This window comes from Ursus americanus, chromosome 12, assembly GCF_024610735.1.
Source record: "Ursus americanus isolate L20-20 chromosome 12, mUrsAme1.1.p, whole genome shotgun sequence".
NCBI classification, from domain to species: domain Eukaryota; kingdom Metazoa; phylum Chordata; class Mammalia; order Carnivora; family Ursidae; genus Ursus; species Ursus americanus.
This window is the reverse complement of record NC_142138.1, coordinates 69022929-69134261: the sequence shown is the minus strand read 5'-3', so window position 1 is coordinate 69134261 and position 111333 is coordinate 69022929. Positions and strand designations below refer to the sequence as shown.

Below are 111333 nucleotides of genomic sequence, written 5' to 3'. Positions count from 1 at the left end.
TTAAATGAACTGAAGCTGCTGGGACAAATTACATCAACTAGGCTAATTATCTATCCATGCCACTGAGAGAGAAAACTTAGAATTGCTGCTTTTACGAAACCATGGAGAAGAGGAAGGCAATGACTTCTTGAGTGTTTACCATATGCCAGGCATTGTGCTAAGTGTCTTACATATGCAGTTTCAGATGTGCTAGAAGCCTGGAGCTGGCAAATGTCTTCTAGCCATAGATTCTAGTGTGAATGCTGGGGTCAGTCCACCTGCTAGTCCTGAAAATAGCTTTTATTCCCCTCTGTGTGGTTGTCTTTCACATTCTCTACCGTGTGTGTGTGATTACAACTTAACAAAATAAAGAACAGGCGTAGCCTTTTGAGAATGGAATGAACTGCTTAGGAAGAAGTTTCTTCCACTGCCAGGGATATTCAAACACGGGCGTGGCTGACTTCTTGGTGGGAAATGATGCATCTGATAGATGGATAATCTAGTTGATTTAAGGTCCTTTGGGGCGCCTGGGTGGTTCAGTTATTGGGCGTCTGCCTTCAGCTCAGGGCGTGATCCTGGAGTCCTGGGATCGAGCCCCACATTGGGCTCCTCTGCTGGGAGCCTGCTTCTTCCTCTCCCATTCCCCCTGCTTGTGTTCCCTCTCTCGCTGGCTGTCTCTCTCTCTGTCAAATAAATGAATAAAATCTTAAAAAAAAAAAAAGGTCTTTTCCCCCACTGAGATCTGATGAGGGGAGAATACTGTGATGGGGATAAGACAGGATCAGCGAACTTTAAAAAACATGTCAAACTCTTTCTGGTGTATTCTGGGCAGTAGGGATAGAGAGGGCATTTTAGTATAAGAATCGGCAATGGGGGCATTTGGGTGGCTCAGCTGGTTGGATGTCTGCTTTCAGCTCAGGTCATCATCCCAGAACCCCTGCTCAGTGGGGAGTCTTGCTTCTCCCTCTCCCCCTGCTCACTCCCGCTCTCTCTCGCTCTCTAGCACACGCACACATGCTCACTTCCTCTCTCAAATAAATAAAATCTTAAAAAAAAAAAAGAATTGGCAATATATCTCACTGCAAAGAATGCATCAGGCACCTCCTTTATTTTTTCCAATCTCCCCAGACTTTTTGAGAAAGGCTTTTCTTCTGGGTCATTGTCTCTTCATGGTGCTCTCAATATATGACTCCAGCAGGAAGATGGTTTCATCCACCTGGATCTCACTGGCATCCAACCTGAGTGAAAAAGTGAAAGCCTTTGCCCAGACTGAACATTCATTATTTATGATTAGAGGCAATGGAGAATGGCATTGAGAGCATTGTAAGAGATGGTGTGAAGGGGGAGGTGATTGCAAAGCTCTAGAAAAGAAGTGATGAAGGCCTGCATGAGGACCAAGATGAAAGGCCAGATTTGAGACACATACTGAAGTTAAATCAACAGACTTGGTGAACAAGAGTGTGTGAGATTTCAGTAGAAGCTGAAATGCTTTCAGAGTTTTTAAGCTTAGGAAAACAGGTGGATTAAATTCTGCCAATTGAGCTGGGGAAGAAGAGAGTGAGTTTAGGTTTGCTTGGGTGAGGTTGGAGGGGTAGCAGGGTGTTGAGGTGGACTTGTCTGGAAGGTATATTGAAACATAGGTTTGAGATTTATGATGCTTACTTGTTGACATTACGCTTCAGGGTTTCTAGCTGCTGGCGTTCAGGGGCTGTGATCATCTCCTCTATTTCTTGGAGCTGTGCCTCCTCTGCACCTGTAGCCTGCATAGATGCAATGATGGCTTCCACCCTCTGAGACTTTTCTAGTAGACGCCTGTCAGACAAACACAACTCTGAGGCATGTCCCCTAGTCTTGGTGGTTCTTTTACCCGTTAGCCCTATGGCATAACTCCCTCTTCTCCCATGTTCCTGGTCAAAGTGGATATTGCCACCTTCCAAAGACAGTTTTTACAAGTTTAACTAGAAATATGACTTCACTCCTGGAACTCTTACTGCCTCTTATCTGCACTGAAAGTTTAATGCCAGTTTGTACATTTCTTACAAACTTAATCTGCAAAATTATTTCACTGGGGGTATATCAGAACAGTTTAGACTAATGTGCGATTTAGGTCAACCTAAGCCAATAATTCAGTGCAACTAGACTAGTTATTGTCTCTATTGGTTTTATTTCTACAGGAAATTACCCTTCAAGACTTTGGCCTTGAAAAATGTAATTACTCAACTGAAAATGCTACTCACTTGTTCTCTTTGGTTTCAAATTGTCTCCTTTCTATCAAGTTGGCTATGCTCTGAGGGGAGAGAAGACAAGAAATGCACATGGTTCTACTTAAGTAGCTCAAGTAAAACGGCTAAAGGGGGAATGAGGGTGAGACCTGTCTGTGTGGGGGAATGTGGAGAAGGTCCGGAAGAAATTACCTTGTAGCACCTGTGCAGCAACATTCGGGCAGCTGACAGGATGTTCACAGTATATAAATAGAAGGTCCTGGATGGGGCATGGTCTGGTGTTTTGGGAATTTCCTATTTGTCCATAGAAAAAAAGAGAAAAGAAATCCTACTGTTCTTCAGAAATGGCAAAGTAAACACATGTCCCATCCAGAGCGACTCAGCTCTCTTTCATTTAATACTTTCCTCTTCCCCAGTCAGTCAGCATCTGTGTTTATGGCAAAATCAGCCACATGGAGAGCTTTTTCTATTTGACCGTGGGCATCCTCAGTGGGGAACAAAGAGAAGGCAATTAACATTTTCTGAGCAACACTTCTGTGCCACGTAGACTGTATTCGATCTTTAGGACAAACCATATTATTTTTATTACCACCACCCATCACCATTTTATTGATGAGAAAAATGACAGTAGGTAATTTGCTCAATGTAACTGGGTCAGAGGCAGAACTGTGATTCTGACTCCCAAATCCATTCTGTTTCCTCATAGGGCATATATATGGCTGTGCACACAGTGAGGACCCAATAGATACTGTTGGCAGATTTAATCTATAATAGACTTAAGACCTGAGGAAATGACAAATCACGAGGAGTAGGAGCTAAGGAAAATTCTGGGGTAATTTCTTGGCTGTGCCTCTTTTAACTAGGCCACTTAAAGCTTCCCAGTTCTCTTTCAAGCGCTTGCTATGTCTCTGTTAACTTTTTTTTTTTCCTATCTCAGAGCTGGAGAGAGAGTTTGCTTGGGGTTCAGGATGTTTGCCTCATAAGTTTCTTTCACCCTCGGCCAGCTACACTGGTTGGTGACTGTTATGCCACTGGTTACCTGGAGTGATATGAAATTTCCTGAGAGCATCTTGTAAAGCATATCCTTTGCCTCCTTTGCTGGAATCATTGCAAAGTCTTCTACCTGCTTCTGTTCCAGGTGTTTCTTTTGTAAAACTAGACGGAATATTCTGGCACAGCGAGACCCAAACCTGGAAAGGAATAAAGAAAGCAAATGGCATGACATAGATTAGTTTTAGCTCCTAGTCACAAATGGTGGTTGCTCTGTTTCCACGTACAGAGCCAGGACCAGAGAGAGGACTAGTGGTCAGGGATTTCTTTCACAACTCCACAGATTGATGATGGCACTGCTAATCATAAAGGAGTCACCAACTGCTGACTCACCTGAGTACCTGAGTTCCTGCATTTGTAAAGGCTTTAGGAAGCCTGGTTAATTGGCATCACCGGGAATTAAGCAGTAGGGTATTTAGGGTGAAGAGCAGTAGTGGATGGGATCTGTAGCAGTCCAGTGGAAAAATGGGCAGATGCATGAAGATGTATGTACACTGGGTGCTTACATAATGATCACACTGCTTATTCAAACGAAGTGTGGAAAGGAAGTGTCTGACCCCGACCCTGAGCAGGTTACCTCTTACCTCTCCTGTACGACAGACTCCAGAGTGGCTGTAGCTAGGGATCCTAGAGCTTTGTGCAGGTCTTCATATGAGCATTAAGGTCGGTAATGTTTTGGCCTGGTCACCGTGATCTTAGCTTTAATCCTACGTCTCTAATTCAAAATTGAAACGCTATTTTGTTTTTCACATTGGTCTCATTTATGGTAAGTATTTCAATACCTCAATTTACTAGGATTTAAGTCAGGGTTTTGCTTAACTAAAATTCGGTTAATTAAAAGTCCTTTTTGCTTCTTTATTATCAATGTATTTCAATATTCTGACTTATTTAGTATTATCCAATCCAATTTTTTTTTCATAAGTCACCATTCTTCTTCATAGTTCAGGCTGCCTGAGTGTAAGGAAATAACCGGTAAGGATACTGATGACATACATTCCTCCACCACTGTCGCCAGACTTTCCAACAAACTCTAGCTATCAAAAAAAACAGAGAGACAGAGAGAGTGTGTTAACTGAATGGAAAGTCCAGTGATTCTATTTCCAAAGGAGCAAATCTGGCCAAGAGTCTGCAACAGGTAGTCCTCCTATCAGATGATGGTAGAGAAACTGTCTGAGCTGGCTAGGTAGAAAATGAGGCTACAGAAGAAGGATACCAGGTTTCAGTGGCAGAAATAAATTATAAACACAGCAGAAAAAAAAGAAAAAAAGGAAAAAAAAAAGAAAGAAAAAACAAACTTACTGGATCATCTGCCAGGAGAGTGAGATACTGATCGAGAACTTGTTTAGAGATGTTATAGCCAACGGGTAGAGATCTGAAGATCTATGGAGCAAAGAGATGATGAAAATGGGTTTGGGAACTTAGAATTGCTGACTTTTTTGAAATAAAGAAGATTTAATTTCAGATATCACAAATATAAATATGTCCAAATATATAGCAACACTGTTTATAAGAGTAAAAAACTGGAAACAATCCGAATGTACAATAATAGGCACCTGATTAAAAGAAAGTACAGCATGGCTGCTAAATGGAACATGAAACTGCCATAAAAAAATGAGATCTACATATACTGACATGAAGAAGGTGGCTTAGATGTACTGTCATATGAAAAAAGCAACTTTAGAATAGTTTGTAGAGTATAATCCAATTTTTTTTTTTTTTTTGCTAAAAAAATATACATATGTTGGGGTGCCTGGGTGGCTCAGTCAGTTAAGCATCTGCCTTCCGCTCAGGTCATGATCCCGGGGTCCTGGGATCGAGCCCTAGGTCGGGCTCCCTGCTCGTGGGGAGCCTGCTTCTCCCTCTCCTCCCCATTCATGCTCTCTCTTGCTCTCTCTCTCAGGTAAATGAATGAAATCTTAAAATACACACACACACACACACACACACACACACACACATATATCTACATTAATGTGAGCCTATACATAAAAAAAGGTCTGAATAAATACAGGTATCAAACTATGAACAAGAATCCCCAGGGCTGGGCTGGGATCACACAAAACTATATATATATTTAAACTGAGGTATGTTACATACAATAACAAGTTCAGATTAGAGGTTAAGTTTGATCAGTGTTGACAATTACATATACCCATGTAACTACTACCTACAATAAGATAAAGAACATGCCCACCATTCCTAAAAGTTTAGGGGGCTACAACTTAAAAAAATTATACATTTGCATTGTTTGAATATAGGTCATGTAATTACTTTTGTTGAAAGAAAAAAAAACCTGAAATTTTTGTTATATAATAAGTTTAAAAATTTTAAAATAACATAAAATGAAAATATAACTATATTTAATATGGATAAATATAATTATGAAATAGAATATAAATAAAATGTATTTGATACATTAAATATTCATGTTTTAAGAAACAGATATATTAAAAACAAATTTAAAATACACAAAATTAATATACTGAACAAAACAAATATAAGGGGCCAAATAAGGTTTTGAGCACCAACAAAGGTTCTCAGATTCCAAATAGTGGATTCTTAGAACAACTAGGAATAGCTTGTACTTTGACTAAAAGAATGGTTTAGGTTCTTAAAGGATGGATCCCCAGAGACCAAATTAATTCAGCACCTACCACCTGAAGAGAATCCCTGTCCCACCACAAACAATAAAAACTCTTTCAAAGGCTCAGACCTCAACCTAATCCCAGACTCTGTGTATAAGAATTAAAATATCCAACAGTCTCCCATTAAAGTAGTACAGGAACATGAAACTCACCTCATTGGAAGACAATGGCTGGGTGAAGGGGGCAGTAGAGGGAGTGGTAATCTCACTCATCCGAAGCATGGTCCGCACGATCTCACTGCTGGTCTGGGTTTGAAAAGTGGACTACGATTCAGAATTCACTCTGCTGTGCGGGCTCTGGCTATATGCCAATGGCCGCATCTGGCAAATAAGTGAATGTTCCTGATTCAGGCCACCGTCCCACCCACTTAGATATCACCTGGTCCATCCTATTGGCAACTGCGCTGACAATGGCTTGGTCACGGAAGTGCTGGTGGAATCTGTCAAGGTTGGCCTGCCAATAAATCCCATCATCTGGAATGGGCTGGGGAGGAGAAAAGGATTAGAGAAAAACATTTAGATACAGTGAATATGGTGAGTTTTCTGGTGAAGAGCTTGGATTTAACTGTTCACTATTTCTTTTCTTATTCAGTAGCAACTACATGGGATAGGAAAAAAAAATCATTCAATCATGTGGATTAGTGCCTTGACGAGACAAATTCACAATACCCAAATTCAGATTCTCTAAGCTCACTTCTAATCTTTCTCTATCTGAATTCTTCTCCAGTATCCTTAAGTCTCCCATTTGACCCCTCTCTCCTTCCTCTCAGGACATGACCTTGCCTCTTATTTCAGAGAGAGAAAACAGAAGGCCTTTTTTTGGCATAAGCCGGTACCTCTGTCCAATGACCGAATTAAGTTAAGCCTCAGAAGGGAGACACGGAGTTCACGTTTTGTTAGTTTATTCTTGGTCAATATTTAATGAAGTTCATAATCCTACTACTTCTCAACCTTGTAAACTCTCTCGGGGCGTGTTATCCAGTGCTCTCTTTGCCTCGCCTCCGGGTGAGGACTCCTAGTCCCATTACCTCTTTGTTATCTGTGCTATGTTTTGGTCTCTTGGCTTTGGGCTCCCCAGCAGCATCCTCATCAGATGATCGTCTCCTTTTACCCTTCCCTGCCAAATAAAACAGGTGAACAGCTAGGTTACATCTCATATGAAGACAGGAAATCACTGAACCTCAGAGCAGGTGTCCCTCTATCCCAAGACATCTCCAGCTGTCTCTAGGTTAAAGTTGCTGGGGAGGCTGAGGAGCTACAGAGAAATTCAAGGCAATGATGAAGTCATTTGAAGCTCAACATATTCAAAAAAGAAAGTTCTAATCTTTCTCCCTCAAACTGCTCCTGCTCCAAATGCTTCCTTTCAGTGAGTGGGACCATCATATTCTCCCACACACAAGTCAGACACACAGTCATTTTTGGTACCTCTGTCTCCTTCACCTTTTCTGTATCTAATTTTTCACTGGGTTTGATTACATTTTACCTATGCCCCATCCTTTCTGCAAGCAGAAAAATCTTTTAAAGATGGAAATTAGATCACATCATGTCCTTTAAATCCTTTATTGGTTTTCCTTTGCTCTTAGGATAAAGAACAGATGCTGTATGAGGTCTTGCACGATCTAGCTTTTCCATCCTTATCACATGGGTCTCTCTGCTCACCATGCCTTAACTACACTGACCCATATTTTACTTCCTCAAATATCCTATTTTTTTCTTACTGCACACTATTCCTTTTGCCAAAAATGTTTATCCTCTGTACCTCTTCATATATTACTTCACTGGTTAGTTCCTACCTCTGTTTCAAATCTTAGCTCAAATGCCACTTTCTCAAAGAAGCATGTGCTCTAAGCCCTGATAAATCTGGTCCCGTTATATATTTTCATAACATCTCATCCTTTTTGGGTGCATGGGTGGCTCAGTTGGTTAAGCGTCTGCCTTCAGCTCAGGTCCTGATCCCAGGGTCCTGCATGGGGCTCCCTGCTCTGCGGGGAGCCTGCTTCTCCCTCTACCTCTGCCTCTCTCCACCCCTGCCTGTCTCTCATGAATAAATAACGAAGATCTTAAAAAAAAACAACAGCCACACCTCATACTTTTCCTTCATAGTACTATGTAGTTATTTGATTAATGTAAGTCTTTTACATTAGACTTAAGCCCCAAAAGGTCAGGGACTTGGTTTTTTTTTCCATCATTTTACACCACAGTAACTGGCACAAGGTAAATTCGTGGTAAGTGCTTGACTGATTCACTCATTCACTTAACAATCATTGAGGAAGAATCCACAATCAGGGCAAGTCACAGTCCCAGGGTCAGAATTCCTTACCAATCAAGCTCAGTTTAGGAACCAGGTACATGTCCTTTTCACTGATGACAAGAATGGGGGCAGGTGGCGGTGGCCCTGGGTCTGAATTCTCAGTGGCAGGCACCCAGGGGCAACGCTGTACAAAGTGTGTGTCTGCTAGTCGCACAAACGTGTTTGATACCTCAGCATAGTCCATGGTCTTGCCATCTGTACAACAGGAGGAAAGAGGCAGATGAAATGGCCTATGTTAGCTGAGGATCCAGTCCCGCAGCCAGCCAATCTATGCTTTTGCTAACAGCTATGGATAGAGTACTGACCCTCCATAGTCTCCGTGAGTCGGTCTGCCACTTTCTTCACAACTGCGGACATTGTCATTTTGCCATTCAATAGCAGCTCCTCAACAATGAGCTCCCCAGTGTCACTGTACAGTGTTTTGGCAGTATAGATGTACCGGGGATACCTAAGCATTCGCAGCACCCGGCTGCACTGGGCTTCATACTCCACTACACCACGTTTGTGCACTTGATATATCACCAGGTTATGTTGGATGAGCACACAAAGGGCTTTTTTCACCTAGATAGGATCCAAAAGAAAGAGAGGAAAGATCTGAAGACACAGCTCATTTTTGTTGCCAATTTTTGCCTGACAATTTACTAAGTATTAGGAGATGGCTGGCTAAGGATCTCTGTGCTTCTTCCCTCCCTCCATTGGGTAGGTTATTAAGAATCACATGTCAATGGATGAAGTCAGTAAGATTCCTCCCTGTGATGCTCATATTTCCTCTGATCATTCAGAGTACAATGTGGGGCACCTGGGTGGCTCAGTTGGTTAAGCATCTGACTTTTGATTTCGGCTCAGGTCAAGATCTCAGGGTTTTGAGATTGAGCAACCGAGTCCAGCAGGGGCTGCCTGCCTAAGATTCTGCCTCTCTCTGTGCACGGCAGCCCCCCTCCCCCGCCCCTGGCATATGTATGTGTGTATGTGTGTGTGGTCTCTAAAAAAACCCAAACAAAACAAACAAAACCCCCCCAAAGTACAATGTACTTCCCCTCCATTATTCTCATTCCTTAAAGGTAGCGCTGATAGACTTCTTATGAATAAATGAGGTGTGGCATAATAGGAGCAAAGATTTGCCTACGAAGCCATGATGAATCAGGAATACCTTGAGAAGCGGAACTTTAAGGTCTACATCTCATCCCCCAACCCCCCGCCAATAGCATTTTTCTGTTTCTAGGGCAGACTTTCTCCCTTTTTTATTTTGTGGTGTGGGGAGGAACAATATTCAAAGGTAGGTAAAAGAATGAAAGCAAATTCAGGATGCCTGGGTGGCTCAGTCAATTAAGCATCTTCCTTTGGCTCAGGTCATGATCTCAGGGTCCTGGGATTGAGTTCTGGATCGGGCTCCCTACTCAGCGGGAGTCTGCTTCTCACTCTCACTCTCCCTCTCTCTCGCAAATAAATAAATCTTTTTTAAAAAAGAAAAAGAATGAAAGCAAATTAATGTCATCCACACATACCTGATCCAGTGATGTTCCTGTGTCGTGGGCAATTACCCTCAGTGGCTGGCTGCCAGTTCTGATTAGGTGGACTCCGATTTTTTCTACAATCTCTCCAAAATGCTCTTGCAGCAACAAGGAGCAAAGTTTAATTTCTGCTTGAGTCATTGTACTGAGGAGTCTCAGAGCTAGGGGGGAAGAAGTCCATATGATGCAAAGTTTTTCTCTTATGCTGGAAGTAGAGCTGCTGAGTGTAAATTCATATACTTTCTGGAGGGCAATTTTGACATTACATATTTAAAAAATTTCGTTTAGATACTCTGTCTCAAGAAAATAATAAAAATGTCACTGTTATTCTCCTTATTATACTGATAAACTGGAAACAACCTAATGTCTAACTATAAGGAGTTAATTCAATAAATGATGGTATACCCATACAATGGAATACCAGCCACCATTTAAAACAAAGTATAATATGTATGAGCACAGAAAATTGTTCATTAAGTGAAAGAAGCAGGTTGGAAAGCAAAATGTAGAGGAAAATTCAATTCTTATGAAAAACAAAATAGAAAAATACATATGCATAGAAAAAAAGGCTGGAAGACTATATGTCAAATTTACCTTTATGGGATTATGTGTCATTCTAATTTTCCTTAAAAATTGGGTGTAGATGCTTTTGCGATGTCATAGAGTTTAGATTCTATACTTCATTGACTGGAAGAATTAAGGCCACTGTTCACAGCCCATTGGGAATGAACAGGTAGTGTCATTCCCAGTCCATAAAGGAAATGACAGCTTAGAAAAAGAAAATGAAGTAAAGGAAAGCTTCCCAATTGGGTGTTTCAAATAGGAGATGAAGGGCAGTATTTAATACTAAAATTCCTACTTCTTGACAAAGTAGACACAAATAGAAACAGACATAGGTGACTATACATCATAATTACTTCCTTATTATCCCAAGTGCTACCAAACATTGGTTTGTTCATTTATTTCCCCAAATCCCAGAGGCCAAGTCTTTGCCTCTCAGCTCAATATTCCTATCCACATGTCTTTGGGGAAGCATCCCCAGACCCTGTGCCATTCTGGGAAAGGACTTCCAAGGAGCTTAGCTCCTGGCTCTTCACTCCTTTCACGCAGGTTCCCGTTCCAGACTTGGTCCCCTCGTCCAGGGACAGGGCCGCTTCCTCCAGAGAGCTTTTTCCACTAACCTCTGGGTCAAAGCAATCTAACGCCGCCGAGTTGACCACGGCGGCTTCTTGCGGCTCCGGCTAGCCGCCGGGGCAGAGGGGGAGCCCACGGCCCTTTCTCGCAGGATGACGGACAACCAGGAGGAGGGAAAAGGGAACAACGCGTGCCGCTCTACCCCAGAGTTTCGGTGGTTTCCGGTGACGCTCTTTCTTTCTTCTCGCTGGAAGGCTGGAGGACCTGCGAGCGCTGTCTGAGGAGCCGGCGGGCGGGCTGCGGCGGGCGGACTCTCCTTCCTGCGCCTCTTTGGTGCTGGGAGGCGGGCCGCGGGGTCGCCGTCCGCGCCGCCGGCTAGCTGGGCCCAGCGGACTCACGTGACCGACGCGGGCTCTGGAGCGGCCGGCCGCACTGAGGAAGCGGCGGCGGCCGAAGGGGTGACCGCAGCCGGGAGGTAGCGGCCTGGCAAGGGACGGGCCGCTGCCCTCTCGGACAGCCGCGGCGGAAGAGAAAGATGGCGGAGGCCTCGGCGGCCGGGGCGGGCGCAGGCGCCGCTGTCGCCGCGCACCGGTTTTTCTGCCACTTTTGCAAGGGCGAGGTCAGCCCCAAACTACCGGTAAGAGCCCCGTGCCCTCTGCGCTTGGGCATCCGCGTGGATTCTTCGCCCCGAAGTCCCCGAATGTGTCTTCAGCTTCTCGCACAGCCCTGATTTCTCTGACACCGGTCACCCAAATACCCTCTTGCTCACTGTTCTCTGGTCGCTGGCCCCAAATCCCGGGCGTCCCGGCCCTGGCTCCGGAACTCTCGCCTAGCCCATGTCCCCCTGGGATGTTCCACCTGCCCCTCACTCCCTCTCCTCCCTTCACCTGTCCCCCTTCATCTTTTTGTCTTTCTTAGCAAGTTCTCTGATAACTCTCCCCTCAGTTTTCTTTCACTCTCTTTCACCTTGTCTCCTTCCCACGTTGACCTCTCTTTCCCCCTCTCGATACCCTTTCTGCAGTTGCTTCTCCTTTATGGCTTTTTCCACTTTTACCCAAATCCCCCTCCCCCATCCCCAGTGGAGCCAAATAGCGGATTGCTGAGGATTGTCCCTATTCGGTTGTCTCTAGGGAAGGAAGGAAGAAAGCAGGAAGAGAAAGAGAGGGTTGGAAGGTAACTGTAGGGAGGTGAGGAGGATTTTGCTCTTCAGGGGTTCCCAGGGTTCTTGTGAAAGTGAAAACAAGTATACTAATGACTTGCAGACTGCCTGTGCTCCCTGTCACTATTGAAGGAAATGGCTTTAGGAAGAAGGCAGAACATATTGTTGCAACTTGGTTATTTTGGTTGTCCTGCTGCCAGTGTCTTTAGCATCACCTCCCTTCCCCGCCCCTTCCCCTATTCTGTCTCTTCGCTTAATAAAAAGATCCAGGATGGAATGCTGGGGACTGCATCCTTTGACACAAAATTGTTTTTTTTTACCAGTTTTTGCCGGATTGTCTGTTAGCCCCTGGAGAGTTGGTGCTACGGTTGTGAAGAATGTGCTTCTGCAGCAGGCTAGCCAGCTACCACACTCCAAACCCAGCTCTTTTGGGTTGGGTTATAAACTACTGCAGGGAGACCCATAAGGGTGAATGTTAAATCTGCCCTTGGCCACCTATCTTTAGAATTAGTTATGGTTGTTCTTCTCCTTGGAAATATCCAGTTCAGCCTTAAGACAGGGTGGCTACATTAACAACTCACCTCTGTTATTTACTATCTTAGATAGAGTCTGAGAAATCGTCCTGAAGTGTGCCTGCATGCATGTCTTATTCCTCAGAAACACAAGTGGAGTCTAGTGAATAAGTGTCTCAAGGGTATTTTAGCCTTTTCACCCCAAAATGGTGTTTTTTCAGGCTTTTATGGCATTTTCTTTCCTCCATTTGCCCCACACCCTCCAGGGTCATAGTTTCATCTATGTGCTATTTTGCTTTGGCTTGCTGATTCAGCTATGTGTGTGTGTGCGCGTGCTTTTTGTTATATTTCAGTGCTAAGAAAGCAGGTGCCTTGTTTTTTGTTTGTTTGTTTTGTTTTGTTTTTTGCCAGTGGACACCAGAGCCTCCAGAACTCGCTAACCACAGAGAGGGAGAATTCAGCCAGTATGTGTGTGGCCAGTGACATGCTGAATGTGATCCCTTGTTGAACATTGCGGTCTTCTGATCTTTAAGTGCTGTTCACTGTTTGCCTTTAAGAGTGATAAAACAGTCTAACTTCCCACAACTTATTATATCTTCTCTTCTTAACATCTCAAGTCCCCACTTCATGCTCTTGAAAAGGGATAGTTTGAAAGAGTTGGTAGGTGTTTTTATAAGCCTTAGTTTGATGCCCGGAGGAGAAGTTCTTGACCTTTTTTAGTTTCATTTATTATCTGTCATGCCTGATGTGTAAATTGAATACTTCTGCATACTTACAAAGTTCTCAGCTGAATGTCCTGGAGGCAATACCAAGGAATATGTGGTTCCTGCCCTTCAGGACCTTAATTTTGTTGGAAAGACAAGACCAAACATGGAAGAAGTAGCAACATAGGTGAATGAGGGTGGATAGTCCGTGATTTAGAATTCAGTGAGAGGGCGGACGGTAGCATTGGTGATGTGAAGTCAGGGCAGAAGTGACAGTTGAGATAGGATTTAAATTGAGTTTTGAAGGAAAGGTAGAATTCAGATTCAGGAGAACAGTGTAGACTGTAGAAAAGAGTAAATTGAGGAAGAAGGAAGAAACATTTAGTAAATCATTGTTGCCATGCTTCTAGGAAAAGGTGCAGTGAGGTCAGGGTTATAGTTTTGATTCATACATGAGCCAGTGAGTTTCATCTTGTTTCATGGCCATCGTTATTAACTAAGCTGTCACCTTGAACATGTTGGTTGTAAGAATGATCAGATCAGATAAGTATCTGGTTCGGTACAAATCTGACTCTGCTCCCGAAAAACTAGCTCAAAACTAAATCAGTAATACGATTTTCATATATATAGGAAAACATTGAAGAGTTTTATAAAAGTAATTTTTTATGTGAACTTGAGATTCCTTCATTGTAAGTACTCAGCATACGGTAGGCATGCATTGTTTCTTGAATTGGAAGAATGTTACGGGAAACCAGATGTCTTGGGGGGGGGGGACCCAGGTAATCTGGAATAAAGTTTTCCTTTGTCTTGATTTAATTTGCATCTCAAAAGGGTGCTTACTCTTTTGTTAATTGGATCGCAGGATGGATCGCAAAAGTAGTCATTCCCGAGTGCTGTCCTCTCTGAACTCCAGAGGTGGAGTATTGAGTTTTACTGTCAGCTTTTAATGAGCTAATATTGCTAGGTGGGTTTCTTGACCCACTCAGTGGGAAGGACTGCTTGCTTCAGAACCATCTCATCTCTTGCTGGTTTATTCCGCCGTAGAATCATGATGGTGTTCAGTGGGATTAAGTCGCAGGGTTTTGGAATTCTTATTTCGTCTCCCTTCCCAGTTTCTAGGGTGTAGCACTTTTTAATACATTAGGAAGTGTGTGCAGGCAATAGCAATAGCTTACCCAGTGGTTCAGCCCTGAAACTCCCCTTAGGTTTTTGTTTATTGTTTTTCTTGTCAGGCCTACTACTCTGAAAGATTCACCGGCCCAACTAACTTTAATGTCTGTATTAAAAGGAATAATTTTGGTTATAACTTCTGAGAGAGATTGTAATATGCCTAATGCTATGTAGGTTAAGCCAAATTCAGTTGAATTAATTTGGTGAAATAATGTCTTACTGCTAATCCTGATCCCTCCATTTTAACTTTGTGTGTCTTTAGTTTGGATCCTCCCAGATAAGAGAACACAAGATTCATTTAGAAAAAAGATACAAAGAAATGAGGAGAAATCAAGAGAATTTTAGGATGAAAATATATTCAGTGGTACTGTTATTATTAGACATCAAAAAAGAATCTCTGTTGGGGCGCCTAGGTGGCTCAGTTAGTTAAGCATTTACCTTCCACTCAGGTCATGATCTTGGGGTCCTGGGTTCGAGCCCTGCATTGGGCTCCCTGCTCAGCAGGTATTCAGCCTCCACCCCCCCATGCTCTTTCTCTCTCCTAAATAAATAAAAATTAAAAAACAGAAAGAATCTCTATTCTAGAAGTGGCTGTTGATTTAGGAATTTCTCTTACTGAAAAGCGTTTTCCTGTTTACATTGAAAATTACTTTAGTAAAATTTGAATTTTAAAATAAGATAATTTGATTATATGCTTTAAAACCCTTAGGGTTTCAAGTTTACATATGTTGGGTAAATCGCATTGTGTATTTTTGGGTAACTTAAAATTATTGTCAAAACACCTCGGAGGGATGCCTGGGTGGCTCAGTCAGTTAAGCATCTGCCTTCTGCTCAGGTCATGATCCCAGGGTTTTGGGATCCAGCCCTGCGTTGGCTCCCTGCTCAGCGGGGAGTCTGCTTCTCCCTTTCCCTCTGCCTTCCACTCCCCCTGCTTGTGCTCTCTCTGTCTCAAATAAATAAATTACTTAAAAACAACAACAACAACAACAAAACACAGCAGAAGTTTCTACCTCACCTGACTGTTGAGAGACAATGTGAAGCCAAGGCTGATGGAGATACTATGCTACATTGAGGGATGACTGAGTAATACCATAGAAGTCTGTGTCATGCAAGGTAAAGGTGTCATTGCATCCCCACACTGCCCTGTCCCCCTTTAAATCAAGGCCAGAAAATATTACCTGAGATTGCATCTGGTAGAGTATTCATTAAATGGGTGAGATAAATCATATGCAGAGTAAACTACTTTTGATATTGATGAGACTAGGGTGATTCTTAAGTGTTTTATGGAGATCAGAGTATCCAAATCCAGACAAGAGACCAGTCTAATTAAGGACTGCCAAGGTATTATTCACCTCTGAGACTCTGCCTGAAGGAATTAACAGGCTTCGTTCTCTCACATCTCCTTATTATATCACCTTTGATCTAATAAAATGTCATCCTTGTGGATAAGTAATGTTACTTGCTTTGGTCCTTTACCTGGTGCTATACAAGTGATTATCATTGTACTGTGCTTGTAATGACTCAAACATGGGAAAACTTTTTTTTAAAAAAAGATTTATTTTAGAGAGAGAGAGAGAGAGAACACATGAACAGGTGAGGGGCAGAGGGAGAGGCAGAGAATCTCAGTGGAGAGCCTGAGGTAGGGGTGGATCTCAAGATCCTGAGATCATGACCTGAGCCAAAACCAAGAGTCAGATGCTTAACCAACTGAGCTACCCAGGCGCCTCAAATACAGGAAAACTTTCCAACTACCCCATAATAAGAGTAACTAAAAAGTACATTTCATTTTTTTAATTACAGGAATTTTTAAAAATACATTTCTTAAAGACTTTGTGATTCTTAAAACTCTAAGCTCACTGACCTTGCTTGCTTTTTTAAGTTGCATGATTCATAGAAAGATCACAGAGCAGCGTCCAGGTAATGTTAATGGTGTTAATTGAACTTGGGAAGGAATTTAGTGATTTGAGCTGGGCTGGAGAGGTTTTAATTATTAGATATCTTATATTCTTCTATTGGTGACTCACCAGCTAAAAAGTCTGCTTGATTATCTAGCATCTATGTGGTACTATGTAGCAGTTGCTTATTAAATATTGCTTGAATGATGTGATGAGGTGGATACCCAATAGTTATATTTAAAAGTAGTGGCTTTACTGTTGTGAGATCTTTATCAAAATGGTTCCAGTGGTACAAAATATAGGTACAACCATATGAAGTTTGAATATACAGTGTCAGTAAATACATTCCCTGCCAGGATCTAGAAATAAGAAATACATATTCTTATAAGTAGAAGGCTAGTTCTGGCCTTGAAATTCTACTGATACATAGACATGTATATACTGGGGAAATCTGTGGGATTTTTTCAGTATGAAGAAGAACAGAAATCTTAAACTCACTGCAGATAAAATCCCTTGTACTTTTTTGGGAAGTACCAACTGGATGCTAACACTTTGTGTTTCTTTATGTTTACTTGGCTTTTTATGACCTTTACGTACATTCAGGGAGGAAATGCTAAGGTCTTTCAGACATCCATCTTATTAGAAGAGGAAAGAAGATGTGGATTGCTTCTGATTCTCTGTAGTCAAATTTGGTAAAAATAAGCCTATGGATGCTGACTTTTTTTTCATCTCGTCACAGCCTAATAATGAGCAGCAATGAAGGAGATGGTGTAAAACAGTGGTTCTCAACTGGAATCAGTGTTATCCCCAGGAGAACCTTTAGTAATGTCTGTAGTCAGTTTTGGTTGTCATGATTGCAGGGAGGGGGAGAGAGAGTTGTTCCTGGCATCTCGTGGATAGAGGCCAGGGATGCTGCTAACATGCTACAATGCACAGGACAGCCCCTCACAACAAAGAATTATTGGGCCCCAAATGGTAAGAGAGCTGAGGTTGAAGAGCCCTGGTGTAGAAGTATAAAGAGATTGTCCTCTTGTGTCCATGGTGTGTAGGGTTTTGTTCTGATGTGGCTTTGGTTTCTAATTTTGGGACACTGATGAGAATTTTCAGTAAGATAATTGAGACCATATAATTTTAGCAAAACCCTGATGGGAGGGATTATTTAGAACAGTAGTTAGCACGTGCTGTTCCATTATAGCTGTATCTGTTGGGGTCAGTTTCTCTATGCGGTTACTGAGACCAGAGGAATTGGATCACTCCTCTCAAGTTACACACTGTAGGGCAACTTCTAAAAGAGAAGTACCCAAATTTTTTTGTCAGTTGGGAATTAATTGAGGTAGTAACACCACTTGTAACTTAGTAAGACATCTGGAAATTCCAGTTTGAAAACAAGGCAAAAAGCAGACAACAAGCCAAACTTTTAGTTTCTTTATAGTTCATCTTAGCATTAATCAGGTTTTACTTTCTTTTTCTTCCAGATCTCTTAGAAGTTTCATGAACTCAGGAGATTTTGTGTTTAAACTTTTAGTTTCTTTCAACTCTTGGCTGAGAGGGTGAATTGAATTATCAGTCCTTGTTCTGATACTTCAGGTGACTAGAGCTGAGTCACCTGACCCTCTCTGTTTACCTTAGTATATACTACTGTAAAATAATATTGAGGCTCACCCCTTGGAAGCCTGAGTGAGCACTCAGAGAAGTGGTGCTATGTACTCTTGGATTGAAAGGTAGTGTAGGAATGAGCAAATACTTATTTTGGTGGAGAAACAGGGCCTTTGCCATAGTAGAAGCATTTTATATCTAAAATGTTCTTATAGTTTGATCTACAGAACTTTAGGTTAGATTCTGAAAGATTTTTTTTTAATTCTTCTTTTAAGTTCAATTGTTAGCAAGTCAAAATTCTTTAGAGGTGTCGAGGTGCATGGGTACCAACCAGAAGTGAGTTGGTTCTCATGATTTTTAGCGGAGCACACTTTTCTGGTATGTTAAATAGATTGTCCAGCCTCTTTTCCCAAATAGGCCAGGTAGTTTTGTTTTCCTTGAAAATCTGTTAAGGTAGGTAGGTAGTCTTTCTCCTTGAGAATTTCAGCAAGTGTCACAGAGTTCTTACAGACAAGGTATCCTATATTTACCTCTTTGTCATTTTCTTTGATATTGTTTTAATTTGAATAGACTAAATGTAGAGAACCATCTTCCAGTAAAGGTGTCATTATGGTTACTTTTCACCATGTTTAAAATTTATATTGTCAAAATAAAGAGAAAATCCCATAGTTACATGCCCTTTAATGCCTTTTTCTGGGTTAACTGAGACCTGCAGGTATCCTACAGTGATGCTGATCTAGCCTTGTGGTTCTCAGACCTGCTAGACCCAGTGCCCTCTTTTTATAATAAATATTTTGAATTGCTCCTTTTAATGAAACGTAGTACAACTTTCCTACACATACAGTTTTTAAAATAAAAAAATTCTCTAGCTGTAAGATAAAGAATAAATAAAAATAAAATAATTCATGACAAAATGATATACATTTCAGTCTGTAAATACTCAGTTGTCCATAACAAGAAGATATGTGTAATGTAGTAGATATTGGCACCAAACATTTATGTAACAGCTTCCTGAGTAGACTGTTATAATGGTATTTGCAACTTTAATGCCATGAGAAGCAAACCATCAGAATGGTGAACAATTCTTGGAAAAGGTACCAATAAAGTATAATTTTCTCCTTTTTTACTCAGTAGTTGCTTTTCTGGACATTTAGTGCAGATTATACAGAAGAACTTGGTGTTTATATGTAGAATGAAGGTAGGACCTAGGCTTTGATAAAGGTGTTTTTTAATCTATTTAACTATCCATATGAAGTTTGAGACTAGAAACATACATTTGTGCTGCAGTTTCCTATGTGTTCCTGCCTCTGTCCATTAAATGTTAGTAGCATTTTTTTTTTTTTTAAAGATTTTATTTATTTATGTGACAGAGAGACAGCCAGCGAGAGAGGGAACATAGCAGGCGAGTGAGAGAGGAAGAAGCAGGCTCCCAGCGGAGGAGCCCGATGTGGGACTCGATCCCGGAATGCCGGGATCACGCCCTGAGCGGAAGGCAGACGCTTTAACGACTGCGCTGCCCAGGCGCCCAAGATTAGTAGCATTTTTAAAATTGCTGCAACAGCCAAAACACTTAAGTAGATATCCAAAAATGTCCCCTAGATGATGGTATTTTCTTCATTAAGGATGCCTTCTATTCATACAGGAAAACATTTTCCTATTTTATCATTTACTGTTCTTTTCTCTAGCTTATTATTTCCTATGTTAGTGCAATATTTTCCACATGTTGCAAGATTCAGAGTTTTGCCTTTAGATTTGGTTTACTTTTCTTTTAGACAGTTCCTCCTGTGTATCTTTAAATTTATTTCCTCACCACTCTTACTATTGCTACTTGCTTTTCCATCAGTGGTTAGAATGGTGCCTGCTGCATAGTATTCATTCAATAAGTATTTTTTGAATGAAGAAATTGTAATTGTAGACCTTTTCTTCTTACCACTTTTGGCTTTTATACATGTTGAAAATCATGGGGGTACTAGTGTTCATAAAACACCCTAAAACAAAGCACAAACCTGTAGACTACTGAATAAAAGTTTGGCTCAAAGCAAATGTCTGATGGACCACTTATCATTAGTTAGGGGCAACTTGGAGTTGAGCCTCTTGTTTTTTTGAACGTAGCTTTGTTTGTATATCTGATAGCTTATAAGTAGAAGAGCTTCCCATAGTTACCTGCCCTCCATATGAACAGCTGATTGGCTTTTAAAATTTATTATTTATTTATATTTTTATTTATTTGAGAGAAAGAGAGAGAGAGTGTGTGTGTGTGTGTACACACGTGTACACACGAGCAGGAGCAGGGGAAGGGGTGGAGAGACAAGCAGACTCCCTGCTGAGCAGGGAGTATCCAGAGATCATGACCTGAACCTGAACCTAAGTCAGATGCTTAACTGACTGAGGTCCCCCCCGCCCCCGCCCCCGCCAGCACCCCCCAGCTCATTGCTTTTTAAGCAAAGTAATTTGTAACTGAATTTGTTGAATGGAATTTAGCTGCTTCTGGTGTATCCTCTGTAGTAAGTGGTAGTGTGAGGTACTTTATTCTCAGACAAACTTAATTAAGTTGTTGGTTCTTTGATTTTAATCTATAGTGCCAGCTGTTAGGTTCTGATCTTGTAATACGGTCACTATTGAATGTTCAAAGGCATTAGTGTTCATAGTTAAGTTAGGTTGAGGAATGGAAATTTTGTACATTAAGCCTGTTGGTTTGAAAAAAATCGCTGTTAATTTCAATTGCTGATGTAGTGTGAAAAGTATTTATAATGATACAATTAGTTTTTGTTTAATAACATAAAAATTCAGCAAATTATTTTCCTGCTATTCTTAATTTGCATGTTTTAGATTAAAAAGTGGTTGAAAGTAATGTTAATAAGTGATAATCATGAAAGTGTTGAATTCCCTAAATTTTTCAGTCTTACCAATCCCTAAAATTACTGGTTTGTTATTCTGTGCCAAGTGTAGGTGCTGCTTCAATGAGGGAGACTTGTTTTAATATAATACTGGCTTTCTTTTTAACATACAGTCAGTATTAGATGAGCAGATTGAGAGTTCCCAAGGTTTTCAATAAGTTCAGTAGATAGGTCTATCTCAGCCAGCAACACTACTGCTGTAAAATAAAAGGGTTCCAGAAGTATGTCAGTTTCTCTTCCTGAGTATAATTGAGTCTGGATAATTTCTTTGAGGTTACACATATACACTGAATTTGTGAAGTACAGCGCTTAGAAATTGGTTTGTGGGGCACCTGGGTGGCACAGCGGTTAAGCGTCTGCCTTCGGCTCAGGGCGTGATCCCGGCGTTATGGGATCGAGCCCCACATCAGGCTCTTCTGCTATGAGCCTGCTTCTTCCTCTCCCACTCCCCCTGCTTGTGTTCCCTCTCTCGCTGGCTGTCTCTGTCTCTATCTCTGTCAAATAAATAAATAAATAAATAAAATCTTTAACAACAAAAAAAAGAAATTGGTTTGTGTTTGATGATATCAAAATATATAGGCACTAGATCGTGTAGTAATAACTACTCTACTTGCATTCATTCAAGAACTATTTGTGCCTACTGTATTTTAGGAGCTGTACTCGGAAGACTGTCAAGAAGTCAGGCGATTCATAAAATGTTGGGATAAATGAGTAGTGGAATTAGGATTTAAATATTTCCTCCTTTGAACTTTCTGTTTAAAGATTAAAGTAATGATTATCTTAGCATTAGAGCAAATGTATTTTTGCCCATTTTAGGTCTAAGAGCTGTTTCAAAGGATAGGGCTTTCAGAATAAACACACTGGCTGCAAGTTGTAAAACTAACCATTAGCCCTCCTTTTGCAACTGTTATCAGACCTTCCTACAAGTGGTTTTATTTATTACATGTAAATGTATTATAGCACTGTGGGGAAAAAAAAGTCTCATTTTAACCTTTAAACAAATTACTGAATCTTTCTCTTTTCTTTTTTCTAAAAGCAATTATTATTATTATTATTTTTTTAAGGTTTTGTTTATTTGACACAGAGAGAGCACAACCAGGAGGAGCTTGCAGAGGGAGAGGGAGAGGGGGAAGCAGGCTCCCCACTGACCAGGCGCCCCATTACTGAATCTTTCAAGGGCCTTAGTTTTTCTTGTCTGTAAAATGAAGCAGTTGTGTTTATTCCTCTCTGTTGGTTAGTGATTTGAGCTTTTGGGTATTTTTGGGTTTTGTATGAAGGAATTTGTTCTGTAGTTTTTCCACGAGATCATGTGATACCCACTGAATTCCCCCCCCCCAAATTAATCTTACTAGGATATAGATTTTTACTTCTAAAAAGAATCTCCTTTGTAAGTTACAAAGTATATTGTCTTGTTTTATGATAATGAACAATCTTGAAAATGTTAGGATTGAGGACATCATAATATAAAGCAGTGCTGAGATTTTCCTTTGTTAAATGAAACAAAACAGTACACTCTTAATGCTGGTAATGTTGTTTGAATAAAGTAAAACCACATTTTTTGAAGACTTGGGATTCTGTGACAGGTTGATTTGGCCTGGGATAATTTCTTTTTTAGGTCTATTCTTACAAAATCTTTGTTTCTTTTATTTTTAAAGTTCTTCAGTTAACTCATTTTTTTACTTTCTAAAGCTCAATGACTACTTTTATTGACCAGTTTGTATGTGACCTTTACTGACCTGAGAGTCCCTGAAGTGAATTAGATCCTATTTGTAAAGTTCTCTTATCTCATTGCTGGAATGTCTGTACTATTGTATTTAAATGAAGTTCAGGGATTGCTCTTGTGGGCTCAGGGTAGAAAGGAGGGTGGTGCTAAATTATTTTATTTAAAAGGCATTACTTAATGTAATCTAAAAGTCTTCTTTTTTCCTATCTTTTTGGTTTTAAACTGATACTTTTTTTTTTTTGTAAGATTTTATTTATTTGTCAGAGAGAGCGTGAGAGAGAGCACACAAGCAGGGGGAGCGGCAGGCAGAGGGAGCAGAGAGCCTAACGCAGGGCTCCATCCCAGGACCCTGGGATCATGACTTAAGACAAGGCAGATGCTTAACTGACTGAGCCACCCAGGTGTCCCTAAACTGATACTTTTAAAATGAAATGATGGTGATAGTAGCTGATTATTTTTTTTTAATGTTTTTACTTGAAAAGTTGACAATCTTCCCTGAGTTCCTAATTTTTAAATTTTAAAATTGAACTGCTTTGGGGTGCCTGGCTGGCTCAGTTGGAAGAGCATGTGACTCTTGATCTTGGCATCATGAGTTTGAGCCCCATGTTGAGTGCAGAGATTACTTAAATAAATAAAAGCTTTAAAATTGAACTGCTTTATGGAACCCGAAAATCTGGAGATCAGTCTAAATCAGTGTTTCTCAAAACGGTGTGCCAGGAGACTTAACTATGAATCGGGTAGAAGACTACATACTAAATCTTCTTGTCTCCATTCCTTCATTTCCCCCTTTACCACACAGAATGGCATATTAATGGTTCTGAAAAATCATTCAGTAAAACAACATACTTAATAATATTGTTTAATCCAACCCTTTCCAGATTTTTCTTTTTCTTTTTCTTTTTTTTTTAAGATTTTATTTATTTATTTAACAGAGATAGAGACAGCCAGCGAGAGAGGGAACACAAGCAGGGGGAGTGGGAGAGGAAGAAGCAGGCTCATAGCGGAGGAGCCTGATGCGGGGCTCGATCCCATAACGCCGGGATCACGCCCTGAGCCAAAGGCAGGCGCTTAACCGCTGTGCCACCCAGGCGCCCCCAGATTTTTCTTTTTCTTAACAGACTACTGATTTAATATCTTGTGGAACATGGTTTAAGAAATGTTCCACATTAAAAGTTTATTAGAATCTACAATTTGTTGAAAACTTTATGTTCCAGGACCTATTTCATTGATGAAGTGCGATTTGCCCAACTTCACACAATTGGTTTGTTTCTCTGTGCTTCTGGTCCAGTTTTGTTTGAACTTCAGATTCACTACTTTTAACCACTTAGGGTCTTGGGAAACATTGCTCAGTTCTTATTTCGAGGCTAAGTACCTAAGATTAGGATATTCAGAGAAGTTTGTTTTATGGGCCTTTACTTCCCTAAGTGTGATTTCATTAGAACATATACTTTGTACATGATTTCAGTGACTTTTAATCCCAAGTTATTTTTCTTTCCCTACCAAGCATGCTTTTTTCTCCACAGTGCTTGGAATGGAGAGCTTCAAATATGTTTTCTGGGAGAATGAATGTTGTCAGTTTATGTAAGAAGATTCTGTCAGCCTGAGCTGAATGCAAGAAGATAAAAGTTTTCCTCCAAACCAGTGGGACACATCAGAGTTAAATGCAAACTTTTTGGATCATTTACCATTTTATATCTGTGCCACTGGCTTGTTCTCCTTCTTACTGCCTTTAGTGGAAGCAGGCACAAAACATTATAACTAAATCTTTTCTGGCTATATTGTGTTGTATGAAGTTAACTTTCTCTGATAATTTTTGTAGTTTAGTCTGTTTTTTTTTTTCTTAGAAAATTTGGCTTCTTGTTCATCTGATCAAGCTGATGTCAAGTAACGTTTTGTCCCATGTGACCTAATTTTCTGCCTTGTTACACAATGTGCTGGAGAAGATTGGTTGATTAGACACTTCTCTTTGGACTTCCTGATATTGTCAATGTTCAGTCATGGCCTGGAATGAAGGAACAAAATGGTGAAGGTTGTATATGTTACTGTCTTTAGGGAGCGAGACCATAAATCAAAGCGGTTTTATTGGCCTGGAACTGAATGACAGCTCTTCAAACAGTATTTAAATTGTATTGGTATCTTTGTATAACACTAAAACTGTAGCCTGATGTTTTCTTTCTTTCTCTCTCTTTTTTTTTTTTTTTTTGTAAACTGATTTTCTTTCTGAGTAATAGCCAAGGGAACATTCATTTAAGATTTTTGGAGTTCAAAATGCTTAAACTGGAAACTTTGATCTTCCTTTTAAATGAGTAGTTGGCCACATGAATGCGTGAGACTTTCTTGTTTTCCTGAGGGAGATTTGGGGGAGACAAGTAGATGAGGACAGCATTTGTGCTCTAGTTTTACAGATGGGGAAATAGGTCTTCACAAAGATCACGAAGTTGTAATGCTGGAACTGGAAACAGAATTCTAGAGTTCTGTTGTCTTTGTTTTGGGTTACACTTGACGCTTTTGAAAAGGGAAGAAGTGTACCTTGGTTTGAAAAGAAGTAATCATAGGGGATTTATGGAAAAGGTTTCTAGAAAAAAGTAGTGTCTTTGACCTATAGATGTGAGGTGGCGTGAAATTCAAGGTGTGGTGGGTTCTGGTCTAGGAGCTATGATGTGTTTCAAACAGTGCGTGTTCCTGATCCTTCCAATTAGGAATTTGTGAGAAGTTTTGCCAGGTGATACTCAAAGACAATATGAACTAGAGGGTATGACTAAATATTGTGATTTTAGTTTCTGTCAGACAAGACAGAAAATAGGCTTCTGTTTTATTTTTTTAATTTAAATTCAATTAACATATAATGTATTATTAGTTTCAGAGGTAGAGTTCAGGGATTCATCAGTCTTATATAATACCCAGTGCTCATTACATCACAAGCCCTCCTTAATGCCCATCACCCAGTTACCTCATGCCCCCACCTCCTGCCCCTCCAGCAACCCTCAGTTTGTTTCCTATGATTAAGAGTTTGTTATGGTTTGTCTTCTCTGATTTTGTCTTGTTTTATGTTTCTCTTCCTTCCCCTATGATCCTCTGTTTTGTTTCTTGAATTCCACATATAAGATCATATGATAGTTGTCTTTCTCCGATTGACTTATTTCACTTAGCATTAATATCCTCTAGTTCCATCCACATTATTGCAAATGGCAAGATTGCAATTTTTTTTGATGGCTGAGTAGTATGCCTTTGTGTGTGTGTATATATATATATATACACACACCACATCTTTATCCATTCATCTGTCTGTGGACATCTGGGCTCTTTCCGTAGTTTGGAAACTATGTGGACATCGCTGCTATAAACTTTGGGGTGCAGGTGCCCCTTAGGATCACTACATTTGTATCTTTGGGGTAAATAGGCTTCTGTTTTATTGAAATTAGAAAAAAAATGACTTAGATGCTGATAGTGAACATGTAGAAGAGCAAAGCTGTGGGAATTCGGAAATAAGTAGAAAGTCTTATTTCATATTCGGAATAAATACTGGATAAAATTTGCATAAAGTTCAAGAGAATGCACATTTCAGTGTGGGACTTAATATAAATAAGTCTTGGCTTGTAGTTCATTGTCTGCTAAAACCTCACTTTTTTTGATAATTGATCCCTTGAATTAGGAAGGAAAGAAGGAAAAGAAAATAATTCATTAAAACCACCCTTTCCCTTTCTCTTCAGTATTACAAGTGCATTCTTGTGCTATTCTAAGTGGGTGAGCATCAGGACTAGGCTACACTTAGGAAGTTGTTCCTGATTCAGATGATTAATGGTGAAAAATATTTCTGCTTATGGGTATTTTTAGATGGAACAGGCAGTGGAACATCTGAAGCAGTTCATTCAAGTGTACCTGCTACTGAGTATCTTCACTAGAGTTTTACACAATAAACTTTAGACCCTAGGGGAAAAGCAGCTTAGTTTGGTGCAAACAGCAAGGTTCCAATTCCCAATGATTCTGGGTAATTAACCTAGGTTTGTTATACTTCTCTTTTACAGATGAAATGATAGAAATGACTTAATGAATTTTTTTGATAAGACTTTGTGACTGTGGGGACTATATATGTTGGCAGTATTTTGGTGGGGGAGGGGTTAGTGTGATGATTTGATATGTTAATGTTGAAGCAGAGGAGAGAGATTTCTATAATGCCAGACATATATAGGTGCTAATCATTATCCTTGGTTTGCCCCTCCTCCTTTCTTCTAACACAAACACCTTATGCTTAAAATTCAAAACTCTGTATCTGAATATCTGAATGTATCAGGATGATTCTAAAGCCAAGGCCTGGGTGGGGGAGGAGTATAGAGGTAGAGAGAGACTATGTTTGGTTCCTGTTTGACCCTTTTACAAATTTACCTTAATTCATGGACGTTCCCCCAAATTAAGGTTAAGATTACCTCTGGGAAAAAATTAGGAAAATTAAAATGTAAAGTAGCCATCTTTAGAAGTAACTTCAGATAAGCACTTAAAATCCAGTCTGGTTGTAATCTCAGTATAGGGTGAAACTAAACTGTGATTGTAACTAAGAAAACATAACCAAGCAATTTTATCATATTCTGTCAGGAGAAACAGTATGTCTCTTAGAAGAAGGTGTGGGAATTGTGGGTCAGCAGTAAAAGAGTAGAAAAGAAAGTCAGAGGCAAACATCAGCTGTGCTCTCCTTGGTGCTGCCTAGGGGGAGAGGAGTCCCAGGTCCTTGATTTTGAGGATCTGGTTTATGTTCATGGTGGGGATGGGTGTATTAGGCTGTTGTAAAGTAAATTGGCATTTTGGGTTTTATATACATGGTCTCTGAATTTGGTTTTTATGTGAATCTTTTTCTAAGAGATCTTCTCGTGGTCTGCTAACTTAGATTTCTGAGTTTGTAAGATTGAAGGTTTCAGATCTTGGATTGTGTGTTTATCAGGATAATGCTCCCTTGTGAGAGAGGGAGGGGGCTGAATGGCTGCTGAATTCCCAAGGCCTCATTTGGCGTCACCATAAACTTTTTCATCCTGTCCTCAGGAAATTATAGTTTCTGTTACTTTCTCTAAAAGCAGAGTTATTTTTAATCAGTGTGGTGTAATGAAAAGAGTATGAGAGAAAGACCAAGATTCAAAGTTCTTTTCAAATACTTGGGCAGTGTTCTGGCTTTCTGTTACTGCCTAACAAATCACCCAAAATTTAGTGTCTTTTTTTTTTTTTTTAAAGATTTTTATTTATTTATTTGAGAGAGAGAGAGAGAGAGAGACAGAATGAGAGAAAGCATAGGAGAAAAGACGGTCAGAGGGAGAAGCAGACTCCCCGCAGAGCTGGAAGCCTGATGTGGGACTCGATCCCAGGACTCCAGGATCATGACCTGAGCCAAAGGCAGTCGCTTAACCAACTGAGCCATCCAGGTGCCCCCAAAATTTAGTGTCTTAACAACAATTTATTGGGGTGCCTGGGTGGCTGAGTTGAATGAGTGGCCGGCTCTTGATTTTGGCTCAGGTCATAATCTCAGGGTCCTGGGATTGGGTCCCACATTGGCCTCTGCGCTTAGTGGAAGTCTGCTTGAGGATTGTCTCTCACTCTCCTTCTCCTCCTGCACTCTGCTTGAGGATTGTCTCTCCCTCTCCCTCTGCCCCACCCCCTGCACTCTCTCTCTAAAAAAATAAATCTAAAAAAAAAAGCCACAATTTATTATCTCTCATGTCTCTGTGGATTTACATAGTTCACCTGGTCAGCTGTCACTTAGGATCTTTCGTGCATTTGTGGTCAGATAGTACCCAGGGATGGAGCCATCTGAAGGCTCTACTAGACTGGACCTCCAAGCTGATGTTTTCCTCTTCTAATCCAGTCCGTGTCTGATACCTCAGTACTCTCCACATGGCGTCTCAGTCCAGCAGAGTAGCCCAGACTTGAGTCACTGCTCAGGGTGTTAAGAGTCAGGAGGCAGAAGCTGTCAGGCAGTTAATGGCTTTCTCTGGAACTGGCCCAGTATTCTATCAGCCGAAGAAGTCCCAGGGACTCTAGATTCAAATTGGGTGGAGTAAAAGGTCGCATTGCAGAAGAGCATGTGGGGGTGCCTGGGTGGCGCAGTTGGTTAAGTGTCTGACTCTTGGTTTCAGCTCAGGTTGTGAGATCGAGCCCCCAGTTGGGTTCCACACTCAGCACAGTCTGTTCAGGATTCTCTCCCCCTCTCTCTCAAATAAGTCTTTAAAAAAAAAAGAGCATGTGGATTGGAAGGTTTTGTTGGGGCCACCTTTGGAAAATCAGATTTGCCACAGACAACTTACTTCACGTTTTTATCTGTAAAATAGAAAGAACAGTATTCACTTTATGGAGTGGTTAAGAGAAATCATAGATGTTTCATAAATATAAGTACTCTTATCCAGTAATTCTCCAACATAATAGATTATTACTAATCTACTTTTACTTTGGGTCATAGTTTATTTAGTACATTTTCCTGACCTATGTTTCTCAGACTGATACAACTTAAAACAAAAAACTTTATGATGGAAAATTTTAAACATATAAAAAATAGAATAGTATAAGAAGCCCACATGTACCCAGCTTTAATAATTATGAACTTAAGCCAGTCTTATTTCATTCATCTCCACCCTAAGCCAGTGTCATGTCTCCAGATTAGTTTGAAGCGATTGTTAAAATTTTTGAGTCTTAAGAGTGAAGGAGTGGAACCCTTGATGTAGCTGGAAGTCAGTAAGAGTAGTGACTAGTGTGAATTGAGAAGAAAAATGGCAGTAGTAAGTTGAGTGCTATCAAGCCTTTAGAAGAAAATCTAGACACTGGAACTATAGCATCTTCAGAATGTTATTTTGGGTTTTTCAGCCCTCTAAGAGAAAGGAAGTGAGGTAATTTTCTAAGAACAGACCTTTGTTCTAAGATCAGACTACTGAAGTATGTAAGAGACAAGTGAGCATTTTTTTAAATTTGATAATTAAAGAATTTCGACCTTATGAATTCTGTGAAGTACTCTGTATGTTCTGTAATGTTGATTGCAGGAGAGATAATTCACAGCTGAGAGATCTGTATGTTTTATGATTAGCTACTTTTATCAAGAATAATTTACAAAACATTTGGAAAGAATTTTGGTTCTCCTTAGGAAGGTTTGATTGTGGAAGTAGTACCTAGGGATAGGAGGGACTCCATAGTACTTCTACAATTTGGTTTATACCTCTGAAGTGTCCTGTTCTGTTGAAGGAGCTGTGGTGGCTGACACACAGGTTCTTAGAACTGTGCCTGGGATCATGATGAGAAGACTTGTACATTTCTCTACTCTAAATCAGCATGATTCTTGCTTCAGAGTCTTTTTTTGTCTTCCCAATTGTTATAATTGCTTTTGAATTTTTTCTCCACCACACCTCTTAACATCATTTTGGAAGTTCAGTATCACTGTAAATGACCCTTTAACTCCAAAGACCTTCATCCCTACTCCATTTTAGCCACCTACTCCCATAGGTATATCTTGGACTTTGTGATCATCCAGAACAGTTCTTCCTCTGAAACCTCTTAAGCTCTATCTTATGATCCAGCCATAACTTCTTGTTTTCAACTCTTTTATTTCTTTACTCCCACCCTGCCTGTTTCTGATTATATCAGATTCTGGCACTTTGATTCTTTAATTGTGAAGTATATGACAAGTAATTTCATGTTCATGTAGTCAGTAAATATTTATCAAACACGTATCTGTTCTAGGCATATAGCAGTAAACATCACAGATCTGCACCTTTTATGAAACTTAAAGCTTACTGAATGGAGACAGACATTAAAAAACATAGAAATTGTGATAAGTGCTATAAAGTAATGATCGAGGTGCTGTAGAAGAAAGTAATAGGGGATCAGAAGATGGGCGAAATAGGTAAAAGGGATTAAGAGGTGCAGTCTTACAGTTATAAAATAAGTCAGTCATGGGGATGAAAAATCCAACATAGGGAATATAGTCAATAATATGGTAACAACTTTGGTGACAGGCGATAACTACACTTACTGTGATCATTTCATAGTGTTTATAAATATTGAATCATTATGTTGTACACCTGAAACCAATACAATATCTTATGTATTCTTCAATAAAAAAAGAAAAGAATGGGAAGAAACCACTTTAGATTGCATGATGAAAGAAGGACTCTCTGAACATGACATTAAAATGGAGGCTAAAGGATTAGAAGTTCCTTGTCATTCACAAAATTAGGGAATAGTGTTTCAGTTATAGAAGCAGTATATATGGAAGCTGAGAGGCATGATGAGCTTGACGAGTCAGAAAAATTGAAAGAGGGCCCGTGTAGCTGGAATGTACTGAAGGAGGGAGAGTAGCATGAAGTGATGTGGGCCAGTTGAATAGAGATCAGCTGAATCAGGGCGTTGTAGGTCATGTTTAAGAGTTTGATTTTATATGAGGTGTTTTGGGAGGTAGTTGAAAGGTTTTAAGCTGGGAAATGACATGGTCCATTTTTATGTTTTAAAAAAGATCATTCTGACTTCAGTATGCAGAAGAGATAAGGAAAAGGCTAGAAGAAAAGTGGGATGACACTTAAGAGGGAAGGTATTTCAGTGTCTAAGGTCACTGCTGGCTTGGGTTAAGATTGTGTGGCAGTGGGCAAGGAGTAGATTTGAGAAACATGTTTGAGCTAGGAGTGCCGGATTCGATGGTCTGTGTTGGAAGATAGTGGAGAGGGAGGTGTCCCGAATGACTCCCAGGTTTCCAGCATCAGCGAACCGGTGTGTATGCCACATCTTGAGGGTATGCGTGTGTGTGTTTGTGTGTGTAAGTAAGAGAGAGAAAGAGTGTTCAGAAACATGGTCTGGTTGGAGATACACATTTGGGAGTTGTTCGATATAGGGGTATTTAAAGCAGTGGGAAAGAGCGAGAGGGAGGGAATCCTAGGGCTCAGTGCCTATAATTGTGACAAATTACAACACTTTGTAATTGATTCCTTTTTCTTTTTAACATTAGACTTTAGAATAGGTTTAGGGTTAGCCTTCTAAAATCAATCTCATTGGTACTCAAACTTTCTTAGTGGGAGAAAAAGGGATGGAGTTACTGCTACCTGGGAGGGTGGGGGATTGAAAGAGCAAGGGGGGGGCTCAAGGATTTATATGGTCTCCAGATTATTTTATTTCTGGAGTATACAGTATGCCTGTTATGAGTGTTTCTCAGCCTTCATGTGCATAGCAGAGAAAAAAGCTTCAGAGCTTCTGATTCATAGGTTAAAGTTCATGGTAAATCTGAGTTTTCCACAATCTGGTCCCTGCCTGCCTATTGACACTCATTATACCACTCACCTCCAACTTCCATGCATGTTACATTCTATTGTTATGATCCTTAGCCCGTAATTTCCTTTTTCATGGAGCAAACAGACTAATAATTAAAGTCAGTGTTTCAGAGAAAGCCTTCCCTGGCCTACCTTATATTCCCAGTTGTGCATTAATTATAGCAATTATTTTATTAAATTTTACTGTTTCTTGGATTGACTGTATCCTCACTGAACTAATCTCCTTAATGGAAGGGATTGGTCATTTTTTCTTTATATCTCTTTGGTTTTCTTTTTTTTTAAAGATTTATATATTTCCTTATTTAGAGAGAGAGAACGAGCAGGGGGAGGGGCAGAGGGAGAGAATCTCTTTTTTCCTTAAGAAACTTTATTTTTTAAAGATTTTATTTATTTGAGATACAGCAAGAGTGAGAGCGAGAGCGAGAGAGAGAGCAAGAGAGCGTGAGTTGGGGAGGAGGGGCAGAAGGACAGGTGAGAAGCAGACTTTCTGCTGAGCAGGGAGCTCAACTTGGGGCTCGATCCCAGGACTCTGGGATGATGACCTGAGCCGAAGGCAGATGCCCAACGGACTTAAGCCACCCAGGCGCCCCCGGTAGAGAGAATCTTAAGCAGGCTCCTGGCTGAGCTTGGACCCTGATGTAGGGCTTGATCCTAAGGTCCTGAGATCATGACCTGAGCTGAGACCAAGAGTCAGACACTTAACCGACTGTGCCACCCAGAAGCCCCTCTTTATCTCTTTTAAGAAAGCACTTGAATGTTTGAGTTACCATTCTGACTGTCTTTGACTAGCTAAATACGGCTTACATCACTTTCTGATAAGACAAAGCTTATTTAGGGTTTAGAGAATACGGGGAGATAAATAGTTGAAAATGTCTTTCCAGGTCTGTTTTAATAGGTAGTTAAAATATATTTTTAAAAACTATGATAGGTGGATGGTAAATAAAAGAAATACTTTAGGATGGTAAAAAAATAGAAGTATGATAAGACAGTCTCTAAAGTGTATTTTTTTTTTTTTTTAATATTTACTTATTTGAGAGAGAGGTTGTGAGCACGTGCGTGTGATCTGGGGGAAGGGCAGAGGGAGAGAAACTTGAGCAGACTCCATGCAGAGTGTGGAGCCCGACTGGGGGCTTGATCTCATCGCCCTGAGATCATGACTTGAGCTGAAATCGAGAGTCAAATGCTTAACTGACTGAGCCACCCAGGCACCCTTATTAAAGTGTATTCTTTCTTTTTCTTTTTTCTTTTTTAAAATATTTTATTTATTTATTCGATAGAGCGAGCGAGCATGAGTGGGGGGAGGGGCAGAGGGAGAAACAGACTCCCCCGTGAGCTGAGCAGGGAGCTGGTCCTTGATCCCAGGACCCTGGGATCATGACCTGAGCCTATGGCAGACAGTTAAGCGACTGAGCCACCCAAGCGCCCCCAAGTGTATTCTTCCTTATCAGTACTAATGCTTGATATTTATTTAAAAGAAAGATTCATGGTACTGAAGGAAATAGAAGCTGATTTAATGGAATTGGTCCAGTTATTTGAATTAACATTTCTGTTAAATACCTGAGAATACTACGTTTTATTTGGAACCATTGGTAGTCAAAAAATAGATTAGAAATATTGTAAAACTTAATTGTAAATTCCTAGTCTACCAATTGATTCATACTGTGATTCAGTTTGTGTCTTCTACATGTATATAGTAGAAAATAGCAGTTTTTTACCCATCAATTTTATAATCTTAAACTGCTCTGATAACTAGTGGAGATTTTTCATTAAATTTGAAGAGAAAATTAGATCATGAATTTATTCCAGTTTTTAAAAAATCAACCCAAATTAAAAAACAAAAATCTGACATTCTCCCCCTCACTGGGAGCTCTTGGGGGGAATCTCTTATGAAGCCATTCTGCAAACTTCTTATGGAATTCTTTATGTGCCAGAGTGTAATAAAAAAACTATCCTTGGAGTCAGCAAGTACATGTAACATTTCATCGCATCAGCTTGTATACTGCATTTTACTCAAACTACAGGAAAGACTAATCTAATGAAAGACTTTTATTTATTTCTTCCTTTCTTTTTTAGGAATATATTTGTCCCAGATGTGAATCAGGCTTTATTGAAGAAGTGACAGATGATTCCAGGTATTGTACAAGCTCATGAATAAATCAGGCATTCTGTTATCAAAATGATTGTCAGCATCGACTGAATAAATAGAAAGAAATTTGTTTTATAACTCATGCTCTCTGATGAGTGGGAGGGGGGGAGGGAAGGAAGAAGAGGGAAGGGTAATAAAAATGGGAAAATTTGGGATGTGATGTGATAATGGGTGTGATGAGATCCACTGCTTCTGATTATGTGTGGCATTCCTTTGAAACCTCTGTATTCATATCAGAGTAAATCTGGTAAATTTTCATTTATTTTCTGAGTCCTTGGTGTCCTTTCAGATTATTGGGTGGTTTTTAGTGACCACTCTGTTGCCTGAAGGTAGATTGCTGTTACACCTCTTTGGTCGGCTTGGGAGCGACTTCTGACAAAGATATCTAATCAAGTAAACAGTCTGGTCTAGCTAGGGAAACTGAGTCATTACTCTGCTTTGAGGAAGCCTTAGGATCCTTGCTCTTACTAAAATTATTGCAGTCAGACTTACACCATCTTATCGCTGTGATATTAATTGGGTTCATAGTGCTTGAAATTGGCACTCATTGGTCTTACTAAAGATACAAAGCCTATAAAAAAGGGAACTATCTCTGAAAGTGACAGTATTTTATATTACTTCTTGGTTGATATGAATAAAACTATAAAAACTTAATAAAAAGTAGAATAGCATTGGTAGGATGGCCTTTTTTGGGTAAACATAATGGTACATTTGTTCTTTTGTGGCTACGTGGTTAGATAATTTGGTTGGACAATTGAAGAAATACTGACTGGATAAAAAGAATTTGTAATCTGAAGTTTCTTTTAATCTTGGAGTGACTTTGGAGATTTTAATGGCAGTAAATAATTCCTTTACTGTTGCTGTTGGCAGACTCTAAAGTTGAAGGTCCCTTCCACAACCAGGAAAAACTACACATTTTACAGTATGTACTATTAGTTTAACTTTATTAATGAGTGATAATCATATATATAAATGAACTGGAGCTTCTGGGGCAGTATATGGCATGGGATCAAGTTTGGTACACTTACATGGAGATCTAATAATCTTGGTTTTAAATAATACCATACCAGCTCTAAACCTGTAAGATTAGCATGACAGCGAAAAGAGCAATTTTGTGTGAATAGCATGCTAACTTGGGGGCAGCTTTTTATTTGTGCTGTTATAATAGCATCAAATACTTACTGCAAACACTTGTGCTCTGCATGTGTTAAATAAAGAGCATATTGGTTGTTGGGAGGCAATTAAGGGGCTTATTTTTTTCCTAAGTTTTTAAGTAGTAATCCTGGTTTCTTTAGCCCTGTGTACAAAGTATGGTTATAAATGCAGATAGTGACTTGCAGGATGAGTCTTTTTTTAGAAGGGAACTATGAATTTTATGGATCCTGCTTTCACTTGATTTAATTCTTTTATTTGTGCCTTTGTAGGTCAAAGATTATCCTTTAGTACTGTTAGTACAGGTGCTATTAGTGCAAAACTCAAATGTACAGATTATATGTCTTTTGAAAGATCGGCGTTTTAAATGGTTGAAGAAATCTTTTTCTTTTCTTTTTTTTTTTTTTTAAAGATTTTATTTATTTATTTGACAGAGATAGAGACAGCCAGCGAGAGAGGGAACACAAGCAGGGGGAGTGGGAGAGGAAGAAGCAGGCTCCTAGCGGAGGAGCCTGATGTGGGGCTCGATCCCATAACGCCGGGATCACGCCCTGAGCGGAAGGCAGACGCTTAACCGCTGTGCCACCCAGGCGCCCCAAGAAATCTTTTTCTTAGAATCAGTATCTTAGAGGTAGCATGGTATTCCCTTTCTATTGAGTTCATAAACATTTGTTGAGTTTTGAATACATAACGATTACAATGGTAAGTAGGGGGTGGTAAAAATTAATGATAGGAGGTCCTTACATGTAAATATTGGATAATGGGCTCCATATGCCACTAGACATTGATCAGAGGGGCATCTTGTAAGTTTTCTTAAGCTTTGTAACATCTCTCAGAACAATGTGGTTGTTTTTATTATCTCTTCTCTATGATTAGCTGTCACTCTTAAAATATGGAGGAATTTTAAGGAAAGGGAATGCTGAGGAAGTTTCAGGGGGAGCAGAACTATAAAAGATAGAGTCGATAGCTTTAATTACCAAGGATATTTGAATCCCTGGAACAATGTAGTAAAGGCAGGAAGGCTCGGGAAGCCTGTCTAGCTTGAGCAATAAAATGGGTACACAATGGTAGTTGAATTTTTTACTTATTAGCATAAATGTACCAGTACTTCTGGGCTTGTTCTACATTTGAAGTGTTCTTAACTTCTGAAACAAATGCAAGTGTTAAATGGTTTCTAATTAGTGAATAAGGCCTGAGCATGACTACATAGAAAATGGCATTAGCTTTGCTTTCTCACTTTTGGTTTCAGACTAACCAAAGTGTGTTTGTTTCCTTAATTGGCTGAGTGCAATGCCTGAATTGGTGTTCTGAAAATGAAAGCTATCTGTAGTAGTTTGTAGGCTTGTATTTGGGATGAGTGTGTGTACATGTTCATAGGCTTGTGTCTCTTGAAGTAAGTGATACCTAGTAGTTCTTAGGATTCTTTCCGTTCCTTTCCCCACAAAATGTTAGCCATTTTCCTCTCTTTTTTTGCAGATTTCATGGGGACCATGGGATCTAATATTTCTCCCCAGTCGTCAGAAATAGTTACTTTATTACTTATACATCTTTTTTTTTTTTTTAAGTAATTTCTACACCCAGTGTGGGGCTCGAACTTACAGTCCTGAGGTCAAGAGTCACATGCTCGACTGACTGAGTCAGCCAGCCACCCCTGTTTACACATTCAATATTAATTAAACAATTTTTATTTTCCAGTTATCAATATATGATATGACGTTGCAGGGTTTTTCAAAAGTGATGAGTGCCCTGTGTAATGTCTAACACACAAGAAACACTTCATATGTATTTGTGGTATTAACATAACCTTTACCCTCTAAATTTATATATATATATGTCTTTTAAGATTTTATTTATTTATTAGAGAGAGTGAATGAGCTGGGGGGGAGGGGCAGAGGGAGAGGGAGAAGCAGACTCCCCACTGAGCAGGGAGCCTGCCGTGGGATTCCATCTCAGGACCCTGGGATCGTGACCTGAGCTGAAGGCAGACGCTTAACGGACTGAGCCACCTAGGTGCCTGAATTTATATTTATGAAAGGAGGGAGAGGGTTAGAAGTGGATGAGATAAATTCTAGATATTTATAATAAGGTAGAATTTAGAGTCAGTGCAGAGAGGTGTGGATCCTCATTTGGTTGGTGAGTTCAGAAAAGACTTAATGGAGGGGGTAGCATTTGAGATGGGCCCTGAAGGATGGGTAGGATAATCAAAGAATAGGATAAACTATCAAAAGAAGAAAAAAAAATATTTATTGAGATCTTTTATAATGTGCTAACTATAGTACCAGACCCCTTGTAGTACTATATTTAATCATTCCCAAGTAGGCTCAAATGTCGTGTTCATCTGGTGGTTGCATGATTTTTTAGCAAAACATTATTTTGAGAATCTTGTTTTATTTCTTTGCCTCCTTGAGAATAAATGTTTTTCTTCTCTTGCTTGGTCAAATTTGAATTGCGTTGCTGGCTGTTGTTCCTTTTTCCTACTCTGTGGTGGTCCCTCTTTCGTTTTTCACTTGGTTTATACTTGATTTTGTAGTTTGTTATAATATTTTTCATAGATTAATCCACATGCCAGTTCTTCATAATTTCCTTTGTAGGTGTCACATTGGGATGAGTTATTTTTCCTTATTGGGTTTTGTTCTCATTGTACCATTCTATATTTAGCTTCTGGGAGGGAAGCTTGTTCCTAGGAATAGAATCCGTACTCATTCCTTTTTCTCTTCAGTTTTTTAGGTGGTGGTGGCAGCCGGATAGACAATAGCACATCAACACATTTTGCAGAGGTAAGCTTTCCTTTGGCATGTAGGGATTCTATAGATAGTAGGTAGATGTTAAAACGATGACAGATTTTCACCTCCCAGTGCAGCAAAACATCTGAATGTATAAGAAAAATGTGGGCAGGAGTAACCCTTAGAAAGATTTATGTTTTTAGTAGTTGGGCCTTTTGCATGTACTTTTGGTAAACCCTTGATAAAGAGACTAACCTCTTGGTCTGTGCTGTTTTAAACCTAGTGTTGTTTTCAATTCTGTGTTCTACTTCCTTAATTGTGTATATGGTGTGAGAGAGAAAAAAGCTTGTGTTGTTTGTGAAATAAGAGTGCTACAGACTCTGCTTTGGTGGTGTGATAGCCAAGTAAAGAGCAGGCCAGAATGAGTTGTAATTGAAGTCACCATTCAGCTTTACACAGAGGTACTGGTTTTTAGAGATAGCCTCTAATGAACATGGTGGTTTGGTATGATTGGAATTGGGGACCAGATTAAGCTATGGCATTTACTTGCCTCCCAGATCTCAAGGTGGGACCTATGATTAATTTCCAATTCTCTATGTAATGTATCATCCATAGTTTTGGGGAAAAAAAATCTTAACTATGATTTGAAAATGAGGCATTAGTTTGCATCTTGGAATACCATTTTACATTAAATTCAGAGTAATTTTCTTTTTCATTTCATTCATTGACTTAAAATCTCTTGTTTAGTTTTTTTTGGACCATTTTAACCATTTTTAAGTGTACAAGTAAGTGGCATTGAATGCTCTGTTTTTAATCATTTAGAGACTATACCCCATAAAAGACACACCATCTATCTCATCCTACAAGAAACACTGGTTTGTTTTGCTTCTATTGCCGCACAACTTGGTTGGTTTTAGAAAGCTAACAGATGCTAAAAGAAAAAAAATTAAATCCTATAATCACAATTTGTGTGTGTGTGTTTCAGGATCACATTAGCCTTTTCCAGAGATTATCTCAGCTGCCTAGAAAGCTAGCAAAATTTTTTGATATTTATTTGTGTGTAAAGTAAAACTATTAGTAGTGCATTAGACAATTGGTTTTCAGTAAGAAGCCCTTAAAACCCTAAAGTTCTCTCCTTTATCCTTTGAAAATTAACTTAAGACTTGTAGTCCCCCATATTTTTATGTTGTTAGAATTTTAGTCAAGAAGCTTGACAAAATGTTTGAGTAAAATTCCTGTTTTACTAAGGGTATTTTCTTTTACATATGATCCGTGTACTTCTTAATATCCAGTTTTAAGTTTTTTGGTTAACTCTGAAGTGCTTTAGTATGTGGGCCGCTTAGAGTGTGCTTTTTCATGTCTTTGAATTCCCATTTTTATTTTCTCATTTTGATGGATTGAAAAGCATTATTTAAAATTCATTATGCTTGCAAGCCTGGAAGCCTTTTGACTTTAGTATGTATTTCCCTGTGTGTGCTATTCCTGATAACACGGATTGTCACTTTCTGATTATACATATGCTGAAGGAACTTCATCTGATTTTCTTTAAATGTTAGTTCTCTTAGGAAATGGAAAAACATTGGTCTGTCAGTTTTACAGATATGACTCACCAGGGGAGATTCATTAAAAAGAAAAATAAATATAGGTAGTCATTTTCCTAACTTTAGTAATGCTAATTCTGTCACTGATGGCATGAGCTATCCTTCAGGTGTTAAAGTAATTTTGCTGAATCATGGCCTGTGGCTTCATGTCCCATAGGGTTTATAGCAAGGGCAAGATTATGCCCAGTTTTCCTTCTGTAGAGTTCCCTTGTCATCATGCCTGAGTATGCCAGTTTGCTCCTTTTTAATGATATTTTGCATTTAAAAAATAGAAAAAAAATCTGTCTTTATGATACAGAAGTTGCCAGGGATTTAAATCAATCAACTTCTTAGATGAATGTTTTATACACAGCATTCTGCTGGAAGTAGGGACAAGAAGCAAACATCATGGTTGCCTTGCCTGCAAGGAACATATAATTTAGTTGGGGAACTAGTGCAAACACATATGAAGTGAATAAGAAAACAACAAAGAGTATACAGAGAGTGTGATAAGCTTATTGTGGGGTGAATGTAACAAGTACAGTAGAAGGGAGAGATTGGTAGGCTGCAGCCTCTGGGAAGACTAAAGCATTTAGGAGGAGAGAGGTCAAATGATGTAGTAGTATGCCTGGAACAAGATTGCCTGAGTTCAAATCCTGGGTCTACCACTTAACTGGCTATGTAACCTGGGCAAAATAACTTAGAATCTCTTTGTGCTTCTGTTTCTTTGTCTGTGAATTGGGGAATATAATATCTACCTCATAGGGTTGTGAGGTTTAAATGAATTAACACATGCTAGGTATGTGGGCCAATGTGCCTGCCATGCAGTGAGTTTTAATACATTTTAACTATTATTAAAACTTCAGGGTAAAGGTAAAACTCCTTCATGGGGAGGTTAAAACAAGACACCTTAACTCCATGAGTATTGGAGTCTTTTAGGGTAGATGGAATTCAGATATGCAGTGAGGTGAGAAAAATTATCTCAGAATAATATTCATAAGCTATAAGGTTTTGTATTTATGTCCCTGGATAAAACACTTAGAAAATTGTAAGTAGAAACCAAAGTTATTTTTCTTTTCCATATTTTAGTTTGTAATTTCAGCAAAAGCCTATGCTGAATTTTGTTCTGTTTTTCTTCAGCCAGAGTTCCTTGTACAAAGAAGAGGTTATTTTCTATAATTAGCATTTACTAGTAACTGAATTCTTAAAATACTAGATAGGTTAGAAGAGGCTTAGTCCAAGCAAAACTTTTAACAAAATCAGTATTTTTAAAATTTTTTTATTAAGTGGATCTCAGGTGGGGAGATAGAGTGGGTGAAGTTGGAGTGAGGGTGGGAGGAAGGTTGCCAGCTAAAAGGGAGCTTTGTTTTCAGTATTGTGTGAGGGTCAGTGGAGAATGAATGTAAAACTGTTGCTAGCAGTTTATAGAGAGGAAGGACATTGCTGTATTGAAGTTCCTGGTGGTAACCTGGGGAATTGAGCCCCTGGCTGCCTGAGGGTTTCATTGATTACTAGAAAGCTTCTGACCATGACCTGGTACCAGTGAGACATCTGATCTGAGAGTCTCAGCTTTCCTAAATGGATCACTTCAGTATAAGAGTGGCTGTGGCTGCTGCCTCGGATTAGCAGAAAATAAGATAGATGGCGTCCTGGAGACAGAACTCCCAGGTATACACAAGAGGGTAGGGTCCTCTGAGCAGTCTGATTTATATTTATTTAAATGGAATTTCTTTTGGTACATGATGTAGCATTATAATGAAAATAAAAAGGTATTAAAAACATCCGGAGTCCCACTGTTCCAGGAGCTCCTTTTCTCCACACATTTCCTTTCAGGTTTTGTCTTGAGTCATTGGTACTGAAAGATACTGTAACAACATTATGAAGATTTAAAAAAAATGAAAAATCTGTATTCTCATCATTTTAGCTTTATTTCTTTCTTTGCATAATGTTTTACCTTTTTTGCCTGCATGATTCATAACTTTTTTCAGAGGCATTCACATGGTATACCATATTGTAGTTCTGCTTTTTAACATTTATTTCGAATTATGTAAAAAATCTTTTTTTGTTTCTTTGTAGATAAAAGACTTATAAATTTTATGAGTTCATATTGTTTCCTGTCTGTACTTTGTTTATTAAACTGCTGTCCTATGTTAAACATGTCTGGTTATCTGTGATAGTTCATTGTTGATTGTATCTCTTCCCTCCACCCCTGAATCTAGAACACATTGAGAAATGTAGAAGCCAGACAGATGGAAATAAAAATTTAGCTTTATTCAACCATATTGAAGAACATAATTGATCTGTGGCCAAATGGACATCCTAAGTCTCTATAGAATGACTCACCTAAGAGAGGTTGCAGAGCAGGCATTCATACTCAGAACCATTTCTTTTGCATTTGTGGCTTCCTCATACGTGAGCCCCATCTGTTGGAGAAATGATTGGATGAATGGTGAGTCAGCAGATGTTAGGTTCTTGCCACTCACCAGTCAGATACATCACTCCTCTGATAGAGAATAGTAATGAGGAATGAATGAAGAGGTCAGAGATGGAAATGAGAGTTCTGATTCTTCCCTCTTCACTTTGGGTTTAGGCATTTAAGCCTGAAGTTAGCAGGGGTGTGGGAGTAGTGACTGTGGCAGCTGGGGGAAATTGTAATATGCGAGAGCAGTTTTGCCTTTACCTTCATGAAGAAGGACTCGTCTCCAGTACCAACTCTGCTCTTTTGTGTGTGCTCCTTGGACCTGTGGAGAAGGCTCTGAAATAATAAAGAACAATGTAAAGTGAATTACGTTGAACTAAATACAGTTGTTGATATTCTACTATTTTTGACCTACAAAAATGTCAATTTTATTATGTTTTTTTAAAGAGATTTATTTATTTTAGAGAGAGCATGCATTTGCACTAGCTAGCACAGAGAGGGGCGGAAGGAGAGAGAGAGAGAGAGAGAGAGAGAGAGAGAGAATCTCTAACAGACTCTCCACTGAGCACAGAGCCCAGCGTGGGGCTTGATCTCACAACCCTGGGATCATGACCTGAACCTAAATCAAGCGGTGGACACTCAACCAACAGAGCCACCCAGGCGCCCCTCAAAAATGGCAATTTTAAATGATTCAATCTAGTAAAAAGAAGTTAAAGATTTTAAACTGTCCTTCCCCAGGTTAACCGTCATTTACCTGTTTGCTATTCCTCTCAGTCCCAGCCAGAGGGCTTGCACTCAGATGCCAGGTTGAGTTTGGGTTCTTTGAGCAGTTGCAACCTGGATTGAATCTTAAAGTTTGAATTAATTCAACCAAATCTTTCGTGTGTCTCATTTTTTAGTGTGAAGACTTAAAAGAGCTCATTTCACGCTATCTGCTTCACATCCAGTCAGTTTGGAAATGTCAAGTAAAACTCCTGAGCTTTTCGCAGTTGTTGAAAAAATAACTCTGTCTCCATAGTTGAGTACATACTAAGTTCACAGCAATAGCCACAAATTAGCAAAGACCACAAACTTAATGGTAACTGAAGGAAAAAGGGCAAAACAAAATATTCTTGGTGTCAGCCGTGTTAGTTTTCTGTTCAGTGAGTGCCAGTTGCTCAGAGTCCATGGCCTGTAAATTTAAACTCATTTGGGAAAAGGTGCCTTTCAAGAGATTCTTTATGGTGCAGTGTTTATATTAGTGGTATAATAGGGGTTACGTCATATTTTTTCTTCGTGAATGGCATTTGAGCTCTATATTTTGGTAAAATTTACGAATTTGCCATGGTTGCAACTGTAGTCTTGAGATTTCTTTTTGAGGATCCTTTCTTGCCTAGGCAGTTATATTATAAACCTCTGAATTTCCATTTACTTTTACTTTTTTTTTAATTTTTATTTTTTTAAAGAGATTTTATTTATTGTCAGAGAGAGAGAGCAAGCATTCACAAGCAGGGGGAGCGGCAGAGGGAGAAGCAGGCTCCCCGCTTCAAGAAGCCCAATTTGGGACTCGATCCCAGGACCCTGGGATCATGACTTGAGCTGAAGGCAGATGCTTAACTGACTGAACCACCCAGGCATCCCTCCATTTACTTTTAAGTCTTATGTTCTCAGCACCCCTGAATTGATCTGAGGATGAGCACGTTTTTTACTTTTCTTTCAGTTACCCTCTCTGCTCCTCGTAATCATTCTAACGTTTATTATTCTTTTTAAAAAATTACTCTAGGGGCGCCTGGTGGCTCAGTCATTAGGCGTCTGCCTTCGGCTCAGGGCATGATCCCAGCATTCTGGGATTGAGCCCCACATCAGGCTCTTCCGCTGGGAACCTGCTTCTTCCTCTCCCACTCCCCCTGCCTGTGTTCCCTCTCTCGCTGGCTGTTTCTCTCGCCATCAAATAAATAAATAAAATCTTTAAAAAAAATAAAAAATTACTCTAATTTTTGCCTAATTTATTGAACAAATCTATTTCCTGGAGACAGACCTTTTGAAGTATAGGTCTTTTAAGTTGTCCTCTTAGCTTTTAGGTTTGCAATAATTTTATTCCACCTTCCATTTACCTCTAAGTAGAAGCTTTGTTTCCATGGTAAATGGGACCCCTGCACTTCTTTGCCTGTTTGTTAATAAGAGCTACTGCTTTTCTTAGGATGAAGATCCTAAGGTGTCCAATATCTAAAAACCAATGATTAAGAGTTAGCCTCCTTTTGGGTTCACACACAGTTCAAAATAAAGAGGTGTTTGGAGCTGCTGATCTAATGCCATTTAATTCTGCTACCAATGGCAGATTAAAGGTAGACTGCTTCTATAGCCCTTATAACAATATCATAACCATATAATTATCTTCCAAAATGGGATACTTTGTGAAAAATTACACTAAAAATAATAAAAATTATATAATTTTTTGGAAATTTATTTATTGGCCAAAAAATTGGCTTTGTTACATTGTTGGACTTGTTAAGCAATTGTGTTCAAACATTTTTCAAAAATAAAATTCTAGGGGGGACCTGGTTGGCTCAGTCGGAAGAGCATGTGACTATTGATTTCAGGTTTGTGAGTTCGAACCCCATGTTGGATGTAGAGATTACTTAATAAATAAATAAACCTAAAAAACCCTCCAAAATTCTAAAAAATAAAAGTAACTTAGGCCCTTAAAACCTGACAGATATATTACAAGAACAGAAAACTATGAACCAGTATCCCTTCATGAACATAGGTGTGAAAATCCTAAACAAAATTTTAGCAAATACAACCCAGCAGTGTATAAGAAGGGTTAGACATCATGCTCAAGTGGGATTTATTTCAGGAGTATAAGTTTAGTTAATAATTTGAATGTTAGTTCAACATTTGAAAAATCAAACAGCGTAACTCACTATAGTACACTACAAAGCAAAAACCGTACTGTCATCTCAGTGGATGCAGATAAAGCATTTGACAAAATCGAACATCAATTTTTTTTTTTTAAGAGAGAGAGCACATGCTTGCCTGGGGGGCAGAGGGAGATGGAGAGAATCTTAAGCAGGCTCCCTGCCCAGCACAGAGCCCAACTTGGGGCTCAGTCTCACAGCCCTGAGATCATGACCTGAGCTAAAATCAAGAGCCGGATGCCTGACCAGCTGAGCCACCCAGGTGTCCCTAACATCAATTTTTGATAAAAACTCTGAGCAAACTAATATAGATGGGAACAGCCTTTATCTGACAAAGGACATCTACTAAAATCCTACAACTAACATCATAATTGTGAAACACAGTGTTCAGGAACAAGACCAGGATGTCTTTTCTCATCACTTGTGTTCAACATCATTTTGGAGGTTCTAGCCAGTATAATAAGGTGAGATAGGTAGAGACAGACAGATGTAAGTGGTATCCAGATTGGAAAGGAAGATATAAAACTGTCTCTTCACAATTGGCATGATCTTTTATGTTGAAAACCTGATGGGATCTGTAAGAAAGCTATTAGAACTAGTGAATCTAGAAAAGTTACAGGATATGAGAAAAACATACAAAAATCAATTATTTTTACATAATAGCAACAGTTGGAAATTGAAGTTAAAAAATAATTTACGATAGTATACAAATATGAAATACTTTCTGAGAAAAGATGTTTAAGATCTGAACATGGAGAACTACAAAATGTTACTTAGAGAAATTGAAGAACACCTAAATAAATGGAGAAATATGTCCCACTCAGGATCAACTTCATATTGTTGGGATGTCATTTATAATTTAGTGTAATTCCAGTAAAGATTCCAGTCAACTTTTTTTGGTAGAAATTGACAAGCAGATTTTAAAATTCACATGGAAGTGCAAGGTGTATAGAATAGCTAAAACTTCTTTGAAAAAGAAGAAGAAAGTTGGAGGACTGATGATACTTGATTTCGGAGCTTATTATAAAGCTATAGTAATCAAGACTGTGGTACTGCCACAAAGGTAGATCGAAAGAACAGTATATCCAGAGTTCAGAAACAGGCACACACTGTTGCCAGCTGATTTTGACAAAGGGACAAAGGCAATCCAGGAGGACAAGAATGGTCTTTTAAATGTGCTGAAACATTTGGATATTCACAGTACAATATGAGCTTACATACCTACTTTAAACCATATATAGAGATTAGCTGGAGAGTAGACCTAAATGTAAACTTTGTATACCTTGAAGAAAACACAGGAGAAAATCTTCATAACCTTGGGTTAGGCAAAGATTTCTTAGATAGGACACCAAAAGCCTGACCCATAAAAGGAAAAATTGATAAATTGGACTTACCAGAATTAAAAGCTTCTACTCTTCTTCATAAGAATGAAAGGACAAGCCACAGTCTGGTAGAAAATGTTTTCAGATCATTTATCTCATAAAGGAGTTGTATCCAGACTATATAGAGAACTCTTAAAAGGAAATAATAAGAAAACAACCCATTTTTAGAGAATGACAAAAGATTTGAGCGGTTTGCTTCACCAAAAAAGATACACAGATGGCAAATAAGCATTCAAAAAAAGAAAAGCTCAACATCAAAAAAAGAGAAATGCTCAACATCATTAATCATTAGGGAAATACAAGTTAAAACCACAATGAAATACCACTATACAACTATCTGAAGGGCTAAAATTTGAAAGACTTACCATACTAACTGCTGGCGAGGCTGTGGAACAACTGAAATTGAATGTAAAAATGGTACAGCCACGTTAGAAAACACATTAGTGGCTTTTTTTTAAAAGACGTATCTGCACATGTAAATATGTATACAAATGTTCATAGCAACTTTATTTCTAATAGCTAAAAATTAGAAACAACCCAAATTAACCCATCAACAGGTTTGTGGGTGGACAAATTGTGGTATGGTCATAGTATGGAATACTACTCAGCATAGACCATTGATACATGTAAAATATGAATGGATGTCAAAATAATAGAGTAAAAGAAGCCGGAGTACATACAATATGGTTGCTTTTACATGAAATTCTAGAAAATATAAAATTCTAGGAAATGCAAACCACAGGAAGATTAGTGGTTGTTTAGGGCAAGAGGAAGGGATTACCTAGGGGCACTAGAAAACATTTAGAGGTGATGGGTGTGTTCTTTATCTTGATTTAATGTTTTCATAAAGTTGCTTGTGAACTTTTTCAAAATTGTACTCTCAATTGATTTATCTCTGTGAGACTGTAGTTTTTTTTTTTTTTTTTAAGATTTTGTTTATTTACTAGAGAGGGAGAGCACAGAGGGAGAAGCAGACTCCCCACTGAGCAGAGAACCCAGGGAGCCTGATGTGGGGCTGGATCCCAGGACCCTGAGATCATAAGCTGGGCCGAAGGCAGGTGTTTTCAACCAACTGAGCCACCCAAGACTATAGTGTTTTTAAAGATATAATTCATATACCCTGTAATTCAACCTTTAAAGTGTACAGTTCAGTGGTTTTAGTATATTCACAGTGTACTACCATCCCTACTAATTCTAAAACGTCTTTATCACCCCCAGAAGTAACCCTGCATCCATTAGTAGTCACTCTTTTTTTTTTCTCCAGGGTTCCCCCAGCCCTAGGTAACCACCGGTCTATTTTCTCTGTGGATTTGCCTATTTGGGACATTTTATATAAATCATACATTATGTGACCTTTGTGACTGATTTCTTTCGCTTACCATATTGTTTTCAAGGTTCGTCCATGCTGTAACATGTATCAGTACTTTATTCTTTTTTTATGGCTACATAATGTTTCAGTTGTATGGACACAGTACTACACTTTATTCACTCATCAGTTGGTGGGCATTGGTTGTTTACACTATTTAGCTGTTATGAATGAGGAATATAAATTTTTGTGTGAATATATGTTTTCTTAGATATATAACTGGGTATGAAATTGCTGGGTCCTGTGGTAACTGTTTAACTTTGGAGGTACAGACCATAATATTTTAAGAGATGCCGATGTGATCATGGTTAGCTAATAGCAAATTCTCCTAAATGGAAAGTATTGTCCATCCTACTTTTTATATTGAAATCTGTAAATATTTCAGCACAGGTATTTTCAGAAGCATTGTCTTTTTACCTCCGTTGAGAGTAACATTTCAGTTTTTCAAGTAAAACTTGTCAAATAAATGGTCTCTGAATCTTTTGGATGTTTCAACAAAACTTTATAATAGTGTTCTCTGGTTTAACTTATACGTAAGCCATGTCCTGAATACCCAGTTTTATAGATGAGCTGTTTTTTTTCTCTTATGCTTTTCTAAGTCTGCTCAGAGGTAGATGACCCGAAGCTGTTCTTTAGTGTTGATTTGGTATAAATTTGCATGGTGCACTTTTTATCTTTTGTTCTGTGGCCAGCATGCACTATTTGGGACAAATACATCGATTGTTATTATTTGTTTGCACTAATTTTCAATTACTAAGCAAGTAGCAAAATGCCTCATGCTGGTGTTGCAGCTGCTTCTAATCTTGGGTTCCTTCAGAATTTTTACATGTATTAGATGTGATAACAAGTGTATAATTATCGATGCAGATTATTGATATTGTGATCCTGGTACTTGGTTTTTCTTCTAGTCAAAATTTTCAAATACTTGGTTTTTATGTTAATTATAATGATTGCTTTGAGAGTTCTTTTCTGTGAGCAAACTTTGTGGAACTTTATTCGTATAGTAAGGGAATTGCCTATGGTTTATATAAGTGATTTGGATGATGGAAAACATGGAGGGGATAATACTTTTTCACTTATTAAAGGCAAGTACAGTTTTCGATATTTATATGTTTTATTTAGTTTGGAATTTGGGGTCAAGAAAAACTGTGGGTTGTAGACCACTTTTCAGACTAGAAGCCAGTGACCTTTACCAAAGCAGGGGCTGTCACTAGAAAGGGAAATAAGTCTGATGATATGAAGTACAAATAGCAATTAAAATGAAAAGGTGCTCTATTTCACTAGTATTCAGAGAAATCCTATTAATGTGTTTAGCGTGCATATTATTTCGTGTTCATCTGATTGGACGTCAGAAGTTTTTTAAAAGTTATTATTAAAAAACAGTGTTGGCAAGATAATGGGAGAATGTAAGCTCTCATACTCTGGTAGGAGTATAAATTGGTATAGCCCTTTGGAGGGTAGCTTGGTATTATTATCTAACAAAATTTTAAATGCTTATACCCAGTAATTCTATTTCTGTGCTACAGAATGTCCATATGAAAAAGAATGCTTCCTAGTATATTTTATGGGGCTAGGATAACCTGATAGCAAAACCAGACAAGGATAGTACACAAAAGGAAAATTAGAGGCCAATTCACTTGTGAACATAGATGCAGAAATTCACCGAAACCCCAGAAATAGAACACAGCAATGTATTATAAGCCAGTTTGTGTTTGTCCTAAGAATTCAAGGTTGGGGGTGCCTGGGTGGCTCAGTCGGTTAAGCATCTGTCTTCGGCTCAGGTCATGATCCCAGGGTCCTGGGATCGAGCCCTGCATTGGGCTACCTGCTCAATGGCGAGCCTGCTTCTCCCTCTCCATCTGCCTGCCGCTCCCCCTACTTGTACTCTCTCTCTCTGTCACATAAATAAAATCTTAGAAGAAGAATTCAAGGTTCGGTTAATATTGAAGGCTAGAAGGCAGCGATGACATTTTAAAGCGCTGAAAGAAAAAACTGCCAACCAAGAATTCAAAATCTGGCAAAAGTGGGGCGCCTGGGTGGCTCGGTTGTTTAAGCGTCTGCCTTTGTTTGGCTCAGGTTGTGATCTTGGGTTCCGAGATCCAGCCCCTTGATGGCTCTCCACTCAGTGGGGAATGGGGAGTCTACTTCTTCATCTCTCTCTGCCCTCCCCCCACCCCTCCGCTTGTGCACTCTTTCTCTCAAATAAAGTCTTTTAATTAGAAAAAACCAAACTCTGGCAAAGTATCTTTCAAGAATGAAGGAGAAATTAAGACATTCCCGATAAACAACATTTGAGGGATTTCATTGCTAATAGATCTTCCATACAAGAAATGCTGATGGGAGTCTTTCAGGCTCACCGAAGGCCCATTGAATTTACTTTCTGGAGTGGGGCCAAAGAATATGCATTTTAAATAAAGTCTCCTATTTATTCTTATACACCAGAAACAACAAAACAGAAACAAAAACCTTATGAGATATCATTTTCTATCTAGCAGATTGGTAAAAACTAAAAACAAAAACAGAAGCCCTGTGATATCTAGTGCTTGCCAGGATTTGTACAAACTCTTGGTGGATGTGTGAATTGATAGTTACTTTGCAAAAAAATTTGTCATTACCTAGTAAAATTGAAGATATATAGACCATATAAAGTTGTACAAACTGCTAAATGGAGAGACTTTGCTATCTCTGCAGCAGATGACACATGTATGAATGTTCTTGTAATAGCAAAAGCGTGAAAACTATCTAGATGTTTATTGACAGGAGAAAACATTTTAAAAAGTGTGGTATAAAATGTATGTGAAAATGAATGCACCAACATGTGCAGCCAAAACAGTAAGTGCTTTCATAAGGCACTTTCATAATTCATAAGTCACATTTTATTAGGGTTATATACATTTCTAGTAAAACTATAAAGAAAAGCAAGGGGATAATAAAAAATTACGGGTTGTGGTTACTGGAGGTTGGGGCAGGAAGGGACACACACAGGATTTCAGTGGCTTTAGTGATATGAACTAAAAGATGGTTACGTGGGTATATATTTTATTTTCTTATACCTCATTATGTTTTACATGTAACAAATACTAGATATCATAATAAAAATGTTAAGAGACTACATAAAATATGAAATATCCATGTTATGCTGCTGTTGAAAAGAATGATAGGACTTTGTGTGTTCTGAGTCAGTACAAGCCTCTTTTTCCTCCATGGCTTTTATCCCTAACATTTACAGTTTCCTTTGCTTTCCATTTGCAGGGAGCAATAGTATCTCTTCCCGAAATCCACTGGGGCGGAGGTTCTTTTTTTTTTTTTTTTTTTTTTGTTAAACATCTTATTCACTGCCGTATCTTAAATAGTTCCCAGAAAGTGATTGGGACAGAGTACGTGCTCAACAAGTATTTGTTGAATGAAAGAGTGTGTGTATGTGTGTGTGTGTATGTGTGTGTGCGTGTACACAAAGATATTTAAAGAACAGAATTCTACACACCACATTAACCTCTGAGTAGGAGAGTAGAGTTAGGGGTAGGGATTGGTCATGGCTGAATGAATGGAGACTATTGCATTTCACATTTTATATTCTGCGTTCACATTTTTGTAATATATTTATTGTATATTTTAATTAAAGGGGGAGAAAACATCTTTGAAAATCAAGAAGCAAAATGTAAACTGGAAAGAAATGGCAAAAAATAACATTATTGACAAACCTAAACAAACTCCTTAACTTCAAGAATCAATTTGACAAGTTATTGGATGTTACCTTGAGACTAGAGTGGGGTCTGGTCACATCAGCTTTAATGTGCAGCTGGGCTGCTAACCCTTTCTCTGAATGTTTCTAGAGGAGACTGTTGTTAATATGGGTCTCTGGAAGAAATGATCAGTCTGGAGCAGAAGGTCTGTGAGGATTTTAAGACCTAAGTTCATGTGCTGAGCAGTTTTGTGTCCCTGCTATTACATATACGTTAAATAATATGTTTTTCTGATTGACTTCAAAATGAAAAGACCAGGATGTAACCGGGGTTATGTACTTGGTTGGATGGAGTGAAATAAGTAGTATTCTATGGAACTCGTAAAATATCTGGTGTACAGATAAAAAAAATTTAAATTATTTCAGTGGTGATTTGTTTTTTCCATTCACTCTTTGTTAAATAATTCCAAACACACCACCCCCTCTCCTCTCCCCACACCCCCAGCAACACCCTTTTAGTGATAAAATATGTACAACAGAATGGTCTTATCAAACATTCCTGCACTGCTTTGGCACAGCTTTGACAATGCCCCCTTCTGACACAGCTTCTAGATAATAGAAGTATTTTGTAGACCTCTGTATCCACTTTGTGGTAATGATGCTCTTTAAAAAGTGTGTAGGGGCGCCTGGATGGCTCAGTCGTTAAGCATCTGCCTTCGGCTCAGGGTGTGATCCCCATGTTCTGGGATCGAGCCCCGCATCAGGCTCCTCTGCTGGGAGCCTGCTTCTTCCTCTCCCACTCCCCCTGCCTGTGTTCCCTCTCTCACTGGCTGTCTCTCTCTGTCAAATAAATAAATAAAATCTGTAATAAATAAATAAATAAATAAATAAATAAATAAATAAATAAATAAAAAAGTGTGTAAATACATCCATTTTATTTATTTATTTATTATTTTTTTATTTAATTTTTTTGAATATTTTATTTATTTGACAGAAACACAGTGAGAAAGGGAACACAAGCAGAGGGAGAGGGAGAAGCAGGCTTCCCACTGAGCAGGGAGCCCCACGCAGGGCTTGATACCAGGACCCTGAGATTGTGACCTGAGCCCAAGGCAGACGCTTAACGACTGAGCCACCCAGGCGCCCCCATCCATTTTATTTAAATCTTAGATTATTATATAGTAGAAATGTGGATGTTATTGGGGACAAAGCACAAAAATGCGACGATCTACGTGATTGTGCTTAGGACAGAAGTCCATGATCATGTCTGGCTCACGTTTTTACTTCAGAAGGGGAAACTGGCCAGAGGCATGTGGATATGAGCTCAGTGTTAAGGAAAGGGTCCAGCTGTTGGCTTGTTTCTGTATGAGGGAAATTAATTTCTCAGTATGTAAGCTCCCCCCCCTGCACACACATACCATACATGCACTTGAAAGACATCTGTTTACTCCTCCATGAAATTAAGGAAACATACACTTCTTTAGTTTGGAGCTACTGAGTTTCAAAATGTTAAAAACTTTTACAAAAAAATTTTTTCCCCTCTTTTTTCAGTATTTATTCTTACCAATTTTTCTTTCCTCTGATCTTGAAATCAGTAACGTGTTATTTATTTCTGGTTTTTACTAGCTCTGGGAGCATTTGGACCACACGATGTTTTTCCCAGATTTTAGACCATTTCTAAGTAGCAATCCACTGGACCAAGATAATAGAGCCAATGAGAGGGGTCACCAAACTCACACTGACTTCTGGGGACCAAGTCGGCCTCCACGGCTGCCAATGACTCGAAGATACAGATCAAGAGGAAGTACTCGTCCTGATAGATCCCCAGCTATTGAAGGGTGAGTTTTTTCTTTAAGTTCTCTTTAAGGGTAGCTTCAATGAAAGACTTACTGGCATAATCTAATCTTTATAAGATTCTCATACTTTGTACCTTTATGGACAAGATGGTGATATATAAACAGAATGAAGGTGAAGTTAAATTGAATGTGTCTTCTCAGCTGCTACCAGTTAACAAATGATGATAAACTAAAGAATGCTGAAACTAATGATATAGGTCTCTGGTTAATTTTATTAAGGTCTCAGACTAATATATAGGTGATACATTTGTTTATCAGAAGATACTGAAAGGGATATCCAATATATTGGCTGACATTAGGATTCAAAAAGATCTCGACAGATGGAGCAATGGACTTAATATGAAATTTAATAAAAAATAAATATAGTCTTGTGACTGTAAAAACATTCATGCAACAAATGTTTATTGAATGTCTTTTATGCTGGAACACTTCTGTTAGACATTGGGGTTACAGTGGTGAGCAAAACAGATGCTGGCCCTTGATCTCATAGAGCCCATATTGTAGGAATAATAAACATTAATTTTAAAAAACATTTGCCATATGCATAGGATTGTACTTCATGCTTTATCTGCTTATTTAATCCATATGAACTGGTAGGTGCTATTGCTATTCTTATTTTATATAAGAATAAACTAAGACTTAGAGAAATAAATTAACCTGGATCAGTGGTAGATCCAGGATTTACTTGAATCCAGGGATGTTTGAGTCTAATGCTGCATGGCAGCCACTAGGCACATGGGGTTATATCGATTTAAATTAATTAAAATTTAATAAAACTCAAAATTTTCTTCCGTCACAGTAGCCACATTTCAAGGGTTCAGTAGCCACAGATTGCTAGTAGTTACCATATTTTACAGCACAGATTATAGAACAAATATATCCATTATCTCAGAAAGTCCTATTGGACAGTGCTGTTCTAGAGCGTACACTTCCTCACGTACATACACCTTCTAGATTTTACTATTAATAGCTGACTATACTTGATCACATATCTATCCATCTGTTGTCCATTAGTTCATATTATATCTTACAAATTTCAAAGTTAGTTGTAGACGTTTCTTCTTAGGGCAATAATAGGATATAGGAAATCTGCTTTAATGGGATTGTTAGGACAAAAGCCAAAAAATCTTAAGACCATTGTAATAACGTATGCTGCTGAGAGGCGAATCTGTGCCGTTTAAACTGCATGTAGATTACTTTCCTTTCTCTACCTGGTATGGACCTCATTGTTGAACTCAGCTACAGTTCATCTACAGTTTTACCTCTTGTGCACTTATTTTCTCCCACCCGCTAAACGGCCAGTTTTGGATCAGTGCTGTGGTCTGCTTTTTCCTTGCTTCTAAGGGATGGCTGAATACTGCTGGAGGAAAATCATTAATGTGCTCATTGGTGCCCCTGCAGCTGGCAAAGTGTATTTAATCTCCATTAGACTGTCAATGCTTTTGATTAGTCTTTTAATTTGCATTCCCCTCAGGAAATATTTTGAACTTCCGCCAAATTTCACTCCAAATTTCCTATCTGGTAGCTGATTCTTAGCAGCTAATTGGGGCCTCAGACATGAACTCCCAAAAACCCTGGGTCAGATTTTTCTACATTAATATTTATTTCTCTTTCCAGTCTCCTGAGATGAGGTATCCTTCCTTTGTTTTCAAAGTAACTCCATCAGCCCATGTTTCTGACTCATTCTTCACCTATTTCTTCTGAGATTTAGTTTCATCCGTTTTCATATCCCTGTTCCCTTTTTCCCCTTTGCTGCTCCCCCACCCCCCACACTTTAGCAGCATGGTTTTCAACTCTGGCTGTATATTAGTGTCACTGAGGATATTTTTAAAAATCCTGATACCTGTCCCTGTCCCCAAGGATTCTGATTCAAGTATTCTGGGTGAGATCTAAACACTGGTAATTTTTAAAAACTTCTGAGGTTATTCTGACTGTAGCCAGAGTTGAGAACCATTGCTTTAGTTACTGCCCAATCCTATTTCCTTCCTTTTCCAGTAAAATTTCCTGAGAGGAGTTTGCTTTTACTGTGTACTTTCTCATCTCTCATTATTCCTCTACTACTATGACCTGGTCCTCCTTTCATAAAATCTCTGTGTTGCAGGGGTTAAGTTTTGACAGTAAGTTTTCTCGATTTACCTCTTCTCTGACTTTTCCTTCTTATGGATACTTCCTAAATATTTGTTTTCCCAAGGTGTTTTCTTCATTCTGCTTTTCCTTAGTCTGCAACAGGGTTCTTAACTTTGGGACTTAGAGACATTTTTGGGCTAGATAATTCTTTATTGTGTAGGGGCCTCTCCTATACATGACAGGATGTTTAGCAACGTCCCTGGCTTCTGTCTACTACTACCTATAGTAAACCCCCCTTATCCTCCCAGTTATGACAAACAGAACTGTCTTCAGACATTGCCACGTCCCCTGAGGGAGCAAAATTATCCCTGGTTGAGGACCACCACTCTGTAAGTTCTCTCTGGCCATTCTTAGGTTATCTTAACAATTCTAATAATTACCTATGTACTTAAGACTCCCAGATCTGTATTTCTATTTTGACCTTTCCCCCTAATTTGAGACTTGAATATATATCCTCTGTTAGACATTTCCATCTGGATGTTCCATAGATACTCCAAACTTACCAAGAAGGAAGCTAAACTCTTTTTTTCTTCCAAACTAAATCCTTTTTCTTTATCTGATTTTGATTGGGGGTACCATTCTCTACCCAGTTCAGAAACTGAGGCATTAACATAAAATCTTTTCTTTGTCCCACTCAGCTCTCCAATATATACACATCCAGTTAGTTATTAATTTTTCCTGATTTTTCTTCCTGTTTCTCAACTCCTATTTTGTCCTGCCTTTTCCCTTGTAGTTCATGTCCATATCTCCTTCAAAGCATTACCATTCTTAAATTTGCTCCTTTACCACTCTTGCAGGATTATCTACCTAAATTTTCAAATCTCTGTCACCTCTCTGTATAAAATGCATTGTCATAGGGTCCATTACTTCATATACAAGGTCCTGTATGTTTCTACACTCTGCAGCCTTGTTTCCTGTCACTTCCTGCTTTTCTTTTATTCTACCAGTATAAAAGTTATCATTCTGTACATACACCATGGTGTTTCTAGCTTGTTTACCTTTGCTTAATCTGTTTCCTTTGGCAGAAATACCTCTACTGCTTTCTTAACCCAGTTAATCCTTTGGTGAATCTAGGAAGCCTCCCGTGACCTCAGGACTGTATAGGCCCTTCTTTGTGCTCTCCCAAAGCATGTCATGCACTCCCCTACCATAGTTCTAACTGTACCAGTTGAAGTTATATTAATACTAGTAGCTAGCATTCATGTAGTGTACTGTGCCAGGCTTGACAACCATTTAGCCCATTTAATGTTCCCCAAAATACGTGAGTTAGGTACTACTGAGGAAAATTGAGATTCTGTCTTATTAGAGTGTATATTGGTTATCTGTTGTTGCATAATAAATTATACTAAAAGTTGGTGACTTGAAAGAGTAATAGTCACGTATTATCATTCACAGTTCTTTGAGTTAGGACTTCAGATAGGGTAGGAGATAGTTTCCCTCTGCTGTGTGATGGCAAGGACCACAGCTAGAATACATAAAACCTGAAGGCTGAAATCGTCTGTAGGCTTATATGTGTTCATGTCTGATGGTAGTGCTGGCTGGTGGCTGGGTGTTTAGTTCATGCTGTCAGGGAAAACCCACACATGACCTTCTTTAATTTTAAGTCAAGTCTAGTTTTTTTTTTTTTTTTTTTTTAAAGATGTCCACTAATTTGAATTTGTCTGATTGTTTCTTCATTCAGATTAAATATCTGAGCAACAGTACTAGATAAATGATGTATCCTTCTCAGTGTATCACAACAGAGGGGGCACATGTCAGCTTGTCCGGACCATCATGGGTAATGTTAAGTTTGACCATTTGGTTAAGGTCTTGTCTGCCAAATTTTTCTTATAAAGGTACACTTTCTCCTCTGTAATTAATAAATAATCTGTGGTGATACTTGGATATTGAATGAGTATCTGGTTCCCCAATAGTTTTTTACCTAATGATACTAACGTCTACTAATGATTCTTGCCTCAAATTTTACTATAATGGCTATAAAATAATGATTTTTCTATTTTTATGATTCCTTCTACAGATACCAATCTTCTGTAAACGAGCTTTTTTTCTTCTCCTTGCCCTATCTTATCAATCCACTTATTTATTTTAGCACAGACTCGTGGATTTTATTTTAATCATTATTCATTTTGATGCTCATAATCCCAATTTGACCAGAGTAATTGGATCTAAGCATTTTAGGCAGTAACCCTTGTTCACAGCCCTTAAATTAATAAGAGTTGGGGTGTCAGAGTAAAGTGATCAGCTTGTGTTTCTCTGATTATTAGCTGATTATTTCTGGCCTACCGGACAAACACAGTTTCTGATGGGGGTCCTATAAAGGAAATAAAATTCTGTCAAGAAGATTTTTTAGTTGCTAAATGGGAATGGGGAGAATTATTCTAATTTGTTCTTTCTGCTGTATGAATGCCTAAAAACACAGTATGAATACCTTTTGGCAGCCTCATATTTTGTCTGCAATCTGAGAAGAGAAGGTAACTAACGCTTAATCAAAGGCCTAGAATTTTTCAGGCACTAGGCTATATATACTCTTCTCACAGAGCCCTGGAGCTGGGCCATGAACAGCTAAAGTAGGCAGGGGTCAAATTTTAATATTTTTTGCCCAAAAATTCCTTGCCAGATTAATAAAATATCAATGTGAACACATTAGCTTGATTCAGTCCTCCTTGGTTGCTTTGCTTCTTTATACCATGGTCTACTCTGTTACTACATTGTCCGTTTAACTAATAGCAGAGTGGGAGAAAGATAAAACCTTCCTTTTCTCATATGTCCTTTACAGATAATCATATTATCTGAGTAACATATAACTTGACTTAATGATGGCTTAAATAAGATTTTTTTTTTCTTGGCGGTAGGATATTTCTATATCTTAATCATGTTAGGGTTGAATCTCTGTGGTTCTCTTGGTTTTTCTCTCATGCTTACTACCTTAGAGCCTCAGGAAAGAACAAAGGGGAAAGGGATAGCACCAGCTTATTTGTCCCCCCCCCCCCCGTTTTTTTAAGGAAAGGAAAATCTTTTCTACTGCCCCCTCCCACCTCTATATTCCTTGCCAAGAAAATTCTACTCACTGGGCACTTTGTCACATGTTCCCCATCCCCAGCTGTAAAGAAAGCTGGGAGAGCATGGATTTAGCTTTTGAATCCTTTGTAGTAGGAGGTGGCAAGGGAGAAGGGTGTCGAGAACGGATTTGGGGTCAGACAGGCAGTGTCTGCTAATTAGATACTTTTTCTATTAGCTAATAACTAATAAAATAACACATTACTTCAGATTAATTGTGGCACAGGGTTAACATTTATTTTACATTAAATAATGTTTTAGTAGTCTTCTGAAGATTTTGATCTTATGTCATAAGATATGTTAACCATGGGCACCCCCCCCACGCACACCTTTTTTGGGGGGGCTGTGAGTGTCATGAACTTAGTGATTTTTGGCTCTGAATCAGCGTTTTGTATATTTTAGTCATTTAACTTTTTTTTTTTTTTTTAAAGATTTTATTTATTTGAGAGAGAGTGATAGCACGAGAGCAGGGTGAGGGGCAGAGGGAGAAGTCATTTAACTCTTGTTGATTTTTTCCCTTTCTGTCATTATTATTACAATTTAAAGGTTTTTTTAAAAAGATTTATTTATTTATTTTAGAAAGAGAGTGTGTGTACGGGGATCGGGGGGCAGAGGGAGAGGGAGAGAGAAACCCGAGCAGACCATGCTGAGTTTTGGCCTAATGTGGGTCTCGATCTCACCACCCTGAGTTCGCGACCTGAGCCAAAACCAAGAGTCTGATGCTTAACTGACTGCATCATCCAGGCGCCCCTATCATTTAAAGTTTTCACTAAATAAACCTGCCTATTTTTTTTTTTTTTTACCTTATTTGGACTACTGTGAAAAGAAGCTTCATGTTATTACTGTGTAAACATTATTGACTAAATATGTAGATGGAAAAACATTTGCCATTAGTAGAGAGTAACCATAAAGGTAAATACATTAAAAATGAAACAGCATTATCTTCTAAGGGGTTAATATCAAAGTACATAAAGAACTTATACAGCTGAACACCAAAAAACCCCAAATAATCTGATCAAATGGGCAGGGGATCTTGAATAGACATTTTTCCAAAAAAGACATATAGATGGCCAGCAAGTACATGCAAAGATGTTCAACATCAGTAACTGTCAGGGAAATGCAAATCAAAATCACAATGAGATGTCACTTCACACCTGTCAGAATAGCTGTTATCAAAAAGACAAAAAATAACTAGTGTTGGTGAGGATGTGGAGAAAAGGGAATGAGCCCTGTGCACTGTTGGTGGGAATGTAAATTAATGTAGCTGGTATGGAAGACAGTATGGAGATTCCTCAAGAAAAATAGAACTACATATGATCCAGCAGGTTCATTTCTGGATATTAATCTGATAAAAATGAAAACACTAATTTGAAAAGATACATGCACATCCCCCATGTTTATTGCAGCATTATTTACAATAGCTAAGACATAGAAACAACCTGAGTGTCTATCAATAGATGACTGGATGAAGAAAACATAGTATAGATATATAATAGAATATTTTTCAACCATAAAAAAGAATGAAAGTTTGCCATTTGTAACAGTATGGATGGACCATGAGGGCAGTATAGTGAATGAAATAAGTCAGAAAAAAATATGATCTCACTTATATGTGGATTCTAAAAAATACCCCAAATCCCCAAACCAAGCTTATAGATACAGAGAACAGATTTGTGGTTGCCAGGGTGGGGTGGGGAAAGGGAGTGGGGCATGGGAGGTGAGCAGAATGGGTGAAGGAGGTGGGGGTCAGAAGGTACAAACTTCCATGGGGCGCCTCGGTGGCTCAGTTGTTAAGCGTCTGCCTTCGGCTCAGGGCGTGATTCTGGAGTCCTGGGATCGAGTCCCGCATCAGGCTCCTCTGCTGGGAGCCTACTTCTTCCTCTCCCGCTCCCCCTGCTTGTGTTCCCTCTCTTACTGGCTGTCTCTCTCTCTGTCAAATAAATAAAATCTTTTTTAAAAAAAAGGTACAAACTTCCAGTTATAAAATAAATAAGTTGGGGATATAATGTACAGCAGAGAGGCTATAGTTAATAATACTGTATTGCATATTTGGAAATTGCTAAGACAGTAGATTAAAAGTTCTTAAGAAAAATTCTAATTATGTATGGTAGTGTATATGAACTAGATTTATTGTGATCATTTTACAATACATACAAATAACAATTTTTTTTTTTTAAAGATTTTATTTATTTATTCGACAGAGATAGAGACAGCCCGCGAGAGAGGGAACACAAGCAGGGGGAGTGGGAGAGGAAGAAGCAGGCTCATAGCGGAAGAGCCTGATGTGGGGCTCGATCCCGTAACGCCGGAATCACGCCCTGAGCCGAAGGCAGACGCTTAACTGCTGTGCCACCCAGCCGCCCCACAAATAACAAATTTTTAAAAGTATTCTTTGTTAAAACTAATTGAAGATTGTTTCATGAATGTATTGCACATTATGAAAGTTGAAGTGCAGTAATGTCTGAAGACTATAAGTGATGGTCTCTCTTGTTTCTAATAAGATAAATACTTTTATCTTTGCTTATCTTATTAGGGAGTTATATGTCAATGTTTAAAGTGCTGTGTGGTATAATTGTAAAATAAACTCTTCAAAAAAAGAGGAGTGCAGAAACTAGCCTTGTATATTTGTTGGTGCATGTGCTAAAATCTATAGCTTTTTTGGTTTTTGTGGGGGGTTTTTTGCTTGTGTTTTTGGAGTTCGGCAAGGACAAACTTTTAAAATTGTATTCTGCTTGGCAGTTTCTAGAATGGGAGGAGAATACCCTAACCCTTTGTCATGATCATATGCAGAAAAATAATGAAAGTTGACTAGAGCCCACTTTTTTTTTTTTTAATTTAATCCAGCACTTCATTTATGCAGGTGCTGCTTCTGAAAGGAGAAAAGTTTAAAAGAATGTCACTATTTTTAGGAGAATTGAATAAATCTGTTACAAGAGGCTTCTCTTAAAAATGAAACAAATCCTGGTTAACCTGGTTAATAAAATTGTCTTGGTCTCTACGGTGCTCTTGAAATGCAAATGACATAAGAGTGTTATATTACTGACTTCTCATCTGCCACAAGCACCATTGCTATAGTGTTAAGATTTTCTAAAATGGTGACAAATGCTTGGGAGAATTGGTCATATTTATGGGTCGTATTATTCTGCCTGCTTAGCAGGTCTACCTGTTTCTTCCAAATGATTGTTACTCCTTTACAGTAGTTGTCATTATATGTCACCCAGTGTTTTGTTTTGTTTTGTTTTGTTCTTTTTAATGATTTTTTATTATATTATGTTAGTCACCATACAGTACATCCCCGGTTTCTGATGTAAGGCTCGATGATTCATTAGTTGCGTATAACACCCAGTGCACCACGCAATACGTGCCCTCCTTACTACCCATCACCGGTCTATCCCATTCCCCCACCCCCCTCCCCTCTGAGACCCTCAGTTTGTTTCTCATAGTCCATAGTCTCTCATGTTTCATTCCCCCTTCTGATTACCCCCCCTTTCTTTATCCCTTTCTTCCCCTACCGATCTTCCTAGTTCTTACATTCCATAGATGAGAGAAATCATATGATAGTTGTCTTTCTCTGCTTGACTTATTTCACTTAGCATTATCTCCTCCAGTGCCGTCCATGTTGCAGCAAATGTTGAGAACTCGTTCTTTCTGATAGCTGAGTAATATTCCATTGTATATATGGACCAGAACTTCTTAATCCAGTCATCTGTTGAAGGGCATCTCGGCTCCTTCCACGATTTAGCTATTGTGGACATTGCTGCTATGAACATTGGGGTGCATACGGCCCTTCTCTTTACTACGTCTGTATCTTTGGGGTAAACACCCAGTAGTGCAATGGCTGGATCATAGGGTAGCTCAATTTTTAACCTTTTTTTTTTTTTTTTAAAGATTTTATTTATTTATCCAACAGAGATAGAGACAGCCAGCGAGAGAGGGAACACAAGCAGGGGGAGTGGGAGAGGAAGAAGCAGGCTCATAGCAGAAGAGCCTGATGTGGGGCTCGATCCCAGATCGCCAGGATCACGCCCTGAGCCGAAGGCAGACGCTTAACCGCTGTGCCACCCAGGCGCCCCTCAATTTTTAACTTTTTAAGGTACCTCCACACTGTTTTCCAAAGTGGCTGTACCAACTTGCATTCCCACCAACAATGTAGGAGGGATCCCCTTTCTCCACATCCTCTCCAACAATTGTTGTTTCTTGCCTTGTCTATTTTTGCCATTCTAACTGGCGTAAGGTGGTATCTCAGTGTGGTTTTGATTTGAGTTTCCCTGATGGCTAATGATTTTGAACATTTTTTCATGTGTCTGTTAGCCATTTGTATGTCTTCATGGGAAAAGTGTCTGTTCATATCTTCTGCCCATTTTTTGATTTGTTTATTTGTTTCTTGTGTATTGGGTTTGAGAAGTTCTTTGTAGATCTTGGATACCAGTCCTTTATCTGTAGTGTCATTTGCAAATATATTCTCCCATTCCGTGGGCTGCCTCTTAGTTTTTCTGACTGTTTCCTTGGCTGTGCAGAAGCTTTTAATCTTGATGAAGTCCCGTAAGTTCATTTTATCTTTTGTTTCTCTTGCCTTTGGGGATGTGTCATGAAAAAGGTTGCTTTGGCCGATGTCATAGAGGTTGCTGCCTATGTTCTCCTCTAGAATTTTGATGGATTCCTGCCTCACATCGAGGTCTTTCATCCATTTGGAGTTTATTTTTGTGTATGGTGTGAGATAGTGGTCAAGTTTCATTCTTTTGCATGTAGCTGTCCAATTTTCCCAGCACCATTTATTGAAGAGGCTGTGTTTTTCCCACCGGATGTTTTTTCCTGCTTTATCAAATATTAGTTGCCCAAAGAGCCGAGGGTCCATTTCTGGATTCTCTATTCTGTTCCATTGGTCTGTGTGTCTGTTTTTGTGCCAGTACCATGCTGTCTTTGTGATCACAGCTTTGTAGTACAGCTCGAAATCCGGCATTGTGATGCCCCCAGCTTTGTTTTTCCTTTTCAACAGTTCCTTGGAGATTCGGGGCCTTTTCTGGTTCCATACAAATTTGAGGACTATTTGTTCCAGTTCTTTGAAAAATGTCCTCAGTATTTTGATCGGGATAGCATTGAAAGTGTAGATTGCTCTGGGTAGCATGGACATTTTAACTATGTTAATTCTTCCGATCCATGAGCATGGAATATCTTTCCATCTTTTTATGTCTTCCTCAATGTCTTTCAAGAGTGATTTATAGTTTCTAGACTATAGGTCCTTTACGTCTCTGGTTAAGTTAATTCCAAGGTAACATATGGTTTTTGGTGCTATTGTAAATGGGATGGATTCCCTAATTTCTCTTTCTTCGGTCTCGTTATTCGTGTATGGAAATGCAACTGATTTCTGAGCATTGATTTTGTATCCCGCCACGTTACTGAATTGCTCTATAACTTCTAATAGTTTGGGAGTGGATTCTTTTGGGTTTTCCATATAGAGTATCATGTCATCTGCGAAGAGAGACATTTTGACTTCTTCTTTGCTGATTTGGATACCTTTGATCCCTTTTTGTCGTCTGATTGCTGTTGCAAGGACTTCTAGTACTATGTTGAATAATAGTGGCGAGAGTGGGCATCCTTGTCGAGTTCCTGATCTTAAGGGAAAGGCTTCCAGCTTTTCCCCATTGAGAATAATATTTGCAGTAGGCTTTTCATAGATGGCTTTTATGAGATTGAGAAATGTACCCTCTATTCCTACACTCTGAAGGGTTTTAATCAGGAAAGGATGCTGTATTTTGTCAAATGCTTTTTCTGCATCAATTGAGAGGATCATATGGTTCCTGAGTCTTTTCTTGTTGATATGACGTGTCACGCTGATTGATTTGTGAATATTGAACCACGCTTGCATCCCAGGTATGAATCCCACTTGGTCATGATGGATAATCCTTTTAATGTACTGTTGGATTCTATTAGCAAGTATCTTGTTGAGGATTTTGGCGTCCATATTCATTAGGGAAATCGGTCTGTAATTCTCCTTTTTGAGGGTCTTTGCCTGGTTTGGGGATCAAGGTAATATTGGCCTCATAGAATGAGTTTGGTAGCTTTCCTTCTGTTTCTATTTTTTGAAATAGCTTTTGGAGAATAGGTATTATTTCTTCTTTGAATGTTTGGTAGAATTCCCCAGGAAAACCGTCCGGGCTTGTAGTTTTGTTATTTGGAAGGTTGTTTATCACTGACTCAATTTCTTCATAATTAATTGGCCTGTTTAAGAAATCAATTTCTTCCTGTTTCAATCTTGGTAGTTTATATGTTTCCAGGAAGGATTCCATCTCTTCCAGATTGCTTAGTTTATTGGCATATAGCTGTTGATAAAAATTTCTAATAGTCCTTCCAATTTCAGTGGTGTTGGTCGTGACCTCTCCTTTTTCATTCATAATTTTAATAATTTGGGTCCTTTCTCTTTTCTTTTGGATACGTTTTGCCAGTGGTCTGTCAATTTTATTGATTCTCTCAAAGAACCAGCTTCTAGTCCTGTTGATCTGCTCTACTGTACTTCTGGTTTCTGATTGATTGATTTCTGCTCTAATTTTGGTCAACTGCTTCCTCGTGAGTGGATTAGGCCTGTCCCTCTGTTGCTGTTTCAGCTTCTTGAGGTGAGAGTATAAAAACTGCATTTTAGATTTTTCTATTCTTTTGAGTGAGGCTTGGATGGCTATGTATTTCCCCCTTAGGACTGCCTTTGCAGTATCCCATAGGTTTTGGACCGTTGTGTTTTCATTCTCGTTGGTCTCCATAAATTGTTTAAGTTGATTTTTGATTTCCTGGTTTATCGAGTCATTCCTGAGCAGGATGGTTCTTAGTCTCCAAGTGTTTGAGTTTCTTCCAAATTTTTCCTTGTGGTTGAGTTCCAATTTCAGAGCGTTGTGGTCTGAGAATATGCAGGGGATAATTTCAATCTTTTGGTATCGGTGGAGACCTGTTTTGTGTCCCAGAACATGGTCTATTCTTGAGAATGTTCCATGGGCATTAGAATAGAATGAGTATTCTTTGGTTCTGGGGTATAGTGTTCTATATACATCTATGAGGTCCAACTCGTCGAGTATGGCATTCAAAGCCTTTGATTCTTTGCTTAGTTTTTGCCAGGGTGTTCTGTCTATTTCTGATAGTTGAGTGTTGAGGTTTACTACTATTAATGTATTTTTATCTATATGTCTCTTTATTCTGGTTAAGAGTTGGCTTGTGTATCTTGCTGCTCCCCTGTTGGGGGCATATATATTTATAATTGTCATATCCACTTGTTGAATACTTCCTTTAAGAATAATATAGTGCCCTTCTGTGTTTCTAACTATAGTCTCTAGTTTAAAATCCAGTCTATCTGATATGAGAATTGCTACCCCAGCTTTCTTTTGAGGTCCATTTGCATGAAAGATGTTACTCCATCCCCTTACTCTCAGTCTGAATGCATCTTTGGGTTCGAAACGAGTCTCTTGTAGACAGCAAATGGATGGGTCATGTCTTTTTATCCAATCTGCAACCCTGTGGCGTTTTATGGGAGCATTTAAGCCATTCACATTGAGACTGAATACTGAGAGATATGATTTTAATGATGCCATGTTGCCAGTAAAGTCTTTGTATTGGTTGTGACTTTCTTTTCTGTATCACTCTTGGGGCCTTTTTACCTTTATAGAACCCCCCTTAATATCTCCTGTAGGGCTGGTTTCGTGGTTACGAAATTGGTTAATGACTGGCGATTCTGAAATGTCTTTATTTCTCCACCAATTCTGAATGACAGCCTTGTTGGATAAAGGATCCTTGGCTGCATGTTTTTCTCTGAAAGAGCTTTAAAAATGCTCCCCCAACCCTTTCTCTCATTCCAGGTCTGTGTAGACAGGTCTGACGTAATTCTGATGCCTTTGCCTTGGTACGTGAGAAATTTCTTTGCCCTGGCCGCTTTCAATACTGTATCCTTGGATCTAATATTTGCGAAATGCACTATGATGTGATGTGGCGTAGGTTTGTCGTGGTTGAGCTTGGGAGGGGTCCTCTCTGCCTCTTGGACACGGATGTTTGTTTCCCTTGCTAGATTAGGGAAGTTTTCAGCTACAATTTGTTCAAATATCTCTTCTAGACCTTTGTTTTTCTCCACCCCCTCGGGGATGCCGATGATTCTAACATTGGATCGTTTCATTGAGTCAGTAATCTCCCTTAACCTACATTCGTGGGAGTGGATTTTTTTAAGACCAGCTTCTATTTTCGTTTTTTCCTCTATTAACCCATCCCTAACCTGTTCCTCTGCTTCTGTGACCCTGGCCGTCAGAGTCTCTAGTTTTGCCTGCATTTGGCTCATAGAATTTTTAATTTCTGTCAGATTCGCTCTCATTTCTGTCCTTAGGGATTCTATATTCTCAGTAACCTTTTTGTTAATACTTTTTTCAATTCTACTCATCATTTTGACCATCGTTACTCTGAATTCCATTTCTGATAATTTGGTTACATCCATATCCATTATTTCTGTGGCAGAGGCCACAGACTCACTGTCTTTTCTTTGCTGGGGCGGGGGGGCTTCTCCTTCTTGTCATTCTGATGAGGAGAGGTTGCGGGGTTGTCCAGAGCCCAAATTATTGACTGGGTCCCAGGCCGTGCCCCTTGTTTTATAGGGATCTTGGGGATGTGGGCTTCTTTAAAGATTTTATTTATTTATTTATCTGAGAGAGAGAGAGACAGACAGTCAGCAAGAACGGGAACAGAAGCAGGGGAGTGGGAGAGGAAGAAGCAGGCTCCCAGCGGAGGAGCCTGATGAGGGACTCCTTTCCGGAACGCCGGGATCACGCCCCAAGCCGAAGACAGGCGCCCAACGACTACGCCACCCAGGCGCCCCGGTTGTTGGGCTTCTTGATTTTTCAGCCTGCCTTCTGTGTTCTGGGGGAGGGGCCTGCCGCGCCGATACTCAGGCAACCCTGTTTGGGTATAGTCTCTGTGTCCCCTGCGAGGGGGGATGGGGACGGGCACGCTGTGAGCTGGTATTTCCAGGCTTTTGTTCTCTGGCAGCTTTCCCTGGCGGTTTGCTGTGCCTCTTCTGAGAGTCAGAGCAGCAGCGGCCGAATCCCAGCCTCTGTCTCAGAACAGAGGGATTGCGGCCTGTTCTCCACTGATGTTCTGGCCACTTTAACTCTGTTATTGTTGGTGCTGCTCAACCCTGCAGCGTCCCGGGATGTGCGCCCCACACCCGGCATCCCAGCCCTCACTTCCAGGGCCGGCGCGTCTCTGTCCTTTGTGTTTCTAACGCCGCCAGCCGCCAGCCGCCCCTGCACGCTCCCAGATCTCCTCCCGGATCTCCTCCCGGATCTCTGGGTCTCAGTATATGCCTGGTGAGCACACCGGGATTCCGGAGTTCCGTGAGAAGCCTGGTGGCGCGCGCACCAGGTTCAGGGTCTCAGTCTGCTGTTTCGCGAGTGCCGACCGCGAGTCCGCCCGCTCCCCCGTGCAGGTGGCCTGCCAGTCGCCAGCCGCCCCGCGCGCGCTCCTGGAGCTCCCAGTCTCAGTCTGGATCCAGTGAGCACACCGGGATTCCGGAGTTCCATGAGATGCCTGGTGGCGTGAGCTCCCGGCTCACCGGTCTCAGCCCGCTCTCTCGCGGGTGCCGTCCGTGAGTCCGCTCCCCGGTGCAGGTGGCTACCGCTTCCCTGCGCCCGAACGCGGCGGCTCCCTCCCCCTTCCGTTTATCTTCCGATATCTGTGCGTGGTTTCACGGCTCCCCGCTTCGTACCTCAATACTCAGCACTGGAGATGTTCATTTGTAGAGATCCAGATGCATCTTCCTATGTCTCAGGCTGATTCCGTGGTTGTTTAGGCTGGTCTGGTACCTATCCAGCTCGACTCAGGGGACCGGCTGAAAAAGGGGTCCCCTACTCCTCCGCCATCTTACCTCTCCTCCAGTGTTTTGTTTTTTAAGAAGTTATTTATTTGTCAGAGAGAGAGAGTGCACACACAAGCAGGGGGAGCCACAGGCAGAGGGAGAAGCAGGCACCCCACTGAGTGGGGATCCAGATGCAGGATTCCATCCCAGGACCCTGGGGTCATGACCTGAGCTGAACACAGACACTTAACCGACTAAGCCACCCAGGCATCCCCTCACCCAGTGTTTGGAAAGTACATTACAATTTTGTATTTTATAAATTTCTTTTTGATTAGATTTTAGCTTGTCTTCTTCCTGATGATAGTTTGTCCTGTAGATTTGAGGAGTATAACTTTTTATTTTGCTTATCAGGCTTTCAACTGGTTTTTTCCATAGGCTACATCACAGGCTCCTCCTGTTCATTCCACTGATTCCACTGTAGACAGAGTACTTTGTCATTTAAAAAATCAGATGTCAGAGATTAATTAGCCTTCGTGGGATTATTAATGTGTTCCTTACACCAATTTAGGGAGTTACCTTGAAATGAGATCTGTTTTCTTTGGCTTTTTCAATGACATGAGTGAAACCTCTTTGCAAATGTAAAGATGGGTAAGTCTCACATTGTTCATTCATTCTGCAAATACTTGTGAGAATGTCTAAAGTATGTCCCCTAATCTGCAGCTTTCAAATGATAGTTTATCCAGGTGTAATCAGGTCCTGAATAGACTAGCACATCTTATCTAACCTTAAATGAATCTGACCTGTGCCAGAAGACTAATTTATTAATTTGCAGCTGGGTGTAATCTATTTCAGTGACTGGAAAACTCATTTCTGCTTGTTAGCATAATGCTGTCTTTGAATTTCCCAGATAACAAGAAATCAAAAGCAGTCAAATGGTTGCTTGGTGTATATAGAATAAACAAAAGAGATTATGTAGTCTTTAGGAGAAATTTCATTTGGATTGTGACAAGTCTAAGGGATTATTCATATTTCACCTTAAAGAATGTTTTTTAGGATGGCAAAATATTTATATTTGTCAGTTCTTTTTCCTTGTCTCTATTAGGTCAACACTAACACAATCATCCTTTCCAGACTTCGTAGAGGTTACTACCCATTACTTTGCGCTTATTACATTAAGACCTGTCTTTATTTTAGTGTGTTGTACTCCTTTAACATTTGTTTTTTATGGTTACATTTTAGCCTGGTGTTTTGATCAGCTGTCTCCTGAATCATTTTGTAGGGCAGGTTACTACTAAGGTTTGCTTCCTTAAAAATATGTTCCCGTGAAGGAGATTCTGAGACCGTAGTTTTCTGACCGCTGATCACTACTCACATTTTGAGAACTGACTTTTTTGGTTATTTAGAAATATTAGGGTTTTTTGTTTTTTTGTGTGTTTTTTTTGGTATTAAAAAGGCAACATTACCCAGAAATAGCCACAGTTATACCCTGATGCATAATCTTGTGGAACTTTAAAAATACAATACCTACATCTGTATCATTGAAATGGAAGTCATACTGTACCTACTTTATCATCCCTCTTTTTTATCTTAATAGATTATATATGTCTTTCAGTGTATTTCTGGGCCCCATCTTGGGGTCTTTTAATTAATTCAACAAACATTTGTATATTACTTTGCCAGGTATTATTCCAGGTATTGACTGTACAGTGGTGAACAAAACAGTCAAAAGTTGATTGCCCTTGTGGAGCTTAATAAGGGGGAAGTCAGACAAGCAAAAGAAGTTAAATCAATAGGCTGTTAAGCAGTAGTAAATTCTATGGGGAAGAAAGGCAGAGAAGGGAGATCAGGGAGTATGGGAGAAGTGAAGTTTCAAAAAGTATAGTAAGCTGAGGCCTTACTGAGAAGGCATTTGAATACACATAAAGGAAGTGAGGGAATGAGCTAGGAATGTGCCAACAAGGAGAGGCCGGTTAGAGCAGAGTAAGTGAGGGGGAATAGTAGGAGATGAGGTCACAGAGAAGTTGGCTGGGTGTGGGGCTGGGGAGGAGAGTATTAGATCATATAGATCCTGGTAGACTACCGTAAGGGCTTTTATTCTGAGTGCAGTGGAAACCCAGGGGAAAGTTTAGGGCAGAGAAATGACGTGGTCTCACTTTGGTCTTAAAATGATCATTCCAACTGCTATGTTGAGGATAGAATGGGGGGGCTGCAAGGAGCACATGGGCAAGGGCAGAAGCCGAGAAACCATTTAAGAGGCTGTTGCGTTAATCTAAGCTAGAGATGCCAGTGGCTTTGGTGAGGGTAGTGAAAAATGGTTGGATTCTACATATAGCTTGACAGTGGGCATAATAGGATTTGCTGACAGATTGGATATGAGGTGTAACAGAACGAAGAGTTGCAGATTAAAAAAAAGGAGTTAAGGATGCACTAAGGTTTTTGGTCTGAGCAATTGAAAAACGGAGTCACCGTCTGCTGAAATGGGGGACACTAGGAGGAACAGATACTGGGGAGAAGATTCAAGAGTTCAGTTTGGGACACAGTAAGTTTGAGGTGCTTATTACACATTCAGGCGGTGATGTTGAGTAGGCAGAGGTCTTGGGTGGAGATAAAATTTGGAAATGTGGCTTGTATATAAAACTGGGTGAAATTGCCAAGAGTCAGGATAGAAAGTAGAAGAGCTCAGAGAATTGAGCCCTAGGCCCTGATTGATTAGAAGTTTGGAAGATAAAGAGGAATAGACAGAGGGGACAGAAAGGACAACCAAGGAACAAGGAGGAAAACCTAGAGAGAGTATAGCTCTGGAAACTAGATGAAGACTCTTACATGGTCTTAGCATATATCTTCCCTTCCAAACTGTGTGGATTGATTTTTCTCTTCCGTGGGTTAAATACACACATCACCCTCCCACCCAACCCTATTTTAGCTGCCTATTACTTTAACAAGACAAGGTTTTATGTTTTTAACAATAAGAAAATTCACTGTAAGTACTGCATGTATCAGCTGAAGATAATCTCCTCACAATAACTCTTAAACTTACTAAGTCACCCCGAGCAGCCTCTCTTTGTTTGTGCTGCAGAGATGCGGAACCAGCATCTGACTTCCAAGGAGTAAGCAGCCAAGAGAAGGGAATCAGCAGCTCATCAGCCGAGGCGTCCCTGGCAACTCCAAGCATTTATGTAGGATCAGGTTTAGAGCTAGGAACTAGTCTCTTTCTCAGAGTTAATTATTACCATTACTTACTGGTTAGTTCAAGCATGTGGTAATTTGCTCTTCTAGTTATTAGCAAGCAAGGAGAGTATATTATTTATTGCTGTGTAACAGATTCCCCTGGAATTGAGCAGCATATAGCAATAGACATTATTTTCTCACAGTTTCTGAGGGCCAGAAATTTGGGAGCAGCTTCGCTAGGTGGTTCTGGTCAAGTGTTTCATGAGGTTATAATCAAAATGTCAACTGTGGCTACGGGCATCCGAACACTCAACTGGGACTGGAGGATCTGCTTCCAAGATAAGTCACTCACATGGCTGTTGGCAGGAGGCCTTAATTCCTTACCATGTGGACATTTGCATAGGGGTCTTTCAGGATCCCCGTGACTTGACAGTTGGCTTCCCCAGAGTAAAGTGATCCGAGAGAGAAAGGAAAAGGAAGGAAACCATAATGCCTTTTATATCCTGATCTTGGAAGCCAAACACTGTCATTTTGGCCATATTTTATCTGTAGGAAGTGAGTCACTAGGTCCATCCCACATTCAAAGGGAGAAGAATTCAACTCCACCTCTTGAAGGGAGGAGTATTAAAGAATTTGTAGACATATTTTAAAACTACCATATTTCACCCTGTGGCCGCAAATTACTCACGGTTCTCTCATGTGCAAAATACGCTCCCATCCTCCCAACACCCACCTAAAGCCTTGTCCCTTTATAGCATCAACCTGAAATCCAGGTTGCTAGGTCCAAGTGTGGATGAGGCCCTTCGTTATAGTTCCGCAAGTACACCTTCTTTTGATGTGAACACCTGTAAATTAAAGAAACAAGTTTCCTGCCCCTCACGCACCCAACATATAGTGATGGAACAGGCATGTACTAAAAAGGTAGAGATTCCTATTTAAAAAGGGAGTAAATAGGAGGCACAAGTCACTGATTCATAGCAATTTTTCTTTTATCTGGATTAATGTTGGAAGTTTCTTGATTAGGACGTAGTTCTTTTGCCCAAGAATACTGTTCTGTGGCTTTTGTTTCCTCCTCCGAGGCTCTTGGTTTCACCCTATGAGTTTTCTTTTCCATGAAAAGTGGTTCAGATTTGCAGCTGCATAGTTTTCTTAGTCTGCTTTTGAGGGCCCAAGAGGCTTCTTTTTATTTTGTTTGACTCTGTGCCTTTCAGTGTAACCGGGCAGCTTTTCTTTTTAAAACTTAGGGTCTCCTGTGAATATTACTGAGATTCCTGCCATAAACAAAAGCCACACCCACAAATCTCTTCCAAATAATCTCCTTTCTCCCTTGGGCTTCTGGGATTACTGAGGGACAGTACTTGCAGTGGATAGAATTTTATCCTCCAAAAAGATACATTCAGGTCCTGTGAATGTGACTTTATTTGGCATAAGGTCTTTACAGATGTAATCAAGTTAAGGTGAGATCATATTGGGTTAGAGTGGGCCCAACTGCAATGGCTGGTATTCTTAGAAGAGAAAAATTTGAACACAGAAGACACAGGAAAGAAAGTCACTTGAAGACTAAGGCAGAGATTAGAGTAATGTGTCTGCAAGCCAAGAAACAGCAAAGATTGCTGGGAACTAGAAGAGAGGCATGGAACAGATTTTCCCTCAGAGCCTCCAGAAGGAACTAACCCTAACAACATCTTTTAATTTTTTTTTTAAAAGATTATTTATTTATTTGACAGAGAGAGACAGCCAGCGAGAGAGGGAACATAAGCAGGGGGAGTGGGAGAGGAGCAGGGGGAGTGGGAGAGGAAGAAGCACTCTCCCAGTGAAAGAGGAGTCTGATGTGGGGCTCGATCCGAGGACTCTGGGATCACACCCTGAGCCGAAGGCAGACGCTTAACGACTGAGCCACCCAGGCGCCCCTAACCCTAACAACATCTTGATTTCAGAGTCTGGCTTCCAAAACTATAAGAGAATAAATTCATTCCTTTTGAAACTATATAGTTTGTGGGAATTTGTTATGGTAGCGCTTGGGGACTAATACAACACTCTTAAATTTCTTGGAAGCCCAGTTGTTTAACTGAGTAGTTCTTTAAGCTATATAGAGCTTTCTGAGGTCTTAACAAAAAATTTTTATAGCCACATTCTAGGCTTCCTTGTTAACCATTTTCTTTCAGCAGCCTGGATTTGATCTTCCCTTGGAAGCCATTTCTTAATTTTAATATCATTTACCATCTGGAGAGGCTGGGAATTTTCGGAATTATTTAGTCTTGACTCCCTTTTTGTTTAACTGTCCTTCTCCATAGGGGTATCTGGCTGGCTCAGTTGGAAGAGCATGTGACCCTTAATCTTGGGGTTTTGAGTTTGAGCCCTGTGTTGGGTGTAGAAATTACTTAAAAAAATTTTTTTTTTAAAAATAAACTTTATCCTTTCTTTTAATTTATCCTTCTCTTCTTGCATTTTAATGTAAGCAGCAAGAAGAAGCAAGGGGTACCTTTAGCATTCTTGTCTGGACATCTTGTTAGCTAGACTGTTACCCAGTTCATGAGCCACAAGTACTACTTCACGTCATGGCAAGCAACAACTTTTGCTACTACATAACAAGGATCCCTTTCCCTCCAGTTTCCAAGAAGATTTTTCTCACTGAAGCTCTCACCTATAAATTCCTCAAAGGCCATCATACTTCTACTATTTCTTCAAGGCTCTTCAAACTTTCACTGGTACTCTCCTCAGAGTCCTTTCAACTTTTACCCTCCGTTGGGTTCTAAATCTACTCACACATTTTAGGTTTTTGATGTAACGCACTTCCAGATATGAAAATCTGAATTAGTTATCTATTGCTGTGTAACGGATTACACTACAGCTTAGTGGCTGAAAATAACAAACATTAATTATCTCATAGATTCCTTAGGTCAGGAATTTGGGGCAGTTTAGCTGGGTGGTTCTGGCCCAGTGTCTTACGAGCTTTTAGTGAAGACATTGGCTATTACTGCAGTCATCTGAAGGATCATCTGAGAATTACTCATACTCTGGCAAATTTGTTCTGGCTATTGGGAGGCTTCAGTTCCTTATCATGTGGGCCTTTATCAGACTGCTTGACATGGCACTTTCCCAAAGAAAGTGATTCAAGAGAGAGCACAGTGCTCTTTATGACCTAATCCTGGAAGTCACAGATTATCCTGCCATATTCCATTGTTAAGAAGTAAGTGACAGTTTGTACTGGCTTAAAACAGACACCTAAATCAATGGAACAGAATAGAGAGCTTAGAAATAAACTCAAAGGACCAAGAATATGCAATGGGGAAAGGGCAGTTTCTTCAACAAATGATGTTGGGAAAACTAGACCACTGTCTTATACCATACATAAAAATTAACTCAGAATGGATTGAATGTAAGACCCAAAACCATAAACCTTTTAGAGGGGAACATAAGCGGTAACCTCTTTGACATCTGTGTGTAATGATTTTTTGGATCTGACTTCAAAAGTAAAGGCAACAAAAGCAAGAACAGACAAGCTAACAGACTAAAGAGCTTCTGCATAACAAAGGAAACTGTCAACAGAATGAAAAGGCAACTGTTGAATGGGAGAATTTGCAAATCTGATAAGGGATTAATAGCCAGAATATATAAAAGACTCATATAATGCAATACTAAAAAAGAAAACCAATCTGATTAAAAAATGGATCAGAAGATCTGAATAGCTGTTTTCCTGAAGAAGATACACAGATGGCCAAAACGTACAAGAAAATGTGCTCCACATCATTAAGCAGGGAGATATAAATCAAAATGACAATGAAATGTCACCTCACACCTGTTAGAATGGCTGTTATCAAAAAGACAAGAAATAACAAGTGTTGGCGAGGATGTGAAGAAAAGAAAACCCTTGTGAACTGTTGGTGGGAATGTAGATTGGTGCACCCACTATGGAAAACAGTATGTTGGTTCCTCAAGAAATAAAAATAAAACTACCATATGATCGAGCAATTCTACTTCTGGGTATTATCTAAAGAAGATGAAAATCTTAATTCAGAAAGATATCTGCACCCCTCTATTCATTACAATATTATTTATAATAGCCAAGACATGGAGACAACCTAGGTGTCCATTGATCGATAATGGATAAAGAAAATGTGATTTGTATAAATATACACCAAACACACACACGCGCGCGCGTGTGCAAGAATATTACTTGGCAAAAAAACCCAACAAAAACCTTGCCATTTGCAACAACATGGATGGACCTTGACGGCATTGCGACAAGTGAAATATGTCAGATGGAGAAGGACAAAAATCATATGATCTCACTTATATGTGGAATCTTAATTAAAAAAACAAAGAAACTCATTGATAAAGAGACTAGATTGGTAGTTGCCAGAGGTAGGGGGTAGGGTGTGAGCAAAATAGAAGGGGGTCCAAAGGTTCAAACTTCTAGTTATAAAATAAATAGTGGGGATGTAATGTACAGCATGGTGACTATATCATCAGGGAAGTGTAAATCAAAACCATAAAGATATTATAGTTCATTACAGTTAATTATAGGTAACTATGGTATTATAGTTAATAATAATATATAACGTATTTGCAAATTGGTAAGAGTAGATCTTAAAAGTTGTAGTCACAAGGAAATAAAAATTTTGTGACTGTATATGGTGGTGAATGTTAACTAGTCTTACTGTGGTGATGATTTACAGTATGTACAGGTGTCGAATCACTGTGTTGCACACCTGAAACTAATAATATTCGTGTGATTATACCTCAATACAAAAAAAAGAGAAGAGTTAAGTCATTAAGTTCAGCCTACACTCGTAGGAGGATCATAAAATAACTTGTGGACATTTTTTTTGTGGACATACTTTAAAACACATAGTCTCTTAGCTATTGTTGAACTTTAGGAATAGGGAGAGTCTAATATTGGCTACTGCCATTGTTTATTGATTGGCCTAATAAAGTGGAAACCAGGGGGTTAAAAGTATATATCTTGTCAATTATATCTCAATGAAGATGGAGGAAAAACATGCATATCACTCACAAAACAAGAGATCTAGTAGAAAAATTTCTTTAGTCTTTTTCTTTTGCCCATTATCTCTTTGGGTAACAAAGATCAACTCACTAATATAAAGGACTGGGTGGATGTGCCATCCTAAGTGTTCAGAATGACGAGTGTCAGGTGTGTGTGTTTGAATGTGTTTGTGTATAGGCAGTCGAAACACCTTTTGAGGGCTAATACAGCATGTTGATAAATGTTGGTAAAATGAGATTAGTCTCAAAACATTTTTTTTTACAGGGCTCTTTGAATAATATCTTACACAGAAACCCAATGTGTAAAATATATAAAAATGGAACAACTGTTGTTACAGGATGGGCCCAGATCCCACTGATTTAGCATCCCTTTCAACCTCATGTTGCTGCCAGCGATCCAAGGAACATAGTTTGAAAACTACACCACGTGATCAGTCCCTTTCACGCCTAATTCACCAAAAAATCTATTAATACATAAGATCGTAGAGCTCAACAAGACAGCTGTAATAGCAAAATAGCACTTTACCAGGTAGCTGGTTGATTTCTGGTGTTATGTGCTGTATAATGACCAGTGAAAACCCATGGTAGTTTGGAGAAGGAGTTGGTGATTGGTCAGCCATTTATATCTGTAGAATACTTTCATTGGTCTGTTGTCTTACCTAATTGTTTTTTCCTCCAACAGAATAATACAACAGATCTTTACAGGATTCTTTGCAAATTCTGCAGTTCCTGGATCCTCACATCCTTTTTCCTGGTAAGTAACTAATCGCTTTCTGTCTTACTTTGCTAGAGAAGCAGCATTTTAGGTATCTGTACCATTGCGAGAAAGAGCAAGAGCTGCATAGGTGAGTATAAAGATTTGATTGCAGACTGTTAGATTGCCTTTATTTGCTGAGCCCAGACTTAATCAGAACTTATTTTTTATTGCTCAGTCTCCTGAGGGCCATCCTGGTCTCCCAGGATGTCCAGGCACTGGATGTCTCGGTTTCGGTTCATATTCTGGTTTGAGAGTTGTGTTGAGAGGGGAATGAGATGGTCCCTGCCAGTCCTCGTATCTGAACTTGCAGGTTTCTTTTCTAGATCATATGGGAAGATTTTATTCCTTGAGAATTTCTGAAATTAAAAACATGTTGCTTAACTTCCTTTTCTCAAAGTAAGAAGGTTTGTCAGAAGAAACAAAGGCTGTAATTTCAGTATCAGAGTGACACTTAAGTACAGTAGGGGTTAAGATAGAATTTCCTCTTGTCTGGACAATTCCATGCTACTTCTGACTCTGCCCCAGAAGGCTCCTTTGCTCAGAGAGATCTCAGTCCTTCCACACAGTTACCCTATTTTCCAGCCTCTTGTTTCTTTTAACATGTTCCAGCCAAAGAGTCTGGACATCTGTCCTCCAGGGTAGTGCACCGGCGGCTCCAGAAAGAGGTACTGCCAAGTCCCTTTTGTAATCGCTCTAAGTTGTGATTCAGAGAGACGGCTGTGGCTGTTTCTCTACTTGAAAGCTCCTCATTGTCGAGGACCATGGGCAGCCTCTTAGAATGAAGGAAGTCTGCTATAGATTTTGGCCAGTCACAAAGGGAAAACTCTCCTTAAAAAGCAGCTCCATCTATGTTTACTGTAATTGGGCACAGAGAAGACAAACTTTTCTTAGCCAATAGGCAGTGAGTCACTTTTTTTGCTCTGGTGTGTCATGTGGTATTTTAGGTAGCTTCATATTTTATGTTCTATTCAATTAAGTAAAAATTCCTTACAAGAATAAGAGACTACTTCCAGATAATCTGTTTGACCTTAAAAATACTGAAAAATTCTTTGCCACTTGATTTTTAGAGAACTAGTGACTTTCCAGCTCTGAGAGAGAGCAGGATCTGCCAGTTTTTTCTGTGGTGAAAGGCAGAGCCTGGTCACTCCATCTAATGCTGTCTGTCTCATCTCATGTATAGGAGCGGGATGCTGCACTCCAACCCTGGGGACTATGCCTGGGGTCAGACAGGGCTTGATGCCATTGTAACCCAGGTGAGGAGCTGCCTTTTGAGGGTGTCTGTTCAGTGTGTCTCATGGTTCCACAGGCTTCCTGCTTTCCTTCTGCTACTTTCTGAAATGGCAGTCACTCTGCTTTTCCTAATATTTTGAGCTTGTGGGTTTCCATTTTACTGAGGGGATAAATGGTTTATGGGTTTAGTTTAGCATCCATGTACCTTCTAGGTCCTAGGGACTTTCTAGACGATGGCTTCACCTCCATAGGAAGAAAAGACTTCTCCTATAACAAACAGTATTTTGTATTTTTGGCCTCTTGTTCAGTCCTATGAGGATCCTATCAACAGGTGCTTCACAAAAAAGAAGGGTCTCCTCACATGTTGAAGCAGGGATTTCTGCTAGATGGAACAAAGTAGGGGAAGGAAGCAGAGAAAAAGGTATTCCCATGCCATGTATAATTGCTTCCACGTATTTATGTTTATTTTAATTTAATTGGTTTTTCATTTCCCTTGTGAAGTGCTGAAAATAGGAAGCATGTCATTTATATCCAAATCTTCTCATAGGCAGTAATTTACCTATTTCTTGGCTTACTTTATGCTACTTTCCATACTCCCACCCTTTTTTTTCTTTCAGCAGAATGAAATTTGTAGACCAGTTAAGTATTACTTTTTGTTCAGTTGTAGTTTTATTCCTGACATCACAACCCTTATGCTGCCTCTGAAGTTGCTTTATGCCCGGAGGTGGACCTTGCAATGATAGGTTCTTCTGTAGACTTATACTGATGTCACTCTGAAATTGTAAAGGAGTTATGAGTGTTCTGGCGGCAGGAAAGGGGGAACCCAAGCCTCTCAGAGCCTTGCAGAAATAAGAGCAACTAACATTTCTAATATATGCACTGTTTGTTCTCAGCTGGAGCAGCTCCGTCCCCAGGGATAGTGGGATATCTGCCACTTCTTCTTCTTCTTTTTCTTTTTCCTTTTTTGTAGCTTTTAGGACAACTGGAAAACACAGGGCCTCCCCCAGCTGACAAGGAAAAGATCACATCTCTTCCAACAGTGCCAGTAACTCAGGAACAAGTTGGTAGGTTCAATTCTATACTTATTCTGTTAACTTCGTATCTCTGTTCTAAATCCTAGCACCTTCCTGTACGAAGGGTCGTCAAGGGAAGCTATAGCACTCCTCAAAGTCCTACCTGGGTGTCATTTATGGAAGATGCCCACCTTTTCATTAGGGTTAGTCATATTGATACAGAGTGGACAAACCTTTTTTTAAATTGTAAAGAGAAAGGAAGAGAGTTTTATTCAAGCCTACGTTAAGTTAGGACTGTTGCTGTGGTTGCACAGTCTTTCATAAAGAAGAGGGAGCTCCAGGGAAAGACCATTTGGTGAAGCGTTATGTATGTTTTTATGTTTGTTTTGAGGTAGGCTCCATACCGAACATGGGGCTTGAACTCGTGACCCTGAGATCAAGAGTTGCATACTGTACTGACTGAGCCAGCCAGGTGCCCCTGTTTTTAATATAGTTGCAAATCATTATGACAAAGGACAGTTCAGAAAGTTACAGACTTTATGTTTTGTAGTATGTGCAAATCTGTATGACTTTAATCATACGGGAACTAGGGAAGTTTTTTTGTTTTTCCTATCTTTATGTTTGGAATGCTCCTTTTTGGTTTTTTTTTTTTTTTTTAAACAAAGCAGATGTACAGTGTGTGCTCAGTGCAGAAGTAGAGCCCATGCTTTGAGGTTTTGTGGAGTCATTTTGACTTTGGTAAATGTAAAGTATATGGATTCCCTGGGGCCCAGGAGCAGGGCCTGCAAATGTTGAAAGCTGAGAATTTCTTTCATCAGCCAGCAAGTATTTCCTCAGCAGCCACAGTGTCCTTTTGCCATGCAGGAAACAAAGAGGTACAAGATAAGACTTGATTTCTTGAAGAGCTTACCAGGGGAAGCAAAACTCAACTAAACGATTAGAAAACAGTATAAAAAATAGTATTGAGCAGATGATACAGAGAAAGAAAAAATGGGAGGCTGGGAATTTGTTTCATAATTACTCTGTCAGATACAGTTAGGGACTTTAGACATAGATATAATTTTTTTTTTTTTAAAGATTTTATTTATTTATTCGACAGAGATAGAGACAGCCAGCGAGAGAGGGAACACAAGCAGGGGGAGTGGGAGAGGAAGAAGCAGGCTCATAGCGGAAGAGCCTGACGTGGGGCTCGATCCCAGAACGCCGGGATCACGCCCTGAGCCGAAGGCAGACGCTTAACCGCTGTGCCACCCAGGCGCCCCTAGACATAGATATAATTTTTAAGCGCTGAAGGAATTTGGTGACAAGGAGCATTATTTTGGACTAAGAGTTTCTCTCCCCCAAATTCCATTTTAAGTTAGAGAAGATTTTAAAGACAAGATAGGCCATCTTAGGCCATTCTGTTCAAGGAAAAGTATGAACCAGTGTGAGAATGTCAGCATGGACAGTGTCTGAATCAGGTATAAGGAGAGTGACCTTATTAGCCCTGAAATAGAATGTGGTTTGGGGATAGTGGAGGCATGACTGGTTAGGAAGGGTGGGGCCTTTCTGTGTAGACCTTGAAACTGGCAGAGTAGTTTGGCTGGATATTTTAGATAGGAGGCAAGTTTCATAGCTTCCCATGTGGAGCATTGAAGGAATTTAGGCGGTCTTTAGGGAAGATTAGTTTGGAGGTAGTGTGTCAAACAGATTGGAAGGCAAAGAAAGCAGAAGCAGGGATTTAAGGGGCTGCTGCAACATCTAGGTGGGGTGCAGGTAATGGTGGCAGTGCTAACAGGGAAGGGTAGACTCAATATCGCTTTGAAGAAAGGCTTTCATCACATTGCATAATAGGGTAAAGAAGGGACAAGGGTCAAAGAGGACTCAAAAGTTTTGCAGCTTGGGAACTACAGAGCTGGTATTGCCATCTCTCAGGTGGGGGAATTGTGAGCGGGCCCTGTTTTGGGTGCAGAAGTGATGTGATATTTTTAATTTTGAACTTGTTGATTTTGAGGTACCAGCTGGGCATCCAAGTAAAGATGAGGTGGGGATTGGTATGAAGCTAGTATTAGGAAAAATTAGCTGGTTGCAAAGCTTAGGTAAATTTGGAGGGTTGAAGGCTAGGGTCAAGGATACTACCTGGGAGGCTGTTCCAGTAGACCAGACGTAAGAAATAAAAGCTAGAATTGAGGTAAAGGTGTTAGGGAAGAGTGGAGAGGAAGGAGTAAATCTATTAAGTGGTAGTCTTACTCCAGGTCCTTGACTGCTGTGTGTACGTAGGAGGCCCTGGCCACTGGAGAGAGACACTTGCTGGTATTTGGGAAATACTGACTTTACTGACTGGTACTCCCAATTTAGTTTGTAGCCATTTCCTCACGAAGAGTGTTACTTGTCTCTAGACTTGGAACCTGAGCTGTCCTTGGGCTTTGCAATTCTGCAGCACCACCTCCTGGTACAGCTTTTAATTAATAGCTTGTACAGAGGGCTTTAGGACAAGCACGCTGAAGGAGGGTGGAAAGTAGCAGGGTAAAAATGGCTTGAGACACTGACTGGGAGCTGCTAAGATTGCCGAGATGCATCCCTTGGCTGTGGTTGATGATTGCCTGTGTTTACTAAGTAGAAACTGCCAGAAGGCTATCACACGTCAGGGAAGGTGTTTTTCCTGTTTTACTTAAAGGGTGATCTAAGCCCCGGTTTATTTTTTTCCAAGTCTTGACATTGAAAAGTAGACCTTACATAGTTTCTGTGTAAGCCTTACTTAAGGCCATTCATGTCCCTGTCTACTACCACCTCCTCCATTTTGAAATAAAATTCCTGCTTCCTACCTCCTCCACCTAGGCTGCGCTTTGTATCTTCATGGATTCCTTTGGTTAAAGAATCTGGGCTAGTTTTTTCTTCTTTCTTTTTGCTCGCTTACTTTAGAAGGCATTTCCTCCTCCAACAGATATGGGTTTAGAGTGTCCAGTGTGCAAAGAAGATTACACAGTTGAAGAGGAAGTCCGGCAGTTACCCTGCAACCACGTCTTCCACAGCAGTTGTATTGTACCGTGGTTAGAACTGGTGAGTACAGACAGCTGCCCCGTGTGATGGACCATCTCTGCCAGTCACATCTCCTTGGGGTGGGAGTATGGTTTGGGGTTCATAGAGAGCCTCGCAGAGCAGATTCTAGTCCCTGGTAATTCCTGCTGGCGCCATTACCGTGTCTTAGATCACTTGTTGTTTGTAACTTCTCTGACCGGAGGTTACCAAACCACAGCCTACAGGTCTTGGGCCTGCCACATGATTTGTAAATGAAGTTTTCTTGGAACACAACTACATTCATTTGTTTACAGTTGTCTATGGCTACTTTTGTGCTGTGTCAGCAGAGTTGAGTGGTTGCGGCACAGGTGTTATGGCCTGTGCAGTCTAAAATATTTACTGCCAGTCCCTTCACAGAAAGTTTGCTGACCCCTGCTCTAGACCATCTCAGGTCACTGTTTGTTTGTTTGTTTGTTTCTTTCTTTCTTTTTTTTTTAAATTTTATTTATTTATTTGAGAGAGAGAAAGAGCACACAAGCGTGGGGGGGGGCGGTGTGGAGTGTTGGGGGGGGCAGAGGGAGAAGCATACTCCCCGCTGAGCAGGGAACCTGACATGGGGCTTCATCCCAGGACCCTGAGATCATGACCTGAGCTAAGGGTGGATGCTTAACTGACTGAGCCACCCAGGTGCCCCCAAATCACTGTTTCTGGTTAGTTCTGTTTGGTGATGAGTGGTATCTGTTGTTAAGTTGCTGGCCTAGAATTCTCTCTGTCATTTCTGTTTGAGGTTTTGTTTGGAAGGTGTCCTGGTGTTACACCTTTGAGCCCAGTGTGCACTGTGTGAGAATACGTGCCCTTTCTGTTTCTCTACCTGCCAGCTCTCAGGGTTTCGTAAGTGTTTAGCACTTCCAGCTTCTCAGGTCACGCTATTTACGTGGACTGATATCTTTCTGTTTCAGCATGACACGTGTCCTGTATGTAGGAAGAGCTTAAATGGTGAGGACTCTACTCGGCAAACCCAGAGCTCTGAGGCCTCTGCAAGCAACAGATATAGCAGTGACAGCCAGCTACATGACCGATGGACTTTCTGAAGCTAAAGCCTGCATCTGAGCCAGGGCTGTGGTAGTCTTCTTATCACAGCTGTCAATTGTATCAAAACAAAAAAATAGTAGGTGGATTTAGGAATCGCATAAGAAACCCCAACCCATAATATTAATGCAGTGAGTGTTTTTCTTCTCTAAATTTAAAGTTAGTATCTGCAGATGGAATTGTATCTACAACCAAATGCCTCTTATTCCTGAATTCAGAGCGATACTTTTGTAAGTGTGAAACTTGATTATGTGGGTTTCCCCCGCCAGAATAGAATCACTTTATCTTAAAGTCTAGCTAGGGTCCCACTATCTGTCATGTTCTCTTGTAGTGGATGTTTCCACCTCCTTCTCTAACCTCCACTCTACCATTAGTGTATTTTATAGTAGATGCAGTGGAACCACAGCCGTGAAGTCCTGCTGATATAAAGTCTTTCTGTTTTAATTGTACAAAAGCATCTACTCTTGGCCATATTACCCACAAAGCAAGATCAGATTAATTCAGGAATCTGAGACTAATGATTTTGTTTTGTTTTGAATCCTCAGAAAATCAAAGAAAAATAACAGTGGGGAGGAGAAAGTGGCTGATCATTGTATTCTTTGATTTTCTCATTTTAATTTTTAAAGACTACTTCACAAGGTGCAGTTTCTGCAGAAGCCAACATGACATATCTTAGGAATCTTACGTTGGTGGGAATCTGATTCTGGTTCCCTTTTGGAAATGAGTTGGGCAGCATACAGGCACAGAAGGACAGGTATTTGAAATCTTTGTTGCTGAGATTTCTTTAATGACCCCCAACTCATTGTTTACTGCCTTTTGTCATGGGGACCTTAAAATAATTTCCCTCAGAAATAGAATTCCTTCGTTACTGCTTCTACAGCCAATTCACTGTTTTTAGTAATTCATTGGTCTTCAGGAATTGAGATTTCACATTGTCTCATTTTAATTTTTTAAGCCCTTTTATCATCTCTGAAATCTTTCTGTTCTGCTTGGTTCTGGTTGTACTTGGAATCAGACTGATTATTGTGATCATGCCCGAAACAGCTTGGCCTGGAGAGGTGGGCCTTCTGTTTCCAGCCTAACAGTGTCTCATTGCACATGCTCTCTGAAGCATTTACGTGTTTAAAGTTGAATAAACGAAGAAGATCAAGAAAGTTGTTGGAACTTCAGAGTCTCAAAAGGAAATGATGGGGGCGTGTAACCACTGTTAGCACACCACAGAAGGTGACGGGGGCTCCATTTGTCTGGTCACATCAGCCCTCATAGTTTGGAATGATTTGAACAAGAAGGCCACTCTTTGGTGAGTGTCTTTCTTGGCTAGGAGTCTTTCCTCGGTTTTTGTTGACTATCATACGCTGGTTTTGGGGGTGAGGGAAGGGGTTAGAGATATCTTTGTACTTTGGTAGAGGAGAAAGAAGTAGGGGAGGGAAGAGAGAAAGTGGGATAGTAGCTTGCTGAATTAACAGCCTGCCTCTAAAATTGTGACCATAAGGTATGATTCATGTTGGGCCCAGAGGGAATAAAAGATGTTTTCTCCTCTGCCTCTCATGTTATACCTCTGCAGAGAACATTTCTTTGGAGAATGTGAGTTATTTACTATGGATATCGATGTGTAGCCTGAAACTACACATTGGTTTTGAGGGGGGCGGGTGATCGGGTCAAGAAGCTGGGGGTGGGGGGGAGGTATATTCTGAATATTTAATCACCACTGCATAGATAGAGAAAGACCATGCTGAGGTTTGAGCACATTGTAGTTTTCAAATAGAACAGTGTCCACTGTCTCGGAAAAAGTATGACAGCCAGAAATTATCGTCTCCCTGTTAAGAGTCTGGAGATGCCAGGCCAAATGGTTGTATTTTTACTATACCTAGAAAACTAGAGAACCAGAAAGTATCTGAGTAGCTGACAAAGGGTCAGAAACAAGTACTGGGGGCGCCTGGGTGGCACAGCGGTTAAGCGTCTGCCTTCAGCTCAGGGCGTGATCCTGGCGTTACGGGATCGAGCCCCACATCAGGCTCCTCCGCTATGAGCCTGCTTCTTCCTCTCCCGCTCCCCCTGCTTGTGTTCCCTCTCTCACTGGCTGTCTCTATCTCTGTCGAATAAATAAATAAAATCATAAAAAAAAAAAAAAGAAACAAGTACTGGATAGGGAGTTACTTTTCAGTACACAGAATAGCAAATAGTGTCAGTCTCAGTTATCTGAAATTTTATTCACTTTTTTTGCTCTGATAGAGGACATGAGGCTCCTTTTGTTGTTTCTAGTACCCTTTACACTTAATGATTCTGTAGTCTTTCTTCTTAGGAGTTACCTCGGAGTTGCAGGTTGGTTAATTTAGGTTAAGGGGTGTACTAGGGTTCTCCAGAGAAACAGAATCAGTAAGGGAATAAGGGATGTGTGTGTGTCTGTGTAAAGAGATTTATTATAAGGAATTAGCTTGTGTGATTACGGAGGCTAAGACGTTTCAAGATCTTCAGTCAGCCAGCCAGTAGATCTTATGGTGTAGTTCTAGTCTGATTCCAAAGGCCTGAGCATGAGGAGAGCCAGTATGAATTCCAATCCAAAAGTTGGTGGAAGTTTTGAGACCCAAGAAAAGCCAATTTTATTTTGTTTTTTTTTTCTAACATTTTATTTATTTGAAAGAGAGGGAGAGCACGAAAGAGTGGGAGAAGCGGACTCCCTGCTGAGCAGAGAGCCCTGCGTAAGGCTTGATCCCAGGACCCTGAGATTATGACCTGAGCCAAAGGTAGATACTTAACTGACTGAGCCACCCAGGCACCCTGAAAAGCCAGTGTTTTAGTTTGAGTCCAGAGGCAGGAAAAGACCAGTGTCCTAGCTCAAACAGGCAAGGAGCTCTCCCTTACTAGCTGGAGGGTCAGACATTTTGTTCTAGTCCTTTTAACTGATTGGATGAGGCCCACAGACTCTGAGGAGAGCAATCTGCTCTAAATAGTCTACCTATTCAGATGTTAATCGTATCAGGCAAACCCTTACAGACACACCCAGAATAATCTGTGACCAAATATTTAGGTACTCCTTGGCCCAGCCAAATTGACATAATAACCATCACAGGATGGAAAATAGAAATGCACACAGGGAGACAAACCGTAAGAGACTATTAATCATAGGAAACAAACGGAGGGTTGCTGGAGGGGAGGGGGGTTGAGGGATGGGGTAACTGGGTGGTGGATATTGGGGAGGGTATGTGTTGTAAAGAGCACTGGGTATTATCTAAGACTGATGAATCACGGACCTGTACCCCTGAAATAAATAATACATTATATGTTAAATTTATTGCATTTAAATTAAAAAAAAAAAAAGAAATGCACACAGCAGAGTGATACCCATCCCGCTTAAGTTTTGCCAGATAAACAGTGTGTCTCTATGAGAAGTGTCTGCTTTGCTTAGAGACCTCAGTAATAGGGTTAAAAAGTAGAAGAAACATATATGGGATGAAGTCCAATTTGCTGTGTGCAACATATCTATTTTTCTTTATTAACCTAAATTAACCTGGAGGTCTGAGATGCCTCCCATTCTAGGAAGAAACATTGCAGATTCATTGATCTAACACGGAAACATGGCTGGGGCTAAGAGGTAATCTCTAGGAATGCCTTGCTCGTAAATGTTTCAGTTTTAGATATAGTGCCCAAGGCAGAGGGCTACATAACCCAAACTTTTATAACTTCATTCCTTTACAGTTGGAAGGCTTACAGACTCAGGAATCTGGAGCCTTAATAGGAGTCAGTGGAGAGATGATTTAACTCTCCCTGATTGTCAGAATAGGAAACAATTGCAATTTCAGATCTTGAACCCTTATATTTGAGGCCTTTACATTCATATTAAATGGCCTATGGATTCCATGCAGAGCTAAACAGATTGTTTTCTTTTTTTTAGAGAAAGAGAATGTGCACACAAGGTGGGAGGGCAGAGAGAGGGAGGGAAAGACAGACTCTCAAGCAGGCTGCGTGTAGCTTGGAACCCAGCATGGGGCTCGATCTCACAACCCCAAGATCATGATCTGAGCCAAAGTCAAAAGTTGGAGGTTTAACTGACTGAGCCACCCAGGAGCCCCAACAGATTGTTTTCTTACTCATGAATGTCTTTTCTTCTTTATCTTCCCTTTGTCCGCTATAATTTGAAATTAGAGGGGTACTTGGGTGGCTCAGATGGTTAAGTGTCTGCCTTTGGCTCAGGTTGTGGTCTCCAGGTCCTAGGACCGAGCCCCACGTTGGGCTCCCGGCTCAGCAGAGAGTCTGCTTCTCCCTCTGCCTCTCCCCCTGCTTGTGCTCTGTCTCTCTCTCTCTCTCAAATTAATAAATAAAATCTTAAAAAAATTTTTTTTTAAATAAAAATTAAAAAAAAATTAGAGGGAAGAAAACTATTTTGTTAGCACATAATGAGGAGAGACCTAGAGACTGGTAAACTTACAAGTTGGGAACTGATACAGGGCAGCTCCTTGCTGGTGTCCAAGTGATGATTGCTTCTTGAGTAGTTTTCAGAGCTATTAGTCTTAACTCAGATTCATATGGGTTATCTGGCTGGATAGAACTGGGAAGTTGGGTGAGAAGGGGCAGAGTGGTGAATATTCCGCTGAGATCTCCAACATCTTTAAAATTTCTAAGTTAATGAGTTGGAAGCAGGAAGAAAGAATAACTCTGGCCCTAAAAATTCATTTTCCCTCAAAGTTCCTACTGCCAGTTTCTGAGAAGCTGGGAAACATGGAGAATCCAGAGTGGCATTTTGTCCCTGTTGCTGTAGCTCCTGGACTTTTCCTTACAGTGATTTAATTTGTAAGAAAAAGGAATTGCTCTAGGCAGGAGATGTGGAGATGGCTATAAACTAAACAGCTTCCTTAGCTTATTATAGATTTACAGCAGTTGAGCAAGTGCTTATTAGATGTTTCCTTTGAGCAATACTCTTTCTGGTCCAATAATTAGTTCTCAAGTTCAAAGGAAGTTTTCTGGGGAAGAATTTGGGGTTTTTTCCCCAACAGCTCTTACTTTGGTTTAATAGCTAATAGGAGAAAAAAATTCCTTGTTTATGTCTTTGTGTTCCACAGTCGTATGTGTGTGTGTGAGAGAGAATGTGTGTGTTCATGGACGCACACATGTATGCACTTTCCATGGTAGGGGAAGAAAGGGATGTGGTGGCCACTGGGGTAAAGTTAGCAGGTACAGCAGAGGGCTGGAGCCTCAGTCCGATTCTCTCAACTGTACTTACCTCAGGCCTTTGTGTTTCCACAGTTCTGTGCTGTGGGGCATTGTTGGCTTGGCTGCCAACCTGACACCCTGCTATGTAGTGTGTGGCTAAGGGATTCACTGGAGGTACAAGCCTAGTCATTTCTAAGGGTTGAGAAAAAAAAATGGCTTTGAGGATAGCCATTATCCTCTGTTTCTGTAGTATAATGAGTTGAACACAAATACAATTATCTATTGCTTTTTATTTATTTATTTAGAAATTATGTTACCAAATTGACTTTTCTCTTGACCTTCTGCATGCTTCAGTTTCTTTCACTCTGGTATCCATGTGCTCTTTCCTCAAGGAATACAAATTATATCAGTCTTAACGAAAGTTAATCAGGAGGGAACCATAGTTTGTATCTGTTTTAAACAACAGCAAAACAGCCTTTGGGGCTTTTGGAAGGGAGGGGCTCTTCAGAGTTGGTTGGTAGAGCTGGTCTAGACAGGCCAGTGACGTCTGTGAAGGAAGACAGATTTTAGGAGGAGGAGCGGGGCTGATGAGTAAATAGTAGCATGAGAGGGAAAGCCCTCTTGGCTTCTGAGGTAGGGAGGTGGGAAGATAAGAGTGCTGTTCGTCAGAATAAACCAATAGGGATTTGGGAGTTGGGAGAGCAGACTCTTTTTCAGAGTTTCCAGAATGAGTCTCACGCCAAGTTCTGAGGCCGGAAGTAGAGAGAACATACCACAAGTGGCCATCCTTTGGGGGGAAATCGTAGCAAACAGTAATGTCAGTGGCTTGGCCCTCAGGCTGGGAACCACAGGGCTGCTCCAGGGGTTTAGAGTGTGTAGAACACAGTATGTACAGCTGGAGATATTTTCGAGGATCCAAGTAGAGCCCTTGTCTTAACCAGAGGACATGAGGTTGTGATCTCTCGTACCTGCCGGATTAGTGGAATTACAGGCATTCAATTAAGATTAAATGCATATAAATCTTACAGAGTTTTGCCAGATCGCACTTAGTTGGTGTCCACAGAAGTGGAGTCTATGTTTGCTGCCTTTCCTCTTTCAGCTGGATATCTGTGATTCTTGGGACGTAGGCTTGTGGTTCTTCACCTTTCCTAATAAGGTGTACTGTTTTTAAGGTCCAAAAATTATTAGACTCCTCACAACAGGGTGATAGTTGTATTTTTAGTATCTTTTGATGAGAAAAATACATAACAAAAAGCTGCTGTGATTTCAGTAATGCTTTTTAAATTTTTTTTTTAAAGATTTTATTTATTTATTCGACAGAGATAGAGACAGCCAGCGAGAGAGGGAACACAAGCAGGGGGAGTGGGAGAGGGAGAAGCAGGCTCACAGCAGAGGAGCCTGATGTGGGGCTCGATCCCACAGCACCGGGATCACGCCCTGAGCCGAAGGCAGATGCCCAACCGCTGTGCCACCCAGGCGCCCCTAAATTTTTTTTTTAAGTAATCTCTACACGCCATGTGGGGTTCAAACTCATGACCCCCAGATCAAGAGTCATATGTTCTTCCACCTGAGCCAGCCAGGCACCCATCAGTAATGCTTTTAAATCAATTTGTCTTTATTAGTAACACCATAATCTACATCCAGTTGAAATATATAAATATTTGTAAGATGTATCATTTATTCAGACAGAATATAGTGCTTATACAGATTCCTTGTAATAACTCCATGGCCTCACAGAGGTTCAAATTCCATGCATAGGTTTTGAATCACTCATATGGATTGAGGTTAAGATGTGTGTTCAGAAAAGTACCTATTCATGCATGGAAATTTGTAGGCTTATTTGAAGTGAGTGGTATCAATAATTTTTAAAGGCAGGATATAAGTATTTCACATTTGTGTTTAACCAAGTCTGGAGATAAGCAGAATACATAAAATGAGTTCTTTAGAAATGGGACTTCTGACTTGCTGTTGCCTTGTTTATTCTGCTTAGTTAATGTCAGAGCTAATAGTCTAATGCTCTTGAATGTCTTAACAGGCTTGGACAGCGGTCACGTATCCTTTTGCAGATTTTTATGTGTGGATTATAATTAGTATAGCACAATGGATGAGACTTTTTCTGTAGTAGAATGTGGCTTCTTTGTGAGACTTCCAGTGATTGTGTAATGTTGAGAAATTTCAGAAGATTCTTTGAATAGTAAAAAGCAAAACACATCTCCACCCATATGAGCTTAAAATTTAGTTAGAAACAAAACCTACATAAAACAGAGAAAGATTAAAGTGAACATAATTTAATGGAGAAAGCTATGGAGACTTTGGAGTCAGAATTCAAATGGTTGTGTGTTTAAGATCTAGAATCTGAGATTTGATCCTCAGAGCAAGCCTATGGAAACAGAAGATAGAGTAGGCAAGATCCCATTTAGAGATAAGTAGACTGAAATAGCGTCTCAAAACTTCATTTGCCCAAGGACACAGAGCCAGAATTTGAATCCAGGTGTTTTGACTCCATGCCTAGTCTTTTTCTTACCTTCATAAGGCACAAAATCCAAAGTCCTTAGTTTGAGGGTCAACGCCATCACTAATGAGGATCTAACCCATCTTTTTCAGCCTTTTCTCTCTCTCTTCCCACAAACCTTCGCCCCCACATTTGGCAGGTGCTGGCCAAGGATCACAGGTAAGGTGTCTCTTTCCTTTTGATGGCTTGCTGTTTAGCTTCAATTAAATTGTGTTCTTAACCTCTTTATTCATGTAGTTCCTCCTATCAGGAATATCTTGTCATGGTTGGCCTCCTCCTCCCCTCACCCTGCCCCCATTTAACTATGACAAGAGGTCATCTATCCAAAGACAAAGACAAGAGGATTAGTGGATTTAGGGGAAAAGAAAAGGCTGCAAATATTAGTCAGGGCATTTATTTAAAAGGAAAGAGATGTGACCAAAGAGGCTGACAAGTACTTGGTTGAAGCTGGACCGTTATGCTCTTGTGGCGCATCTGGGTACGCAGAGCCTCCTCTGCCTCTAGCCGCGCTTGCGGGGTGCTGTTGAGTGCCAAGTTCTCTCCATTTCTTCATTTTCATGCCAAGTCACTCGCTGGCTCTGGCTCTTTTCCTGTCCTATCTTTGCTTATTTCTTCTCTCTTCTTAGTGTTAAATAAAAATTTCTTTAAAAAAAAAAAATGGTGTTCTCATTTTGTTCGGCTTGCTTGTTTATTTTACTGTGTTGGAGGAGGGGGGAAGAAAACTTTTTCTTCAGTAGAAAACACTCATACCACGTACTTAAACAATATTTGAGTGAGAACTGTCTGCCAGCCACTTTTGTGAAATCTGGTCTTTTTTTTTTTTTTTTTTTTAAAGTGGTGACAGACGTGGGAAGAAAGGCCGACTTGCTGTGGCAGTGAGGAGGGGAGGTCAAGGAATACATTCATTTGTCCCACCTTATATTCCCCAGATTCTTGGCATATTTCGCATCTCTTCCCCTGTGCTGTTTTCTTCTCTGTGTATGTTATAATGTGAAAGGTAGCAAGCTAAAGAGAGTCAGGTTTATCTTGCTGTAACTTTTTTTTTTTTGAAGTTTCTTGCACAAGGCTTACGAAGCTGTAGAAAGAAAAAGGAAAGTTTGTATTACCGCCGTACAACTTCGATACCTGATGTAATTCATTGTATGATTGACCCTGGTGACTAGGAGGGATGGAAAGGAAAGAAGGAAGGATATATAACCCTTCCCTATAACCAGTTGTATCTTATTGCTAAAGTTGCAGTTGTGACCTCTAGCAAATCTGACTGCTCTGGTGGAAGTGGGGAGGAAGCCAACCTTCGATGTCTCCTTGTGGGAAGGTAGGGCAATCAAAGAAGAAATAGATGCTTCCTAAAAAGTTCCAGGTAGGTTTTCCATGTGAAGGCTGGCACAGTGATAGGACAGGAATACTACTGAAGGTGGTTTCAGGAGCTGAGGGAGGCCCAGAGGATCCAGGAATCTTGCTCATTCCCCCCCCTCTTTTTAAGATTTTATTCATATTTTGAGAGAGAGAGGGAGAGGGCACAGAGGGGGAGGAAGAAGCAGACTCCCCGCTGAGCAGAGAGCCTGATGGGAGACTCGATCCCAGGACCCTGAGATCATGACCTGACCTGGAGGCAGACGCTTAATGATTGAGCCACCCCGGTGCCCCTTCCTCATCTTTTGATCACATGCAAACATCCTAACTTGATCTCCATGATCTCTCTGGGCCGGACAAAATGTATGTCCTTTTATTCTACTGAACATTACCTCTTCCATAGTTCTGCTAAGCCTTGAGGTGAGGGGACAAGGATAAAAGGCATCAACTATCAGAAGTTCATTCTCTTCACCTGATTGGAAAGGGGAAAAGAGCTGAGAGTTTTTGCTCTAGCATAACTTGGGAGTCAAAGGTATAGTAAGTGGTCATAGATTGCTTGGTTAGACTCAATTTCCTTTTCAGAGTTGTTATTTCTATGAAGAAATGTAACTTATTTTACTAGCAGAGCAGCTATCCGAGGGAATTTAGATTCAATAAGGAATTAGGTCTAAAGGGTCAGAATGCTTGATATTCACCAATTTCCTCCTGATAACTGTCATAGGCTTATATTTGGCAGGTCCTCGCCAAGGCTCACAAAAAGGTCTGTTTTCTTTTGATGGTTTGCAGTTAAGGGGCTGGGATAAAGGAGTGTTAAGTGATCCTATTTCTGGAAATGGGAGGAGGCAATCTTAGTATGGGAAGGGTGGTGAAGGAGTTGAGAGAGAAGGTACTTAGCATATAGTAGGGGATTACTGAGAGCACACGGTTTTGGAGCGAGAAGGTCTTGTATTAATTCCTGTGAACTGGAGCAACATTTAAGCTCTTTGCGCCTGTTTCCTGATGAGTCATCAGGAAACGTTTGCCTGGAAGAGTTATTTTGGGTAAGAATCACCGTATGTAAAACCTAACCCATCATACAAATTCTTTAAACAAATTTACTAAGAGCTTACTATGTGGCTGGCACTGTCTTTGTGGGGATAAGTGAGACAAAGCCCGTGCATTTATAGAGCTTACATTCTGGTGGCATGCAAACAGTGGTGGTTATTGATTGGAGGAAAGCTTTTAAAAAAAATGGGGGGCGCCTGGGTGGCACAGCGGTTAATCGTCTGCCTTCGGCTCAGGGCGTGATCCCGGCGTTCTGGGATCGAGCCCCACATCAGGCTCCTCCGCTATGAGCCTGCTTCTTCCTCTCCCACTCCCCCTGCTTGTGTTCCCTCACTCGCAGGCTGTCTCTATCCTGTCGAATAAATAAATAAAATCTTAAAAAAAAAATGGAATTAAGAATGCCAAGGACAGACCAAAAGCTGCATCAGTTACTGATTATGCAAAAATGTAATGGCAAATCATTGTGAGTTCCAGTCTCTTATCAAATAGGGAAAACTGTGATCTATATTGATGCGACGCTGGAGGACTCACCTACAAGTGTTCATACTCAGTTTGCCTATCACCCTTTGCCAAGGAGCTGCATTTTTCAAAACCGACCTCCAGACCCAGTCTGACTGTTGCCTTGTTCATTTTCACATAATAGGCAAACATCTCTTGCCTTAACTTGTAGACTTCTGTTGGTCCAGTGTGTAGAGGCAGCTGTATTTATTTGCCTCTTCCACAAGCTTTCTTTCCTCACAGGTCTGACCTGCTAGCCAGTGGAAAATGTGTTTCATCCATCTTCCTCTGGTTAGTATAAAGTCTTGAGTCCTTTTGGACCAGTTTTGCCCTCATGTCGGTTTGACGTTTTTCTGTGGACAGCCAGGGCTTGAGCAGCAATTCACTCCCACTCTAGGCTTCCTTTCTACCCTCTCCTCCTGGAGGATAATCAAGATGTCAAAGGTGTAGCACCCTCATTGCCTGGGGTGCTTAAGGCTCTTCTGAACATACCTTGAAGGGCCACCAGGCTGGTGACCAGCATCACCCAGGCTTTTTCCTGCAGGAAGCCTGAACTGAGAGTGCCTTTACTGTGACTGAACTCAGGGTGTCCTGTTTGTTTCGGTCCTTTCACTGTGTAGTTCCCAGACTCTGGTCAAAAGAGAATTAATTGATCAGGGGAGGGTTTCAGAAATCATTTAATACCTCCTTCTGCATCACCTCAGAACATTGTTTCTGATCTCCCAAGGATAGCACTCAGCACGATTTGTTGCCCAAAGAAGTATTTTTTAACATTTATGGGTAGTGATGATGAGGTACTTTAGCAGCCAAAAATAGATGCAGAATCTGTGTGTCACACTGGGGTTGCAAACAGGCCCACCTTGAAGGAACTTCAGTCTTGTTAGCTAAAGTAGCTTAGTCACCTTGGACTTGGGTGCTCCCTCACTTAAAAACCATCTTCCAGAGTGTGTCAAGCAGTTTAGTGTAAGTTAAAATCTGGGCTTTGGAATAGATCTGGATTTTTATTCACCATTTACTAGCTGAATAAAATTACCCCAAATTACCTTTGAGCCTGACTTTTCACATGACAACCATAGCCGCAACCTCAAAAAGGCCATGAAGATTAAATGAAATAATCGATACATCATTCAGCATAATGCCTGGCACACAGTAAGCACTTAGTAAATGGTACACATTGTTTACTGATACTATATGTTACCGGTCCAGCTTTGTTAGTTTCTCCTTCCAAAAGGAACTTTATCATCTCTGCATTTGGTAAGCATCCATAAGTGCTGACTCTGATACTTAAATATACTGAGAGGATGGGAAAGGCATTTTTTATCTTACGGAGAGCCATACAAGTAGAAATGCTTAGAGCGTATTAAGAGAATGATTAGATTATAGACTATATATAGATTATAAGGAGTGAGGGCTTTTTTGCTCCCCCCATTCTATTCTCCAAGCTTAGTACTGTGTCTGTGGGATGCACGATCAACGTGAGAAGTGTGAGAAGAATGACAGAAGAGTTTCCCAGAGTATTCACATAAATAGAATGCAATTTCATAGAGCTTCCGGTGCAAGACAAAAGTAATTTAGACTTTGTCCCATAGACAGTGAAAAGCCTTTAAAACTGAAGGGTGGTGTGGCACGTAGAAATTAACATTTTAGAAAGAGGTCAGGTGGCCGTTTGGTTTGGAGGCAGAGATAGTGTTTAGAGTTGATGGATCATTTATTAGGTAACAGCTCAGTTCCAGGCCCTGAGGTAGGTGTGGGAGGAGATACCAGGATGAGTGAGACTTGGTCAGATCTCAAGGGGCTTGTCAGAAGACTACTGGAAAGTTTTAAGTGTGAAATGATGAAGACTTGGAAAACCCCTTTAGAAAGAAAGGAATAAAAGTGGGGAAGAGCTAGTAGTACTCAGTAACTGGATGGGGAAGAGGAAAAAGGCAGCAAGATTTTATCTGTAAATCATGGGCAGAACTAGGGTCTCAGGATAGGTTTGAGTTTGAGAAGATGGCAGGGCAATCAGAAGCTAGGAGTCGAGTCATCAGTGAAAATGTTGAAACTTAGGAAGAGGTTAGAGCTGGAGAAGTTGATTCGTGGGTCAGTTTGCGAGAAGGTACAGGTTAAAATCATGAGGGTGAATGAGAACTTGGAAGAAACCGTAGGGAAAAGATCAGAGAGGTGAGGAGTGAGTCTTGGGGAATGAATTCTCATGTTTGAGAGGTGGGAGGAGGAAACGGAGGCAGAGAAGGAGAGAAAGAACAGCCCGAAAATCAGGGAAGCAGAGAGTTGCAGAAGCCAACAGAGATGGGAGTTTGTTAAGGGAGAGAATGAAAATGCTGGATGCTGTAGCGAGGTCAGAGGGGAAGACACCAGGAAGCAAAGAAGAAAATATAAATCAATCTAGACTGATGTAGAAAACCTGGATTCACTGCTAACCATGGGAAATGATTAAAATATTTGTTAAAAGGCTCTGGACTAGGTTTTTATTTGGTAGTGGGTGTAATTTATTTCTATTTTTCTTAAGTTAAAATACAGTATTTGAAAATTCATGAAGAATAATAGCAGTGTCCTCTTTTCCTCCTAGGCTTATTCCCCCGAGACAACCACTGTAAACTAAGATGTTTCACCGTATTCCTAAGTAGTATGCTTGTATTACCACTTCTTGATAAAATTTAGGCATTATCTATTGATTTTTTGTTAAAGGATGAGGATATGTTTCTCTTGATCCTCTACCCACTTCCCTTCTCTGCATCTTTCACTAATCATTATATTACACACTGTAGTTAATGTTATGTAATTTGGATTCTGTAAATGTTAACGTATTACAGAGCCAGGCTGTGTGCCATGATTACATTTCCTTTTGTAAAATTTAGTGTTTCCCTGGAGATGATGATCACCTTATTTTTTTTTAACCAGGCAGAATTTTCCATATCCATATCTTTAATCCTTCATCCAATCTGTCACAGGCCTTCAGAAAGATGATCTCTCAAGTCTGTTTTTACCTCCTCAAGATCTTCCAGAGCCCTCCTTCTCTTGTTCCTTTTGGACTAATTGCCTGTTTTGGCCATTTTTCAATCTAGAATTTCCTTATCTCCTTTCCCCTATTGGAGTCATTACTTCCCTGGGTCCCATTTTATCCACTCCCCTATTCACTTTCCTGTTTTTCTGAAGCACACCTCTGGTGGCCTTTTCAGATCACATGGAATGCAATCTTTTTTTTTTTTTTTTGAGTCATTGCATGTCTGTCTTTATTCTTTCCTCACATTCGATTGGTAGTTTGGTTGCGTATAGAATTCCAATTAGAACATAATTCTCAGTTTTGAAGGCTTGTTCCTTTGGGAATATAGGAACTCAAGAGTCACTCTCCGCTGGGCATATGAGGACGTCCTATATAGAGCCGAGTCTGGAGTTGACCGTATTTAGATTTTTTCTAAGTAGTAACAGAGTAGGGGTGTATGCACAAAATAAAGGTAATATGCAGAGATGAGAGGCCTTGCTGCCCCAGAGAGATTGAGACTGTAACTCTTCAGGTTCTGTTGGCTTTCTGGTTTCTGCTTCCAGAAATTGGATCTCATGAGGGCTTTATTCCTTTATTCCTGTTTTATTATTTGTTCCTTTATGCCTATGGCAGCTTGAGTAGGTTTCTGTTTCTTACAACTAAATGTTCATTAAGACAACCATCTGTTTTATCTCAAATCCATCTCTGTCACAGCGTGAAGGCTCAGTGTCTATATTTAGAAATAGAACCACATTTCTGAGAGATCTCTGAATTAGAATCAGAAAGCCTAAAGTTCAGACCTCTATCTGCTTTTACTGGCACTGGTCAGTGAGACAAATTGAATAAATTGCTTTACCTCCATGTAACCCAGTCTCAGTGTCAGTAAAAATGAAATGGCTTACTCTGTAAGATTTTTAAAATGAAAGACAAAATGAGATTACTTACGTATTCGTGCTGTGGGCATTTGCCATTGCAGTGGGACTGGTGAGAAATGACTGAGTAATGGGAGGCCTCCTCCCCCAAGGAGACTGCTTGTCCAGGACCTGAGGTAACTATTTCTGTCTACAGCTGTTGACCCTGCTTGTTATCTCATCTAGTGGCACGTGGGATATCAGAGCTCACCTGTGACTAAAACAGAGAAAAAGCGCCCCTGAAGGCGGATATCTGGCTTCTGGCTTAGGGCACAACATTGGTAGGTCCCGCTGTCTGATGGTGTGGTTTGGTTTATGGTGAACACCAACTCAGATGATCTTTCACTGACATCATCTCTCCCAGGATTCCGCTTAAGTCTCAGCTGCTCCAAGCTGGTATCAGGAAAACAGTCCGAAGACCTGTTCTTGCACAAAAACAGTATAACCCCCTCAGCCTCTTCTTCCTTATGCCACAAAGTACAGATCAAGCGTAGTCGTTTTCCTTCCTGGTGAAATGAACTTCGGATGTGCATGCACCCTGGAATGGGAGGGGGGAAGAATTAGCCACGGGAACCCGGCTGCACATGGCAGACTAAGTTCACTCACATAGAAATGTTGAGGCAGGACTGGGGGCTCTCCAGTAGACAGTAAATACCACCTCTTAGAAGAGTAGGCTATGGGCTAGACCCATATCTGAGGGACACCTGTAATCCCAGTTATTCATTAATTCAGAAATGGTTTATATTTGATTTCTACTCCAAATGGAACTTGTGTACCTTTATTAAAGTGCGTTTATATACATCTAATCCTCGGTATAGCCCTAGAACCATGTACTGTTCCCATTTTATAAACTGAGGTGGTTAAATATAAACAGTGGTTAAATGGGTCGCTAAAGTTGACATATATACATCTGTGTGTGTGTGTGTGTATATATATATATATATATATATATATATATATATATATATATATATATGTAATTTTCTTTTTTTTTTGAGAGAGAGAGTGGGGAGGGCAGGGGCAGAGGGAGAGGGAAAGAGAGAATCCTAAGCAGGCTCCATGTCCAGCATGGAGCCCAACTTGGGGCTTGATCTCATGACCTGAGCCAAAATCAAGAGTTGGATGCTTAACCGACTGAGCCACCCAGGCGCCCCAAGTTGACATGTATTGTATCTGAACCTCAGACCTGGATTTCATAAATTTAGAATGTATAAGATCTTGAAAGAATCACAGATTGAGGGCCAGATTTCCAGGCTTTTGGCAATACTTAGCAGAGGCAGAATGTCTGATGGGGAGGGTGATAGTATTAGTTTAAACAAACAAACAAAAAAGAGCTTTCATTAGTGTCAAGAGAGGGTGGGTCCTTTTCTTCCCCACCGGAGGGAAAAATCTTGGGATCCATCGCTCCTCATGAGTCCAGGATTTTTTTCCTGATGGTTGTCTCTGCTCTGGGGATCTGGGGATTGGCTGTCCTCACCACCAAGCCGGATGTCCACAATTGCCAGCAGAATGGCCAGGGCCAAGCAGCCTCTGCCAGGTGCCATGAGTGTCCTGCACGTTGTCAGCAGCCTCAGGAACTTGAAGCAAATGTTGGCTCCAATGATGTCCTTGGCCTTAATTTCCTGAAAGCACATGAGGACTCCTAGCCAAGGCCTTCCAAGGCTCCAGGACCATCTCCATGTTCCAGGCACTAGCTTAAGTTGGCTAGAGTCAGGTGGAGGATGGCTTGGGCATGAGAGTCCAACTGGCTGGGAAGTGAGACAGTTAATCAAGTGAGGTGTACTCGAGAGAAGAGAGGAGAAAAGAGGGAAGAGACATAGGGACACACTTAAGGCTATATTTTCAGAATATTTTTTTCTAAATTGTATTACTGGGTCAAAGAATATGAACACAAATTTTTTTCTACTATGTATTATCAGATTGCTTTCCAGAAATATGGTTGAGATTCAGATGTTCAGCAAGAAAGTGCTTGTTAGCACTGAATATTGTCTTTTACATTTTTGCCAATTTGATGAATGAAAAATTAGACCTCACTGTTGTTTTATTTTGCATTTCCATTACTAGTGAGGGTGAGGATCTTTTCATACATTTATGGGTCATTAGTATTTCCTCTTCTATGAAATATTTGCATTTTTTCCCCAAATCAACTTTTTAAAAAATCAGCTTTTCTCTATATTAGAGATATTACCCTGTCTGACTTTTTTTTTTTAACAAATATTTTCTCCCAATTCATTGTTTGTCTCTTGAAATGATGTTTCTTTCCATCAGGAAAATTTGCATTTGTATGTAGTTAAATATAGAGTGTCTATCTTTTCTTTTAAGTCATCTTTGTTCTCTGTATCATTTAAGAAAGTTTCCCTCAGGCTGGAGTTATACTTTTCTTCCAATATTTTATTGTTTTACCTTTTATGTTTATATCTTCTAATCCTAGCTAAGAAAAATTGTTCTCATGCCAAAAAACCCAAATTGAACCCAAACCAAAACCAAGATAAAACCTGAATTTTCATCAATTGGAAATGGTTGAATAAATTTTGACTCATTCACACAATAGAATATTATATATTATTAAAAAGAATGAGTTCTCTAAATACGAGCCTGAAGGGGGATCAATAATATACCATTACGTCAAAAAAGGCAAATTGCAGGCCTTGCATATAAAATAAATATTTTTATTTTTGAAAAATCCCCCTCTTTATATAAGTGTTTTAAAAATATATTTAAACACTTTTGTAGTTTATAACTTTTTGGATAGGTAATTACATTCACAGAGTTCAAAGGGCAGAGGTGTAGAGTTAAAAGTTTCCTCAATAAAAACAGTATATTGCAAGAGCATAACCTATATAAGAAAAATTTTAGAAATGAAATTGAGAATAGGGAAGAAGCTACTGTAATTGTAGGGATCTGTTACATATCAGGTACTTTATATGCATTAAACCATTTAATCTTCACAGATATTATTATCCCCTCTTTTCAGGGAAGGATACTTTGCATTCATTTTCTCCAGAGTATTTCTTAAATTTTCCTAAACCTAGAAAACCTGGGGGAACTCTGATTCCAGCTCTTGATGATTCTGTTTTCTTGGGCGAGTCTCAGGACCTCACCTGGCCTGTTTCCTCATTGGTAGGGTGGGGAGGCTGTCTACTTCAAAATACTGAAAAAGCAAACCTTCAACAACACAGATCTGAACTGGGCATTCTCCCCACTTAAAAGATTTCAATGACTCCATGTAGTTGGTATTTGTCGTTCTTCTGGCTAACCGGTAATATCTTTCGATGGAACCAGTCCCACTCTTCTTTCTCCCCTTAGTACCTCCCCGTGAGTGCTGGTAGAAAGCAGAGCACTGATACTGTCTTCAGGAGCTCAAAGGACCAGATACACTTTCTTCCTACCCTCTGAAAGCTGGGGTTGGGTTAATCAAATGTTCCCATCAGGCCTGTGGATCTTGAAGACATGCTGCAAAGACGAGGTGGCGGTAGAACGATACTCCCTGGTGGGATTTCTTCATAGTCTAGTGCTTCCTCCCCGTGCCCCCCAGTCACTGTCATTGCCAACCGAAGACACAATTCACTGAATATGCCAAGCAAGTTCACAGCTGCAAATTTCTGCCCATGTTGTCTGCTCGTCCAGAGATGCCTTCCTTTCTGTCTCTGTCTGATAAACTCTTTTTTTTTTTTTTTAAGATTTTATTTATTTATTTGACAGAGATAGAGACAGCCAGCGAGAGAGGGAACACAAGCAGGGGGAGCGGGAGAGGAAGAAGCAGGCTCATAGCGGAGGAGCCTGATGTGGGGCTCGATCCCATAACGCTGGGATCACGCCCTGAGCCGAAGGCAGGTGCCCAACCGCTGTGCCACCCAGGCGCCCCTCTGTCTGATAAACTCTTAATCATCTTTTAAATTCCAGCTCAGAGCCCTAAAAGGGGAAACCACAATAAAATAAAAATAAAATAGGGGTGCCTGGGTGGCTATTAGTTAAGCCTCTGACTCTTGGTTTCAGCTCAGGTCATGATCTCATGGGTCATGGGATCGAGCCCTGCACTGGGCTCTGTGCTCAGTGTGGAGTCTGCTTGAGAGATTCTCTCCATCTGTCCCTCCCTGCACCCTTTCCCCACTCACCGTGTCTCTCTGTCTCTCAAATAACTAAATAAACAAATCTTTAAAAAAAATTAAAATAAACTAGTGGAGTAAAGGAAAAGAGAAGAAAGTGAAAATTAGGAATAAGAAGGGAGAAATAATCATAAATGTCAGTAGAACTAAAAATGATAAGGGATATTTTTGTATTACCTTAAGCTAAAGAGTTAGAAAAGCTCATTGAAATAAATAATTTTCAATGCAAATGACCAAACTGACTCAAAAAGAGAGAAAACCTAAAGGGCCCATGGAAGAAACAAAACTATTTGGTACTATCTTTCCAGAAAGTACTACTTTGGATAGTTTATAAGTAAATTCTTTGAGATATTCTGATGTTATTTAAGTTGATAGCACAGAAAAAGAAGGAAATCTCATTTCTTTTCTTTTCTTTCTTTGTAAGACAGGGAGAGAGAGGGTGTGGGGAGGAGCAGAGGGAGAGGGAGAAAGAATCATTTTTTTTAAAAAGACTTTATTTATTTGAGAGAAAGAGAGCATGAGAGAGAGAGAGAGATCATGAGCAGGGGGGAGAGGGAGAAGCAGACTCCCCACTGAGCAAGGAGTCCAATGTGGGACTCGATCTGAGGACCCCAGGATCATGACCTGAGCTGAAGGCAGATGCTTAACTGACTGAGCCACCCAGGCACCCAAGAAAGAATCGTAAGTAGGCTTCACACCCAGCGTGGAGCCTGACACTGGGCTTGATCTCATAACACTGAGATGACCTGAGTTGAAATCAAGAGGAGGACACAACCCACTGAGCCACTCAGGCACCCCAGAAATCTTGTTTCTTTTTACAAACACCAAAACCTTAAAGCCTAAAGAGGACTACAGATCAATCTCATTTATGAACATTCATGTAAAATCCTAAATAAAACATTAACAAACCAATCAAGCAAGATATTAAAAACATAATACACCATGACAAATGGAATGGCATTTATTTTAGAAATTCTTGGATGATTCAATATTAGGAAAACCATTAGTATTAATATGTTAATAGATCAAAGAAGAAAGTCAATATTCTGATAAAATCTTATATTCATTCCCATGAAAGCCCTAAGTAAAGTGGTGATAGTTGAATATTATTCAACATAATAAAGAAATATATATCTCAAAATTCTAGAATCATTTAATGGTAAAATATATGTATATTTTTTAAAGAGGCAAGGGAAATTGATATTTATTTTTTATTATTTTTTAAAGATTTTATTTATTTGACAGAGAGAGACAGCGAGAGAGGGAGCACAAGCAGGGGGAGTGGGAGAGGGAGAAGCAGGCTTCCTGCTGATCCCAACTCTGGGATCGTGACCTGAGCCAAAGGCAGACGCTTAATGACTGAGTCACCCAGGAGCCCCAAATGGTAAAATATATTTCTATTAAAATGAGCAAGGCAAAGATGCTTCCCACTACCTCTATTATTTTATATTTTTCTGGGAACATTAGTCATTGCATTTAGACAAGAGAATAAAGTAAGGCATATAAATATTGGAAATCTTGAGGCAAAATAATTATTTCCACCTGATGTAACTTACATTTGGAAAGCCCAAGAGAATTAATATTAGAAACAATGAAAGCTAGAGTATCTGCATAGGCATTTCACAAAAGAGGAAATGCAATGAGAGGCTGTTCAGTGTTCCTAGTAGTCAGGGAAGTATAAGTTTTTAAAAATTCAGAGTCCAGAATTTCAGAATTAGCACCCAATAGATGAACAAAAATGAAAAAGATCAATAAATCCAGTTCTGAGGGTCTGAGGAAATAGGTGCAATAGTTCACTCTAAGTGAAAATATACCCTGTACCTTTGGTTCTGTCTTACAAAAACAAAAACATGAGTGTGCTGGAATATATGTACAAGGATACCTACTACAACAGTATTTATAATACCAAAAAGCTAGAAAAAGTTCATGAAGACCCATTAGAGAATGGTTGAAAAATTACGGCATATCAATAGTATGGAGTATTTAAAATATTGAATAATAATATAAAATAATATAAAATATAAATATAAATAATATAAAATAATAGAATTACAATTATGAAGTTGTGTTTACAATTTATAAATATAATTTATATAAAATAAATGTAATCAACATAGGACAAATAGAATTTAATCAGGTATTCACTTATAAAATAAATACATATTATTATTAATTTTCCTGGATACAACTGTTAGAAAATATAATAGAAGAAAAAAATCCCACTTACAGTAACAAAAAAATTCCCACAAAAGGCCCAGGAATTTAAAATGTAGCAAGATTTCCATTAGGATGTAAAGGATAAAAACTGAACTGCTATTAAAGAACATAAAAGAAAATCTAAACATAGACAATTGTTAATTTTCCCTATACTTATTTATAAATTTGTCACAATCCTAATGAAAACACCCAGTGGTCTGGCCCCCAGTGCTGCTGCCCTAGCCTTGACCTCGTGTAGCTTCTCCTGTGTGTTGTCCTACTTTCATGCCGTTCCATGTGTCCACCAGAATGTCCTGCTGACTCGTGAAACAAAACGTTGAACATTTAGTGTCATGCTTTTGTGTCTAGCTACAAAGTATTATCTGATTTGAAAAGGAAGATAAAGAAATGAAATCTTGCCATTTGCAATGATGTGGATGGAACTAGAGGGTATTACGCTAAGCTAAAGTCAATCAGAGAACGACAACTATCATTAGATCTCACTCATGTGGAATTCAAGAAACGAAACAGAGGATCATAGGGGAAAGGAAGGAAAAATAAAACAAGATGAAATCAGAGAGGAAGACAAACCGTAAGAGACTCAATCATAGGAAACAAACTGAGGGTTGCTGGAGGGAGATGAGTGGGGGGATGGGGAAACCGGGTGATGGGCATTAAGGAGGGCGCGCAATGTAATGAGCATTGGCTGTTATATGCAACTGATTAATCACTGAACTCTACCCCTGAAACTAATAATACACTATATGCTAATTAATTGAATTTAAATATAAAAGGTAAACTCAAAAAGGAAGATAAAGAAGAATTGCAATTATTCATTTAGCCTAGGTTTGTGGTTAAAAGCATGGACTCTGGAGCCAGACTGCTTTGTCTCAAAACTTACCAGTTGTGTTACAGGCAAGTTCCTTAGGCTGCTGGGACAGGAGCTATGCTCAGCCCTTAACAAATGGATCTCTCTGACAAACTCTGAACAACTATGATGAGTCAGGCCCCACAGAGCAGACAGATGACTGAAGAAGAGGCTGACTGTCTCCGTGTTTCTATGCGGCCTCTAGTCAGAAGGAGTGTCTGTAATCTGGCTTTGGGATTTACTGGTTGCATAGTGTTGGGCAGTTTCTTAACCTCTCTGAAAAGCAGTTTATTGAGCTGTAAAATGGTGATACTATTCTCTTCCCAGGGTTGTTCTTTGGGTCAAAGGAGGCAACCCATGTAAACTACTTACATAATTTAATGCCGCTATAGTGGCTGGCATGCGTAAGGGCTCAGGGTCAACCATGATTACTTTTATGCTTCGTCGTATTTGCGGCAATTCACCGTGTCCCAAACACATCCACAATTATGTTTAGTTCTTATAAAGCACAGCTATTCTTGTTATTTAAAAATTTGTCACTTTTACTAAGCGCATAGAAGCTTAGAGGGGCGTTGTGAGTAGCTTAAAACCACAGCTTCTAAGTGAAGGAGCTAGGATTCCAACTCCCAATTTATGTGGGTCTTCATGTCCTCACAGCTATCCAGCCACTCAGGAACAGCTGCAATCCAAGGAGGGCTGTGATAACGATAATAAGGGCATAAAGTATATCAAGGAATAGGAAAGGAGGAATTCGGAATGCGAGTTCCGGGAAGGCTGCAAGACAGGAGTGCAGTTGGGCCTTGACAGATGTTTGCTCACTGGGGAGCCGGTGGTGAGGTAAGGTGGGGAATGGGCTGGGGAGATTTGTCTTCCAGTCCCGGCTGTGTATTAGCTAGCTGTAAGATGTTGAGAAGGTCATGTCCCTTCTCTAGGCGTGTTTCCTGAGGGACTGGTGCAGCGGGATGGGAGGCGGCAGGGTAGGGACGGCTTCCAAGAAGAGAGCTGCAGAGTGGCGGGCAGGCTCACAGGCGCTGATGCAGGAGTGGCTGGGCTTCGCGGTGCCTAGGGCCGAGCTGGAGCCGACCGTGTAAGTTTATCGTGGGCCGTTCAGGAGGCCTGGGGCAGGTGGGGGCCATGGGGAGAGGATGCTCTTGGAGCAGGTGACCCTGGTGCCTGGAGAGGGAGCACCCCGGTGTGATGCAGGCAGGGCCGGGTGGGGCAGGCACCGCTGCTGCTGCATTACGACCACTAGAGGGCGCTGCCTTCTCGTTGAAGCCGGAGATGGCCCGTGAGCCGCCGGGGCGCTGGGTAGGGCGTGCAGGGAGCTGGGGAAAACCTGAACTAGTATTGGAGGTGTGGGCGGTGCAAGATCCGGTCTGATGGGTCCCGAGGACGCAGTCTGCACTAGGGCCACAACTGACCCTCCATAGCGGGAAGAGGTGTTGGGGGTGGGGAGGAAGTGGGGGGGGGCGATTTCTGGGTCCACAAGCTAGAAGCAGTTCTCCTCTTATAAAACGTGGTGAGCCCTGGAGTCAGCGAGGATGAGGTTCCAGATGAGGTTGGCATTGTCACCTTTCAGCCTTCCCCGGGGCCCCTGTACATGTTGGGTGCCCAGGACCTATGGACTCTGAGGATGTGCCTCGGGAGGTAAACACCCTCCTTCTCCCCAACCTTATAAAGCGCGAGGCACCTGGAGTCCCAGACTCAAATCCAAGCATCATGTGATCTGGAGCACGTTAACTACCTTGCTCAGCCTCACATTCCTCCTGTGTTTAAAGCTCCCTCCTGTGAATGTTGCGATAATTAAATGACACATGGATCTGTGCCCAACATTTTCTGCCGAGTGTGGACCCACTGCTGGTGGGTACAAGACTGTAAGGAAGAGGCTCTTCTCTTTGCTACTAAGCCCAGATCTAACCTCTCAGAGGAGCTGGAAGGTTAGCAGTCAGCTTCACAAATACTTGTTTGCAGATACCCATTTGCAGATCTCCCACCAAGCTGAAAAAGATGCCCCAGACCCAGAGATGGGATTTCATCAACCACCACAACCCCAACTTCCTTAAAGTAGAAAGAAATTAGTAAGTAAACTGAAGTTAGCCGCAGGAGGCCCTTGGAGCACTTGCCTGCTTTCCTAGGCTTGCGTCATGATCATACCCTCCTTGACACACAGAGCCTGGCTTCTCAACCTCAGCATAAATACACCACAGGCCCTTCTGGTTGTCTGGTGAAGCCTGTGGATCCCCTTCTCAGAATAATACTTACAAATTAATAAAATAAAATATCAAGGATAACAAAGGAAACACATTGTATCAAAACAGTTGTCTAAACATTAGAACAGGTGGCCGAGTAGTATATGTGCTTCCTCAGATCTAGCGTCAGTAATTAGCACGACTTCATAGTAGTGATGTGACATTTTGAGAAATCTGTGACAACTGTAATGAGATTTGAAAATATTTTTGATTTCTATTGTTGGCAAATTCTATTGTGGTTTGTTGCCTACCTACATAATTGAAACAAATGCTAACTTTCAGCTAGAAACTGGTGGAAATAATGATATAATGTTTCCCCCACATTCATGAATCCCATGAATGGACCCCCAGTTAAGAACCCCTGCAGAACAGACTCCTTGTTTTACAACCAGGGAAACTGAGGCACCCAGAGCTCCTGATTTCTAGATGAAAGGTCTTCCACTAAATGCGTTACTCTGGAACTTAGAGGAAAACTCTTTCTTTCTTCTTTTTCTTTTTTTTAAATGTGGGGCCTGAATTCATGACCCTGATATCAAGCTGAGATCAAGAGTCGGTTGCTTAACCGACTGAGCCACCCAGGCGCCCCAAGGAAAACTACTACTACTTCCTCTTCTTCTTCTTCTTCTTCTTCTTTTTTTTAAAGATTTACCTGTTCATTTTAGAGAGAAAGAGAGAGGAGGAGAGAGAGAGAGTGAAGGGAAGGGGCAATCTTAAGCAGACTCTTTGATGAGTGTGGAGCCTACTCAGGCCGATCCCATGACCCCAAGATCACAATCTGAGGTGAAACCAAGAGTCGGATGCTCAACCGACATTCCAGGCATTGCATGGAAAACTATTTTAAACCCTTATTTTCACACTGGAATTCCCAAGTTTACTCTGCCAAAACATCAGTAGGCCCGAAGCCTCTCTTGTTGGCATCACCCCTAGAGCATACATCTGGGCTGTAAACTTCCCTCAGGGGTGCCTCACAGGACCAGTCTGAAGCTCCGTGGAGCCCAGTGACTTGTCATGGGCCGGGCTTTGAGGGATCCAGAGGAGAGTTGATCCAAAACTTGGTAACTTTCCTCTAGTGGCTATTTCCTTTTTACTGATAAGAATGACCCTTTGTCATTCATCCTCCATGAACACTGAACAAAAGAAAGTAGCCTGGAGGACTTAGAACAGCATAAGAGATTTATGCTCGGTCAGGTATGTTATTTCAAGGAGCTCGCCTGGATTTCCCTCCCATGAACATACGGTATAGTTCTTTCCCATCTGAGGTAGGTGTCAGAATGGGGCCTGTATCCCTGAAAGCCTACCGGGGAAGAGCGAGCATGGCAGCCCAGTTGGCACAGTAACACTTCCCTTTCTAGGGTCCTGAGGGTAAAGGGCGTTGCAAAATCAGAGGTTCTCAAGGACCTCACTGGAAGCTTGTCCTTACCTGAGTGGTTCTGTCAACTGTCCCATCCCTGCTCCCAGACCCCAGTTCCCCCGTGGGCCTCATTACCTCAGGGCAGAAGTTTTTCTTTCTTGCTCTCAGGCTGGGGGCTCTGGTGAAGGCACTTTGAAGGAGCTCTCAACCCCTGAGTTGTTCTTTGGTCGTCTCCCACTTCCGTCATTGCTCACACCTTCATTACTGGTATATATGGTCTTTGAAAACCACAGCATGGGTTTTTGTCGCAATCAGGGGTCTTCCTGCCTCTCTCTCCTCCACCCCCACCGTTAACTTTTTCTTCTCCACCTCACCCTCTGCTTTCTCCTTTTCCTCTTCCTTTTTGTGTGTTAGAGATAGGCTCTGTCTGCTGAGGGGGCTGAGAAAAAGCGCTCTTCACAATTGTTTTCTTCACCTGGGGGGACAAAGATTTTTCACTGCGTAATTCATAAGGATAAGACTGATGATAGAATGACTAGAGCATGTGCTCTCAAGTATAAAGAAGGGTATCAAGTTTTTTCCTGAGAGAAGGCATTGCTTAAGGACAGGACAGAGTAGAGGGAGGCTCCAGGCTGAAGGGGAAGGAAGGAGGGATTGTGAGGGAGGTTGGGGGAGCAGGCATTGGAGATAGAGGGGGGGACAGCCCAAATGGTCCTGTACGGAGGGATGAGCGGGAGGATGGCTGACCTATGACCCCCTCAACCCATTTCCATTCTGTTCCGTTCTCTTCCTCCTCGGTCACCGGTGGCTGAGGAGATCGCAGTGATTACCCCTGAATTCTAGTGTCGTGCACTTTGGTGGAAAGAGCATCAGTCTGAGCGTGAGAAGCTTTGGGTTCTAACTTCTGCAAGGCTAGGCTAGGCCCTGTGCCAGAGGGGACCCAGCACAATGGGAAGCCCCATGGTTCTGAAACAAACACCTGGAGTGATTGCCAACCAATGCCAGGCTACCCAGGAGCCCAAGGGGTGTCAGAAGAAGGGGGTTTGGGGAAATTTTTCATGACAAATCTAGAGTCACTCACCTGTGTGTGGACAGGGATTTCCTGGGTTGTAGTTCTCTGTGGTCATTAGAGCAGAAAAGTGCTCTGGGGTCTGAGGTCCTTTCAAGGGCCCCACCAAAGCCATTGTCGCATTATCAGGTGAGACAGGCATCAGCTCCATCTCCTTATTCCATTAAACTGCTCAACTTTCACAACAGAATGTGTGGATTCCTGGGGGAGGGAAACCAGCAACGGGCGTTTGCCCTCAGGGTGGGGAGGAGTCTCTACAGGTCTCTCACCATCATCCTGGGCACAGGACCAGTCCACAACAGCCATAGGACATCTGGCCCCACAGACATGAACTGCTGGACGGGGCCTGGTATTTGCTACCCCAGTCCCTACAACAGTGGTCAAATTAACGACTTCTCTGTTCCTTGAAATGAAGATTTGTTCACGCTTGTCTTTGTGGGACACCCAGAAGGTTGACCATGACAGCTTTCGGTCTTTCTCATCAGCCAGAGGTGATACAACCAGGAAGAGGAGTCAAAGATAACAAAACCGTGGATCTGCAAGCTTGGGGCCCCTTGAGCATCAGCAGACACACACGCATTTACACTGGCTGTTGCAAAACCCTCAAAATTCTGCAAAGACCTCAGGCTTGAAGCCAGAGGACTTCCTTCTCACTGGTCAGGGTGCATCTGTCCGTCGTGCAAACACCTGCATACGTGATTTCCTTAAAATGCTGCTTCGGCTCCCTCCTCACTGAACGTTATTGTGTCTTAGGCACTGTGGGGTTGACGTGAGCGAGCACCAGCTGGCCGGTTCTCAAGGAGAGCATGCTTTGTGGAGAGGGACAAGGTGCGGGATGAGGCAAAATGTCCCCAGCGCTGTAAGCACCACGGAAGTGAGAGAAAGCCCAGAAGAAGAGAAGGAGGGGGAGAGGAAATGGAGACTGCTCCCGCGACAGACACGGTTGGACACTTCAGTGGACGAAGTGACATTTGAATTGAACTTTTAAAGAATGTAGGATTTCAAAAGTCAGGGGTAAGCGTTCTTCAGATATAGGAACGATATGAGCAAACAAGGTGTAGGGATAACTTGACAGGCTTGTTTGGAAACCAGTGAAGCAACGGAAGTGGCTGGAGTGTAGGCTGCCTCCTGTTGGGGGGTTTCCGGGGCAGCCCCGGCCCACAGCCTCCCAAATACTGATCCTGTCAGCCTTTGGGTGTCTAGGGTACCTGAGGCCAATTACACGATGTAGCAACTGATACATCGTGTCCTGGGTATGACTAGTGAGGGCTCCACATTAAAAGAAGATCTGGTTCGATGTTCAATCATATCCTGCTTCTGTATAATTGTGAGGTCTAGTCCAGTTGCTGGCAGGGTGCAGGAACTTCTATGCCAGTGGTTCTCAAACTTGAGTGTGTATTAAAGTCACCAGACAATGTTAAAATGCAGGTGGCTAGGCCCTGCCACGGAGTGTCTGACTCAGTAGGTTTGCAGGGGGTCCAAGAGTGTGTTTGTTTCCCTAACAGGCTCCGAGGTGCTGCTGTCACCAAGTTGCTCCTTGCAAACTGTCTGTGCAATACGTCTTGCAGACTGCTTTCATCTCTCTGGTGGTGTGTGGCTCGTTACCACCGGGAGTGCCCACCCAGTATTCTTCTCGAACGTATCCGGTTTAAAAATTCTTCCTCATGTTGCCTTCAAATCTGCCTCCTGCTAACTTCCAATCATCGCTCCCCGTTCTGCTGAGGGCCCCACACAGAACGTGTGTCCGGATGGTGGTTCAGTCCCAGGCACAGGAGCCCGACTGCGACGTTCATCT

At 40.4% G+C, this 111333-nt stretch overlaps 3 protein-coding genes across 6 annotated transcripts; 1 reads left to right on the top strand and 2 right to left on the bottom strand.

Annotated features, from left to right (window-relative positions):
• Positions 1–1055: 1055 nt before the first annotated feature.
• POLR3C (RNA polymerase III subunit C) lies at positions 1056–11067 on the bottom strand. The gene is made up of 15 exons (XM_045776225.2): positions 10899–11067; positions 9712–9878; positions 8512–8767; positions 8216–8401; positions 6924–7012; positions 6275–6379; positions 6049–6141; positions 4551–4631; positions 4234–4285; positions 3836–3896; positions 3241–3391; positions 2394–2495; positions 2217–2266; positions 1642–1791; positions 1056–1217 (listed from the first exon to the last, which is right to left on the bottom strand). The coding sequence occupies exons 2-15, from the start codon at positions 9856–9858 to the stop codon at positions 1136–1138; spliced, it is 1605 nt and encodes a 534-aa protein (XP_045632181.1). The 5' UTR covers positions 9859–9878; positions 10899–11067; the 3' UTR covers positions 1056–1135.
• Positions 11068–11161: 94 nt separating this feature from the next.
• Positions 11162–84414, top strand: RNF115 (ring finger protein 115). Of its 2 annotated transcripts, XM_045776228.2 has the most exons (10): positions 11399–11488; positions 33862–33920; positions 34805–34856; positions 37806–37863; positions 52762–52973; positions 76847–76918; positions 78102–78174; positions 79122–79215; positions 82088–82203; positions 83121–84414. In XM_045776228.2, exons 2-10 carry the CDS (start codon positions 33911–33913, stop codon positions 83250–83252), a joined length of 819 nt encoding a protein of 272 aa, XP_045632184.1. In that variant the 5' UTR covers positions 11399–11488; positions 33862–33910; the 3' UTR covers positions 83253–84414. The 2 variants fall into 2 exon arrangements, with proteins under 2 accessions (XP_045632183.1, XP_045632184.1); XM_045776227.2 differs by lacking the exon at positions 34805–34856 and having other exon boundaries at positions 11162–11488.
• Positions 84415–91288: 6874 nt separating this feature from the next.
• CD160 (CD160 molecule) lies at positions 91289–108740 on the bottom strand. 3 transcript variants are annotated; one of them, XM_045776265.2, is made up of 5 exons: positions 108605–108740; positions 99177–99321; positions 97911–98237; positions 94298–94435; positions 91289–91985 (listed from the first exon to the last, which is right to left on the bottom strand). In XM_045776265.2, exons 2-5 carry the CDS (start codon positions 99241–99243, stop codon positions 91978–91980), a joined length of 540 nt encoding a protein of 179 aa, XP_045632221.2. In that variant the 5' UTR covers positions 99244–99321; positions 108605–108740; the 3' UTR covers positions 91289–91977. The 3 variants fall into 3 exon arrangements, with proteins under 3 accessions (XP_045632221.2, XP_087722357.1, XP_087722356.1); XM_087866231.1 differs by lacking the exon at positions 108605–108740 and adding an exon at positions 101089–101357; XM_087866230.1 differs by lacking the exon at positions 108605–108740 and having other exon boundaries at positions 99177–99456.
• Positions 108741–111333: the final 2593 nt, after the last annotated feature.

Coding starts and splice junctions, on each gene's coding strand:
- POLR3C (XM_045776225.2), bottom strand. CDS start 9,858: ATGACTCAAGCAGAAATTAAACTTTGCTCCTTGTTGCTGCAAGAGCAT. Junction 8,402..8,511: donor ACTCACGGAGACTATGGAGG/GTCAGTACTCTA, acceptor CCTGTTGTACAG/ATGGCAAGACCATGGACTAT. Junction 3,392..3,835: donor GAGTCTGTCGTACAGGAGAG/GTAAGAGGTAAC, acceptor ATTCCTTTCCAG/GTTTGGGTCTCGCTGTGCCA.
- RNF115 (XM_045776227.2), top strand. CDS start 11,387: ATGGCGGAGGCCTCGGCGGCCGGGGCGGGCGCAGGCGCCGCTGTCGCC. Junction 52,974..76,846: donor AGATCCCCAGCTATTGAAGG/GTGAGTTTTTTC, acceptor TTCCTCCAACAG/AATAATACAACAGATCTTTA. Junction 79,216..82,087: donor AGTAACTCAGGAACAAGTTG/GTAGGTTCAATT, acceptor CTCCTCCAACAG/ATATGGGTTTAGAGTGTCCA.
- CD160 (XM_087866230.1), bottom strand. CDS start 99,333: ATGTGCTTTCAGGAAATTAAGGCCAAGGACATCATTGGAGCCAACATT. Junction 98,238..99,176: donor TGTGGACATCCGGCTTGGTG/GTGAGGACAGCC, acceptor CTCCCATTCCAG/GGTGCATGCACATCCGAAGT. Junction 94,436..97,910: donor TTTCTCTGTTTTAGTCACAG/GTGAGCTCTGAT, acceptor TCTTTTGACCAG/AGTCTGGGAACTACACAGTG.